General features: G+C 41.1%; 5 protein-coding genes across 10 annotated transcripts in view; 3 read left to right on the top strand and 2 right to left on the bottom strand.

The window, feature by feature from the left end:
- Positions 1-2,294, top strand: part of pspc1 (paraspeckle component 1) — a 14,483-nt gene extending 12,189 nt beyond the window's left edge. The window contains exon 10 of the mRNA XM_084922608.1: positions 1-2,294. This exon is cut by the window's left edge and continues 260 nt beyond it. The gene's annotated coding sequence lies outside the window, so the exon portion shown is untranslated.
- A 6,123-nt stretch (positions 2,295-8,417) lies between these two features.
- LOC146360977 (rho GTPase-activating protein 20-like) lies at positions 8,418-45,139 on the top strand. Of its 2 annotated transcripts, none has more exons than XM_084922606.1 (16): positions 8,418-15,968; positions 19,854-19,939; positions 26,414-26,587; positions 26,999-27,148; positions 29,443-29,484; positions 29,574-29,658; positions 29,811-29,888; positions 30,311-30,377; positions 30,661-30,834; positions 30,925-31,094; positions 32,634-32,798; positions 34,526-34,635; positions 34,724-34,916; positions 37,806-37,920; positions 39,325-40,229; positions 42,972-45,139. In XM_084922606.1, exons 1-16 carry the CDS (start codon positions 15,897-15,899, stop codon positions 43,752-43,754), a joined length of 3,369 nt encoding a protein of 1,122 aa, XP_084778732.1. In that variant the 5' UTR covers positions 8,418-15,896; the 3' UTR covers positions 43,755-45,139. The 2 variants fall into 2 exon arrangements, with proteins under 2 accessions (XP_084778732.1, XP_084778733.1); XM_084922607.1 differs by having other exon boundaries at positions 39,325-40,214.
- Positions 45,140-45,254: 115 nt separating this feature from the next.
- Positions 45,255-51,010, bottom strand: LOC146360978 (adrenodoxin-like). The gene is made up of 4 exons (XM_084922609.1): positions 50,506-51,010; positions 47,162-47,286; positions 46,919-47,048; positions 45,255-46,399 (listed from the first exon to the last, which is right to left on the bottom strand). Exons 1-4 carry the CDS (start codon positions 50,628-50,630, stop codon positions 46,291-46,293), a joined length of 489 nt encoding a protein of 162 aa, XP_084778735.1. The 5' UTR covers positions 50,631-51,010; the 3' UTR covers positions 45,255-46,290.
- A 119-nt stretch (positions 51,011-51,129) lies between these two features.
- LOC146360979 (uncharacterized) lies at positions 51,130-57,696 on the top strand. 2 transcript variants are annotated; one of them, XM_084920588.1, is made up of 7 exons: positions 51,130-52,163; positions 52,272-52,309; positions 53,395-53,484; positions 53,967-54,715; positions 54,804-54,941; positions 55,411-55,522; positions 57,502-57,696. In XM_084920588.1, the coding sequence occupies exons 2-7, from the start codon at positions 52,273-52,275 to the stop codon at positions 57,573-57,575; spliced, it is 1,200 nt and encodes a 399-aa protein (XP_084776714.1). In that variant the 5' UTR covers positions 51,130-52,163; position 52,272; the 3' UTR covers positions 57,576-57,696. The 2 variants fall into 2 exon arrangements, with proteins under 2 accessions (XP_084776714.1, XP_084776715.1); XM_084920589.1 differs by having other exon boundaries at positions 51,130-52,309.
- A 53-nt stretch (positions 57,697-57,749) lies between these two features.
- On the bottom strand, positions 57,750-116,003 carry nbeal1 (neurobeachin-like 1). 4 transcript variants are annotated; one of them, XM_084920585.1, is made up of 55 exons: positions 115,924-116,003; positions 115,006-115,408; positions 102,698-102,789; positions 97,717-97,878; positions 97,488-97,569; positions 94,935-95,062; positions 92,560-92,645; positions 91,486-91,571; positions 90,690-91,053; positions 90,358-90,464; positions 87,756-87,842; positions 84,841-84,924; positions 84,343-84,441; positions 83,645-84,216; positions 83,080-83,212; positions 82,689-82,808; positions 82,217-82,526; positions 82,015-82,100; positions 81,775-81,864; positions 80,554-80,731; positions 80,322-80,455; positions 78,904-79,063; positions 77,952-78,054; positions 77,716-77,875; positions 76,348-76,506; positions 75,680-75,839; positions 75,242-75,330; positions 72,845-73,447; positions 70,807-70,982; positions 70,427-70,715; positions 70,039-70,347; positions 69,803-69,952; positions 69,533-69,690; positions 69,181-69,305; positions 68,085-68,211; positions 67,831-67,979; positions 67,607-67,740; positions 67,416-67,517; positions 67,085-67,180; positions 66,851-66,975; positions 66,614-66,754; positions 66,347-66,477; positions 66,087-66,196; positions 65,543-65,660; positions 65,341-65,438; positions 65,143-65,259; positions 64,953-65,042; positions 64,728-64,837; positions 63,874-64,046; positions 63,494-63,588; positions 62,818-62,934; positions 62,399-62,560; positions 61,783-61,931; positions 61,398-61,533; positions 57,750-60,424 (listed from the first exon to the last, which is right to left on the bottom strand). In XM_084920585.1, exons 2-55 carry the CDS (start codon positions 115,054-115,056, stop codon positions 60,320-60,322), a joined length of 8,277 nt encoding a protein of 2,758 aa, XP_084776711.1. In that variant the 5' UTR covers positions 115,057-115,408; positions 115,924-116,003; the 3' UTR covers positions 57,750-60,319. The 4 variants fall into 4 exon arrangements, with proteins under 4 accessions (XP_084776711.1, XP_084776713.1, XP_084776710.1 ...); XM_084920587.1 differs by lacking the exon at positions 87,756-87,842; XM_084920584.1 differs by lacking the exon at positions 57,750-60,424 and having other exon boundaries at positions 60,580-61,533.
- Between the last annotated feature and the right edge of the window lie 3,422 nt (positions 116,004-119,425).

The raw sequence follows: 119,425 nt of genomic DNA on the forward strand, positions 1-119,425 counted from the left end.
TCCTGGGCATTTATTTTGTAATTGATAAAATTACAGAACATGCTTTTTATTTAAACTTGTCCTCAGTGTTTACTTTTTGTAGAATATGATTCTTCCCTCTGTGGTCTGAATGAAGCGGGGGGGGGGGTTCATTGTGGATCCATAGTTTCATAGCATTTTAAGGGTCGGCAGGTTTGCAGTCGTAATGACTTCTATTGTGTGAGATAAACTTTTAAGTTGGTTTAAGGGAATTTGAAAATAAGGTTGCAAAAACACAAAGTCAAAGTTCTCAAAAAATAGTGGTGCTATTCCTGCAATTTGACAGTCAGCACCAACAAATGTTACATCTCCAAAAAGTTGATTCTGTTCATCTGGACGTAGTGTTTTGTGGGAGAAACGTTTCGTCACTCATCAAAGTGACTTCTTCAGTCTCAGCTGACTGCAGGTTTCCCCAATCTTATAAACAGTGTATCTGCATAATGACTGAAACCAGCCCACTGAAGGAACAGTGGGCTGGGAGGTCAGGAGCTGACCACTGTTCCTTCAGTGGGCTGGTTTCAGTCAGCTGAGACTGAAGAAGTCACTTGGATGAGTGACGAAGCGTTTCTCCCACAAAACGCTACGTCCAGATGAACAGAATCAACTTTTTGGAGATTTACTTCCCTGGATGATTGAGAATGCATCAAGACGTTTTAAAACAAATGTTACAGTTTTAAATAACAAATATTAAGTGAACACAAGAATGTATGATAACATGTTGCCGTCCTCAGTGTGTGCTGACCTGTATGCAGGCACAATGAGTAAGCGATGATAACTATGGGTAGGAACTGTACAGTATGTACTATAGTATGCTATGGTGATGTTTCACCTACAAAAACAGTTGAATGATGCAGTGATTCAGCAGTGATTATTATTTTTTGTTTGTTTTTTGTTTTTATTCATTACAAGACAGTTATGATGCATCACATTTCTGTTTCTTCACTACACATTTACCTTACAGCACCAAATCAAGACATTGGTATGGGAAGCCATATATTATTATATTGATATATTGTTGGGTCCCCCACCGCACCCTTCCAGTTATGTCAGACACCCGGTAAAAATGTTTGCCTCGAGATGTTAGGAACTGCTTTCAGCTCCTGTTACGTGTTCTGCTGTGTTCATTCTAACAAGCTGACGAGCTTTGCCAGCATGGGATTTTGAATATCTCTCCAAGACTGGGTTTTCAAGATTAACAAGTGGTAACCTTTTGAAATATTTATAATTTGGCATAGCAAACTGAAACTTAGACTTGTTACTTTAGATTTGAGTCAAATATTGAAGTACAGTATTTAGACAAAAGTACTGGGTAGATTACATGTACAGGAGCTGCTCAGCCATGGGACTACATGCCATGAAACTCCTGGCTTACAGTTTTTGTGCTGATGTTAATGGTAGAGGAGGTCTGGAACTTGGTTGTCAGCAAATGTTCCACACTTTGTATCCATGCAGCCAGTGACCCCGCTCCAAAAAGAAACGGTTGCTAAGTTGCAGTTTTTGCTAAATCAGTGGTCCCCAACCCCCAGGCCACAGACCGGTACTGGGGCGCGAGTGTTGAGGCTCGGGTGTGAAATTTATGGTCTTCAGGGTTCTTATTGGTTTTTAGTGCTATTTTCTTTTTTATCGTTAACTCTGTTTCCCTGGATCTTTTCCCGTGTGTTATGAATAAATCTTCTTTTTTTGGTACCGGTACTGGTTTTATTTTGTTGTATTTTTCCACGACACCTTAAAGGCCGGTCCGTGAAAATATTGTCGGACATAAACCGGTCCGTGGCCCAATAAAGGTTGGGGACCTGCTAAACGCTTCCTCTTTGCAATAATACCACACACAGTTGATTGTGGTGATATATCAGAGGCAAGATCTTTCACAGGCTGCCTTGTTGCCAGCCGTTTAACCCTGTACTTTTGTCCATGCAGTGTATCTCCATGTGACTGTCGGTTGTACTTGCTTTTTCTGACATTTTCCAACCTACAGAACCATTAAAGAACACGTGCTAGCATGTTCTCTGAATTTTCACATTGACCTATATTCAGTATTGGTTTTTGTGGCTACCTGTCAGTGATGATAAATATCCTAGCAAAGGTAAATTGCTAGGAAGGTAAATTTTTATGTCCTTATAATACTTCCTTTTTTTTCCTTGTATTTTGATCGTGGTGTTTCCTTTGCACATTCTTACAATTTTTGAGGAGCTGTTCAGACTAATGGAGAGTGAATGTTTCAGCAGCTTAAATCATCTTGTATTTGATGGTGAAGAGAAATAAAACATTTGTAGGAACTTGTTTCTTTTTTTTTAAGCACTCCTTACACTTACTGTGTAGTTAAGACTCTATCATGAGTAATGTGTACTGCTTTTAATAAAATTACAGTGGATCTACTTATCCATGAGCACAAATTATGTTGAACAGTGCTGTTGCTTCTTTTCCAGATAGTTTTTGCATAGTGAAGGTCATCTTCCTGTTGGAGAAGGGAAGTGTGCCTAATCAAGCAGTATCCACAGGGTGTGGCAATAAAACACCCAAATCTCTCTTTCCATTAGCAGAGCCCCCTCCAAACCACATTTCTTCCACTATACCTGAAAGAGTGTCAAGCCTCTTCTCCAGCGTCTTTTTGTTTCGTCATTAATTGTCATCCAATCCCCCCCCCTTGTTTTTGCCCAGTGTCTTTGTTTCTTTACTTTTCTTGTTCTTTTAACGTTTTGGCTCAGAAGTTTTTTTTTTCTTTCCAATATATGTTAACACCCATCATTGTGGTGTTGCCTGTTCACTCTTGATTTTGAAAGTATTGTATTGTGGGAACCGCTTAATGAAGCCACCACTTGAAGACATGTTAAGTGCCGATCGAGCTATAGACTTCAATTCATCCTGCTGTGTCTTTGTATTCTTGTAAAGCCCACTTTATGCAGGTCAGGTTTATAATGCAGCACTTTCCTCTATAAATACAATAGTGAAAAAATGATTTTTCTAAAGTAAAGTGTGTACTGGCTCCAATAGCGGTTCCCTCATAATGCTAATTTGGCAGTATATCATTTGCAGTCATTTCCTTTATAACAGCTTTTTTTTAATGTTTTTTAATTTGCTCCAAGTTCCAAAATGATCTCAGCTCCATCAACATTGTTTGAAATACACAAAGAAGCAGAAGAGAGCATAGTAACGCCTTGCTATTTAGCTGACTGCAGTTCATTTTCACTTGGACAAAAAATAAAAAGAGAGAGCGATTCAGGAATCTGGAGTACTTTGTGAACTGGTATAGCTCAGAAAAACGTAGATTCATAAATGGGCTTTTATTGTAAATTATGGACAAAAATTGAAATTTTCTTAAAAGAAAGATTGCAGTTGGTGATTCGTGTCATTGGACCAAAGGAGTTAAGCCTGCTAGGAAAGGACTTTTGTAAATATTAAAGACTGGGTAATCCGTTATTGTTGAAATATTTCTAATTCTACATTTGCAAGAGAAATTTTCTTTCAAAAAGAAGGATATTCTAAGTGACTCAGTGTTTGGGCTGTGTTTTATACATTTATACAGCGCCAAATCACAACAACAGCCGCCTCAAGGCGCTTTATATTGTAAGGTAGACCCTACAATAATACATACAGAGAAAAACCCAACAATCATATGACCCCCTATGAGCAAGCACTTTGGTGACAGTGGGAAGGAAAAACTCTCTTTTAACAGGAAGAAACCTCCAGCAGAAATAAGCTCAGGGAGGGGCGGGGCCAGCTGCCGCAGCTGGTTGGGGTGAGAGAAGGAAGACCGGATAAAAGACATGCTGTGGAAGCGAGACAGATTAATTCAAACATGGAATTAAATACATCACTGAATGTCAAAGTTCAGCTTTAGTGAAAATTGTTTCAAGTTACTATAAACAATATCAATTAAATTGTAATAATTTAAATTAAAATTTGAAAAATAGTTAAACAGATTCTTTAACTTTTTTAATTAGAGATTAAATATTAATATACAGTGAACAATGACGTTCAAATTTTTGTAAATGATGCACAAACAATAATTGGTACGTTGCATTAACATTTTAAGCCCCACTCTGTATGTGTATGTATTAGGGATGGGTATCGTTTAGGTTTTATCCGATACCGGTGCCAAACCGGTACTTTTGAAACAGTGCCGGTGCTTAAACGGTGCTCAAACCGGTGCTTAAAGAATGGAGAACACACACTTTGTCCAAAAACCTCTCATGTTCAGCTGTTTTTTTTGTAAAAAGATAACAATGTTAGCCTTTTCTGCAGCTATGGGGCATATATGGTATCACTCTTGGCTGGAAGCAGTGCTTAAACAATGGAAAAAACACAAACTTTGTCCAAAAACCTCTCATGTTTAACTGTTTTCCACTTTTTCTTTGGTCATTTTAGCCTTTTTGGCCAGGGTGAAGAGAGTATCTGCCATCAAACAAGAAGACAGCCACATGTAGCTATGATGATGTTTGCTAGTTCACCTTACATGCATTAATGTAATAACGTGGTTAGCCTACTCAACGTAAATTACACACGAACAACATTAAGCTACTCACGCAGAGAAGGACGGCTGCTGCTGCCATCATCATCCGTCATCATTTCTGCTACACTGGCAGGGCTGGGGGCCAGGACTCTCCTCTTCGGGTTTTTGGGGGATGTTGCTAACTCCAGGTCCGATAACAGGCACCACACCCGCAGTAGATGTGCACGGTGTGAGGTCTCGCAGCAAGCTATCAAATAAGGCGCAATTCTCGGCTTTTAAAAAAAACGCTATGCGTCGCCAGGTGTTTCATCGGATTTGAGGTGTTACCTCCTTTGACAGTATCACAGTATCAGCTTAAAGCACTTGTTGCAGGCTGCTGAGTTTGCATATTTTGCTGTGAAGTACAGCCAGACTTTTGACCGCTTCGCCTTGGGCATTTTTAATCTGTAGCTCTGCTCTAAAAGAACGTACGTACCTGGACCCGCCTACTATCCTCGGAAACGTAAAATGATTGGCTAGAATCGTGTATCACAGCTCAGGAAAAAAAAGCACCGAAATGTGCGCTGCTTTTCGGTCTGGTTACTACCGTTTATGTCAGAACCGGTGCCATCATGGCACCGGATACCGGTACCCATCCCTAGTGTGTGTATATATAAGAGTGTGTGTGTGTGTGTGTGTGTACTGTTGTCACCTGTTTGCTGTTTTGGTGTGGGTGAGACCCTTCTCCTTAGATTGCTTTTTGTTCGTCTTTGTGTGCCCTGTCCATTTGAAAGGGGTGTGTGTTGCAATTCTGTACATAATCACGTGCTTCACTTTGTTAAAAAAACAAAAGCGTGTTCCTGGTTCTGTGTCAGTGGATCTGGGAAATGTGACCGATGCTAAAGAATAGATTACAGCAGGTAAATAACTTTTTCCTCTCTTCATGTTTGTATTCTAAATCATACATAAAAGACTTGTGTGCTTCTCATAGCTTAGTCTCTGTATGTATGTGTGGTTCAGTTTAGTAAATCATCAAGAATGTCATTACTTACTACTTAAACATATCTGCCTTGCTCACTGGTGCAGGCTATGTGAATATATTTAACAGTGTGTATATTATTATGAAGTCACTTTGGGGTGTAAAACTGTGGACTTGATAACCTGAGATCAGTTAATCGTAAACCTTTAGCATTACCAAATGCTATGACTTCATGCCCACAATGAATTTCTACTGTGTTGACAGATATCCACTGAAGTTAGGGTGGTGTTACATGAGCGTCACACTCATGTAACACCACTTGTGAGCACAAGATGGTGCAAGTCATTAACACTTTTTCCTTTTTCACTTTAAGAATAGAGTCACAAATGGGGTAAGGCTAAAACATAATTAAGCACTTGGATTTTCTAAAGGGCAATTTAAAAAGGACCTTTACGAAAAATAAGTTTAACAAGATCACCACTGAACAGTCTTAATTTTTCTCCACTCTTAATCTGTCTTTTCATAAGAGGCTGTTGTAGATCAACGATGCATCTCAGCTCACCTCATTTACCTAACCATCTTGGGTGTGATATAAGCCACGAATGAGGTTTCTGTCAGCAAGAAGGATTTAAGTCTCACAGTGATTCTGTCTCACCACACTTCAGGAGCTTTATTGTCATTCGCATCACATGTTAACATGAGGTGGAACAAACTTATGTACACACGGTCACGGAGCGAAAAGAAACAAAACAATGAACAAAAAACGAATTTTTTTTAAAGTAATAAATAAATAGTTGTTGTTTTTTTGTTTTTTTAACAAACAGAATAACAAGTAATAAAGCAATAAAATAAATAATACGATAAGTAGAGTGCAACCACCAACAGATTATGACGTGATCGAAGCTTTATCACTTTCAGTGGCTTCCAGGAAGTATTCGGCCCCCTTGAACTTTCCCACATTTTGTCACATTACAGCCACAAACATGAATCAGTTTTATTGGAATTCCACGTGAAAGACCAATACAAAGTGGTGTAAACGTGAACGAAAATCATACATGATTCCAAACATTTTTTACAAATGCATAACTGTAAAGTGGGGTGTGCGTAATTATTCAGCCCCCTGAGTCAATACTTTGTAGAACCACCTTTTGCTGCAATGACAGCTGCCAGTCTTTTAGGGTATGTCTCTACCAGCTTTGCACATCTACAGACTGAAATCCTTGCCCATTCTTCTTTGCAAAACAGCTCCGGCTCATTCAGATTAGATGGACAGTGTTTGAACAGCAGTTTTCAGATCTTGCCACAGATTCTCGGTTGGATTTAGATCTGGACTTTGACTGGGCCATTCTAACACATGGATATGTTTTGTTTTAAACCTTTCCATTGTTGCCCTGGCTTTATGTTTAGGGTCGTTGTCCTGCTGGAAGGTGAACCTCCGCCCCAGTCTCAAGTCTTTTGCAGACTCCAAGAGGTTTTCTTCCACGATTGCCATGTATTTGGCTCCATCCATCTTCCCATCAACTCTGACCAGTTTCCCTGTCCCTGCTGAAGAGAAGCACCCCCAGAGCATGATGCTGCCACCACCATATTACGCACACCCCACTTTTCAGTTATTTATTTGTAAAAAATGTTTGGAATCATGTATGATTTTCGTTCCACTTCTCATGTGTACATCACTTTGTATTGGTCTTTCACGTGGAATTCCAATAAAATTGATTCATGTTTTTGGCTGTAATGTGACAAAATGTGGGAAAGTTCAAGGGGGCCGAATACTTTTGCAAGCCACTGCATATAATGAATATAATGCTGTTGGATACAGTTTGCAAAGTGTGGTGGAGGTATGGTCTTTGGCTCTGCTGCAGGGGAGGGGTGGTGCCGGAGAGGCTGATGGGGCAGCTGCTGCTTCCAATCTGCTCTCAGTACCCACGCGGTAACGGGCACGCTCCGGGACATCATGGACTCCCGTATCGCCACAACATGTCAGCTTCCGGCTGATGTACAGGATCAGGTGGTCGACCCCCTGTCCTGTACATAACCACTGCTCCCCTGTAGCAGAGCCAAAGACCACACCTCCGCCACACAAGGCTGCTCTGTTAGTTGGTTTTGGACCCTATAATGGACCAGTTCAGGGCAGCAGTTTTTTTGTATAACTTGTATAGTTGATTGCCCTTACCTAAATTGTATGATTTGAGATGTTTAAGATTTGGTCCAACTGATGTCTCAGAGCATCAAGAGTGAGTCTTTGCTCAGTATATCTTATCATAGTAAGATGATGATTTCACAACTTATTTCACATTTTTGTTCTATTTGCTACCAGATAAGAGATCTTCCCATAGTCTAGTAATGGTTTATTTTGTATTTTTCTTTTAAAAGACAATGTTCAAGTTGAGAAGACAAATTTTCAGTGCCAGTTGACGTGACAACCAAATTTGCTACCGAGCACTGGCTTTTTGACCCGTTTGGTTCTCTGTATTTCAAACGGTGCTTGTGTGTGAATGAGAACCAATTGTGGGCGGCAGCACCAACTCTTACTTCTTACTTGCTAAAGACCGTTTGCTTTTCTAAGTAAATCTTTGAGCTGAAATTGACCACACCTTGATTCTTAACAAAGATGAGTTGGACCTTCTTAACAACCAATCCATCCATCCTCTTCATAACTGCTAGTTTAGCACGTGTCCACGTATATTGATGCACACATTCCTGTTTGATTCCAGTGGAAGTTTTGTTGAAAACAAAAATCAGTCGACTTCTCAGTTGGTCCAAAACCATCAGTTTTGAGGTAGCTTTGGCTTTATTTATTTGCTTTCTGGCTTCACATCTACATTACTCCAGACTGAGTGAAAATACATCGTTTCTGCCCACTATCGTTTGCATTACACTTCGCACTTATGTTTTACAACTTTAAAGTTTCAGAGTTGTCCTTAGTCATGCTTTCAGTCTTGGAAAACATTTTCTTTATTTCCTGTATTTGTCATGTCTTACAGATCCTGCACTGATTCCAGTGATCCAGCCAAGCAACAGGTAAACTGTCTGTGTATGCTTAGTTTAAAGATTTCTATTTGATAAATAAATAAAACTCCACAAAGATTTGAGTTACATCCACAAAGATCTTGGACGTCGACGTCATGGTTTATTGGTCAAAAATGACCAAAAACATTATAGCTTAGAAACTGTGATTATTGTCAACATATAGAACTAGAGGAAAAAGATTTAAAATATCATGTCACATAGACACATAGATTGATCTGAAGGACAAAGTGATACTAATGTTACATACAGCTTTTTAAAATGATAGTAGGCTTCCAGACTGACAAAAACATGTTGGCCTGTGAGACTTTGAGTATCATTGATAATTACATTATGCCTTTAAGTATATTACAGTTACAGGTTATAACTGTTTTAATACATAAGAATTTGAAAACATGTAAAATGTTCCAGATTTTTGTTTTAAACATGTTATCACAAACGTTTTTCACTGATATTTATTACTAAATGAATTTTGCTTAAAACAAAAAATAAATATGCAAAATGCAAAAATGATGGGAAGTATATGTAAATGGGTTTCAACAGAGAAAATAGCAAAAGGCTGCACTTTGTTGTGCAGTCTTCTTAAAGTATGTTTAAAAAGAACAAGGAAAACACAGCAATTACAATTATATTCCCTTAAAACTAAACGCTGCCTTAGCTGAGGTTTGTGCTTTGAGTACTTCTTGTTTCCAAACCCCTTATTTTTAGTCTTGTTAGTCTTAGTCATATGTCATTAATAATTTTTCCATTGAATGATGATTTAGGTGAAGCCAGCATTGTGTAGTTATAAAAGATTTTAGATATGAAAGGTGGTTCATATCAGTTGGTCGACTTTTTATAGTAAAACAAATGCATTTAAATTTCTACTCCCACTAAATGATTTACTGTAAATAAAAAGATTTGTAAAACCACAGTGCTGTTGATGACTCTGATTTCTCACCTTCTGGTTCTACACAGTCATCGTTTAGTACTCTTTATTTTTTCTGTGTCACAGTAGCAATATGGCCTCAGCTGTATAAAATCTGAGTTTTTAATAATAGTCTTTTTGTTCTTGATACAGCATGAAGGATTACCCTGGGGTTTAAAGCCACTTTTTGTCATTAAATGTCTAACTACAAGGGAGTATTTTTATCTGGATGTCTGGGGCCTGGGTCTCCTCCATCCTGTGGCTCCATGTACCTACTATTAAATACTTAAACGCTCCCACACACAGGTGTTCACATTGTGTGGATTGGCTGCTGCCTCTAAACATGTTATGTATCATCAGTACTTTATGCTGCTCTTTAACATTTAATATTTATTATTTACTGCTACTTATGCATATATTGGGTGTTGCTATGGTTTCCCTACTGTGTTGTTTTCTTTGCTTTATTTCAGCTGGTAGTCAAACAGATTTTCAGTGTTTTTTGTGTATTTTTTTTCTTTCTCTCCCTCTTTTTCTGTTAACTTTCTCCCCAACTTCTCCTTCTTTCTTCTTTCCCATCCCCCAGTCCTGTCTGTTATGATTGTAATAACTCAAAATAAAAATGAAAAAATCCTAATAAAATTCTAATAAACTACGACTATCAAGTTGGACCAGTATAGCAAAAGACGTAATGGTCCACTTGTGAAAATAAATCTGTTGGGCTTTTTGTTTGGCCTTCAGACAACAATTCTCACTGCTACACTGCCAAACAAGACAGGCAAACAAATAAATAAAAGAATAAGAGGTATGTTGACTCACTGCCCAGCCGGAGTTCAATTTTAAGTATTATCTCTTCAACAGAGGACATTTTGGTTACAGAATTGTAATCGCTATTTTTCATATTTTGTTTATACTTTTAGTCAATTTTTGAACATATTTTTTAAGACAGGAAGGCTTAAAAAGTAACGAATTATTTAGAAAAATTTCTTTTGAACAAGAATACATATATATAGTTAAATTAGGTGGCGGCAACATGTGTCTGTGTTGAGACTGGGCAAGAAAAAGCTGATAAAGTAAATGATACTGAAAAGAAAACTCTTCTGGAACATTTTTGCAACTAATTAATTACGATGGGCAGGAGTTTAGCAATCTGCAAAAAAAAGAGAAAAAAAGCCCCTACAAATTCAATAGTACTGAGAATAATATTTGTCAGTGTAAACTTGTGAAGACGTTGAATATTTCATCATCTACAGTGTCACTGAAAAATTCTGAGAAATCTCGGTGCACAGCGGAAGGCCAAAAGCTAATGTGGAATGTCTATGATCTGCAGGTCCTCGAGCAGCGCTGCGTTTAAAACGAGTATGTTGTCATTGAATATACAGTATGGGCTCAGGAACACTTCTAGAAGAAGAGAGTTTGCTGTATCATCCATAAATGCAGATCAAGCAAAGAAGCCATATTTGAACATGATCCAGAAATTCTGCTGACCTTCTTTGGGCCAAAACTCATTTAAAACAGACTGCGGCAAAGTGAAAGACTGTCCTGTGCTCATAGGAATCAAAATTTGGAATTTTGTTATGGAATACATGGTTGCTGCATCTTCTGGACAGGAGAGATACAACGTGGCTTGTCATAAGCACCAAGTTCAAAATCTATCATTTTTACTGGAAGTCGCATATACACATCTGGAAAGACGCCATCAGTGCTGAAACGTATATACAGGTTTTAGAGCAACAAATCCTTATGATGGTTTTGTTTTTTAGAGGTTTTGATTATGTTAGTGAGACGATGCCAAACCAGATCCTGCACCTATTGCTACAGAATGGATTTGTCGTAGTAGAAACCTGCAGGCAAACCTTCCCACACATTTGCAGTCTGGATGCGACACAGTGGTAACTATAACTCTATCCCAACTTTACTGAGATGTGTTGCTCCCACCAAATTCAAAATACATTTTCACCCCTCAACTGTTAAAAGGCTGATGGGAGGCGTTGTCATCACCCCACTGTACAGCATGGAGTTTGAGAATGCGATAACTCAAGAATGATGCGACGTAGGAGCTTCATTGGTAGCTCAATTGATACCATAGGTGCATCTGCTAGAAATCTCGGATGACTTCGAATGTCAGTCACCTCGGCCTGGAGTTCAGAAGTTATGTTTTCTGAAAACCTCGCGAATGCTATTATTTGAGAACAAAACGGCGTAGGATTTTGAAATTGACACCATATATCTGTGTACTAGGATGATGAGTGGTTGGACTGGTGGTTTATGGTCTATTGTGGATTTAAAAATAGGTTTATAATATTTGCAAGTCGTTGCAGTCTGGTTTTATTCACATTTTACACAGTGTCCCAACTTTTTCAAAATGATGTTTGTAGTGGATCAACATGAAAGTTCAAATGTGGTAAAAAAAAAAAAAAATGAAAGATGTCCAGACGAGGGATCATTGATTATTGGGTATCATATATGTAATGATTTTGAATATGGAGCTGGCAGGTAGGAGGAAAAGAGTTTGGTGTGTCAGAGGATCCCAGGGACAGGAAATGTCTTTAGCTGTCACACAAGCACGAGTCCTGGCATGTAATAGTAGCTTGTTTGTTAGTTCAACATGTATTACACAATGCCTATTCAGAACGTATTAGTTATCACATTTGACAAATGGTTCCTAAAATGATACAGTTTATTACTGATCGTCATTTTTCAGTTTACCAAAAGGCTTTTTTCCCCAGTCTTGCTCAGGTCTGGCAGACTTGCAGTACAATGTGAGTACATCTTTGACACAGTCAGAGCTGGTTGATGCTTTGAGGGTGGAAAAAGTGTGTTTGTAGCAGAAAGGTTGGGAACCGCCAAGGAGGGGCATGTTGCTTTTCTTTGCCATGCCCAAGGCTGTTCATTATCAACATGAAGGAAGGTAATCATTGAAGTGATCCAGTTTTAACGGGGCTGATCGTGGCCAATTTGGGGAATGAATACTCCTAGTCTCTGTTCGTCTTCTTCTGTGGCCTAGTTCTTCTTTAGCCCAGTTTGTGGCCCACTTCTGGTTCTAGAAGGACAACCAATTTTTGGGCTAATAGTAATTTTTCCTTTTGACTACGTTGCGTTGAATTAACTCCCTGCTCTGTTTCCAACAAGCACTCTGAGATTAAATCAACTTTAGCCACAATAACCTTTATTATGGTCTTATACACTGCATTATGAATGCAAGATTACATGTTTATGTGAAATTCAATTGAAGGCAAATCATAATCTTTAAGCCCTGAATATACTACATTACAACCTTGTGGCCTAGATTACAGTCGGTACTATTCGTGACTGTTTCACTGTTACACGCAGGAATCTAATAATGTCTTCAGCCGAATGGAGAGCCTGAAGGTGAGTGTCACACTCGCACTGTTCTGATAACTCATATGTCTGTTGGATTTAAATAACATCTGTTAATGTGGCAAAAGTTCATTTTATTTGAAACTGGAGTTACTTTCAAATACTTTGTGATACACTGCTTTCCAAAGCCTTAACAATTACTGTGAAACATGCAGCACGAATGTTCTGAAGCGGCCCCCGTTGTTCTTGCATGCAAATTTCTTAACATACTTAAATGACCCTTAAGCAATGGTTCCTGACCTGCAGGAAACGGTCCAAAAACAATACGGAGAGGTCGCCAAAGGATTAAAGGGATAAAGAGGGAAAGAAAAACACCTGTTGAGCAGAATTAAGTGTATTGTTTCGTACTCTTATCCAAGTTTGCTTTTGTTTCTTGTGAAATTCTACTTGTCGTTGTATTTTCCACTCTGTACCAAGCCCAACACGTATCCACAATCTGATGAACACTTCTTTCAGTTTAAGTGGGATTTAAAATAAATGAAAATGAAGTGTTGTATGCTATATTTCCTACTATGAAAGACTCGATAACAGGAACATAAATAGACTAATCTGGGGTTTTAAAATAAATTTCTATCTGCTGGCCTGTCACCGCTCTCACAGGCAAATTCAATTTCATGTTTTTCTACTTAAATTGTAATATGACATTACTTAAATTCTCATTTTCCCCCAGTGTGGACAAAATTTAAAAAATTTAACTATTGACAAATTGTAAAATGTGAAAACAAAGTAGTAGTACTTGTATAGAACGTTTAAACCCATTTGCAAAAAAAAAACCCAAAAATTTTAAATAAAAAACAATAGCGTTATTGACTCAGGGTTAACCTCTAATTTTCAGTTTTGATTGGAAGTTAGGATAAAGATATATTTTTAAGAATGTTATTTTAGCCACCTTTCTTATGCTTGTTAAAGGAGACATTACAAAATTGCCTCTTATCCAGTTGAGAGCAGAGCTATTACTGTAAGAAATGGAAGCAAATAAGTTATTCTAAAGTCCTAAACAGTTTTTAGTTCACTTTCCCCCCTTAAATCTTCTATCTATAGATGTACATTGATATTCAAAAACAATAAAAACTGTTAAATTATGATTTACTTGTATTTAGATTCATGTGGAAAAAGACTGTAGTCTTGTGAAAAACTTAGTACACCCTTAATTAAATCATCATCAAGTGTGTGCACCTCGAAACGCAGAGGTTTTGGCAGTTTATAGGTCTGCAGCATTCAGATGCCTCTTAACACAAAAGCAAGGATGAAAAACATCAGAAATGATGAACTGTTGCTGCCCATTAATCTGGGAAGGTTTATGAGGCCATATCCAAACTTTCCGCAGTAAGATTATTCATAAGTGGAAAACATTTAACACAGTTGGCAATCTTTCCATGAGTGGATTTCCTGGGTGCTGAGTTTGGTCAGAACAGGCAATACCCACAAAGTGAAAAAAGAAAAAAAAACTTTATGGGCTTCATTTGGCATGTTAAAGTTCAATTTTCACAATACAACCAGGAAAAGACTGAACACTTCTGGCTTGTTTGGAAGGGTTCCCAGGAGAAAGCCTCTTCTTTCTAAAAAGAACATGACAGCAAAGTCTGAACAAACTTTAACAATTCTACAACAATGTCTTTTTGACCGACTGCACTAAAGTGGAGATGTTTGGTAATGATGCACAGCACCATGTTTGGTGAAGACCATACACAGCATATCAGCAAAAATGGCTCATACCAATCAAGCGAGGCGGGGTGAGGATTTGGGGTTGTTTTGCAGCCACAGGTCTTGGGCACCTTGTTGTCATTGAGTCAATCATGAACTCCTCTGTAAACCCGAGTATTTTAGAGTCAAATATGAAATTGGGTCATGAAATAGAAGAAATCTATAACACAATGGCTGAAAAATAAAAGAATCGAGGTGTTAAAATGATGCAAAGTTCTGACCTCAACCCTATTGAAATCCTGCGGCAAGACCTTAAGAGAATTATGTATAAACAAATGTCCACAAACCTCAGTGAACTGAAGCAATGTTGTACACAACAGTGGACCAAAATTAGCTAACTAGCTATAGTCATGTGACCTTTGATGTGACCCCATAATGAAGTGAGAGACTGATAAAGTCATACTGAAAATTATTATTTTAAGTCATTAAAGGGTTCTGTGAAAACTTTCTTTTCCATATGACTGACAAAAAGTGGGATCAATAGTCAACATGGAAAAGCTCCCAAATGTGCCTGAGTAGCCTCCTGTTTTCATGTTTTTATATCAGTTTAGTTGTCAGGACATTGCAACAAAAGAAATTTATCTCATATTCATAACAACAAATGAGGTGATGACTGATAACCAATGTTTTTAACAACTAGCATTATAAAAATGGCATCTCAAGATTGGGATATGCGTAAAAGTTTAACATTTTGGCCTTACAAAGGTGTCACTGAATGGGTTTTGGATGTTTTTGAAAAGATGCACGTTAGGTCTTCAGACTGTTACACTCTGATTTAACTTCAGATTAGATAATGAGGTAATTGTGTCACTTGATTTAACAAGAGACCAATCTAACACATAAACTCATTTACAGAGATCTCATTCAGCACACAGTAACGAGCTGACAGTATTTAAAATAACGGGCCTTTTTTCTAACGTTGTTTGCTTGAGTAATGAAACTTCATTGGCCCACTTGCTGAATCCCTGTAGAATTCTCGATAAAAGCTGATCCCCTAAGCAAACAGCTTATCTTACCTTTAGCATTGTTTGTTTTCGGGTAAATCTGATTGTTCGCTGAGTGAATGGAACAGTTTGGTTAAAAATAGGTGGACCTATTTTTTGCAGCGTTATGGCGCCGCCTCCGTTCTATGCGTAAAGACGCCTTAAGAAGTGGCAAAGCAACTGATAATCTAGACAGGAGACGCATGAGCACGGCTATTCGTTGATGGCAAAGAGATAGACGAAACCTGAGCTTGTTTTCCTCCCGACGTTTTTTCCTTCTTTATTTCTTTTTTTAATATTAAATTTCCTTCGTGTAGTTTTTCCTTCACGCGATCTAATCGCAAACAAGTTTTTAGCTTGTGGTGAAATGGTTCGTATCTCCGGGAGTCTGAGTTTATTAATGGGATTTCTTTCACCCCTGCATCACCCGAGGACAGCTGGACAGTGAGCCGGAGGGCGTCTGGAGGCTGGATGGACAACATGTCTCCACAGCAGCAACAGGTCAGCCTCAGCCGAGGCGGCGCGCAGCAGGAACACAAACGGGTACGTTTGCGCGTAAGAGTCTCTGTTTTCACTCACCTTAGCAGACAGTTCTGCTCTTTTGAAAGTAAAGACAGACTTCCTTCTAATTCATTTCTGTCTAATTACATCGCGTGAAAAGGGACAGCCTTACTTTATGAATGATTGTGTCGGCTGGGAGGTTAGATCAGTGTGACAGGTGTTCAAACAGCCGAAGCAGCTTTTGGGAAATTTTGTCAGTGATAGTTTTGCAGTTCTACAGGAGGTCAACTTATAAGATTAAAAAATAAATCAAGGTTGTAAACTAATGAGTGTCTTCAAGCCCCAGTAAAACACTGATCTAAACAAAGTGTGTCATCAGACTGTTTTAATAACCTACTGATTATTAACGTTGGTAGCCTGTGATGTCATTATTACGTCATCTCAAGATATTCTGCCCCTTTTCTGATTTTAATTTTCTTTTTAACTCATGGGTCATAAGAAGAGTAAAATAACTTTTTAAGTTATTTTAATCAATTTATTTTACTTATTAAGAAATAAAAACTTCTTAATGCAGACATTAATACATGAACTTATAGAATGAATAGATTTATAGACGTAAATTTTAGTCATGACCTTGTCGACAAAATAAACACTTAAAATGTCGTAAATTCCTGTATTTGTTTAGATAATTGTGGCATTTAAACGGTACATGTGAGTTAAAGAGGTGTTCAAATGTGGTGTCTTGTATACACTTCACATTTACTCTTTCTGCAGGCTAACTACTTCATACATGTGTTCAAATGCTAATCAGATTTAAAGGGTTTTCTTGTTATCGATTATCATCCCCAGGCCCAAAGCATGCGTTTCAGTTTTACTGGTATTAACTATTCTCTGTGTACCGAAACCATTTCTATGATAAATGCAGTGTCTTCTGTATTGGAAACAGTAGCTGTCAGTCCACAGCTAATCTATTCTGATCATCAGGTAGTCATTCAAGTTTATTTCGGAGTAAAAAGCATCAATTGTTTGTTTGTTTCAGTTTTTAAAGATAGAAACTGTGAAGAATTGTAGCTTTATGTGGTGCAGACAGAATTTGACTGTGTTTGTTATGCCAGTGTCGCAAATCAATTGTTTTTGTGTTTGTTTGTATTTCATGATGGTCTAAAACTATCCCGCTGACAATTAGACTCAGAAGTGTCACTACTTTGTGACTCTTTGTGGTGGTAATTATCCGATAAATGAGTGGAGGTTTACTTGCAGAAAATAAGACAAAAGGCAGATGGCGAGAGAATTCATATCACAGATTAACACGTTTTTAAAAGTTAATAATGATGATATTATACACACACCAAATATAGTGTTCTGCTTTTTTCAGAGCTATTTCCTTAGGCACACTGTCCTGTACAGGCTGCCCTGTAATACATCAAACATCACTTCATTTATTTAAAGCTTTTGTAATCCTTTACTGAAGTGAGGAGGAGACAGAAAAGTGGAAATAATTAAACTGTTACCCATCAAATATCAGACTGTTGTGTTCAATGGACCACGCAGTATTACTGCCACCACTAAAAATAACCTATCAATTAATTACATCAGTAATAAAAATAGCTTTTAATTATTATAGGTATACATATTGTTCCATTCATTGAAAGTAATTTTTCCCAGTGATTCTTCTCTGCAGTTGCTGTAAAAAGTCGCCGTACAAATTCTTCCTTCACTGCACAGCCAGCGCTCTGTCCTTGGTTTAGTGATAACTGTTACACATCAGCTTCAGCTTGATGAATGTGCTGAGTCAAAAATGCAGAAACACGGTGTCAGTATAAGGAAAACGGTTTGTGTAAATACTATAAACCCTGGTGGAAAGGGCAGAAAGCTGCATGAGCAATTGTCCTGTTACATTAGTGAGTTCATCATCACTACAGTTATTTTTTAAACTGTTTTTATAATCGCCTTTCCTCTTTAGGCTACTTCTTGTTTTCATACAGTCAATAATATTAGACAAATTGGGGGTTTTTATAGTCGCTGTTTCCCACAGTAAACTTCTTCACGGAAGCTAACATTGGTGTATTTTTAGGACTGAAAGGTAACATTGTAATATTGTAACTGGAGTACAAGGAATGTTTCAGCAGCCTGTGACCTAGCTAAATCAATGTTATTACATTGTGAAAAATGTGTGGACATGCATGGTGGATGTAGGATGAAGACGGACTGAGGTTTTCCCACATTTAGAATTCTAAGGTTAGTGTTTGGACAGAGTGACATCACGAATTAACATGAAATGATACAGGCCTTTGTGGTCCCCAGAGAATCCTGTCAAGCTTCACAAGGGATTGCTAGAACCCTGCCAGGAAAGGTCACATGACCAAGCTGGCACTATAGCTAGTAAGCTAATCTGCTTGATTGTCAGGGAAACAAACCATTATAAATTAACTGCTAAACTAATAATTACACTTTCTTCAAACATCCAGAAACACATTAATGCATCACAACAGAAGAACTTGCCACTGCTACTGATAGATGTCTTCTTATTTGAAATAAGCCAATGGCTCAAAAAGCCAATATCATTGATATTAGGCTAATTTAGGTGTTATCCCCAAAAGTTATTGCAGTTAACACAGTTGCACCATTCTTTAAAAATTTTCACAATCACCAAAATGCAACCTGACTGCACTTTTAGCTAAATATGCTGCTCACATTCATTCCTGAGACACATTTATATGTGAAACTGTTTATATGAAACATGATAAATACCACTAATGACAAGCTAATTATGGTCAGTGGAACCACTGTAACCTCTTTTAGCCTGCTGACATTAGCAGTAGACTTGTGAAATCACAGAATGATGGAACTGCTAGCACGATTAAGAGCTTGTTATCTTTAAAATGTGTTTTCACACTTTTCACATATCTATGACTTACATGTAATAACTACACAAAACAAAAGACTACTTTAACCCACTTAACCTGTCCAAAAACCACTGATCAATGTATTAGCTGATTGTGTTAGTCAGTGTGGTATTCTGACATCCAGTGAAAGAACTGTACTTATGTAATGTTTGTTTGCAGCCCTGCTTCATGCTGACAAATCCTTCTACAATTAGATCCAATGAAACTTTAATTATCCTTATGTGGGAAACCTGGTTAATCAGATCCTGTAAAGAAAAACAGGATATCAACATGGTCCCAAGCAAGTGAAAGTAGGAAGGTAGCATGAAAAATGTTGTTTTTCCACACACTGGATTTTTACTAACATATGAGAAAGGTCAGAACTGTCATGGCAAAAACAAACAGAGGCTGCTGAGTACTGACATTAGTACAGCCTGTGAAATGCTCTGGCATTCCTTTGTGTTTTAAGCTCAGTTCTGCTGTCCCTGTCCTTTTGGAGGCCATAGTCAGCCCTGATGCTGTGATGAATGTGTTGAACATTAGGACACTTGCATAACAAATGAGGAGAGTGTAAACATCACATAAGCATCGAGTCCAACTCTCAGTAAGCACTCACTAAGCAGTGTGGTCAAATATTGTGTGAGTTGCAGTACTAAACCAAAACTTTAAATGACATTATTTAGGTAGATTATCGAGGCTGACAAGCATGTCTCTTTTTTGTGGCAGACAACGTCGCAATTGTTCTTACGATACTTTTTCCACCATTGCTTTTTTTTTTTTTTTTTACCATTCTCATTTCTTGTGAGGTCTTATTCTCTTACCAGCCAATCAGAAACACCAAAGCTCCATATACCATACACAATCGTAATTTTTAATTGCAAAATAGTTTCTTTGATGGATGCCATGTGGTATGAATGTCACAGTAAAAATGTGAAAAAATATTGCGTATCATGCTTTGTAGCTTTGCATTAATAATGCAATTTTAATATTAGAAATGTTTCCCTCCCCCTTCATCAGCCATCTTTCTCTTTTGCTTTTTTAGCGCACAAAGTCTCAGAGTTACCGGCGTCAGTCCGCCCCATCTCTGGTCATCACCAAGGCTCTGACCAGGTCCAAGACTCTCTCCAGGTACTGTAAAAGACATGGTCAGGCTGACTCTGGTATCTATGTTTCATTTACTTTTCATTATAAAGCTAGTTACTGGAGCCACCATATGATCTTAATATGCGGCACCTGTATGTCACAGTGTTTGTGATTTAAAGCAACAACCATCTGCATTGATAGTTAACAGCTTTAATTGTAAATTAAATATAAGTCTAAAATTATACTAATACAATTTAATTGTTAGCCTTGTTTTTTAAACCTTTGTAGACACCTTTTGACAAAGAACAGTAAAGACACTGGTCATTGGAAACACTTGAGGTTGAAAGTCTTTGAGCAGAGATAGATTTAGTGTCTCCAAAGTAGGGTGAATGAGTCACATACAACCCTCTCAGAAACCCTCTTGCAGCCCAGGCCACTGACAAAACCCTGAAGCCACACTCTCACACACGTGCACACACACACGCCCTTAGTGAGGTGTTGGATCTGTTAGGATAGATAATCCTCCTGTGTCCATACTTATCAGAGGATCAGGTGTCTATTAATAGCCTCTGTCTTTGAACATATGCACTGGGAAAGTGAAGAAGAAAACCTTGTTAAAAAGCTCCCGCAGAGGGTGGGGCTCGGCAGTGATTAACCACCCACCCACTCCTCAGACTGTGGACTTTGTTTATTCCTTAGTTTTGAGCGGTTTGTATTATATGTCATGTAAAGTCAATTAAATCTGAATCACACTGATGTGACTCACTTTTTAAATTCCTTCAGTTTAAAGTGGTCTCAAGTTCAACACTGGTCACCCATTAAAACCTAATAGTAGCTGGTTCACACCTTCTTAGCATGTTTCCCAGCTTCACTGTGATTTTGTCCAACAAATTCACCACTTGTGGACGGTTTACATACACTCATCAAAGGCATAAATGTCATGGTAATTTTGGGCTTTTAATGTTTTCTTTGAACTGTTCTTTGTCCAAAATTATTTTGGTTTTTCTCTAATCCACAAATATACTGCACAAAAAAATAAAAGAACACATCAGATGTCTGTGGGGGGAAAAATCACGCTGGACATGTGGACTGGGTAATGTGTTAGGAACGAAAGGATGGCAGATCGTTTGATGGCAATTCAAAGAAAACTCTGATAATCAAAATGAAAAAAGAAGTGGCAGGCTGTCACTGCTCATTGCAGCAACTCAAAATGATACTCAGTAGTTTGTGTGTCTCATGTGCTTGTGTGCATGCCTGACATCTGAGTTAATGAGACGACAGATGTTCCTGGGGGATCTCCTCCCAGATCAGGACCAGGACATCACTGAACTCCTGGAAAGTCTGAGGTGCAATCTAGCAGCTCCAGGTGGACCAAAACATCATGTCCCAGAGTTGTTCTGTTGGATTTAGCCCAAGCACGGCGGCCAGTCAATAGTATCAATTCCTTCATCCTGCAGGAACTCCCTGCATACTCTTATTATATGAGGCCAGGCATTGTCATACACTAGGAGGAACCCAGCATCACTGGCCCAAGGATTTCATTCTAATACCTAATGGTAGTGAGGGTGTCGTTACCCAGCCTGCAGAGGTCCATGCATCCTTCCATGGATACACCTCTCCAGACCATCACTGACCACCACCAAACTGGTCATGCTGAACAATGTTACAGGCAGCATATCATTCTCCACAGCTTCTCCAGGACCTTTCACATCTGTCACATGTGCTTTGAGTGAAACTGATTAATGGGTCTAACTGTACAACCTCTGTAGGGTCCAGGTATTACCTCATGGTAGCGGTAGCAACACTGAATCTAGCTAAATGCAGAACTGGTTAAAAAAAACAGTCACATAAGATGAAGAGGGAAAAAAAGGTCAGTGGTCTCCAGCCGTAAAACCATTCCTGTTTTTGGGGTTGTGTCATTGTTCCCCCTCTGGTGCCCCTGTGGTTCATTTATTAACACCGAAACACCTGAAACTGATTAACAACCCCTCTGCTATTTAACTGACCAGAAGTTTATCCCAAAGTTTAATTGACTTGATGTTATACTCTGATTAAGAAAATATTCACTTTTTACCATTCTGCCAAGAAAATTGAAATTAATTTTAATTGGTTGGTTTCCTGGCATGGACCCAGCATTTAAGCATACTTATACATCAACAGGGTTGGGATCAGGGATTTGATAAGGCCAATTGAAATGTATGATTGCTTTATCTATTCCAAAACCAGTTTCTTTGTGTATTCAGGATGCCTTATTGTAAAATCCAGTTGTCTCCAAGTTTCAACTGTTTGGCTTCTTGGTTTGAAGTGAAGTTGAAGAAATTTTAGGTGGACTCATCCTTTTACAATATTTGATTAACTTTGTGCAATGTACCAGTACCATTTGCAGAAAAACTGCCCCAGAGCATGATGCCACTACCAACATGCTTGGCAGCTGGCACAACGCTCTTATGTTTGAAAGCATTACGTCTGTTCATCTGACCATAAAACCTTTCATCAGAGAAATTTTTCTTGCCCTAATTGGAAGCTGAAATTTTACTCAAGCTTGGAGGTGTCAACTTTGGACCAGGGGCTCCTGTCTTTGTAGGCACCCTTTCAGTCCATGGTGTTATAGAAGTCGCTTCACTGTGGATAATGACACTGGTGTTCCAGCAGTTTCCAGTTCATGGCAGGCTTAAGCCTTGAAGTTCATGGGTTGTTGCTGAACATCTTAACCAGGGGTCCCCAACTCCAGGCCTCGAGGGCCGGTGTCCTGCAGTTTTTAGATGTGTCCTTGATCCATCACAGCTGATTTAAATGCCTAAATTACCTCCTCAGTCTTGAAGTTCTCCGGAGGCCTGGTAATGAACTAATCATTTGATTCAGGTGTGTTGACCCAGGGTGAGATCTAAAACCTGCAGGACACCAGCCCTCGAGGCCTGGAGTTGGCGACCCTTGATCTTAACCAATCTTAACCAATTTCCTCCCTTCCTCTCTCTGAGGATGACAGTTTGAGACTTGTCCCAGACTTTTGCAAAGTTTTGACAAATCATTAAATATGTATGCTGTGCAATCAGTGCACTCTACAACTGAAACCGTTTAAAGAAATGATTAAAAGGCCAAAATTGTCATGACATTCATGCCCTTGGTGAGTGTATGCAAACTATAAAGCAACTGTAGCTCTACATTTTGGCACATACATTTATAGGGACTGGCACTTGTATAGCACATTTCCAGTGACCACTCAAAGCACCTTTAGACAAACCACATTTAAACATTTATTCATACAGTTTTTTATGCACTTTATCCATCTCACATCAATATCCAATTTAGATTCACCAGCTACAGAGTAGGTGGGTCAATTCAGATATCAACGTATGAGCTCATATTGTATGTTGTGTGATAATAAATAAAGATAAAAAGAGAAGATGACGGGGTTATTTATTTGATTTTCAACAAATAATTTTATAAAACTAGTCGGCAAGTTACGATGAAGCCACCACCTGACTGCACTCTGTCAGAGTAGCTGTGATACTACTCTGCTAAATGTGCTGCAGATAGTGCTGAGCGTGTAAATCATGTACACAGTAGGTGTGGAGCTGCTCTGCTGGTGATGACGCCATTTCTAAGTTACTCATAGGGTTGCTTGGCATGAAATAAAGACTGGAAAAAGGGTAAAGCGCTTGCCTGGTCCTGTCCAAAGGTAACCAAATAGGCTCAAAGCTGTCCTGAAACCCACTAATTAACACATTATTTTTTGCTTGTTTGGTCCTTACAAAAACTCAAGAATTTAAGGTTTATCAGGACTTAAGGTACATGACTGATTTTTGGCGGGGTGCCTTTACTACCTAGACTCTTGTTCCCATTGGAACAATAGGATTAATTAGTGGACTTCTGAGATGCTGGCACAGGTGTATGAAGAGAGATAGCAGCACCACTCGGCCTTTTTTCCAAATTGTTTGAATAACAATTTGCAGTAGGAAAGTTAGAGAAAATAAAATCCTTCTTGCCTTCTTGAGCTTTAACGTGCATTTATGGTGTAACAACAAACCCAGTTACCGTGGGGTTCAGAACTTCAAGTGTAGATTAAATTATTTGCACATAATTGCATTCAGTGTGGGTATATAAAACCTTTCCAAGGTCTGGAAAAAATTATTTAGTTTTAAGAAGCGAATGGAAGTGCATACTAGAAACACCGTACATGTACTGCTTTACAACAGTGGGCCACACAGTTGTAAAGCAGTTTAATGGGTGCTTTAAATCTGGTATCCACTTCCTTTATACAGCAGCATCTTAAGTACATGACTGTTTATGACTTGTCTCATCATGCAATTCTGTTTTTACTCAAATACATTTTAGGAATATTAAATACTTTTCAAGTGTGTTACAAGTGTGGTGGTTAACAGGAATCCCATTTTCACTAATTAGGGTTCATGTTCCTAACTTATATTACCTACCAACTTTTGTCTCCATCCTATTTCTTTTTTTTACTTAATATGAACTGAGTAATGCTTCATATAAAATGTGAAACAATTAACAGTATAAGTGAGATGACTGAGAATTAATTAGTAGGTAATACGAATTGGAATTTATATTGTAAAAATAGCAGAAGAAAAAGGGCTAGACCAGTGAGGGAAAAACAAAAATTTCATCAATAAACCTTTTAAAAAGTTCTTCTCTGGCTTCCAGAGTACTTCACTCGCACCCTACTCACCAGTGACTCCCGTGAACTTTACATAAGGGAGAGTGCTTTGATGTACTTGCAGGCTATCTTGTGTTGGGTGATTAAGGATGCCAGAAAGAGACAGAGATCTGAAGTGAATAATCTAATAACAGAGACACTAACCTCTCGGCCTAAGAGGCAGAGGCTGACTCTTTTTTATTACCTACAGGGATGTCCAAAGATGCTTTGAGATAAACTAATGTTGTAAACCTCCAAATATCTTCTTGCAAGACAGAAAAGTTTCGACCAATGAGTTAGCTGCTGCTTAGCATTATAAGTGAGTCACGCTGCTTCAAAAACAAGTTACTCTATCAAATAAGAAGTGGTAGCACAGGTCATATCAAAGTAATTATTGTAGTAGAACATTCCTGGGGCATGAAGCTTTCAGGTGAAGGCTGTTTGCTCTTTTGTCTCAGGTACAATATTTATATTCAATTCAATTTTATTTATACAGCGCCAAATCACAACAGCAGTCGCCTCAAGGCGCTTTTTATTGTAAGGTAAACCCTACAATAATACATACAGAGGACAAACCCAACAGTCATATGACCTCCTCCAGCGACTCCAGCAACAGTGGGAAGGAAAAACTCCTTTTTAACAGGAAGAAACCTCCAGCAGAGCCAGGCTCAGGGAGGTGCGGCCATCTGCTGCAACCGGTTGGGGTGAGATAATGAGGACAGGATAAAAGACACGCTGTGGAAGAGAGCCAGAGGTTAATAACAAGTACAATTCATGGTTCTTACTCCCCTTTCCCATCAGATGACATACAGTTTATCTTAAAAATTAACATTTAATTTCAAAAGGGAAAAAAAGCAAACATTAATTACTTTTGGATTCTGTATGGGGTCGCAGTGATAGACTGTATGTAAAAGAAGGATGTAGCGTCCTACAGTGTGACACTATTGTGAAAGTGCCTCGAAAGATTAACAGGTGACTTAGATCATCATGTAAATTAATGCTGTGTTTTTCATCTGATAGTATAACTCACTGATATGCTGAGATCATTTCAACTTTCAAAAATGTTATAAACCTACATATGAACTCTGAATGTTATCGTTCAAAAGTATTACAGTACAGTGCTACTACATAAGTTTGTTAGCATTTTGTGAAAGTGCTTAAATATGCTCTGTTTGTAAAGATCTTTAGTCATATTAAATGACTAAATGTGAGAAGAAATGAGTGGAGAGAATTTCTCTGTTGTAACTGGTGTTCTTTATTTTTCTTTGAAATTCCACCCTTGACAAATGGATTGATACTTATACAATGCTTTTCTACTTCAGCTAAGCACTTCTGTTTTGCCTATAGAACCTTTACGCACGCTCACACTGTGCTGCATTCAAGGCAGCTTGAGGTTTAGTATCTTCCCCAAGGACGATATCATATATAAACTCAGCACTGTCTTGATGAGTTTATTAGTTCAATTGCTACTTTCAACTCTTATCGAGTAAAACTTTTAGAGTAAAGTGATTTGGGGAGGGCCTGCCATGTAACTGAGCAGCTTCTCCTTGAAGGACATCACTTGCTTGTCATCTTTGATGTACTGCTGATGGTCCTCGACCTTGCTGTAATTACCCAAACTGCACGCTTTTGAACCACAGCAGACAATTAACACATAATATTTGATATTATTGGCTGGAATAGCAGCAGAGCAGGAAGAAGCTGCTGTTCTTCTAGTTTAAACAGAGCCAAAGCTTTTAATGTGAAGGGCTGCTGGAAAAACCACCAAACTCATAGAGAACCCCACTGATTAAGTGAACGAGATGTATCATAAATTGTCGCAGTGTATTGAGGTTAATCTGTTCCATTTATTCATGTTCCAGAGAAAGCTTCCTGGTTCCCATGTGTCCAGAGACGTGTCCGCTGATCCAGTCCTTCCTGACTAGTTCTGATAGGTCGTTTCTTCTCCAAGGACATGCTCAGTTAAAGACGGGGATGCAGACTCAGGACAGACACCTCTTCCTCTTTACTGACATTCTGGTGGTTGCCAAAGCTAAGTAAGCACAAGTGTGTGTGCTTGCGTGTGTGTTTGTGTGTGAGCATGTATTCATATCTTTGTGGGGTCCAGAAATTAGAAGTTCACTATACTTGTGGATCAACAGCCCTTATGGGGACCAAAATCCCGGTCCCCACAAGTTTGAAGGCATTTTTGAGACTCAAAGTGTTAGGTTTAGGGTAAGGGGCAAGGGAAAGCATTATGTTAATTAGATGTCCCACAAGATATGAATACCCGACGTGTGTGTGTGTGTGTGTGTGTGTGTGTGTGTGTGTGTGTGTGTGTGTATTCTTCTCTTTCTGTGAAGCAGATTAGGAACATTTTGGCTGCTCTTCCTGTCCTTCACACGGTAATTAGGTTAATGCCTGGGTGTAAGGTTTAAGTGTAAGGTGTGTGTGTGTTCTGTTCCTAGGTCAGCCAACCACTTCAAGCAGAAAGCCCAGGTGCATGTGTGTGAGATGTGGACGGCAGGCTGCATGGACGAGGTGTGTGAGGGCAGCACAAACCCAGAGAGGAGCTTTGTAATGGGCTGGCCCACCTGCAATTGTGTCGCTACCTTTAGGTATCACACACAAAGATGCACAGCAGTACTACACACATGCTGCACTCATACGGACACAAATATTCACACACAAAGGCACAGTGGTGACTTGTACTTATTTTAACACTTTTTTTATACCAAGGTGTTTAGAAGTCCTTAACATGGGCTCATTCTGATGTCGTTGACCCAGAAACAACATTTGTACAAACTTTGTTCACGCTGACGCTGCCTCACGTCAGCAGCTGTGAAGGTGTTTATGTTTCCACAGAAAATATGCTGCTGATGCTGTAAACTTGACCTTAAATGCCAAAGGAACAGAAAACAGACAGGATGAGGCAAAAGAGCTCAGTGACATCCTACCGTGCAACCATTAACACATCAGGCCTTGTTCTTATCCATTATTTTCAAAAGGAAGTTCTGATTCCAGCTTTTATGATGAGGAGTAAAAATATTTCATCGTGAACTGAGGTTCACGATATATATATAAAGTGTCAATTTAAACATTTGAATAGTGGAAGAAGAGACTTTTTTTGCCTTTAGCATTCTGTTTGTTTCGAGCTTCCACGTGTCATGGAAGAGAGAGACATGCTGATCTTTGCCACAGTTGCCAGGTGATGTTATCTATATGTCCAGGGAGCTGATGAAGTTTGAGCAGCAGAGTAAGAATATAGGCCAAGAGGCTCTGATTGAGCTACAAAGCATGTCAGCTTGGTTAGGACAGAAACAAAGGGCAAGTAAATTTTCTGTTAGATATGTGACACTTTTTCTTTGTTCTTCTGTTTGTTAGCAGGGTTAGTCAAAATGTCTTGGACTTATTTGAATCTGTAGAATTTGGAGTTTAAATGAGTATGTTTTGGAGTGTTGCTTTGCTCCAGGAAATCTTGGAAGAACCCATTAATTCAATTCAATTCAATTTTATTTATATAGCGCCAAATCACAAAAAAAGTCGCCTCAAGGCGCTTCATAGATACAGAGAAAAACCCAACAATCATATGACCCCCTATGAGCAAGCACTTTGGCGACAGTGGGAAGGAAAAACTCCCTTTTAACAGGAAGAAACCTCCGGCAGAACCAGGCTCAGGGAGGGGCAGCCATCTGCTGCGACCGGTTGGGGTGAGAGAAGGAAGACAGGATAAAAGACATGCTGTGGAAGAGAGACAGAGGTTAATAACAGATATGATTCAATGCAGAGAGGTCTATTAATACATAGTGAGTGAGAAAGGTGACTGGAAAGGAAAAACTCAATGCATCATGGGAATCCCCTGGCAGCCTACGTCTATTGCAGCATAACTAAGGGAGGATTCAGGATCACCTGGTCCAGCCCTAACTATATGCTTTAGCAAAAAGGAAAGTTTTAAGCCTAATCTTAAAAGTAGAGATAGTGTCTGTCTCCCGAATCCAAACTGGAAGCTGGTTCCACAGAAGAGGGGCCATTAGCACAGAGAAACAGGGTAACACCTTTATGTTTTGCATCAAATCTTCACTAAAGAAAAAGAAAATTGGGAGACATCAACTGGATGTTGTCAAGAGAAGTAACACCACATTGCCTGAAGTCATTGCAGGAATCCTACTCTGAAGGCTGTTTTTTATGCTCACCGCTGACCCGTTGTCACCTGGAGCTGTGCGGCAAATTTGACGTCACAACTGCTGGGACATCCCGCAGTTTAGCTCTTATTTCTGCACTCTGCAATGTCTTGGCTTTCAGTTTGGATTTCCTCTTTTCCTATATCAGCGGTTATGTGTTGGTATTGTCTGTGTGGTGACACCTATCGTTCAGGAGAATACTGCAGCAGCTACCTGAGCCTTAACAGCAGGCATAGAAGTGGTTGTTGAGAACGTTAGAAACAGACTGTGAAGCAGCGGGTGTACTGTGGCTGTAAAAGTTTTATGGTCATGGATTAAGCAGTAACACCGTCTGCAGTAGTTTGCATATTTTGCATGTGGCATGAGCACCAGCAAGACCCACAGAACAGATACATAGATCAGACACTCTGGGGTGAAAGTGGGTTGCAAAGTGGTTTGCAGATCTGTGGCAACTGTGTGCAGACTAAAGCAACTAAATGTCACACCCTACCTGCGTGAAGTGGATGTGCGAAAGGGCTGGGACTGAGATCAGCTGATCTGGTAGGCTGAGATTCTAGCTAAGCTTGACTTTGTGACCTGCAACCTGAAATTCTGCAGAATGCTGCAAGTTGCTGTACTTAAAAAAAACAAAACAGTTAGTATTATGACCCACTCACTAACGCACATGAACACACACACACACAGTCTGTAGTGATACATGATGCTCTTTTGATGTTTGTGCTTCCCTTCAGCTCAGCAGAACAGAAGGAGAAATGGCTCGCCCTCCTTAAGAGGTACACTTCCTTCCTGTGTCAACAAAGTATCGTATTTACTGTGTGTGTTAGAGAAAGAGTTATTCTTACAGGCACTATTTCCTTTCCAGTCGTATAAAAGAAGAAAAAGAGATAGAAGAACCGAAAACCATCCCTGTGAGGGTGTACGGGAAAGGAATCAATACATTTGCTCTTGTAAGTTTTAAACTGTAGGGCCTACAGCTGATTTATTTGTGTATACTAGTACAACTGTAGGGTGTTGTTACAACTCGCAGTGCAGTGTGATGCTCTGTTCGTCCTCCTCATCAGCATCTCCTGTGTTTCTGTGCTGTTTTTCCTGTAATTAGACCAAAACGATCCCAGTCAGCAACTCAGATTCAACCAATGAGGTGATCCGCCTGGCCCTGCAGCAGTTTGGCATCATCGTGAGTAATAATCCAAAAACACTTAATTCATAAAGTCAATCCAACGTTTAGCCATGTGCTTATTTGTAGTTGAGTATGAGCGGTGTTCTTTTACCTTAATACACAGCACCGCGCCTCTGATTATTATTAAGTTGTCATGTTTCAATTCAAATGTCCAGTGTGTGGCTCTTTACTTATTTTATCATACTCACTTTGGCCATCTGATGAAAGAAACAGTGCCCGACCTTGCAAAAAGCCAGTGAAGCTCAGTACAGTGTTTTCTTACTTACCCCATGGTTGTGTGAACACAAACAGCATGTGAAAAGTCAAAAAGAATACACATCTCTGCTCTGCCTGCTGTGGTTTTCTCCCAGGACTCCTTTGTGTATTTTGTTTTCCTGACTCCTTGACTCTTCATCTTTCTTTTTCTTTTCTATTTTTAGGGAAATGTCAAAGACTTCCAGCTGTGGGTCCTCTCCAAAAGGGACAACGCCCCTTATCCTCTAATTGGTAGGTGAGCTTGGGGCACACTAGTTGAACAGACTGTCAGTTGTTTTTCTGTATGTAGTTTGTTTCCTGAACCAGCTGTGTGATTCTCTTCCTTTTGATCTTCATGTGCATGACACAGGGGTGAGATGGGTTTTTTTTAGGCACACTAGTACCTTTCATCCCTGGAGACGAGTGTGATGTAGCTCCAGAGAGAGTGTGTGCTCACTCATAATGTGATCTTGTTTTATAGCATCAACACTGAGCCTTCAGGGAGCACTATTGTCTCTTCTTCTCTCTCTCTTAGGTCATGAGTTTCCCTTCAGCATCCACATGAGTCATGTGAGATACTCTCAGGGAGGAGGCAGGGATGCTGCTGCTCCACCTGCAGACAGACTGAAGGCGGAGCAGCTGCAGGTGTACAAGCAGTTTCAGTTCATCCTCAAGCCTCGACCTGTTGAGCCGCTACAACAGCACGCAGGTAAAATCATCCATTCTGTGTCAAAGAAATTCAAAATAAAAATTAGAGCATTACAATTTCATGCTTTCTGGGCTGCTGTCATCTCTTCAGATTTCTCTGGGAAGCCATTCAAAAGGAGGCGCTCGCTCATTGCCTGGGCCTTCTGGCGAGGCTCCTCCTCGAACCTGAATGAGCTGTCCCTCAGCACTGCGCGAGGCTGTTTGTTCGGCCAGCCACTCAGCTCCGTTTGTGCAGGGGACACTCTGCCAAAGCCAGTCATGGTGAGCGTGTGCACTGAGTGACAGAAAGCACACATTTCATTTGGTTCATGGACGTTTTTATTGACATCTTACAGATCAGCATGAATGTAAATATTAACCTGAAATCTTAACCTGTTGATACAATCTTGGCACACTTATTTTTGGGCAGTCTTCCCATTTTTCTTTGCAGAACCTCTCAAGCTCCATCAGGTTGGATGGGTAGTGTCAGTACACAGCTATTTTCAGAGCTCTCCAGAGTTGTTCAGTTGGATTCAAGTCTGAGCTCTGGCCGGGCGCTCAAGGACATTCACAGAGTGGTCCCAAAGCCACTCCTTTGTTATGGCTGTGTGCTTAGGTTGTTGTCCTGTTGCAAGATGAAGCTTTTCCCCAGTCTAAGGTCCAGAGTGCTCTGGTTTTCTGAAGCAGGTTATCATCAAGAATGTCTCTGTGCATTGCTGCATTCATCTTTCCCTCGACCCTGCTGCTATAAACATATTCCCACAGCATGTTACTGAAACCACCGTGCTTCACTTTAGGGATGGTATTGGCCTGGTGATGGGCAGTGCCTGGTTTCCTCCAGACTTGACACTTGGCATTCAGGTTAAAGAGTTCATCAGACCAGAAAACTTTGTTTCTCATAGTTTGAGAGTCCTTCAGGTGCCTTTTGGCAAACTCCAGGTCGGCTGTCACGTGCTTCCATCTCGCCAATCTACCCTGATGGATGCAAAGGTGGTTGTTCTCCTGGATGGGTCTCCTCTCTCCACAGAGCTGGAGCTTTGTCATAGTTACCATCGAGTTCTTGGTCACCTGCCTGACTAAGGCTTTTCTACCCTTATCTCTCAGAGTGGCCAGATCTAAGAAGAGTCTTGCTGGTTCTAAACTTCTTCCATTTATGAATAATGGAGGCCTCTGTGCTTATTGGGAACTTCCCCAGATCTGTGGCTTGATTCTGTCTCAGAGGTCTAAAGACAATTCTTTGGACTTGGTTTGTGCAATAAAGTTTGTTATTTTCCTTAGACAGAGCTTATTTTTAAGCATTGGCTGCATATTTTCACTGGCTTTGAGTTTGGGCCTTTTTCCTCATCTTGGCAAAGTAGCTATACAGCTCAATAACTCAATAACCTCAAATTTAAAAACTTTTTTAAAAAGTGTCCTAAAAAAATTATGGTTTTGCTCAGATAAACAGTTTGATTCTCACATCCTGTGAGTTTATTTGCTTTGTGTCAAAGAAATGAGCTTCACTAGCTCATCAACTCGTATTGAACTCCTTTTACGAAATTCTGCACGTTCCTTCAGAGTGAATAGAAATGAACACCAGCATATTGATAGCTGGGGCAAACAATGGACTTATACCCTACACTCAGTACAGAACCAGGGCCTGACTTGTTTGTCCCACAACAACCAGGCTGGCTGGATTATGCACTTGAATTTGGAAGGGAGAAATAACAGCTGACTGCAATCTGCAATTTACTGACATCTAGTGGTGAGATTTTACATACTGTACCTTTGAAGAAATAAACAAGGATGCCCTCTCTAATTTTTTTCTCTTCGCTCTCACAGGACATGTTGACGTTTCTGTACCACGAGGGTTCGTGGACGCGTGGGATTTTCCGTCGGCCGGCAGGCGCCCGAGCTGTCAGGGAGCTGCGGGATGCTCTGGATGCTGGAGAATCTCAGCTTCCTCTGACGCGAGACCACATCTTCATCATAGCTGGAGTCTTTAAGGTGGGAGATTGGTTTACAGCACCATGGTGCGCTCTTTGTGTACGTGAATCTCTGACGCTTACTGAGCCACATCTGTTAACACAGCAGTAATCAGTTTCTTCTGCATCTCTGTAGTGTACGCAGCTGCAGGACAGCCTGTTCATAGCAGAGGAGCATAGTACGCTTGTTAATATAATCTGGACTATAATCTTGTTTAATCTGGAGGGATAACAGAGCCTCTGTGCATGAGTGCTTAAACTCGACAACGTCTTCACATAGCAGCGCATTCAGTGTTAATTCGAAATAATTCTGTGTTATTCAGTGTTAATTGTTACTTCCAATTAACAATGAATAATTTCTTGCCAGGTTATTGTCACTTTATGTAAGAGGACTTTTTTACTCCCACTTAAACAGACCAACCAGAACCTACTGGATTCAGGAACAAAAGTTTTCATACATGCACTCCCATCAATGAATCTGAATGTGTTTTTCACTGTTGTGCTGTTGCACAATTTCAGACTTGGGAATATTTATCTGTTGCAACAACAACATAGCACAGGACTGAATACATTGTCACATGAGCCAACGGGCACACTCAAGATTACAATGTGGATTTGTTTCCTAAGGCGCTCAACTCACTAAAGGATGATTAATTTGCAGAATGCCCTAAACCAACTATAGGTTCTTATCTACATCTATACAATCGGTGCTCGCGTAGCCTGCGTCATCTCCACAGCACCTACAAGCTAACAGGCTAGCTTACACAGCTTGACAACAAAGCAGTCGATAGTGATGGTTTCAATTCAAGTACATTTAGCACAAAAGAAAAACTCAAAAAGTGTCTAAACTGAAAGGAGAAACTCAACTACAGCACATTAACTACGTTTCTATTACCCCATCACATCTTCACATCTCAACTGATAGAGACAAGTTTAATTTGAATGTGCAGTTAGATTCATCACAGGTCCTAAAACTTTTCCATGTGTCCCTGTTGCTACACACCTGAATAAAATTAGTAGGTCATTAGAAAGACTATAGAACTGGACTGCATGCTGAAGTGGTAACCCCTAACCCTACTCGAGTAAATGTAAGTTAATATAAGTGTTTGGAAAAATGTACTTCTAAAAGTACTTTTACTGCACCATGTTCATTCACTCATGAGCTGCCGTAATCAAATGGCTGCCACCTCAGCATGCAGCCAGGTTGTATAGAGTCTGCTAATGACCTACTAATTGTATTCAGGTGTTTTTGCAACAGGGACACATGGAAAAGTTGCAGGACACCAGCCCTTGAGGGTTTAGGGTGATACAGGTAGATATGTATCCACAAGATCAGAATAAAATGTCATTGTTTTTTTGCATCAGGATGCATTGTGATTTTCTTAAATTGCCCTTTTTTTTATTGATTTTTTTATAAAAGGGTTTTGAAACTGGTTGCTGTGAGTTTGTTGTGTGGTAAGCTCCTTCTAAGTATATTCAGAGTGCATGGTTTTGGCCCTTGGAGATCCAAGTTTGACACTTCAGATCAGTCCTCTTTTTGATCTAAAATGACCCAATAATTCGGTTGAGAAACAGGTTGTCGTGAATTGGATGTATGAACAACCAGGCTCAGGGAGGAGCAAAACATAATGAACCAACAATGTTGTATATTCCTTTCTGAAAAGGGTTTCTTATGTGGAGCAAAAAATAGTTCCTTTCACGATTGATATGTTCTTTCTTCTTTTACTGTTGCTGCATGCTTGTCTTCAGGATTTCCTGCGCAGCATCCCGGGCAGCTTGTTGAGCTGTGAGCTCCATGAAGACTGGATGGAGGTGCTGGAAGAAGAGGAGGAGGAGGAGCAGGTGCAAGATGTACAGAGGTAACATACAACACGCTCTGTACTGCTTGAACATTAATCGCAGGAGCTAAAACACGTTTTACACAATCGCTGTTTTGTCTCCCTGAAGGATGATTTGCCGGCTGCCCAAAGAGAACGCACTCCTACTACGCTACCTGCTGGCTGTTCTTCACGGTATCCAAGGCAACGCCCAGGAGAACCAAATGACTACTTTTAATCTGTCAGTGTGCATTGCTCCCAGCATGCTCTGGCCACCTGGAGTGCCGTGTAGCCCTGAGGTGGAGGGAGAAGGAACCAAGAAGGTGAGTGTGGAAGATCAACAGCATCACATCAGAATTTCTGTTAGCAAAGTTTTGCTAAATGAATGCAATTGACTATGTGCACGAGACTGGTTTGAGACCGGATGTGGGGTTGTGCATTTCCGGTAGCTTTACTTTGCGGTCAATCGCTACTGCGAAGATATACTCCAAAATCATGTCCAAAACTCGAAAACGGAAAGATTGCGTTAAGTTACAAAGAGCAGAAGGTGGGAACACTCACCGCTGTTGTGTCATAAAAAATCTAATGATCAATTTTGACGTTTAAAGCGTTTAGATCGATCAGTTGTTTACATCACTCAACACAAGCAGAACTGCATCACTGCAGCAGAAGACACATCGTCCACATTCAGAAGCACATCTCTGTATAGTGACTGGTCTTATGATTTATAACGTGTCCTTCCACTCCTTTGCTGATGATATTCAGATCTACCTCCCTCTGAGGTTAGACTGTAAGGACTCTCTGCAGCCGTTATTCTCCTGTCTGTCTGACATTAAGACTTGGATGGCTCTTAACTTTCTACATCTTAATGAAAGTAAAACTGAAGTCATTGTGTTTGGGCTTCCTAAAGACCCCAACCTTTCCTTTGATTTTATGGGACCCCTAACTTCCGAATGTACTTCCTCCATTAAGAGCCTCGGTGTTACTTTTGACAGTGCTTTTAAATTTGATAAACAAATCAGCTCCGTAGTCAAGGGATCTTTTTATCATCTACGGATTTTAGCTAAAGTCAAGTCCTACCTGTGCAGGAACGATCTAGAAAGGGTGGTCCATGCTTTTATTACTTCACGGCTGGACTACTGTAACTCCCTTTATGCTGGTTTAGATCGTTCCTGTCTGCATCGCCTCCAACTGGTGCAGAACGCTGCTGCTCGCATGCTGACCGGCTCTAAAAAGAGAGACCACATCACTCCGGTCCTCTGCTCTCTCCACTGGCTCCCAGTTGCTTTTAGGATTGATTTTAAAATTTTACTGCTGGTTTTTAAGGTTCTTAACGGTACTGCACCTCCTTACCTGGCAGAGCTTCTTAGCATTTACCGCCCCAGGAGATCTTTGAGGTCAGCAGACCTGATGCTTTTAGATGTTCCCAGGTACAGACTAAAGACTAGGGGAGAGAGGGCTTTTGCTGTGGCTGCACCCAGACTGTGGAACAGTTTACCTCCTCACATCAGATTCTCCACAAGCCTAGGAACCTTTAAAACTGCTCTTAAAACTCACCTCTTCTCATTGGCCTTTAGTAAGGTTTAACTTATTGTTTTAATCTATTGTTTTATCAGTGAGGTGTTTTATGTATTTGTGTTTTATTGTATTTTATATTTGTATTTTATTGTACAGCACTTTGGTCAGCCTTGGTTGTTTTTAAATGTGCTTTATAAATAAACTTGACTTGACTTGACTTGACTTGATGATTTAAACAGGCAAATGTTCAACATTCAAACTACAGGTGAAGAATAGTCAAACCAGATGTTTCCCCCGTTATGTCGATATCAGCTAGTCAAGTACACACCTACACAGCATGTTAACAAACCGTGAAAAAAGCCACACAAAAAATGAATGATTGCTGGTAACGGTTTCTATACATTAGTATTTACGAAGGGTATGTTGTGACTTACCTTCAAAATTACAGCGGTCCCTCGCTATAACGCGGTTCACCTTTCACCTCGCTGTTTTGCGGATTTTTTTAGTGCAAGTTTGCATGCTTTTTTTTACGTCACATTGTGTCCTGCGTCGTGATCGCTGCAGACGATCTCCTCCGTGACGTCTCTCCTGTACAGTACAGAATCGCTGCATCGATTGCTAGCAGTGTGACTCTGAAGTGCAGTACTGTATGTCCACGAAACGTTTTGCACCGTCAAAAAATAAAATTGGCTACTTGATTTCACCTATCGCTGGTTATTTTTAGAACATAACACCCGCCACAAACGAGGGACAGCTGAGAAATATAACATTTGAATCCCTTTTCTCTTTTGCTCTGAGGCGTGGGGGAAAAATATCGACAAGTCGATGAACATCATTTACAGATATATTGGGTAAATGCCCAAGACATCTATAGAAATGTAAATCGCTGCTTGATTCATTCATTTGCTTAACTTGTTTTGGACCGTAAACCAGGCGCGAATAGGACACCGGAAACAAAGCTCCCCACAGGAGTTTCCGCACCGGAAGTAGCATATGCTAACGTGCACATAGTCAATTGTGCCATACTGAGTCCCTCCTCAAGGCCCTGTTCAAAAAATATTTCTCTAAGGTGAAATATCAATTTAACAGCTTTGCAAATTGTACCTCAGAGTTTGTCACTCCTATGATGACTTTGACTCGTAGGATCAGTGCAACATAATTAAATACATCAGTCTGAGCAGCTTCACAGTTCACTCACAAGGAAAACATTATTTTTACCTGCAGACAACAAAAACAGTGACAAAGAGCAGAGAATTTGCCACTTCAGGCTGAGATCTGCTGGTCTGGGGGAAAAAAATCTTCCTAATGGAGACTAGGATAAATGAACCCACGTTCAAGTCTATAGTATGTTAGTTACAGAACGTATTAAGCCGATTAAACAGTCAACTGAAAGTTGTTTTTGTGTTAGTCAGAGCAGCATAACACTAAACACCTTCAAGGCTTTCTTACTGGAATGTCTGCTTCATAGAGGCTGAAAGCTCTCATTTCCAACCAGTTTGACTTCTTGTTTTTGGGACGGGAATGGAGCAAAGTCTGAGAAATGTTCCACATAGTATGAAGTTTTGTAACATCAAGTAGCTGCTCAGATAATTGGCTTACTGTAAATACTTAAAGTGCTTTCATGCAGCCTTGAAGACTGGCATTCTGACCTATGTTACTACACTGGCTTAGTATCCACTTTTCTCTGCCTGTAGGTTTGTGAGTTGGTGAAGTTCATGATTGAACACTGTCAGGAGATTCTCAGAGAGGATCCCTCCTCCCTGTTCGGAGGGCCTCCACAGAGACTCAACAGTGAGGAGATGGGAACAGGTACCCAAACAAATGAGACAAATGTTTGCTCAAGGCTAAACTCTCACAAGTTGGAGAGCCTTTAATGAACTTTCTGTTATCTTTATGTCTAATTCATCACCCTGAATAATTGTGTTGCCACTGAATGCTTGAATGCTTGTTTAAAATGTCTACAGTCTTAATTGGTAAGAGTGCTATTATTTGACGGATGAAGTGTGTCTAATGGCATTTGAATTGATACATTTATGTATTGTATACTCATACAAGTTCTTCATGACATAGACATGGTATAAATATTTAAAGGAGTGCCGAGCCCATTTAAGGGAGTGTAAACCAGGTTATTTTGATGTAGCTACAATTTACAGATGTCCACTAAATGAATCAGCTGCAGACAATCATCAAGTTACTGCTAAGAGGGATGTGCTATGTTCAAAAGACTATAACCAATTGTGGCCACAAGATGACAGTATTTCAAAGGATAGATGCAAACATCCCAAGAACAGAGCAGAGTTCTGTTTGAGAAGAAAGGAGATAAACTGCTTTCACTTAGTACTTTTTAATTGAGGTCTATTTTTAGATTTCACTGGACAAGCACTGATTGCTTTGCTTGCCCAAAATAAATGCTACTAGATCAGGTAGACCAAAATATTTATTCAAAGAAGAGTTACTTCATTACAAATGAGTCTGCTAATATAAACCTGAAATCTGTGTTTAAGAGCACACCTGTCAGCACACAGTGCTCTTGTGTTGGTTTTCCTGCATGCCATGTGAGTCTACAGGTATTTATTAAAGTCAAAGAAAAGAAACACTCTCAGATTCTGAAAAACCCTAAACAATGTATTGTAGCATTATCTAGCACTTTTAATCCGAATTCCATTAACAGCTGTATTTTAAAAGCTGTTTCGGTGTGTAATGTTATTTATTTTATGATCAAATACTAAAGATTTTTGTACAAAGTACATAGAAGTGCTTTGTGATGTTGCTAACCTCTGTGTGCACACTGTTGAATAACAACATGAAGATGCTTTTGTGAGAGGCTCACAAAGTTAGGCTAGTAACGTTGTATCTATGTGTCTTATATTCAGCAAATATTACTCTCCTCCCTCTGTGGCTCTCACGAACTTCTGTTCTGTTTCGAGAAGTATATTCCAGTTTCACTGAGGAGTGCAAGTACAGATTTGGTAAATTAAGGTGAATTAAGATAAAGGTGAATAAATGTCTTCACAGACAGTCAAAGAGCAAGAACAAAGGACTTTGTGGTTTCTATAAAGGTCTCAGAAAACAAAAACATCACTGCATAGAGTATTTAACAATATTGTTTATGCTTCTTGTTTTCCACCCACCTACGTACATCTCTTATAGTGTGTCCTCCTTCTCTTTTCTTCTTCTTATCCAATTATCCATAATTTTCCTGGGGATTATCAGAATCCTGGATTTACCCTCTGACCGATTCATCCTATGACAGTCTCGAGAATGAGTTAGACAACAGCAGTGGTGGCTCACCAGGCCTTTGCAACAGAAGGTGCCTCCAGCCTAAACCCCTACAAGGCAGCTTGGACTCCATCCTCACATTCAGTGATTACGACCAGGATACTGCACCAGAACCAGGTCTCAATCCACTGGGAAGACACAGAAGACAGGAACTAGACCTCTCCAGCCCCAGGCAGGATGCACCAACTGTGGACACCTCTTCCATCCTGGAGTCGCTGTCCCTAGAGGGTCGGAACATGCCGCGGCGGCGTTCAGAGCCAGCTATAGCATATGTGGCCAAGTTTCGGCCATGCGCATCAGCCAGCACAGATGGTGTCACTGGTGAGGATGAAGACGGTGAGGAAGAGCTTTCCAAGGAGCCTAGCAACCACGCAGTCACCAGAATGCACTCCAGAGTTCAAAATAGGAGGTATGGAGGTGAGTCTGGGTTGGAAGCCAGCTCCTCCAGCCTCTCATCCACCCCCACCTCCCCTGCACCAACCCGCTCCTCCCTTGATTCTCTAGACTCCCTAAGTGGTGACCAGACCTGGGCAACCAGAAGGGGCCTTTACCCAAAAAAGACGTATCTGCCATCCAACTCCTCCTCTGGATCTCTTTCCACCCCTGTCACTTCTACACCCCTCACCATCAGCTCTGTACTGGCCTCCAGTGAACATGCAGAGCAGGAGATTTGCCCCAAAAATTCCCCACCCAAAGAACCCGTCAGCTGGGGGACATTGATGGGCTGTAGGGGTCTCCACCCAAATTCATGGCTGAAGAAAGACCGGAGACTTTCACTCACCCAACAAGACAACTTGGAGAAGCAAGAAGAGGACAAGACTGCAGTAAGTGAAACAGTGGTATGTGATGTTTTTATGTAAAACAGCAGTTTGGGGGTAAAATCATTCAAATCCACATTTTCATGCCATATCATATTCAAAACTCAACATTTAAATGCAGTCCCATTTAAATGTTGTGTTCAATCATATGCCTTTGGTTTGAATTGCTTTTGGTCAGTGACATTTGACCTCTTCCAGTGGATTACAGTTCCTTATCCTCTTCCAGTAGTTGACCAGGGAACCTTTGTGTTCCCTGGTCAACTACTGGACCAAGTCACACAGCCTTCCTTTCCTACCAGAATTTCAAAATTAATTTATGCAATCAAAAAATGTGAAGAATCAACCCGTGTGATTTAATGTCCTAAAAATCTTTCTGGACATTAAACATGGTTTAACATAAGTTTTTTTTTTTTTTTAACATAGTTTGTTGAAGAGGTAGTGAATGAAGTTCCGGCTGTACTTTGTCCCTTTAAATGTATCCAGGCAAATCATTAAGATATCGCTCTCTCATTTGAAATGTGGCCTCTAATTAGGAATGTTTCTTGAGGAAAAAAGATCTAAAAACATCTATGCCCACTGTTTAACTGCTACCCCAGAAGGTATTGTGTAATGCACTGCAACAACACACCACCAGAGGGCAGTATCAACTAGCCAAGCATTCAGATGCTGTTAGTGAGCTGTGAAACATGGCAATAGCAAGTATTTTGACTTTAGTTCTGCTGTGTGGACTGCTTGCTTGTACAAAGTTGTGATTAAAGAAGGTAACACTTTAAAAAAAAAAAAAAGGATCCTCATTTCAAGTTTCATGTCTTTATCCTGTCTTCCTTCTCTCACCCCGCCCCTCCCTGAGCCTGGTTCTGCTGGAGGTTTCTTCCTGTTAAAAGGGAGTTTTTCCTTCCCACTGTCGCCAAAGTGCTTGCTCATAGGGGGTCATATGATTGTTGGGTTTTTCTCTGTTGCATTATTATAGGGTCTACCTTACAATACAAAGCACCTTGAGCCAACTGTTGTTGTGATTTGGCGCTGTATAAATAAAATTTAATTGAATGGAATTGAAATTTCGATCCAGAGAACCAAAGCCAAGTATATGCTTACCATTAGCAGCACTAGCAGTTTAGTTATTTGTTCTGACAACCCTACAGTAGGAGTGTCAAATAATTAGGCACTTTTCCATTGTGGAGGACAAAAGGTTTGAAACTTGTCCAGGCCTTAAACCTCACGTGTGTTCTCCCTAATAAATGCATAAAAATAAGGCTTTTATGAAAACACTGAAAACAAAATTGCTTTCTTGAAAATGTAGAGTTCCGTACTGAATGCTATATAAAATAAACTATATGCAAAGTGTCTTTGAATGGCAGAGATGCAGAAATGTCTGCATGTAGCACAGAGCCATGGCACATCACAAGCAAGCACAAGCAGAAATGTTGGACTTATAATTTATGAACATTCATACTACACAAAGTCATTAAGCAATAAACAATTAAATGACACAAAAGTTTGTTTTTCACCTTCTACTATAGAAACATGTTTTTTTTATGACTACAGTTAAAAAATAACAAGACAAAAAAAACTGGACAGTCTGGGCGATCAGCTAAGAGAACCTTTTCTGTAATTTTACACATTTAATTCTTACAATTTAAGTCCAAATAGTTATGCTGACCGGTCTTCCTTTCTGACAGCAGCTTTCTCTTTATGATGCAGAAAAACAGTTAAATATGTGACTTCTTTACACTGACAGAAAGCAGCGTTTCAGTTGTCTGGCCCACTTAAGATCAAAGCGGGCTGTATGTGACCCACCGTGTAAACGTCTCACACCCCTGACCTACAGGCAACCATTCACTTTGTCCAAAACCTTTTTGGGGAAGCTGTTTTGTGTGACAGGTGGCAGCTTAATACAAAAATGAAGTGCTGTGTTACACTGGTGACATGAATGAGACAAACTAGTGTTTCTGGTGCCAGATAGCTGGAACATTTATTTGGATAACACCTCACCTAGCCTAGACTTTAAACCCTGTGATGAACTTTATCCGAACACCACTGACACCCCTGATGTGTGGACCACTTTTGAATTGTGGTTAAAGGCTGTAAAACTCCACACAGCTTGATGTTCCTGTGGCTAAAGTTTAACGTGCACTCTTCAAACCTGAGACCGCTGGAGCGGTTTGCTCATGAGGATTGGGCCAAAATACCTGTGGAGAAGTGCAGAAGCCTCATTGAGAAATCACTTGACTGAAGTTATTTTTATGAAGCTTTTTTTTTTTTTTTTTTTTTTTTTTTTTTTTTTTTTTACTAATTCGTTAGTTAATTTTCAGTAAACCAATATGAATTATTACTCTGCATGAATGGATACTGCTTGTGTCCTTTTCAAGTTATTGCAGTGACTGTTGTGGGTTTTTCTTTCTATAATGGAAAGGTACCAACAGTTTTGTCCACGTCAAGGTTTGCCATAATTCAGTTCAATTTTATTTATATCTCTGTTGTATTGCAGTATTACGAGTATTGATAATAATATTAGAAACTTTTTGGACTGTTTGACTCAGACCTAAAGCTGACCAAGTAACAGATGGAAGTAATATTCCCTCAGCAACTTGCCTGAGCCAGCTCCCCTTACTGTATAAAGACTGTAAGATGGAGTTGGAAGAGCCTGAATGATGAATAGATGAACCTTAGGGGTTAGATTCTCTGGACTACATTAACTCTCAAAGCTCAAGAACTAAAACTTCCCGACAGTTGTTTATGTGATCTACCTTTGTCTCCACCCAGGGAGGGCCTTCTGATAAGTCGCTCACACCTGGGAAACCAGAAAAAGGAAAAGTAGGTGAGAAAGGAGCTGCAAACCTGATCTCAGGCAGCCAAACCAAACCCAGAACATCCTGTAGACCTCCCAAAGATGCAGGTGGAGCAGGAGGGAGCCATGTGAAGGGAAAAGCAGGGCTCCTCAAGCAGGACTCCTCCAGTCCCCCTTCACACTATCACTCTACAGGAAACCTCCAGTTCCCTAAATCTGCCTGGTTCCATTCCCCAGAGGCCCCGATAACTTTAAGACAGAAAAATCCCAGGAGTGATACCAGCGCCCAGAAGTGTGCTGTGCAAAGTGATGTGACTGAACTGAAGCAGCCATCGCCGTCTGTGTTTTACAAGCACGGGGGGCCATCACTGTCCCTATTCAAGCGACCCAAGTCTCAATCCACAGAGCAGGACCACAACGCCCGGCTATATCAGCGCCGCGGGTCCGAACCGGGACGTCAAGTTGTGGACCGAGTCGCCACCTTCACCCGGGAAAGGTTGCCCAGTGACCCGGGGTTGAAAGTGTCCGGGGTGGATTCACAAGGAGGCACATCAGAGGCCCGTTACTGCCTCTCCCCCTGTGCCACCAAAGCAGTGCGGGACTACTTCTCCTCTCACCCCCAAAGCAATCCCCAGAGCAGCCACCAGGTGGCGCTTGCCCTGGTGGAGAGCCGCAGGGAGTGGGTGAAGAGATGCAGCGATCCCACAGCAGAGCCAGACTTTGACCAGCTCCTGTTTGCTGAGGAATCCTACGTTTGATGAGTTGGTGAAAACAAACTAAAGTACAGCATCGCTCCAACAAGTGGAACAAACAGAGCATCCTCAGTTTCAGCACGGTGGTCATATTCATAACCTTAAAATGAACTCCGTCATCAGACACTAAGGCTTTGGTGTCACTGGGAGCATTTTGCTATCTGGAACACCACATGAAATGTAATCTGTTGGCTAAGGTGGACATGGAGCAAAAAGTAAAAGTGTGTTTGAGTGTTTGCTTAGTGCTTAATGCCATTAAAGTAATGTGAATCTCCCCCTAACCCTTTGCTTAAATGTCCTAAAGGCTGGATTTACACATGCAAAAAGTGTTCTAATGTATAACAAATAAGCTCAAATAACATTCATTCTGATCAAAGCAGATCAACTATTTTGGTGTAAAATTTGTCTTGATTTTTTTTTATTTTTTCCAATGTACATCAGGCCAAAGTTAAAACCTGCCAATCTAAACACACCTGGCATTGCCTTCTTCATAATGAACAAAGACTCACTCAGAGAAATGCCTTCTGGTTAACTGCAGCTCAGAAAAACTGTTGTTTTGGTTCAAGTCCCACCCAAGCAGCCTAAACAGATTATGGGCAACATGCAGTATTTGGTATCACACGTTACTTAAACCACAGTTTTGCAGAAAGCAGGTGGTACAATCATGATTTATTGAAATTAATAGTTATATTATAAATAGTGTAAATGCAGCCTGGGTACACACTGTGACTTTGCCTCTACGTTTTAATAGTCTGGTTCTGAACTACAGCTCAGTCTGTGTGTTGATCGGTAGTTTAGCTTCAGCTCAGTTGTTTACAATACTCAGAAGTATCGTAAATGTGTAGGTAGACTAGTTTGTGACATGTTGTTGGAAAGGTATAAAAGCATGACATCATTCAGTATATTTAAACAAACCGTACGTGTATATCCTGTATATGTGAAGAATGCTCCCCAAAAATCAAGCATTGCTCGGGATCATGTCGACTGTTAGCAGCTTAACTATTTTCCAGCGTTAATGCTTTTTAGTGAACAGATTTAGTGTTTGGATAAATATTAACATGGATACGTTTCTGATTAGTCAGCTGAGCAGTTCATGTCAAATGCTTCTTGGCATTAACACTCACATCAGCCTGCTGTGATACTGACGACTGCAGCAGCAACATTTATAGCTTGTTTTGTTTTTGTTGCCAACAATGCTGTTCACATAAGCCTGTACTGATTGAAATTAATCATGTTTTATGAGCTTTACATCTTATGCAGCTTAAAACACCGAAATAGGCCACAGGACTGTTGCTTCCTAATATTGCCTACTGCCTCCTTGTTACTTGTACATGTATTTATACGCTGTCACTATACTTTTGCATATGCAAATAAAATGAGCTGAAATTAAATGTGTGCTTAGTGCTTTAATTTGGGGAGATTTCATCGGAATGGATCCCTTTGTCCTTTTTTCTTTGTACAAACAGCATATTTAACATGACATTAAAGGACCAACAGTTCAGCACGCTGTTAGAAAGAAAGTTTTATTATTTTTCTTTCATTCTTCAACGCAGATGGTTGTGTGTACACAAACAAGATGAAATTGTTAAGGTTACATGAAGGATCTGATCAAAAATAACTTTTTTTTTTATTTTTTTTTATTTGAAACAAACATTTTTCAGGGGACAGCAGAAGAAATCTGTAAGGTGTTGAACTTCTTGTTCAATACGTGAACATTTCAGTGAGGCGTACCACCTTTTCCTTCAGCCTTGTTGAGTCGACATTTATGGAAGTCCAAAAATACCAAAATCAAAAAGTTCCGAAAAAAAAAAAAAATTCCAGTAAATGCAACAAAACTATTAAAGTGTTTAGAAAAACTGACAAAATGTTTTAACTTTCTTCAGCATTATATATTTTTTTAAAATACCTGACACTTTGAACTGAAATCAGTAAAAGTGCGATATGGGAGGTTTATGATTCTACGTGATTTTACATACCAAGTCACATTTCTTTTGGCAGTTTGGGTCCTCCACAGCCATGACTAACTGTTCATGTGAGAGGAAGTGTGTACATTTCCAGAAGGTCCAGCTCTGTGCTGAGATATAAACGTGAGCTCACATTGTAAATTTAGTCACAATTAGGAAATTAGGCAGGAAGAAAAGGTACAACAAGTAAGTAACGTTTTTATTTTTTCCCCCAGGCAGTGATTAAAATAAACAGAACAGACAGCAGTTTATATCTGATAAATATTTTGATTCCACACTAAGGGCTGCAGGTTTCTCCTGTAAGCCGAGCATTACAGCCTTGTTAGTCTAAAATTCTTGCGTACTGCAGGTTTACATTCTATAAAAAAAATTAATTTGAAAGTCAAAGTTGCATATTTGAGCTTCCTGGTTTTTGAGAGCTCACTTTAGTAGGCTATGACTTTATTATTAAAAGAAAGTGGGAAAGAGTTCTATGGCAGCCCACAGCAGTACTGACAGATTCCACCTACCATCGTCTCTGTGTTGCATGTGTTGTACCCTCACTTTCTACACTCATGTTCTCAGCCACATGTTTCCTGTTAAGATGATCCATCTTTGGTCTGTCGGATGTCGGCTACACTCTCTGGAACCCTGGCTACCATTCCCTCCAGAGACTTCGTCAAGCAGATCTGGCAACCCAGACGAGATCTGCAAAGGGGAGGGGAGATGAGAAGTATGTTAAATTCAAGTCTGATGAAGGATGCTTCTCATTTTTAGACAGCCATGAATGTGCCATTTGCTTTGAATCTGAAAGCTGCTTTAACAACAGTGTCCAGCATTGTTTGCAAATAAAGCTGATATCCTAAGTGAAAGAAGGCTCTCATGTTTAGTCCTTTGTCTCTCAATGATTAACTGATCAGCCCTGACAAATCTTATTATGCCACCAGAACTAATTCTTCTGCATCAGCCAGGCTGTAGGACTACTGTGATAAAAGCTTCAGCCTCTAATCATTTATCCAATCACTTGCCTTCAATTAACACAAAAAGACAAAGAATGAATAACACAAAAGCTGACAAAGCCAAGATCCACATTCTCCAAACACTATTTAAAACATGGCCTTGCAGTTATATAAGCAGAGTGTCGATAAACTCTACCACATCAATTAAAATCAGTGTAATGACAGTTTAGCACAGTGGCCTTGTGAGTGTTCACGTGTGCTTCCTTACGTGTCAGTCAGGCCGTAGGCTAAGTCTAGCATGTCCATTTCCTCGTCTGTGATGGGCCCCAGCTTCTTATACATCTCCTCATCAAAGATCAGATGGCATGTGGAGCACGCCAGTGTTCCCTCGCACGCTCCTACAACACACACACACACCTTTAGAACTCCACACGATGGATGAGAAGTAGCTCAGGCACATACATGCAGCTCTCTGATAAGTCCAGGCCTGTGAAACTCGCTCTGTGCGTACCAAAACCATCAAAGTCGAGGTCTTCGTTGATGACAACGTCTAGCAGAGAATCTCCAGGCAATCCCTTCACTGTGATCTTCTCCCCGTCTCGGTTGATGAAGTTGACCGTCACCTTGTTGTCCGATCTGAGACACAAAAAAACATGACCTTAGTTTGATTGACGGGAACACTGGAACCCAACTGTTGGACTGATAAACTTACAGGTTTTACGTATGACATAATTACTAAGTTTGGACCCTTATGTTATCCAGTTTTCCCTACATAGCACTGCAAAGTCCAACTGCCAGACATCACTGCCCTCTGGTGGCCACTACTGATAGTTACATTCACGTCAAAAGATGCCTCAGTGCCCTAAAGAGAACATCTACTGTTCCTTATTTTCTGTCATATACTGTTACTGTGGTAGAGACTCATATGACCAACAGCTGCAGATAATGAGATCCCTAAAATTTAATCTCATGTACACTGCATCATACAAGCTCCGCCCACCTGCATCCTAAAGAATAAGAGTAAAGAAACACACACACACAAAAAGAGATCATGAACTTGTTTAACCATCCATCCTTTTCTGCTTATCCTTTTCAGGGTTGCAGGGGCTATCCCATGATATCCAATATTTAACTACATTTACAGCATAAGGCCACAATGAAGGAACAGCAGGGACCTAAAAATAACACGTACAAATGAATTTTCCTGTCTATCACTCTAAGAGAAAACTACAGCACAAACTTTGCCAAGTGGCAAGTTTTAGTCTAAAAACTGATACTGAGGTCAACCTATTATGCTAATTTCTAAACTTATAATTTCATTATTCGATAATGAGTAAGTACTCCTCATTTACATTATACTGGTCCATAGTGAAGCTCATTAAGTCATCCTGAAATAAGCTTGTCTAGCTCTCTTTAACCACCTTTCTTCTGCGTGGTGGGGGGTATATGTGTGCTGTGCACTGAAGACATGTGTGCATGAAATCAGCACTTTTATTCTCTGCTATTTACAATCAATTCAATTTTATTTATATATCACCAAAACACAGCAACAGTCTCCTCAAGGTTAGATAGTAAAGACCCTAAAATAATACAGAAAACCCCAACAATCAGACGACCCCCTATGAGCAAGAAGTTGGTGACAGTAGGAAGGAAGAACTCCCTTTTAACAGGAAGAAACCTGCAGAACCAGGCTGAGGGGGGGGCGGCCATCTGCTGCGACCAATCTAATTACAGTTCTGTGTAAAAGTCTTAAGCCACCCTCCATGTTTATTTTATTTTGCTTCCAAGGAGCCAGACTTGTCATTTTCACAGCAGTCTTGAGCAGCAGTTCTTCAGATTTTCTGAAGGTCTTTCAAAGTTTGCTTTGGCTGCTCTCTCACTCATTTTCAGTCCAGACCTTGTAACTGACACAGGACCTGATAGATGGACCTTCATCCATCTACTGTCCAATGAAGCCTCATCACAAATGCTCTCAGTGTAAATGTGGCTGTCACAAAGAAGCCGTTCTTAAGGAAGAGACAGGGAGAAAAGACTGGGGTATTTCAAGTTACACAAGAACCTGAGTGAAAAATCAATAATGAACAGGCTTCAATAAATCAGTGCACCCATTTCTCATATTCCTACAATTTTTTAAATGACAGATAGCTTAATGCTTTTATTTTGTTGTAATTAAATTCCCAACATCATACCAATTTCTTCATTGGTTTTGCCACTTCAGCTTTTACCACAAAATCTTTTAGTTTGTTTTGCAGAGTTTCTCCCTTCGTGCTTCTCTTCGGGAGGTGAAGTGTGGGTTAATTTAGGTTAAGATCTGGTTAAAGTCCTCTCTTAACAAATGACTTAGATTAGCTCTCTGTAAACTGGCAAACAATATCTTTTTGTAGACTTCTGCTCATTCTGCAAATTCCATTCAGGCTTTCAGATTTTTACAGCTGATGAGTGCAAATTGCAGTATGACATCATTGCTGTCATACATTGCTGTTCTCCAAAGCCTTATTGTTGCCTTCCTTGGACAAGCCAATCCATTTAATACATGTAGCTCAGTGCAAGAGGTTTCATTCCTTTTCAGGATGTTCTGTACTGACATAGTGGCTGTGCCCAGTGTGTCTGAAAATCCTCTGATGGACTTTCCTGCTTTGTCCCACAGATGGCGTACCCTTCTCAATTACAAATACAGTCTTCAGAAGTGAAAGACAAAGAGAGTAGATATCCAGGGCTTCTTCCTGATTAAACACTCAATATCTGATGAAAAATTAAATGGCCCTGCTGTTTCGATACTTTTGAGGATGGATGGATATGGCACAAATATATAAAATGTAATCGATCGCTTTAATTTCTAAAATTTCCCATTTATAAGTCCTTTATGGTCTGAGATTTCAAGGAAAGTGCATGTCAGGTTATGATGTAGTTTCAGAGGGGTTTGGGGTAATGACGTACCTACGACATAGATTTAACGCACAACTAAAAGTCCTCTATAATCCGCTTTAAAAACAAAACCTTGTTCATGCTCTTTCCTGAAAGGCCTGCACTGCACGACCTCTCAGAACAAACACACTCACACTTGGCATCAATCACGTTAAACTGGTTAGTTAAGGGAGGGCGACGTGAGGACACGAGGACAGTGTCAGTCAGTTTAAGGCAAGCCTGGAGAAAAAAAAAACCCTTCAACCTGAGCACAAGGTCAACAGTCATGGTGCGCTCCAACAGGGTGGCTGGCACTGGGAAGCCCAGCTGTGGTCAGAGCCTTGTACCTGAGTGGGAAGATGGCTCACTTTCACCTTGTGGACACGTGAGGCTTCAGCCTGCTCCTAAGGACATCAGCTGCACACGTGTGGTGTCACGTCAATCACTTTGACTTCAAGCACCACTTTTTCTAGGAACTAAATTAAGACTCATCTTGCCTCATCAACCCAATTACACACTCACATATATTTTACTACACATTTCGCCCCTCAGTGTTTCAACACATATTGGAATATTGGCACATTTAAGTTGCAAATTAGTTCTCCTGAGACCTAAAAGCACGTAGACTTTCCTCTCCTTTCTCCCCGCTAGTCCATTTAAACTGACTTAAAGTAAATGACCCACCGCTAGGCTGGAATTTAAGTGTTTCTGCTTTGTCGTTTTGAAAAACAACATGAGCCTAGTTTCAAATGTTTGGAAACAGCACGACACAAAACACCCTGCTCTGTGAAAGGGACATTCTTTTCTACATGATTTTGCATGCCAGGAATGCGCTGGAAAGAAGAGCCCCAATAAATTGCACATTTTTTGACTGGAGTTTGGCGTGCGGCTCAATCCATCACCAGGTTAGGCAGTCCTGTTAATAGTAGGTGTTTTAGTAAAATAACCTACCTGAGAGGTTGTGTGCCGACGGAAAAACTCCTTTGTTTCGTCGGCCAGGTTACTGCCGACGCCTTCCGGGAATATTCACGTAGACTATTCTGAACCAGCCGTCTTAACGTTGTTACCAAAGCCATTTGAAGCACAAAAAATGAAGATGGAAAACTAGCGGAGAGGATTTACGAGCTGCGAATGGCAGACACCTGTCGAGCGCGTAACTTCTCAGCAGAGACCTAAAGATGTTTGACTGAACCGATCGAGCAGGCTAGCGGGGCTAGCTTGTTTTAGTTGCAAAAAGTCACTCTGTCACTGTCACTGTCATTGCATAACGTGAAACATATGGCAACTGCTTGTTGTCTAAGACCCCAAATCAATCACCTGATAACGCAGTGGAGCACCAATGATACTCCACAACAAAACACAAAGTTGACAGATAACTATCAACACCGCCCAGGGTTATGCAGTCAAATCGCAAACATGACCGCGCTCTGTGTAGTTCCTGACAAACAAAGATCAATCAGGCGCAATACAACTTCCTGCCATGTCGTCAAAATAAAAGTTTTAGCTACTAACATATTGTGTCCATCTATGGATTATAATTTGATACCCACAGTTTAAAATAAAATAAGACCGTTATCCTAGTGAGAGTTAATAAAAACAAACGTCTTGGATTCCCTTCATGATTAGAAATGTATTATTTTGCTTTTATTTTGAAAATCATCGGCGCTAACTTGATTCCGGTAAGAACAAACGTCCCCGTGCCCGCTTACGTAAGTGTGTAAACTAGCCAATCAAACTGTACTAACGCTCGTTTTAAATTACCGCGTCAGCCGGTAGTACGGAGTTAGCACGTCTCCGAGTGGAGGGCTGCTTGCGGAGTCACCGCCCCGCCGTGTGTGTGAGTATGGACATCTAGAAAGTTCAGTGTGTTTCGTAATAAAGGTCAAATCCTTCACGCGTTACTCTGACCAGCGAAGAAGAGCAGTGATGTCAAAAATGACCTTGAACTTTTGAACTGTTTTTTAAATCATCTTTTAAGCACCACGAGTTCACGAGAGATATTAAATCTGAGGCATTTCAGAAGAATCAAGTTAGAAGTTATTCACTTTTTAATCATTGCTAATAAAAAGTGACCATGAATATTAACCACCATCTACACCCCATGTCCTGATGGCTACAGGGTTACAAAGTTGAACAAGTGCTCTACACCAACATCAAAGGTCTGTGAAATACCTCAGTCACCCCCAAAACAACTTTTAGTGGCCTCCAGCGTCACGTTTACCATCTGTTGTAACGTCCCTCTCTGTCCACATTCACAAATATTGATTGAGCTCCCTTGATTAAACCAAGTGCTATTCACCCTTCACATTCTTGCATGCCCTAGAAAACAGAATGCATACAGTATCATAGGATGTCACGGAAAACTAGGTGTTTGATAACTTTGGGTCAGAGGCCAGTGGCTGACAGCCAACATTTAGTGCTGAGTTCAAATCTTTATCAGTTTAGAGTGAAGGCAAAGGTCATCAAATATCAGTCAATAAAGAGCTACAGGAGATTTAGATTAGATTAATCAGTAATCTCTTTAAAAAGGTTTATGACCAAGAAAGACACATATTAATAGGTGGCCTTTTCTTTCTGAACTGCTGCAGCATTCCTCATTACAGCCTCAGGTAAGCAGGATACAAACGAGCTTAAAAACAACTCCGTTAAGGATACATTTGTAGGTTGTATAGGCTTATGAAGAAGAAGTAAAATATTTTCTTCCAATTTCCTTACAGGATGTTCAAGTTAGTGCTACTGCTCCTGGCACTGTCAGGTAAGATCTCACTGCCTTCACCTTTCACTGGTGCAGTAAAACTTGCCTATTCATTTGTGGCTAGATATTTGTTTCATATCATTACTGCTCACCTAATTTTCAGATGATGTGTTTCTGAGGCAAATGTTGTTGCCAAATCGCAACAACAGTTGCCTCAGGTGCTTTATATTGTAATGTTAAGACCCTGCAATAATAGAGAGAAACCCCCAACAATTAAACAACCCAATTTGAGTAAGCACTTCGTTATGGTGGGAAGGAAAAGCTCCCTTTTAACAGGGAGAAACCCCCTGCAGAACGAGGCTCATGTGGCGGCTGCAATTTTACACAACCGCTTGGGGGTAATGGGAGAAAGACAGGACAAAAGATGCACTGTGGAAGAGAGGCCGAGATTAATAATGACTAATGTTTAAATGCAGAACGCTTTCTTAAGCCTAATCTTCAACATAAAGAAGGTTACAGTCTCCTGAATCCTAGGAGCTAGCTCCACGGAAGAGGGGCCTATTTCTCTACATATCAGTTTATGATGAGTTCATGAAATAAGTGCAAAATACAGAACAGATTTTATCTTAGAATCATGCAATTCCGACACAGCAGATCTAGATATAAAAAACTTTTTGATATCCTAACTTCCATCCCTATATTTCAATTATCTTTAAAAACTAATACAATTATGTGAAACATCAGTAGGGTTCAGTCTATATATTAACTTTCCTGGCTGATCAGTGTCAAATGTTTTATTTATTTTGAGGTGTCCTTGACATAATTAATGTTGGCTCTGTTGTTTCTAGCCTTGGCAGCAAAACAACTGACAGTAAACATTCTGTAGTTCCCTAATGGAAGTACAGAACATAGACTTTGACCGTTATCATTGATTTATCACACTGTTAAAGAAAGGTCGTGGCCTATATATCAGCATTGCACAATAGTTAATAATTGACCTAAAAGGCCACACATTTATGTATCCATCAACTGGCAAGCTTAGGGCTATAATGTTAAACAAGTCGAACACCAGTGTCGAAGGCAGGGTGTGCAAATGCAGCTTCATGTATATTATAGTTATATAGTGTAACTGTAATCCTTTGCAGGCCTCCAAGCTGTCCCAATCAAACCCCCTAGAGGTTTGCAGAAGTCATCAAGTGATGTCCATCAATCTGTTCCTGATGGCTTTAGACAAGGTACAGAGCCTACTTTTACCTCCATGATCCTACTGACACAGGCCAATTTGGCCAAGACTGAAATATCACAACAACTTTTGGTTGGATTCAAATGACATTTTTCACATTTATTCACGTTCCCCAGTGAATAAATCCAAATGGTTAATGGTTAATGGTCATCCTCTATTAGGGCAGCCAGTAGCTGACATCTCAAGAACTAACAAATTATCCTCTCAAATTTGGTAGAGCTATTGAGCCCCCTCAGGATGATTTTTTTATTGTAATGACTCTTTGCCTTTCTATTCAGTCCCAGGACATTATTGAGGTTTAATTAAAAATAAATTGTTAGGTATCTTTTCATCATGAACAAAGAAATGAACATGATAACCTGTTTAACATGATTTTGATCACATTTAGCTAAGCGAATGTACCCTCTAAGTCACCTCTTGAGTATCGTTATGATTTTAGAAGCTTGTTTACTTCCAATGTCTTTTGTCTTTCAGCCGATGCTGATGTTCCAGTCCAAAGGAGTGGTGGTAGTTGGGTCCGTGTGGAAAATCCTTCTCATCTCCCAGATGGTTTCAGGCAGGGAACCGAACCCTCTATGAAAGTCAGAGATGGCTTCAGGCAGGGAACCGAACCTTTTATGAAACTCAGAGACGGTTTCAGGCAGGGAACCGAACCTTTTATGAAACTCAGAGACGGTTTCAGGCAGGGAACCGAACCCTTTATGAAACTCAGAGATGGCTTCAGGCAGGGAATCGAACCCTTTATGAAACTCAGAGATGGCTTCAGGCAGGGAATCGAACCCTTTATGAAACTCAGAGATGGCTTCAGACAGGGAACTGAACCCTTTTTGAAACTCCAAGATGGCTTCAGGCAGGGAACCGAACCCTTTATGAAACTCCAAGATGGTTTCAGACAGGGAACCGAACCATTTCTGCCTCTCCAAAGAGGCTTCAGACAGGGAACCGAACCCTTTTTGAAACTCAGAGATGGCTTCAGGCAGGGAACCGAACCCTTTATGAAACTCCAAGATGGTTTCAGACAGGGAACCGAACCATTTCTGCCTCTCCAAAGAGGCTTCAGACAGGGAACCGAACCATTTCTGCCTCTCCAAAGAGGCTTCAGACAGGGAACCGAGCCCTTTTACAGCTTCATCCAAAGAGCAAAAGTGGCATGTCAGGGGGAGATTATCAACAACAAGTGCTATGAGTTCAACCCTACACCGCTGTCCTTCAAGGATGCTCAGGTTAGACTATGTACCATTCCAAAAACATATAAAAAGCTAATCCCCTGTTCATTTAAAGGATGTAAATTAAATGTTTCTCACTCTGCAGGCCAAATGCAGAACTCTTGCCCCACGTGCCGAGCTTGCTTCTGTAACCAGTGGTGATCTGCATTCCCATCTGATTTCCCTGGTGACCAAGGGTGGTAAGAAGAGCCCTGTGCTAACCTGGCTGGGAGCCACAGTCACGGCAAGTTTATCATGTTAATTGGCGACCTATATAGGTATATAAGGTTTTCTCAAAACATGTGGTGCTAAAACAACAGTGTGTTTTTGAGGGTGTTCTCTACTTACTTATACCACAATTTTACTCCAGTTCTTAGTGGCTGTAATGCCAGCAGTCTGGTCATGAGCTGTGTCAATGAATGGAGGCCAAGGAGAGTGTCATCAGATATCTTATCAGCAGGACTGATAGTGTTATTCTTACCTTGATGAGACATTGACCTTCAAACTTTTATCTTAAAGTATTGCAATTGTTGTGTCCTGTGACTAAGTGATGTTTTAAAACAAGTGAAGTGGTAATATGGTCATATTAGCCATACTTTTCTTCATAGAAAGGGTCTCATATGCTAACTTTTTTTTTTTGACAGTTTACAAACAATTGGGTTATTTAAGACTACATTTTTTTTAACCTTTCATATGTATTCTGCACTCCACAGAACCAAGAGGCGTCATGGGTGGACGGGTCAGAGTGGGGTTTTAGCGACTGGATGCCAGGCCACCCTAACATTCACACTGACAAACCTGTCTGTGTGGAGATGTTTGAGCTAGGTAAGAACCACGCCACTCTCACACTAATTACTAATTTATTCCAGCATTTTCCAGAGAGTAACTTTGAAACACCTCTGCTTTAAATTCAATTCAGTTTTATTTTTATAGCGCCAGATTGCAGCAACAGTTGCCTTGAAGGCTCTTTATGTTGTAAGATAAAGACCCCACCATAATACAGCACTTTTGTGTTGTAGCTACAGCCTCACTTAATTTGGTGTGAGTTGTTAGGTAATGGTATTGAACTTTAGACCTCGATACTGCTGTTTTATGCTTTAATAGCCTGCTTGCAAAAGTACAGTACTGTTTTATACACTGCTCAAAAAAATTAAAGCAACACTTTGGTAACACATCAGATAAGATTAGATCTATACTGATATGGACTGGTTAATGTGTTAGGAATGAAGGGATGCACCTCGTTTCATGGAATTGAAAATTACCAACCTACAGGGGGCTAAATTCAAAGCCACACCAAAATATCAAAGTAATTAATTGCAGTACCTCAGAATGGCAATCTGTAGTTTGTATTGGCTTGTAAGCATACCTGACAATGCTAGGGAAATGCTCTTAATGAGATGACATTTGGGGGCTGGGTATGACTGAGCTCCTGGACAGCCTTAGGTACAACCTGGCAGCATCTAATGGATGAAAACATAAAGTCCCCACAGTGTTCTGTTGGATTTAGGTCAGGCAAGTGAGAGTATGCAGGAACTGCCTGCATACTCTCATCACAGGCCAGTTAATGTCATGCACCAGGAGGAATCCAGGACCCAATGCACCAGTATAGGTCTGGCAGTGGATCCAAGTATTTCATCCTAACCTGTAATGGCAGTCAGGGTGCCTTGCCAAGTCTGTAGAGGTCTGTGTGCCTCTCTCGACCCACCACCAAACTTGTCATTCAGAATGATGTTACAGCAACGTTCTCCAGGCGCTTTCACATCTGTCACATGTGCTCAGGGTTTCATCTGTGAAAAACACAGGGCACCAGTGGCGGATCTGCCAATTCTGGCATTTTGTGGCAAATATCAATCAGGCTCCATGGTGCTGAGCAGTGACCGGAGTCCACTAAAGGACGTCGGGCCATTAGACCACCCTCATGAAGTCCGTTTATGATTGTTTGGACAGAGACATTTACACCAGTGACCTGCTGGAGGTCATTTTGTAGCTCTAACAGTGCTCATGCCATTCCTCCTTCACAAAAGAGCAGATATCAGTCTTTCTTAAGGGGTAATGGCCTTCTCCTGCCCTGTCCAGCCCTCCTAGAGTAACTGTCTGTCTCCTGAAATCTCGTCCATGCTCGAGACTGTGCTGGGAGTCACACCAAGCCTTCCGGCAATGGCGTGATTGATGGGCCATCCTGGAGGAATTGGACTGCCTGTTCAACCTCTGTAGGGTCCAAGTCTCACCTAATTCTAGCTGTAGTGACACTGAGCCTAGCTAAATGCAAAACTAGTGAAAAACAGTCAAAAAAAAGACGAGAGGAAAAAACATCAGTGGTCTCCAGCTGTGAAAACATTCCTTTTTTAGCGGTTGTTTCATTGTTGCCCCTGTTGTTAAACACCAAGCAGTTGAAGCTGACTAACAACCCCCTCTGCTACCGAACTGACCAGACCAAAAGTTTAGCTGACTTGATTAAGGAGTGTTCATTTTTTTTGAGCAGCGTTTGAATTATGGATTCATTCTACCACTGAAAGGCAGTGGTTCAATATTATAACTTTTTCCCCCTCAAATTGTAAGCGACTTAAAAATAATAATAGTTTGCCAACTAAAATGCCTGATCTTCTTATTCATCTCAGTCATGAGTGCTATATTAGACAAGGGTTCCTTTTGTGAGGCATGTGTCATAAAAGCACCTTTTAAACAAAGCTTTATAGAGTACTGTCTGTGTCACATAAAATTGATAAGACACCTAATAAAAAACTGGGATTATCTTTATCCTGCTGGACTAATCTACTATGATCCTTTTCCTATCCACACTGCAGACAACAGCCGGTGGACTACTGCCAACTGTGATCTGAAGAGAGCGTCCATCTGTACGTACATGATTCCTACGTAAGAAAAATCGCAAAGAAGCAACGTGAGACGGGCTCGCGGGTATCATTTCCTACGATACCTTTGTGTTCCCTGCCACAAGCTGATTGCGCATTCTTGAATAAAAACACAGCATATTACTCATCTGTGTGTTTCTTCTTCCTATAAGTTTATTCCCTAAGAAATGAGTAAAAAGTCCTTTGAATTTAGACAAGACTTTAATGATTATTTTCCACTTGTGTATACAAAGCAATTTTTACAGATTAGGGAGCAAAGTTAAAACAATCTGTTACAATTTAGTACCTGGAAAGTGCAAAAGTACATTTTAACGACGCCAAAATAAAAATCATGCTGTACATTATATACTGTATTCATAAATAATCACAGATATACACACATCCATTTTGGTGACAGTTACAGAGAATGTAGCTAAGACACAAAATAGTACTTTGATTTTTCTTGGAAGTCCCATATTCTTGGTTCCCGGTGCAACTGCGACGGACTAATGTGTGGAATGCTGCTTTCACTTGATTCACGACAAAGTTTGGGACGAAGGAGAAGGAGAAATCTAGCTCTATGTGGACACCACGCTGGGATAAAAGGCACTCTGTTGCAGTCGTGGAATAACTCAAACAGTGGTCTTTGAATGAAAAATGTGAATAAACAAAAGAAAAATAAACTGCATTAATAGAACATTTTGTGCACCTTTCACAGAAATCTCTTAAAGGAGGACACAGATTGGTCTTTGCAATCCACCAAACTGACATTTAAATAAAACAAAATACAAAAATCAGAAAAAAACAAGAGAGATAACCGTTAGAGCGACTCTGTGCCCAGTGCCAAACCCACAGGGCTGCAAAAGTTCACAGAATCAGACAGAAATAAAAAAAACATTTGGCAACAGAAAATAAACTCTCACTCGCTCACTCACTCGCTCACGTATGGTGCAAAATTATGAATCACACAGCAGTTTCATACTGCGGTATATTACAGAGTAATGCAATCATTCACATGCATGTTTGTCCCAGTTGACCCAAACATTCTTGAGGCCCCACACAAGGAAAACTCTTAAATCAGTCACTTTAAAATAAACATGAAAACGAGCGAGAAGCACAAATAATAAAAGAGGGATGGGGTTTGAGGCAATGATGAGAGCTAAAGGCATTCAGAAGGGGAAGAGAGGGAGTCCATTTACAGTCTCAGTTTAGCCATAGGAAGACTGGAAAATAGAGGATCTGACTGAGCGAGGCATGCTGGACAGAAATAGAGGAAAGGAAGCACCAACAGGCATGCAATGAAGGAGCTGTATTGCTGATAACACTGACATCTCGTAAAGCCCTTGAGGATTTCTACTTTCTCCTTCATTTCTAAACAGTTAGAATAGTTTTTAAATATGTCACTCATGAGACAATGTGTGAAAAAAACTGCTACTTTCACTTATGAATAGAAACAGATTCAAGTAACTTAAAAACATTCAATGAAGCACAGAGAAACGTGACGTTATAGTTGTTTTTCGTTGCACTGCTGTGATAAGTCTTCATGTCAAAGCTTGTTGTGATTGAGAATGTAGTGTTTTTTTTATTTACAAAACTAGATCTTAAATGATATGCTAATGACAAAACATTAAAAGTACTTTTTGTAAAATCCCATGCTTAAAACAATCAAAAATTAACTGAAGCATCCAACAGAATGTGAATGGATTTGTTTACACGAGATATCAACCAATTTTCCCACGAGGTGATGAAGCGAGTCATTATTTTATCGTTTAACCAGGCAATGCCTCTTGAGGAAACGGTGCATCATTTTAATATCAATGTTAAAATTATAATGTTTGGTAAAAACACTGCCACCTAGTGGTGAAACTGTTAGTTACACTTTGGAAAGGGGAGGGGGGACTACAAAAAGTACCTTTAAACACCTTTTCTGATGTTTCCCAACAAAAAACGTCAGCTACACCCCAAATGTAAAAACAAAAATGAAAAAACAAACAAACAAAAAACTGAGTGACTTCTGCATCACTATTTCTTGTCTAATCTCAAAACCAAAATGCCATGCATATGAACAGACGGCAAGCTGCTGGGCACGCACACAGACATACACACACATAAACCAAACTCCCAATAAAACATCACTAAAAGATCACACACACACACACACACACACGGGTATATAAAAACGATAGAAAAATGCAGACAGTTTGGTCTTGTGAGTGGTGGAGCCGTCTTACTGCATAAGGCTGCGTGGTGGCAGCTTTGAGGCAACCATGAATCGTCCTGGCCTGCAGATCACAGGCCGAGTGTCTGCACCTAAGGCTAACTGAGGGGGTGGGGGAGCAAAAAGGCCACTTGAAACAATATTTTCAAATAGCACACAGCAAAACTGTGTGCAAACACACATCCATCCATCCCTGCATACATACAAGAGAACAGTTAGTTAACCGTTAAATGAGGCTGACTGTAGTAAAGATTCTAATGACGAGGGCAGCTGTGGCGTGTGCGAGAAGTGGGCAGTGGTGTGGTTTTGCTGAGGCTGGTGCTACTTCTGCATTGGAACCACGGCGCCAGCGCCATGTGATCACAATCCAAAGCAAGAGCACTCAAATGCACATGTGGGCATGCAGGCTTTGTGGTGCTCCTGCACCCCAAAACCTACCCCCTGATAAAACCGTGGGAGGTGATGGGAGAAAGAATCTGCTCGGATATGAAATGACAATGTGCGACGTGCTTGAAGGGGATGGTTTAAAGGCTCGGGGGACAGGCGGGGAACGGGTCAGTTGTGGTCTTGCTGGGTGTTGTACACCGTCTCCCCCGAGGAGATCTGAGTCAGTCTCTTGCTGGAACCCCACAGCTTCCGTGTGATCTGGCCCGAACGCATCTGGGAAGAGTGGAGGAGGAGGTGGAAGAAGTGAGGCGGAGGAAGGGGAGGGGGAGAGTGGGGAAAGAAAAGCGTGAAGTCAAAGGAAACAGGGGGGGGGGGGGTGAGGGGGTAACATGATTCATGAGTGATCGATTAGTTCATTGGAGCTTAAATGACTAGTGAGGCAAACAAAGAAAAACAAATTAAAGCTTGAGTCACTTTGGTGCGAGTCAATTTGAATGGAAAAGATAAAAAACAGGAAGGCGCAGTGATTCCAAGGGGGACTGTCTGGATCAACCTCCTACATGTGTGCTAACACGCTATTTACATGAACATAGCATATTAAGCCAGTGTGGCACAGGATTAGTGATTATTTGATTGTAGCTACACTGTAAATATGGCTTGAGTTTGCAAAATCGTTAATTAGTCTGTTTCACAGCATTTTTTGTTATAGTCCGTAGAGCACACTCAAAACACAGAATGTAATGACACTTCAGGTAGACAGCATCGGATGGAGTTTTGCACAAATGTCGAGTATTAGAAAAAACCAAACAGAAACAAAAACACAGAATGAGATGCACACAAAAAGTCGTTCGATTTCACAGTTGTGGTTCTAGTGGCTGAAGGAATGTGGCTCAGATGTGTTTGTGTGCCTGTGTAGTTGTTTTGTGAGGAAGCCATATGACTGTGTGAGACAGCCATCCCTGAGAAGAACAGGTGACTGTGGGTTAAAAGGTCAACGTGGGGTATATGTGCAGCAGGTCTCGTGTGTGTGTGTTAAATCTATAGCAATAAAAGTGTTATAGGGGATGCACAGCACTAGAGCTTGCTAAGGTTTGTGGGAGGTGGAGGTGGGGCTGAACACCAGTTGGTCACGCTGGTGGAGCAGGCGTGTTGGTGAACGAGCGCGGAGCGGGGCCAGCAGGGGGGACGCCATGAGCGGCGATCCCTCAAGGCTCTGAGCGATGTAGTTCCGCAGCGAGTTCTTTACCTCCGCCGGCTTGCCCACGGCCACGATGATCAGCTTGCCGTCCTCCAGTCCCACCAGCACATGGCTCTGCTCCTTGGTGGCTGAGACGCAGCACACTGGCACCCTCATGGCCATGGGCTCTGCGCACAGAGACAGGCTGTGGAGGAGAAACAAGCTCGAGGTTAATATCTGTAACCTTTCCATGCATGTAGGACGCGCAGCTGCCAGCGAGCAATTTTTATTTGAGACTGTGTCGCTCGTTATGCTCCGAAACAGCTAAAATGCTAGAGCACAAAGGCCTCTACTCTTCAAAGCTTTCGATGAAAGGCTTTATAAAACAGAACAACTGGTGGAAGAGCCAAATACCAACAGCTAATGTTGATTCAAAATCACCAATATTGTTTACCTGTAGAGGTCACGGATGGACAGGTATCCCTGCTCGCTGCCGATGACTACATACTCCCCAGAAACACACATGTCTGTCACCTGCTCCATCAGAGGCTCGCTGCAGAGGTGCTTCCCATTTACAGAGTACAGGTGGAGGGCATTTTTATCCTGGCAAGAGGGGGGAACAGAAGAACATTTAAAACTTTAACTGCAGTCAAAGGAGTTTATATATCTGAATTCAGATTTAATCTAAAAGAAGTCTGACTATAAACCAACATACAAGCACATATGCCCTTGAAACGCTGCATTTCTCACGCTCCCCTCTTCTCACCTGTGCACATACATTGCCCAGTTATCAATGTGATCTTTAAGTGTCTGCTGGTCAGATTAGGTCTGTTCCATGGTGGCTTGTTCTGCGTTTCACGTGCACTGTATTGTAATTATTAGTTTATATTTATTTAAATGTAGAGGTCTGAGTCAGCTTATAGCTTTTTGGCCTCCTCTGACTGTCAGAGACAAGGATCTGGTCACCGTGGATAACAAAACCAAAAAAACCAGACACGTAGAGATGTGCAGTGAGTCCTACCCACCTTTTAGATTGTGTGTTAGCCTAAAAACTTAAAATGTGCACACACCTTGAGTGTTGCTTTGCCCTCCAGACAGGTATGAACCAGCATGTGACCCTCCCAGGACACAGCCAGGTGGAGGATAGAGAGCGGCAGTGAGCTGTCGCACGGTGGACGCAAGCAGCGCATGTACTGACCCCGGCGCACAGTGTGCATGATCACCGTCCCGTCCTGTTGAACGGAGCACAAAGCTCAAAGTAATGCACGTGTTTAGTTGGGGGGGGGGGGGGGCTTCAAACCTTTCAGGTCTGCCCGTCTTCAAAGACTCACAATTCCAGCACTAAACCCTTTTCCAGCGCATTGACTCAGCATGTGATTAGAATAGCTTTTCACACATTCTCATGGTGGTATTATAATTTAAATGACCAGACAGGATGAGATGAAAAGCAGCTGCAGGCCCTCAGCAGCAGTCAGGCGTGTAGACTTACCCGTGCTCCAGATACAGCCATGTCCAGCTCTGTGCTGATACTGACGCTCACCACCTCGTCCGTGTGTCCGTACAGCACCTGAATAGGTTTGGGATGGAGACCAACAGGAGCTCCACCCTGGTATAAAGACAAGTCCACAATCAAACCAAAAGAGGTGATGCAAGCCCTCTAAGTCTCTATTTAGCTGTTAAAATATGTGCATACACTTCAATAAAGCTCTTATTCATAAATCTACAATAACTCGCTGACCCAGAAATGATTGATGCCTACTTACTTTGTTAATATTGCAACAAAAGGAACTTTTTCGAGTGAATGCGGAAACATGGAGGAATTAAATTTTTAATCAGCATTTTCTGTTAAAAAGTGAAATCATGGAATTGTTTTCATTCTTAGGTTCAAACTGGAATTAAAACTAAATCCAACTTTGACAAGAAGTCACAAACACTTTCTAGTTCCTAGCTCCTTATTAGGATTTATTTTTGCACTTTTAGTTTCTTTTTTCTGCACATACTGTGTACATTTTATTCTGTACATATGGTATTTATTTACTGTGCTTGACTTGCTTTTTCCACCGATGTGGGAAAGTACTCGATTTCTGTTGTAGGATTATAACACGCATGACTGTGCAATGACAATTCAGAGTAATAACGTGTTGTAAGTGTGTTTCTGTGCGAACCTGCTGCAGAACCTGCCACACCATGCAGGTTGTGTCTCTGGAGCCAGAGATCAGATGGATGCCACAGTGGTCTGTTGACAAGCAGGTCACGATGTCTGAAGGAGAGATGAGAAAAAAAAAGCACAGGTTAAAACAAAAATTTTAAAAAAAAACACATACAGCAATACACCTGACCAGTGGTTGTTTCTTTTTGGGTTGATAATTACTTTTTCAGGTTTTTTACCATCTTGCTATCTAGAACAACTCAGAAGCTCTCAATTTAGAAGCTATCCAATCACATGCCTGCTCCTCGACCTTACAAACCTAACCTAGTGAGGGCAGGACTGAGTTTGTTATCATAGTTTTCAATGTGGTGCAAGTAAAGACTTTTCCTTCTTTACCCATGTGCCGAATGTGCTGTCCTACAGTCTTTCCCTTAACCAGTGAAGTGACCCGCAGGCTGTTGTCCCAGTGCCCACCACTGAAGAGCAACTTTCCATCATGGGAGACCACAAACAATCCAGCGGTTACCTCCACGCCGGGGGCAAAGGGTCCTGAAAGGAAGCGCTGGGTTCTGTGAGGAGATGATGACAAGAAGACAGAGATCACGCTACAGGCAGAATATCCATCCATCTAGATATAAAGGGCATTACTTGATTTGCTCACTGCCTGCTGTTGTATGGTGTTGCACCAATTACAGGTAAAGAAAAATGCAGATGTTACATTCTAATAAAATATGTATTTCATGTTATATTACCAACATTTAGTTGTTTGTTATTATACTTAAGAGTCCTGTACAAGCTGATGAAACTGGGCTAAATTATTAGATTATAAAATATATATACAATAATTTATATTACATAAAATAAATCTGCTTGTGTCTCTTATAGTTAGGTTATGGCTCGTACTATTACACATGAACCTGTCCTCCTAGTTTGTTCTTTTATTCATTGTTTATGGGAAGTACTTTGAAATGCTGGTTTTGAAAAGTATACACAAATAAACTCCATTATTATTATTATTATTATTATTATTATTATTATTATTATCATTATTATTATTAGTGTTATACACCCTGCTGATCCATGGATAACTGCACAGTAACCACCATGCCCACTGCCTTGCAGGACATGCAAATCCATTCTAAATGAATTGAGCACCAGAGTCAAACCCAGTAAAAGTGCTTTATAGTATAAACAGACATGCTGACTTTTGATGATATGATATGCATATGATGATGGTGCAGTGTCCTTACTTGGTGTTAGAAACTGTGGGGTCCTTAATGAAGGTGAAGTAGTTGGAGATGTTCTTGTTATAAGGCAGCCATCCGTGGGTCCCCACCAAGCAGTTCTGACTCACCGTTACCTGCAGACAGCATGAACACCACAAAGGCATCACTGCCACTGATCAGTCATTCCTCTTCACCTTCCCTTGATTCTTTTCTAAAACCAGAAAAGCCAAGTACAAAATCAAGGCTCACCATGGTGTCTGGGCTCCCCTGGGTGATGAAGGAATGTGACTGATTCTTTGGGACCACAACCTTAACCAGCGGCACATTGTCACTGATGCCCTTCATAAAAACACGGTAATACGTTTGGTCAAATTTTAGCTCACAGCATCGGACATGTTAGGAAAGAAACTGCACTATTTTATTTTATTTGAGCTAATACCTCAACAAAGAAGGACTTGAGGTCACTGAGGTGCTCAAACATGCTGAGAGGACACGAGTCCAACTGAGCTTTCCTTTTCTCCACTTCCTCCTGAGACAGGCGCACTGGATGGGGCTCCTAAACACACACGCACACAAACTCAAATATCAGACTGAGAACAGCAGATATTCACTAACAGATGCCAGAGTGAGTCTGCACCTTGAGTAACTGGCAGGGTGTCTGACCAAAGTTGCTGATCATGCCTTCCAGAGCCTTACGCTCCTTTTCATCAGTGATGGCGTCCAAGTCCACCGCCCCTGCAAACCCAGACCATCCTCTTAATACTAATAAATTACTGCACTTATAAACGCAACAGTCACGATGAGATGTGACAGCCTGATGGCTGCTGTGGATTCGTTACCCTCATATGTGCAGTAGTAGAAGACGTTGAGGGCTTCCACCGCTGCAGGGCCCCTCTGTTTGTAACCAAAGATCAGATCAATCCACTCATGGAGGTGGGCTGACACATACTCTGATTCCTGCAACAGAAAAAATGCGATTACAACCCAAACACTCCAAAGCAGATAGTGTCCATCTGCAGTTACAGGTTTTAGTCACAGGTAATCGAGTACTGTATCATTTCTTTCTTATACAAGAAACATATGTTTGATTTTTACCTGGAACTATTTGACTATTACTGCCTTCCTTCTGCATGCTTTCAAATGACTGATAGTTGTGTTAGATTTAAAATGTTGTGCTTCTAGGTGCATTATCACCATCTGTTTAATCTATATGATCTATTTAAAGCAGCTTTAAGAAGCATCACGATATGTCAGCTAACTCAACTATTGTCTGGAAACAGTCAGTCTGTGATGCATCCAGACTTGTACTGTGAGAGTCTCTGCTGTGGGAATGATCCCTAAGGAGTGACATCACGCAGCAGTGGCAGTAAAACTGCATCTCACCAGAGCTTTGCGGTGCTTGTAGATGAAGTCTTCAGGGGACTTGGCCCATTTGGGCAGAACAACATCATTTACTCTTTCCTTGGAGATCTGCAGGCGACCCAGATCAAATCCTGCAAGGACAACGAGAACAAAGCACGAGGATCTAATCGTATTTGTCTATGACAGCCACATAGAGCACAAAAATGACTACATTTAAACTGGTGGTAGCTGTAATATCTGAAAAGATTTCTGCATACATACACCAAAAAGTGAAATCTCACCATTTTGGTTTTCTAAGAACTCTGGGAAGTAGAAGAACTCAGGGATGAGCTCCTTCACGTCGTTGGGGTTGTCCATGAGGGTCTGCCATGTGGCTGGGATGGAGTGGAACTGACGGTCGGCACAGTCGAACCTGGTACAGTCAGGGTGGTACAGATTAACACTGCAGGCTTTCATGCTATGATTAGAGTCTACATCCATACAGATAAATGCACATAAACAAGAGGAAAGAGGATGGGAAAATAACTCATGTGTAATGAGACATTTACCGTCCACTCTGTAGCTGGATGTGCAGCGACGTGAAGGGCTCCACCCTGATCATGTAGTGCATCACGCCGGCAGCGTTAGAGTAGTGGGTGCCATAATGGAACCTGTCTATGGTTCCTGTTGGGTCTTCAAAACTTTCATACCTAACGGACACATTTAATGTGTTAATTAATGCTCTCAATGATCAAGATGCTCGTCAGAACATTTGGATGTTAATTCAGTACGAGAGTGAAACGTACTTTTCTCTAACCGCCTTTGCGTTGCGTTCATTAAGCACAGCGACTGGTTTTGACAGGTCCCTGAATACCCGAGGATCAGAAAGGTCCAGCTCCTCTGAGGTGTAGTCCGCTAGAATCCAGGGAAACTGAACAAACGGCCACAAATGATTCAGTCAGAATGGAAATGAAATGAACCAAGAAAGCAGGCTTATGGGTTTCACAGCTGTACAGTATTGTACTGAGTGATGAACGTACCACCGGGTACTGAGCCAGGTTATTGTACGTTCTGCCGGCAATCGTGTTGAGCTGCATCAAGTAGTCAAAGTTGGAAATCTCTCGGTTCACCCATTTCTGTGACAAAACCAAGACACAAATCCTGTGAGCTCATTCTACTCAATGTTACCCAAGAACCCTTTGTTCTCTGCAGACAGAGCTTGATGTTCTCTCATGTGAGAACATTCATATTTTTAAATGAAATAATATTTCAGTGATTTTTTCCTCAGTGGTAAAAGACACTGTTGGGCTTTGGTCTTTTAGAAGCTGCAGAGTTTGTGTAAGAAGGCTGATACTGTTACTGAGTCCTGACCTGTGTGAGTCCGGAGGCTTTGAGGAGCTCCTGAGGAGAGCGGGTTTCATATAGGTTGAGGGATCGCAGCAGTAACATGCGGCTGTAGACTTTGTTTCTGGCCTGTAATAAAAACACAGTGTTAGTATCCTACTTTTTCCTTTCACTAATTTACTTGCTGCTCATAGAAAATAACACTTGTGTGCCAGCACCTCTTTTTTAAAGTTGAGGAAATAGTTGGTTTGGTCAATTAGGAAGATTTCCAGAGCTGAGCGCCGCAGGTTATAACGTCTAAGGTGGACCTCTCGGATTTGCGACAGAGGCCATTTGAAGTCATGACCCACTCCTTTGGGGGGGAAAAATGACACATCGAGCATTAAGTCTGTTCTGTCTTTCTCTCTTTTTGGCCTCCACCTCTCTCTCTCTCTGTGCTCACCTTCCTCCTTCTCCTGGCTGCTATCATAGAAGTAGATGTGCTGTGTGGTGAGTTCCAGGCGGCCGGGAACCACGTCCACTATCGTCACCAGCTCACAATCCTCCCACAACACCAGCTTCTCCTTCTGGCCCGCCTCATCTGCTTCAACCCTGCAGGAACCAGAGTGGGATGTTGCTTAGAAAGCCTTTCAATAACTCAGCACATCTACACGTGAATATGTTCTGTTGATCGACAGTCATTATTTGGTGACTGACTGGTTGTTGGCAGCAACAGGGTCGTCCTCTGGCAGCTCCAGGATGTCATCTTCCAGGTCGCTAACTTTGACTTGCTTCACAGCCTCCAGCAGCAGAGACTCTGGGTTTAAACGCTGCTGATGGACACCTGAGTAAAGCAAGTGAGACGGGTGGAAATTAAAAACTGAGGCGGCAAATTAATATTACGCAGCACTGCTAAAAATCAGCTTCTGTGGTCTCCTGTCAAGGGCCATCAAATGACAAAACCATACTGGGTTAGCTCAGCTCTACAGATTTATGTACGCAATTTGTTTTTGGGGTTCCCATATAACCGTTCATATACTTTGTCTGGGCAAAAATGCAAATTGGAAGGATTTATTATAAGATTAAGCCCTAGAATAACAACATCAGTGTTTTTTACTCTTAGTTCCACAAATCTGTCAAAACACGTGGTGCTTAAACTAATCCATCATCTCTGAAGAGGAACTACTCAAAGGCAGACAAAGACCAAGATGATATCTGACATTATTCAGAGACGCTGTTTAAGAAGACAACATGGGCCCAGAGGAGGCTGAATAGGAAACTGCTGCCCTGCTCGTGTCCCCAAAAACAGCTGAGAAGCAAACCTCTGATGCTGCAGTGATGTATGTGCACAGCAAAGCTGCAGCTGTGTTGCTCTGGTGGGACTGAGCTGTTAATCCTATGCAAGCATGTATGTATGCACTACACTGGGACAAAGCTAAGGTTCAAAATAGCTTTAAAACACATGGATTTAAAAGATGGCTGCATAAGAGACCTGCTTCTAGAAGGACTCTGACTGGTTTCTCATATCTGTTTCTGTTAATCTGTTTATCGCAAGTAGGTTGGATGATTGTGCTCATGATATACTGTACACACACACACACACACACACACACACACACACACACACACACACACCCCCTATCGTTACATCCACCCACTGATGCCTCTGTTGAAGCAGAGCCTGCTGCCAAACAGAGACTCTAAAGTCAAAAATATTCAAGCCTTCATTTCTCTGCAGAGACAACTCAAGTGGCAGGAGCTCGTCTAAACAGAGAGAGAGATATTTCAGAGAGAAAGAGAAATGCTATCTCACCCAGGTTGTCTCTCAGAGCACTGGCCTCTCTGTGAGCATCAAAGTTGTAGTTACGGACCAGCTTCAGCCTCATGCGGGAGTAGTTTTCAGCACTCGATACCCTCCAGTGCATCTCATCCTGGTGCCTGTTAAAAATGTTACATAGGAGACTTTAAATACCTCCAAATCACACTTAAACTTAAACCAATCTAATTCTATTCTACTTATGCACTTATATTTTTTCCCCCTCATACCAGTGTCATTCTTTCCATTTCGTCTTTCTAACTAAACTGAGCCTGAAGCTCATATTGAGAGCATTTGTTTTACAGCAACAGGAACCATACTATGGAAGAACAAGAGTTGAAATCAGTACCTGTCAGCCCAGGGCCCTCTCTCACACACCAGACCCCGCCGCGCTGCCTTCCACTGCCTCAGGGTGGCGTTATTCTGGCTGTGCTGCTGCTTCAACATGCTGTTGTAGCGGAGGTTCTCCTGGCGGCCACGGCGTGAGAAAGGCTCCACAAATTGCTCCTGAGAGACAGTAGAAATTTGATTTATTTGTTTTTTGTTTTTTTTTGTTTTTTTTTTTTTACAAAGAGGAGCTCTCTGAAGTCATCACCAATTCACGAACATGCCAGCTAACCTGGAAGCGGATCTTGCTCTCTCCTCTCTCCCGCTCTCTCTTATGCAGGCTGACCATGAAGGCCTCGTAGCACTCTTTCCAGTACAGAGCCATGGTCTCGTGGCCCTGACTGAACATCTCGATTTCATACTGCTTCATGTACGGAATAATCTGAAGACAGACAAAAGACGGGCAAAATGAGTAACTCTTTCATTTTTGTCCTGAAGCAACAACAGCACTATATTCTAATCTCCTACATATTTATCGAGGTAGACACGCCATTCGGGTGAGTTGCAGTAAAGCTTGAAGTCGTCGAAGAAGGAGGGGCTCCCGTTGGTGTCGGGCAGCTGAGGCAGGTGCAGCTCCATGTAGAGGAGGCGGTGAACTTTGGAGAGCAGCGTTCGCAGCAGTGGAACCAGGAAAGAGTACATCTCCTCGGTCTGCTCCTGGATGGAGCGCCGCAGAATTCCCTCCACCTTCCCTAGCAGGTAGCATGCCTCGTCCTGGCTGGAAATCTCCTTGGTCTGCAGGATGCCGTTAAGCTTGGCGGTGGCCATGGCACACACCTGGGACAAAGGTTATTTATTACTGTGTGTGCGCATGCGATGCAGTATGACGATGGAGCACTGAACAAAAAAGGTTCACCTCTGGGTCTTCCTGAGCCATGAAGCCCAGGAGCAGTCTCAGTCCAACCTGGGAGAGCTGGAACCACTGGGAGCCAGAGGAGTACCACACCATGAGGCTGTCCATCAACGTCACCGCCTCTTCCAGCACCTTCTCCGTCCACAGTGCTGGGTTGATGAGACCCTCTGCCTGCAGGAAGTCTTGTACCATGTGAAGCAGGCGAACTGCATTCTCGGTGTGCTGCGGTAGCGTAGCAGCTGAAGCCTCTCGGTTGTCGCTCACCGCCCACTCCAACATGCGCTCCATCAGACTAGAGGAGAAAGAGAGCGCACAGTGATCATTCAAGACTTTTTAAGCTTCGACTTTGCCCAGCACTGTTAAAACTCAAATAGAAGGCTGACCTGAGCTTGATTTGGTCAACAGGAAGGAGCAGCTCATTGGCAGTTCCCAGTTTGGTGAGAGCAGAGAAGACCTGACCACGCTCCAGCCACGCTGAATCATCGGAGCCCTCGACGCCTCGCCACATCACACAAAGGATGATCTCCAGCAACATGCTGCACAGCTCCTCTTCTGCACGCTAGGGGGCGACATTAGACCAAAGAAAGAGAGAGCTGTCATTAGATCAGGAGGGTCAAAGTCAGGTTTACTAAAGGCCACAGCGGAACTGACAATCACAACATGAGCCAGAGATATATGTGTAGTTTACTGACACGCTAAATGTCTTTAAAGATGAATATCCCCACATAAGCTTCCAGAATTTGCCTTCAGCAAAATGTATTAAGAACACAAAATTACAGTAGATTAGATTATTAAATAAAGTGCCTTTTATTCATCTAATGGAGAGTGTAACAGAACGTAATGTGAACAGGAATTAAGCAGCCTTAACGTTGTGCTCCGTACGTAAAAGAGTACTTTTTATTTTACCATTTAATGTTTTCAAGCTTTTCTCCAACCTTCCTACAGCTTCACTATGACCCTCCTTTGATGGCAGATTAATTAGATAGTTTCCAAATGTTATGCTGTTCAGAATAGACTGGAATTCACATAGATATATAAAGTATTTCAGCCATTAATTATATGTAAGGACTACTGGGCAATGAATTCTGGGTAAACTGAGTAGCGGTTTGTGAAACAGGCTTAAGATTAAGCAGCGACTCCTTTTCCATAAACCACTTTGAAAATGTCAAATTAGAGGTTCTAACTGACAGCATCCTGCCGTGGGAAGAGACAGGTTGTCTCTCTCTGCTCTTCCCTGCAGTGAGACACTGAAGTGATGGAAAAAAGCTTATTAGATAAAAGTCAGCGGTGGGCACCCTGAGGTGACAGTGACATTTCCCTCAGTGAGTCGGAAGCTCACGCTGTTTACTAGCATTAACATCAGAATACTGACTACCATATACCATCGGACTGCAGGTTGAGATCAGTTGTTTTGAAAACTTGCAAGTGATAATTGGATTCAATCGAATAATCAGATCCATGACTGATGGAAGGTTTTCATTTACAGTTTGCACTCAGATTCCACTGACTGACATCACTACTGCATGTTTACCTTAGAGACCATCTGTTGGCATTTACGTCATTACTATTCCTCTGCAGGAACAGACGCTTCCTGCACCGTGACTCCAGTTCTTTAATTCTGTTTTAGAGAATTTTAGGAAGAGATGCAAGCAGCCACAGTTTGTGCTGTCACTCTGTACAAAGATGTAGATTTAAAAAGGGATACAGGGGACATGTCCCCCCAAAAATGTGCGCATTTGTGATTTTTGTGTTTTCTTCACCAGAATGAAGAAAATGCAACAAACAAAATGTACTGGACCAGACTGTGTGGCAAGACCCCCGGTTTAACATCTTCTCTTCCTGTACCTCAATATTTGAATGAATCCTAAAGCCGAGCCAACACTTTTAAAAAAAAGACAGAATAGACATAACAACAAATTAAATCTGGGCATATTAAAACTGTTACTCAGGCTGACCATTTGCTCCTTTATTACAATGAACACACACACACACACACACACACACACTGCGGTTAACAGTCACTAAAGCCGCTGAACACTAGCCCCTAAAAAGGGAACCATTTTCTCCTGATTGAGTAATGTTTGCTTAAGATTTTGGAGCCTTAAAATTAAAACACAACAACTCTGAGCCAGTTTAAAAGTCTCTTATGTCTTTAATAGACGCCAATAGGCTTGATGCTGAATGCAGAGACTGTAGGAATATCAATAAATAGTGAAAGATGGACTAATTGAGGACTTGTTGAAAATAACTATTTTTTTTATTCCTGGGCTCTGATATAGCAGCTTTGCAGGATCCCCAGTTTAATATTCCTTATTGATTTTTTTCTGGGGCTTGTTTTTTTTTTATTTGAAAAATAAGCAAAAGCATAACATGTTCAATTTAAATTAAGTGCAAAGCTGTGTAGAAGATTCGAAGGATCACCTCAACATTGTTGAAAGACTCCCCCAGCGAGATGTTGTCACTAAACAGGAAGCTGTCTTCAGTGAGGGAGGAAGTTGCGTCTCGATCCCCGGAGTTCCCTGGGAAAGGCTTCGAGGTTTCCAGTGGTGAGGGTGTGCTGGGCATGCTCCCAGGTGTCTGGCTGCCGCTCTCTCCACCCTCATATGCCTGCAGATGGGACAAATCCAGCATCAAGCCCCCTGATTTTCCCACCACCCAGGGCTTGACGTGGGGCTGCGGCTCAGTGGAGGCAGAGGAAGACGGCGTATCCAACAGCGAGATGACGTCGCCATTCTCCAGGCTGTCCACAGAGCGGGTATCACTTATGCTGATCCGGTCATCCTCCACCCGGTCCAAGCGCCCGGTGCTGCCTGCCCGTGCCCTCCTCTCCAACGGCAGCTCCAGACGGTTGCTACCGCCGCTGGTCCGGCTCAGCTCCAGGCTGCAGGTGCTGACAGTATCTGAGCTACGCAGCGCCAAGGACCCTTCGCCCCTTAAGTACAGCCGCATGAGGGTGTCCTGCCAACACTGCTGCTTTGAGATCTGAGCAGCAGCATCCTGTTGGGACTGAAGCAGCTGGTACACCTAAAGAGGAGGTAGTAGATTCAACTTTGAAGATGACAAAAAACAAAACAAAAATCTTCAAAGGCAAACTGTAACTGTAAGTTACAGATAGAAAGAACTTGAATTAAGGCTTTTAAACATCACCTCACTGGTATTACCTCACTAAACACTTACCTGACTGCAACTTTATGATTACAATCAGTAGAGTCCAGAGCTATTGAGGAATTATGTTCCTTTGTGAATTATGACCCCATCACAGTTAAAAAAGGAGGATAACGCAGCAAGCGAGCAAGCGCTTGGGGACAGGGGGAAGGAAAAAACTCCCTTTGAATAGGAAGAAACTTGAGCAGAACCAGTCTCGGGGTCAAGCCAGAATTAACTCCCCTAAGTGACAAGGGTGTCTGCATTTTGGCCCATCTAGACGGTTACACTCCTGCTTGGTGCTCCAGAGAACCCAGGTTCTCTAGGGAACATTCAAAAAGCTTTCCTCTGACTGGAAACACACTCACTTTCCAGTTTGAACGCAGTTTGAACAACTGTAAAGTTTTTGGCCATGTCATGGTATTTATGATTAATGTAGTGCCACTCTGACTGTTAAGGCTAAGAGCATTATGTCTATAACTTCCTTCTGTTCCCTGAAAGAGAGAAATGAGATACAACACCAGGTTCCCCTGCAGCACACTTGGGCTCGGTGAATGGTTAGGGGCAACCATGATGACAGGCTGTGCAGGCAGGCCCATGCATATGTCAGCACAGGTCACACAGACCGTGATATTGCATACAATATATATTGTATGTCGTTCCTTTCCTTCAGGGAACAGAACATATAGACATAACAGTGTTTTTATTAATGTATTGTCAGTTAAGAAGGTGAGTTGTCTCAAAGCGCTTAAATTTTCAGGTAAAGACGCTACAGTATAACAGAGCGCCCCAACGATCAGATGATTCCCAGAATACAAGCACTTGGTGGCAGTGGGGAGGAAGAACTCCCTTTTAACAGGAAGAAACCTCCAGCAGAACCAGACTCAGGGAGGTGCAGCCATCTTCTGCAACTGGTCAGAGGGTTAAGGGAAAGAGAAGAGAGAAGCAAAGAGAGAACACGAACCGGAAACAAACGAGACAAAACACAAAACTACGAGAGAGTAGACAAAAGTTAATAGTGGCATATAAATGCACACTGAAGGCTTTTCAGGGAACTTAAGACAACCTGATAATAAAATGTTTCAATAGTCCAGGCTGGAAGTCACAAATGCATGCACTTAGATTTTGCAGATGAAAGAAGGCAACGTTCGAGATTTGTTTAATGTGTGTAGTTGCTATACAGAGATCATATACCATGTTTTATCACTGCCTGCAACAGCAGGGCAACTCTCAGCTGTTCATATGTTAGTGATCTACTAATGTTCAATAATTATTTTAGACTAAATCATTCATCACTGTATTCTCTCTGCTGATGTTTTCACATGGATGTGAGTATAATGCACTGATCTAAATGTGTGGAGGAGGTGAAAATAGTGGCAGTGAGTGCTGGAATTTTCCAGGCTTAAGCTGAGGCTTAAGCCTGGAAAATAGTGGCAGTGAGTGCTGGAATTTTCCAGGCTTAAGCTGAGGCTTAAGCTGATAACTTTTATTATCACTTCAAGAAATAAAAAGGAAATAACGTATGAAGAGAAACAGAAAAAGGAAACAGAAAATATTGTGCAAAGGATTAGATACTGTGCATTGATTGCAGGAGTCATTTCCTGTGTGCTAATTTGCTAATAAATATGATGAATGGTGTGAGTGCAGCAGGTTTAAGTGCAGGTGTTCCCTCACCCTCTTGCAGACGATGAGTCGCACGCTGGGTCCGGCCCGGTGAGTCAGCTGGACCAAAGCCATCAGGTCCTTGTAGTTTACCACTTGATCTGCAGATTGTAGACACATATGCTTTTACATTGAATCCAAGTATATTCAGTAATGGTTGGTTCATTGAAGTACTAATGTGTTATTTCCCCTCAGTGACCGAAATGTACAGCCTGTACCCCACCAATCTGTCCAAAGTAATCTTTACCTGTCTCCATATAAATGCTTTTTGCCTTTAGCACCAGTGTGTTATCAGCGTAAAAGTATAATCCACAGTGCTTTTGTTTTTAAAGAATAACCAAGTTATGCATTATGCCAATCCTTTATGTTCCTGTATGTGTACTTGTTTTCTTACTAAAGAAAAAAAAAAAAAAGCACAAATTTTTAAAATGCACTAAAGCAAGCTCTGACCTGTATGGAGGACTTGGTTAAGGAGACAGCGGATCAGGGTGGGAGTGATGTGAAGTTCAGAGAAGAGCAGTGACAGACCGGAGTAACCCGCCTCCCTCAGCCGCAGTCGCTGCTTATTTTTCTCATAGACCCGGTCGCAGCGCAACATTCGCTCAAACAACTGCAAGAAGCGGAAGAGAATCACACAAATCAATGATTCTGAACATTTTTTAAAGTAACTGTGCTGTAACGGATGTAGGATATTCCTCTTCGGTAGTACTGGTGAATTCTCAGAATGTCACATTAACAAGCACGGCGGCTACATGCACAAACAGCATGTACACGCAAAAATGTGCATGAGTGTTTTCCAAGACAAAACAGAGCACAGGATCAGATCAGGAAGGCCAAGGCTAAAGTAAACCTCACAAACCTGGCAGATCACTGATATCAGTGCTAGCATGCATCAGCTGATGTCTGACACTGATATTAGTTTATCTTTATATATAAGATCCATTTCTCACCTTATTATTTAATATAAAACAGCAAATTTCAAAGTTTGCCTTTCTTATCACCATGATGCATTATTTCTATTTAGAAACACCTAACTATATTAAGTTACAATCAACACTGATGACTGTGGATCTATGCTAAGACACTGAGATGGCTTTAATGAGGCTTCTGTCACCTACCTTAAAGACAAGTTCTCGGAGTCGATCTGAGTGTTTGTTATTGAGGAGGAGAGCATAGCAGGAGTCGGCCGCCGCGGGCTCAAAGAGGAGCAGGAAGAGCTGGTCTTTGGCTGGGCTGCTCTGCAGAAGGCTCAGCAACAACTCCAGCAGAGCACACAGCTGCAAAACAAACGACCACAGTTCACCCATCACATCTTCCAGTAAAGACTTTGTACTATACTTTCAATTTTCATATCATCTGCTGGTTTAGATACGTTTCATTTCTGCTTTAAGTGAACCTTTGCTGTTTCACATTGGTAGCAAAGCTATCTGCTATAAACTATACTACAAACCGTACATACCCAACAACACTTTTTAAGCCTGCTTTTAGCTGGGTTTTGATTTCACTGAGGACTATCTTTAGATATACTCTTTAAAAAAATCTAAATGTTCACAGAAAAAATTAATTAAGTGCGACATAAATAAGAAAGTGAGGGAGCAGATGCCTGGATTATCTGATTATGTTGACCATATGCTCACAGGAGGTGATGTAACCTTCCATATACAGCTTTTTAAGTTTTCTTAAATGAAGTGGGACTCAAAAATTGGGGGAGAGGAGGTGGTTTGACGAGAACGGTAAATGGAAATCACCAAGCTGTTGACAGTAAACAAGTCCAGTGAAAGGGTTATCTGCCGAGAGTCATAAAGGAAAACGGTTAATGTCAGTGTCAGCTAACAGCTGCTGATGGGTAATGCTGACTGAGAGGAAAATGTTTAAAAATAATGCAGAGAGAAAGAGAGAGGCCGGCAGAACAGCTGCCAGGTGGGAAACGAACATAGAGCTTCCTGTGCAGGCATCCCTGCACTTTGGTCTCATTGGGAAACACCAAATCCTGCAGTGGAAGCTCCTCTCATTTCACACTGAAATCCTATAAATGGCACATTGTTGGGATTATCCAGTTTCACAATTTATAGGTCACCTGGCAAGCAGACGCTAATAATAACATGACCTACTCCAAATTTCTTAAGATGCTGACCTGATATATTTCAGTCTTTATGATCCAACAAAACTGCTGACTGGCTCACTGTAAGGCTGAGAAAGGATTAACCTTCTGTTCTTGGTGGATGCAGTACTCCCACAGTGAGGTTTCCATATTTTTGGGGGTGGGGTGGGGTATTGGTTTTTCCTGAGGACAATCCTATTAAGCTGAATGATTTAGTACAGCAAAACAACCAGGCAGAGGAAAAGAAGCAATTTCCTTAAAAAAAAACAAACAATAATAATAATAATATTTTGAGATTTCAGGGAAGCAGTTCCTCTCTGCTTCCTCTGATGTTTCTCAGGTTTATGCTAAAACTGGACCTCAACTATAAAATCCTAAATCTAACCTGATCTTCGTCTCCAATGGCAGCGACGTATCCCAGAATGCTCTGCATCTCCTCCTGCGACATGCCCTTACTAATATAGTACTTGATGAGGCTGCACAGAGATGCGCGGATGGTCCGAACGTCATCCTCGCTCAAGTCACTGTCTTTGTTAGTGTTCTTCCTAAAATATGGAAGAAATGACAATCAGTTCAAAGCCTGGCAAACAGATCCCCACCCACCCCACACTGGAGTCTTACCCATAATAGAGGCGTATGGTGTCCACCAGAAACTGAACTCCATATTTCTTCCGGAACTGCTTCCTGTTGTCTTTGATGACAGTGGACATGTACTGGATATGACCTGCATTACAAATAAAGAGCACAAGATCTGTCTCATTAAGGAGCATAAACTCTGAAGACCCACTGTTTTACATCTTTAATGCATTTTCATCAGTGTTTAACTTTCACATAAGATCTTATTTCACTGGACACTGCTGATATCATCTGTTGCTATGAGTATCAAATCTCAAACATTTTATGAGACTCAAAATATGAGTTCTGCAGAAGACAAAAAACAACCAAACAAAAATAAACAAACATATACTTTACAATTTCAACTCTAATCTGAAAGGAATATGACTGACAATTCTGTCAGAGCTTCTTTAGTCAAAACAGCTAGACCAATGAAGGCTAAACTACTGAAGATAAAGTGTGAAGCTTGTGTTCCCGATGCAAATATTGAAAGCCAAAAGGCAGACAGCAGCAGTAAGGCTACCAGACAATAATGAAGCAAAGAAAAATATATATATTTGTGTCTGCCAATACAAGTAAAGTCTGTGCATGGAAAAATGTATTGATTAAGCCAAAAATGGTATGAAATGGAAAGTCTAGGGTTGAGGTGTGTTGCAAAGTAGCTTGCAGAGGAAGCAGCAACTGCATGCAAGTTAAAGTTAAAGTTCCTTAAATAGGAAGAATATGACATGCAATAGCTGAACAATCAGCTCATGTGCCTGGATTGTTAGCTGAGCTTGGCTCTGCTTCCTTGGTCTGGCTCAGAGTTACAGGACATGAACAGCGCATGAATCAAATGTAGAGTAGCTGCGTTTGTGACCCTGGTATTAAATACCTTGTTGTGTAGATGAGAAACTGTAAAATCATGTGTATTGAAACAATTATCAAAGGCACACAAATACAAACGTATAGATCTAACCTATGCGTAGCGGGAAGTCCCCTTTGTTCCAGATGTTGAAATTGAACAGCAGATGAGTGTGAAGCTGCTGCAGCAGAGCTTGATTCTTCTCATATGTCACTTGTTCTATCAGGAGCTGCACAGCAACCAGCACGCTGACGCCAACATGCCCAGCTGGCAGCTAAACACACACAAACATAACTATTAACTCAAACACAAACATGTTCAGACACCCATGAAAAATGATGACACGCAGAGGAAACACAGTACAGTTGACTACATGTATGATATGAAAATGCACCTTTTAAGAAACAAAGAAAAGCTTGTTATCAGGTCACTATAAAACCATGTGACACCCATAACTCAGTACCCATAAACAGATAAGGGAAGAAGTAAGCATATTAGTGGATTATTTGGATACCATTTAAAGGGTGTGGTTACATCGCCTAGAGCAACTGTTACCACATCTAAGACACTTTCATTTTATCTCGGTCTCTGTGGAGGCTTTTATTTTCCATTGGTGTAAATGCTGACTCAGTCTCCTCGCTAAGTAAATAAATAGAGAGGGACTTGCACATGACAAAAGACTGAGGAGGAAAAGGAGGGTTTGGACTGGAGAGCTGAAGATTAAAGAACCAGCACACGAAGGGGTAAACAAAAGGACAAAAACACAGACAAGGAACAAACACAGATGAAGCGACAGACAGGGACAAAAAGAATCGGAGGTGAAATAATTATAAAGAATACGTGGTCCTTTGTATTAGAAATCAAATGATGTCAGCCAGACAGTCTGAATTCCTCAGCTGTAAGCTCTTAGAGTCAAACTAATCCATACTGAATAGGATGAAAAACAAAAGAGGCTCATGGTCACTGGGCACAGCCTAGTTTAATTAATGTACTGCCTGAAATAAAATCTAATGGATGCTTTGCACCAAAAATACTATTAAAACATCCCTCTATACTAAAGGGAATGCTGACAGGATATGCTCAAACCTAACATAAGATGAAATGCATTTACTTTCACCAAAATCAGAAAATTTGACATTCTTTAAAGGGAGGCTATTCTGCTCATTTCAAGCTCCATATGTTTGTTTGTTTGTTTTTTTTATCTTTGGATGTTTTCTTGGACAAGAGATTCTAAATATTCCTTATTTATCTGGACCTTGGTCCAGCCCACCTGATTGGCTGCCCCTCATAAACAGGACGTTTAAACTGCAGGTGGGTGGAGCTTCTGTGCTCACTGACAGACATGCGTGCCTGAGATGACCATATTAGGCATATCCTCTCTCTGACATCACACAGAGCCAAGTGTAGAAAAAACAAAACAAAACTGTAAATACAGAAAGTCACAATTTGCAGAATGAACTTGGTTTTATATTTAATTGTAAATATGTATCCACCCAAATTAGCCATATGCAAAATCATGCTTAAACCAAGACCTTCTGTAGCAGGGCTCCCAGTGTCCCGACGCCATGTAAGTACAGCAGATTCTCCTGGTTGATTGGGTGTCTCTGCAGAAAATGCTTCAGCACCAACAGGAATGTGGCTACCAGATTCTTCTCCAGGCGGGCCTCTGAGGTAGAAAATGTATCTCAGTTTATTTCCTTATTCTGCCCATTAACACAATTGTTTGTTTCATGACAAGGATTTGACAGTTGTATCAGAACAGACCTGAAGACCTGTTAGATGGGAGAATGACCCAATCGCCATCGGCTGGTGTGGTCACATCTGGGGTGATGAAATCAGATCCAGCTGTGGGATCATTCATCTGCTGATCAGGAGTCACGAAAGCCAACTGCTCCAGGATTGGGAAGAGAATTGGCAGGCCACCCACACAGTTGATCATGTCCTGCCAAAGATCAATATTATAGAGCTTAGTAGGGGGACGTGTGGTGCTCAGAATTGAAAAAGAAAGCTGAAAATTCAGCACCACTAAAGATGGTGGTTGTCCAACCCCTGCCTTCCCCCTAGTGGTCAATATAAAAACTACAGATTTAAGGCACTTTACTTTTCATACCCAAAGCTTTTTTTGTTCTCTAGAACAGCGGTCCCTAACCCCCGGGCCTCGGACCGGTACCGGTCCGTGAGTCGTTTGGTACCGGGCCGCGAGAGTTGAGGCTCAGGTGTGAAATGTATAGTTTTCAGGGTTTTTATTGGTTTTCAGCGTTATTTTGTTATTGTTTTTATCGTTAACTCTGTTTTCCTGGGTCTTTTCACGTGTGTTATGAATAAATCTTATTTTTTTCGGTACCGGTACTAGTTTTATTTTGTTGTGTTTATCCGCGACACCTTAAAGGCCGGTCCGTGAAAATATTGTCGGGCATAAACCGGTCCGTGGCGCAAAAAAGGTTGGGGACCGCTGCTCTAGAACACAGATTTGGATGATTAAATTTATTCAAGTGCTCTGTTGGGATATGTCAGAGACTGATGTCAGCATTGTGGACTGAGCCAAAGTCATAATATCCTCAGGAAAGTCTGTGGACTAAAGCTTTTAAAACATTATTTTGGGACAAACTTACCAAACATTCTATATGATTTGACCAGTTTTCACACAAACTCCAGAACATGTAAGGAGAATCATTTCAGGCACTGTCCAAAGTTACCCTCCCACAGGCAGCACATCAAACACAGCCAACCAACCAATCACAGCACTTTAAAGACCAAGCCACATTTTACATTGATTCAATTCTTCTTCTTTTTTTAAATAAACTTTAAGCATCAATGGCCTTGATTTCATTCTAAAAATAGCTGCTGAGAGGGAAGATGTGCTTCTAGAAGGACCTTCAGTTCATATTAAAATAGTGTGTATATTACATCCATGCAGTACAAGCACAAATACTCCACTGGCCATAAAACTTTTCCATGACAGCACGAGTTGCAGTTTCCGCCCACCTTGATATCCCAGTTAACGACTTTGTTCCCTGTCAGGCGTCCGTGGAGCATGTTTGGAGACAGGTCCAGGCAGATGGGGTTTCTGCAGGCCTGTTAACAAAAGGACTTTGTTTAGTTAGCAGGTAAAGTTTCAGCTAAACACAAACAAAAGGAAGTGATGTAACCCCGGAGAATCCCATCTGCTGCTACACACAGCTGATTCTAAGAAGGCGTGGCTGAGACAGTAATCACAGTAAGCACCTTGGGTGAGTAGTGCAGCAACAATTTGGCTGAAAGGTCCCCAAGCTCTGATTCTTGGGCTTTAAATGGAGAGATGCAGTTTGGACCTGTGCAGAAAAAACCTTAAGTTATAAAACTGATTCAAACCACATTCTTGTTCAATTCTTTTTTCTTTACATTTATTTTTAATTTTGCACCTCTTCCATAATTTCGCATCACTTACCAGCACTACAGATGGCTTTTATGTGGTTCTGCTGCAGTGGTTCATGAAACACCATGACACTTCCTAGCTGGCCCTGCAGGGACGTGGGGCTTCCCCACTCGCTATCCTGAGTGCCTGCTGAGATTAGCTTAGTCACAGACTCAGGCTTCCCTCCCAGGAGGCCTCCCCAGGTGTGAGGGGACAGGATGCCGCCCAGTGACGAGCGAGTGGTAGGGGTGGTGGCCGAAGAGAAGGGAGGGTCTGGGATCTGGGAGGGTGGAGGAGTAGTGGTGCGCTGGCCTGCTGAGCCGATGCAACAGGAGGTGAACGGCTGCAGGAAGAGTAAAGCAGAAGAATGTGGGAAACAAAGAAAGAATATAAGACAGCAAAAATATTTTAGAAACTGTAAAATTTAGGTGTTGTGACAGATAAGCTGATTGGTTCATAATAATAATAATAATAATAATAATAATGATGGAGGTTCAGGTCTCACCTCTGTCATGGTCGGGTACTTGAGGGGGGCAGAAAGTTTCTGCTGTCCGTCCACATAAATGTAGACAAGACTCTGTCCAAATGGCCTCTTTCCAGGCACATGCACCACACTGATGCTGTGCTGTGGACAGAAATTCAAACACCTCCGTTAGGCGTCAACTTCCTAAACTACAACTCCACAAGAGGTCCAAATGAAGTATTCATCTAAATAAATACTCTACACATATAATCTTTGTGTAGCTGGATTTATTAACTCAAGGAACAGTCAAGGGTGTTACACATCTTTCTGATTCATCTCTGATAAATACTGATGTATTCATGTGCTCTGGAGACGCATTTTTCAGTGGTACTACCCTTTCAGCAAAGAAATGACATCATTAAATCTGACTCACCCAGAGAGAGTCACAGAAGCAGTAATCAGGCAGCATGACTGTGACATACTCCTTCTTTGTGCATACAGCAACAACCAGCACACCTGCTGAGCTGATAAAGGCCTCAAAACCTGTTCCTCCTGGAGTAAAAAAGCTGTAGAGAATCAAAGAAAAATATTTGAAATATTTTGAGTGTTTAACATGCATAGCTTTTTACTGAAATTGTTGCTATAGGTTACACTGGTTACACTGAGGTTACTACTTCAGGTACGAAGGGACTGGATTCCCTTTTTTCCTGGTAAAAACAGCGTTTCCCTTCTCAATGCAGCTTTGTTTATTTTAACTATTTAATGCAGAATAATCCAATATGCTTTGAAAGATTGAGTGCTAATTATAGAATTACAGATTACAGATAAGTTTTTACCAGATTACTGCCTACCATTGTCAAAAGCCTTTGATTTACAAAGGTTAACATTATATGTAAAATTTAAGATTATAAACAGACTCATCAGGACCTTCAACACTGATTTAAATATGAAATGTGTTCCCAGTTATTCCTGCCTATATTTATGTCTTTTCTTCTGACCTGTACAGCTGTTTTCTCTTGTCTTTGCTGGATGGGCCCAGCTGGTCCTGGTCCAGTGACAACCAGGCGAGGAAGCTAAAGGCAGACCCTGGCCAGCGGTGCACTGTTGGAACTACGATGCCAGCCATGCTGGGCGATAGGTCAAAGTACTGCATGGCACTTTCCAAACCTTGCTTGCGCACCATGGCGAGGAGGGCTTTCAGAGCAGGACCTACGTATGGATGTGCTTGGCTGGACTCTGGAAGCCGAAGGAGACGCAAGAACTCCAACAGTTCCCTGGCACTCAAAGACTGGCACCCAAGTGAGCCCACTAGCCCCAAAAGGCTTTCAGCACAAGCTCTGTGTAGTCGCTCGTGGCGCTCCAGGGCAGCTAGTGCGCGCATGACCATGGCGGCGTTGACACAGGTAGCACGGGTCTGGCGGTTGAGGCAACTAAGGCGGCGGAGCCAATCGGCTGTGAAGAGCTGCAGTTCTGAAGAGTCCAGCTCTGGGAGCCACTGGACCAGCAGCAGCAATGGCTCCACATTACTGATGCCCAGGAGGCCCACTGAGGTGTGCTCACCCTCCACTGCCTGGATACACACACAGAACTCTAGTCACCAACCATTAACGATTTAGAAAATACAGCAATTAAACACTTTGGATTAACTATAGAAATTTGAAAGTCAGACAATAAAAGTCTTCATTCTTTGTCTCACCATATTCATCAGCTCTTTGAGGAGGTGTCGAGATGGCTGCCCGAGGGAGATAAGTACTTCGTACAAGTGATTGTACCCGATCCTCTCCTTAAAAACCTCCTGTACAAATCAAGAGAGCCACAAGGAATTTTGTAACAATTTGACTCCAACTAAACGTCTTTGTAATGTTTCAGAAACATTTCAGGACGTTACAAGTTTTATTCACTTAGCATTAAATGAAAGTCTCTTTAATGAAACAATATCGATTGTTCTATCATTTGTGTGGCATAGAACAGCACACCGACAAAGATATAAGTGTCTCCAGTCACTCAGTCTTCCCAGGATATATTAGGAGGCCACCAAGTCAAACCCTGCTGACTCCGCTGATAGCCAAATGGTTGTGTAGCAGGCTCTCATATACAAGGTGTGCTATTTAAGCTCTTTTAGCCCACAGTCGCTAGCAATCTCTAAAAATATAAAATTGCAAAATTAAAAGTAACAGACTACCAATAGTTTTACCTTTGCAGCTGGCGATTTGTGCATCACTGTTGTTAGGGCTTTGATGGTTGCTACGGCAAGGGAGTCCAACCGCCCTTGAAACACCTGAAAGAAAAAAACTAGTCTGTCCCCTGTTGCTAAAAAGTTGTTATTTTAGTAGGAAAAGTTGGTACTGACAGATTATTGCAACACTGAAGACCAACTTCTTTCAGGGCCTAAAAACAACATGCATCACTATAAAAAAAAAAAAAAGATAAGAAGTAAACTTTAGTCGATGCCTTGGAGTCTGATTCATTTTGTTTGTGTAAAAAGTGAGTAAAAATCACTGATGATGGTTAGAACCCTGCAGTAGGAGCTGGCATCAAGGCTTGTACTGCAGATGTTATAGTGAAGGTAAGACTTGTTCTTCTGCTCCAGGTAAAAAGCAATCCTTTTAATAGCATCGGGACATCAAGGTTTAGTTTAAAACAAAAAGAAACACCCACTTCCACACAGACAGTCAACCACAAAGAAGTACCTCACTGTTTTTCTTTCCACAGTTTCACACATTTAAAACAAAGCATGCAACCCATAAAACACAAGCCAAACCATGACACATTTAACACAGCTCCATCTCCATCCAGCTTTGTCCTGCTCATGCCCGACACATTCTGGGTCACTAAACCCATTATTTGATTGACATGAGAATGCTCTGCAGAGTCTCGGAGCAGCTGGAGAGGGACTGTGGCAAAAACAAAACACTTAGATCATCATCACAGAGTCCAGATTACCTCAAACCACTGAACTCTGTGAGAACACACACCAGGCCATTGTGATAGCATTCCAGTGGAGCCCTTAGTATACCAAAGAAAACCAGGACAATGCGTGAGAAGGTGGGAATAGGAGTGAAGAGGTGCTCAGGGGAGGGAGGAAATTGCTTTAACACACGAGGCATCGAAGTCACTCCACAGCAAGGCCACAAAAATCACATTGTTGAGTGATTGTTTATCACCTTAGCTCAGTTGAAGTTTTAAAACATCAGTTTTTGTCTCCCCATTTCATCGCATTTATATTTGTGCTCTAAATTGAGCGAACGTCTGCTTTTTGTCCCCTTTCCATTCTGTGTGAAGAGCGCTGACTGACAGCTGAAGTAAAAGAAGGACCAGGAAATATTAAAACTTAGTGAACTTAGTAAAGTTTTACTTTTCACTGTTCAGCTGGTATTTGTTGACTCACTAAAGTAGACCAAATCTTTCATCTCTGTAGGTGAGATAGGTTAACTTACCTGCTGCTACATGTTACTTTCTGTTCATGCTGGAAGCTGTTTTTCTTTATTGTTTGGCGAGACATCTTTTTGGTGCATTATCGGCACAAATTACGGATCCTGATCGAGCCTAACATTTATGAACCTTTCAAATTAATTATGGGAATGATTAATGGGAATGTACCTTTATATCTGTGTAAAAAGATTCTGTAGGCAAGAGAAAAGATTTTAGGTACCAGAAGCATTTTGGTTTGGGTTTGTAGTCTGCTTGTGGTTTTAGTTATATTGACCAATCACATTTGAGCAGGATCTGGTTTGCTGGTGAACAGTCCCTGTGCAGAGCAAAGGTAGGAATACATTTTCTGAATCTATGAGCTATCGCCTGATGATGCATTAGCTGCATTTGTAGTCACAAAGAATGATCAGCACCCTGACAGCAAGAGGATTCTCTGTTAATCATCTTTTGGTTGCTCCCTTTAGGGTTCGCCACAGTGAATCATCTGCCTCCATCTCACACTGTCCCCAGCATCCTCTCATCATATTCTGGCACCAAATAATATCTTTTCTCTAGATCCACAAATACACAGTGGACCTCTTTTTGACTTCCTGTATCAACCCTCTAAAACATTGTATATGTAGTGCTCTCTCGGCATGAAGCCACACTGCTGCTTGCTGATCGTCACTTCTGCTCTTAACCTAATTTCAACAACTGTTTCCCATTATTTGACTTATCAGCTTTATCCCTCTGTGGTTACTACATCACCCGTCATCACCCTTGTTCTTAAAAACTGCTGCCGGTACATGTTTTCTCCATTCCTCAAACCTTGTCTGACTGAAAGTGTTAAAAAGTCTCCTGGACATCTTTATACCTCCACAGGTATGTCATCTGGACCACCTTCATCCTTGTCACAGCTGTCCTCACTTCCTCTTTACCAATCCTCTGTACCTTCTGATTCACTAACTTACCTCCATCAGTCCTCCTCATTCTCATTTCCTTTATTCATCTGCCTGTTAAAGTACTCCTTCCATCTTCTCAACATACTCTCCATCTCTATCTTAAATCACCCTAACCTGCTGCACATCCTTTCTAGTTCAATCTCTCTGCCCAGCCAATTGATACAAGTCTTTTTCTCCTTCCTAAGTGTCCCGCCTCAGTACTACTTACTTCATCTCCCTTACTTTCCCACTTTTTCTGTGCTAACATCTACCTTTATTAAACTTTGCACCACAAAGTCTCCTTGTCCTCTTTCCTGTCATGTTGGCTTCAGCCAACAATAGCAAAGTTTCCAATGGCACTTTATTTGCAACCAGACCATGACCAGTCTGGAATGGAAATCTCATTCCTGATGATCTGCATGTTTGATTTGACAAAGACTTTATGGCAGATGTCATTCCTGACACAACCCTCCCCTTTTATTCTGGCTTGGGACTAGCAGTAGGAAAACATCGGCGTGTTCTCTATTGTGCTATTAATTCACAATCCAAGTAAAATCGTAATAATAGTAATAATAATAATAATAATAATAATAATAAAGAAAGGTAAGGCAGTATGAGGGTCTTGTTGTGGAGCGGCCTCATGACTCTGGTGAGATGAAAGTGGAGGGATTTGGCAGCAGTAGCAGATGAGAATAAGGGCAGGGCAGATGAATGATGTGGAGGGGGTTAGATAATGTGGGGCTTTTCTCGGCGGTACCTGAGTGTCCCTCTCTCCTGTCAGTAACCTGTTGTTGGTTATATCTTTCTGGTCCTTGTCTGCCGCCGTGCACCTAGCATTAACCAGCTGATAGACACAACAGGCAACATGTCAACATAGCATGTGGGGAGGCTGATAGAAAGAGACAAGGGAGAGACAGAGGACAGTGCAGGGGAGGAGGAAAGATGTTATAAGTGGAGGAGAGGGTGCTAGGTTAATAGCAATGTCACCGTGTGGACGCGTTGTTTGGTGATCCAGCTGCGCTGTGCAGAGGTAAACATGCAAGGAGGGCAAAATGCTCTTTCTCACACTGAAAGTGAAATACTAAACATGACAAACAGGATTGACGAGACCTGGACAAAACTGTATTCAACTTCAAATGTGTCACCTGCAGCAGACTGACCAGAGATGTAATAATAAAACCGATTTCTAAGATGTGAACTTCAACTCCATATTAAAAAAAATAAAAAATTTTCCATCAACTCATATGCTACTCAAGTGAATCAATAATCTGAAAAATAATTACACATTAATGTGATTCCATATGATACCATACTAGTGCAACTGTGGGCCCAGGTATGGGTGTAGTATTCAGAGGAAAAAGTCACATATTTACAAGTAAAATCCTGAATAATATCTGAGATGCAGGACAGTTTGCTGATGCTCGTCATGTACTTGAATTGTACAACCTAATCAAATAACTTTGGAACAAATTTAGCAATAAGGAAACACCCAACTCCAGCCTGGAAACCCAAAATTATCAGAAACCTCCAGACTTTAAAGAGAAACGGCTGTGTGATGAGTAGGGATGGGTACCGGTATCCGGTGCCATGATGGCACCGGTTCTGACATAAACGGTAGTAACCAGACCGAAAAGCAGAGCACATTTCGGTGCTTTATTTCGGTGCTTTTTTTTCCTGAGCTGTGATACACTTTAGATTCTAGCCAATCATTTTATGTTTCCGAGGATAGTAGGCGGGTCCAGGTACGTACGTTCTTTTAGAGCAGAGCTACAGATTAAAAATGACCAAGGCGAAGCGGTCAAAAGTCTGGCTGTACTTCACAGCAAAATATGCAAACTCAGCACCCTGCAACAAGTGCTTTAAGCTGATACTGTGATACTGCCAAAGGAAGTAACACCTCAAATCCGATGAAACACCTGGCGACGCATAGCGTTTTTTTTAAAAGCCGAGAAATGCGCCGTATTTGATAGCTTGCTGCGAGACCTCACACCGTGCACATCTACTGCGGGTGTGCTGCCTGTTATCGGACCCGGAGTGAGCAACATCCCCCAAAAACCCGAAGAGGAGAGTCCTGGCCCCTAGCCCTGCCAGTGTAGCAGAAATGATGACGAATGATGATGGCAGCAGCAACAGCCGTTCTTCTCTGGGCAAGTAGCTTAATGTTGTTCGTGTGTAATTTACGTTGAGTAAGCTAACCACGTTATTACATTAATGCATGTAAGTTAAACTAGCAAACATCATCATAGCTACATGTGGCTGTCTTCTTGTTTGATGGCAGATGCTCCCTTCACCCTGGCCAAAAAGGCTAAAATGACCAAAGAAAAAGTGGAAAACAGTTAAACATGAGAGGTTTTTGGACAAAGTTTGTGTTTTTTCCATTGTTTAAGCACTGCTTCCAGCCAAGAGTGATACCATATATGCCCCATAGCTGCAGAAAGGCTAACATTGTTATCTTTTTATAAAAAAAAAACAGCTGAACATGAGAGGTTTTTGGACCAATTTTGTGTTCTCCATTCTTTAAGCACCGGTTTGAGCACCGTTTAAGCACCGGCACCGTTCCAAAAGTACCGGTTTGGCACCGGTATCGGATAAAACCTAAACGATACCCATCCCTAGTGATGAGCCCATTTAGAGGGCAACAACATTCTTATTTGGTGGAGGTGATAGCTGCTCTGCATCACGTACTACAGCAAATGCAAGCATATTGCTGTTTGCATCATATATACTGCGTTTAAATATTCATCCATCTTCTTCTGCTTATCCAATTCAGGTTCGGGGGTTAACATTATTAATCTAATCCCATGCACATCTATGGACTGTGGGAGGAAGGCGGAGGACCTGGAGAGAACATGCAAACTCCGCATAAAAAGGCTCCATCCGAGGCCTCATGCATATTCATGCAAGGTGTGCATGATTATGCATGAGCTTGCACGTCCCTGTTTAGCAACAGTATCTGGGGTATGATGAGGTAGATTCAGTCTTAGAAGCTGAAGATTTAATTCCTTAACATAAAAAAAAAGTCTATTAGTATTTTTTTGACTTCCAAATTTGCAAATGATCGTTTTTCTCTGAATATCACCCCACTTCTCACAGCTCCATGTGTTTGGCTTCCTGCTCTCTCTCTCTTTTTTTTAATAACAAATACAATGAAAAACGACAAGATACAATACAAGCATTGCATCACAGTGCGGCCTCCTTATCAGTGTGTAAACACAAACAGCCTTAGGAGGCTGGGGTATCAGATACAAGATACTAACAAGCACAACAAAGATCCTGCACAGTTCTCGATGCCAGCTGAATCTACGGGTTATAAATAGACAAAAAAAAAAGAAACAGAAAAAAAGGAGTTGTGCTTTTACCTTGCTGTTCTGGAGCAGTCGTGTGAGATGCTCAAAACAGTTACTGTTGAGGAAGATGGCTTGTAGTACTGGCCTGTCTGAACACAGGAACATGTCCCTGATAGTGTCTGAAAGGCAGGAGAAATCAACACAGAGGGGCAAAGACGAAGAGAAGCACAGTGAGACAAATAAAAAAGGAGTAGAGAGATGAATGATAACAGAATGTAAACACTGTTAGATTAGCTCGGCTTCCATCTTTGAAAATTATCCTTAAACAAAATGTAGCAGCTGATAACTAATTTAAAATGTCTTCAAAATGATGAAAGAGACACTTTTGTGGATTAAGATCATACCTAGCATGTTTACTTGCAGGGCCACAAATCTGCTCTCCCAGTGTCGACCCAGTGTTGGCACTCGGCCCTTGGCTTGCTGCTGCTGCTGCTGGGCAGCCACGACAGCTGCCGGGTCCGAGTTGAGCAGCTTAAAGTAGTTTTCCAGCACTGAGGCAATTTCCACCTGCCGCTGGTCTGAGCTGGAGGCCAGGAGCCGCTGGACCACCTCCCGCAGGCAGCCCAACGTCAGCAGTGCTTTACGGTCCGGGGCCTCACTATCCCAGTCCTCGCCTTCATCTGAGGAGCAGCTACCCATGGAGCAGTCAGCCAGGACCCGCATCAACACTTCCATGGTGGCTGGAGAAATCGCAAGGAGAGCGTTCCTCTGCCAGGGTTGCAGTGGTGGAGGGAGGGAAACAATGTGAGTTAGTCAAAGCAAGTCACTCGAGAGCAGAGAGAATTGAAAGCGCCGTCCTAGAGTGCGGGAAAGCGGCAAGATAAACAACAATACCACTGAAAAATAAAGAATACAATAGCAACTCATGCACTGCATTCAAGATGAAGAGTGCTCATTTAAACAATGCTGTATTCCTTTGCTGGTTATCAACCAATCAGATAAAGCAGAGAAATAAAAGAAACCACAAACCAAAAGTCACTCCTTCATATCCACAACATAGTCTGAGACAGTTAACAAGAAGCAGTTCTACTTAGTACTACTACTACTACTAATAATAATAATAATGATGAATGGCATCTCAAAGCACTCTATCACCACATCTATGGCCAGCAAGCCCAGCTCATTTAAGCTGAAGCTTACCTGATCTCCAGCAACTACTGCTCCAAACAGGTGTAGCAGGCAACATTTCAGACTCTCCTTTAGATGCTCGCTCTCCTGGAAGCACTCTGTAAGGAGGGCAAACATGTAAATACACAAGTGTGGCTTTCCTCAACTTCCACCTCACAAGTAAACACTGCATGAATTCATATGCAGAAACAGCAAATTCTCATATTTTTTATGAAAGGAGGGTCGACGAAATCGGCAAAGCAAATAAGATAGGACCTTAACTATCACATACGCCACACACACACAAGCACGTGGCAGTAATTTTAGTTTTACAGCGGTCCCAGTCACCCATTAACTCATCTGTCAACACATCCAGCTGGGGAAAAGAAATCTGACATTTGGGCTCCGTGATGTCTACTTCCTTCATCCCATACATTTCAAAACAATTCAATTTAGTTCCCTGAATAACACTAATTACAATCCTACAAATTTAGACATAATATACAAACATGCTTAATGAAAGGAACAGTACTCTCACAGACTTGCCGCTTGACCACAACCCAAAGCACGCAAGCAGGAAAAGAAGTCTGGTTGAGCCTTGGCTGTTATCTTTTGTGATAAACCACAGCAGCCACACATTTGACACAGGACAGAAAGGAGTATTTGTTTAAAATGGCCCCCAGCAGCGCTGAAGTGGCTTGACAGATACTATTCACTATCTGCTATCTCCACGAATGGCAAACAGAAAAAAATGCACAAAGAACGGATTCACCAGGACCCAGAGAGGAAAGAGGGGGAGGCGGTGGGAGAGAGTGATGGCGTGGGAGCTCTTAGAAGAGATGATAGGGGAGGACAGAAGAGAGCAGAGCTTATGGTCTGTAATCAGAACAGTAGTGGGATGTACTGAGAACTGCTTCTACATCCTTACTTGAAGAGGACTCTGAAGAAGGACCATATACATATTTAAAAATAAGCGCACACAGTGTCACACTGTAAAGTTCAGAGCAGCTGAAAGTTCTGCACATTTGATTCGTATATCTCTAAAAAACACTCTGGTACATTGAAGGGAGTGGGAGTGAGGGCTCGAGTGAAAAGCAAGACACTTACGGTAAAAGAAAGGAACAAATTCAACAGTGAGGGGAGCTGCTTTGTACTTCTGCCTGCTCCTCTCTACCGTACCCATCTGCTGCTCCCTGGAAGGAACAAAAACAGCACACTGATGAACAGTTCCTGTTCATTTTCAGTACAACTCAATTTTATTTATATAGTGCCAAAAATCACAACAGCAGCCTCTTCAGGGTGCTTTACATTGTAGGGTAAAGACTAGGGGTGGGTTTTGATTATCGATTTATCGATTAAAATCGATTCTGGCTTGGATAACGTGATATCGATTCATTAAATTCCTGAATTGATTTTTAAATATAAATTTATTTTGCCCGAAACACCAAAATTTCTACAACCACAAAACAGTAAATCAGAGCAGGTACACGGATTCTGCACAAAAACGCGGACCCAACGCATCCGAATCAGTGAGATGTCGCCTTTCTCACCCGACGGCACGTACGTGGACCCGGACACGCTGTCGGGGCTGAAAGCCAACAGCTCACTGATTTTGAAGTGTCGGCGGGCGCTTTGTGTTTACTTTTTGTGCTAGATTCTGAAGCTGCAGGTTTTATCTCTCTCCAAACAATATTGACTGAACCAGCAGCCAAAGATGATCCAAACTACGTTTCACATTTTGCTTCACATAAACATCGTCACGAATTTCCTCTGACTTTTGCTGTTTTGCTTCCACCATGATAAAAATCACACTTCATGTAGAGCTCTCTCTCTCTCTCTCTCTCTCTAAATCGATAACCAAAACCCACCCCTACTTATTACCCACCAGCCTACGGTGTCGGCCGCTGTTTTTTTTCTCTTTTTTGTTTTCATTTCTGCTGTTCAATACTGAACAAATACTGAACAAATTTAAACTTTTTAAAATTATGCAAAATTGCAAAATGCTTAGCTGTGTCTCTAATCAAACCTCTGTAACTTTGCTCTGCTTCACTTCGTTTTTGATCTACTGCACAACATTTTTAAGGTCATCTGCTATAAAAACCCAGACCAGGAAAACCGCCTTCGTGTTTTTCTGTGTTTTATCCTTATTTACTTTGACACAAAGGTATCTGCTGTGATGCTTACACCTTTGATAAAGTCTCACAAGTGTCAGCTTTCTTTTTATAGATATAAAAATATAGATATGTACTGATAAGTGATCAGAATTATAATATTTCTGATCGTCTGAGGCAAAATTCCCCAATTTAAATCGAAACTAAATGAATCGTGGATCGAATCGATTCGGGACCTTGTGAATCGGAATCGAATCGATTCTAGAAATCAGTGACGATATCCAGCCCTAGTAAAGACCCAACTATAACACAGAGAAAACCCCAACAATCAAACCACCTGCTTTGAGCAAACATTCGGCAAAAGTGGGAAGAAAAAACTCCCTTTTGACAGAAGAAACCTCCAGCAGAACCAGGCTCAGCGGCGGGGCAGCCATCTGTCATGGCTGGTTGGGGGATGATGGACCCGAACTGAGCAGATTACCTAATCAAGGCAAAGTTAACCTTCCTTGCTGCGTTACCATGGCAACTACAGAACCCACAGTTTTATATGAATTATTATCTGAATGACACACCTAGGAGGAAACAGACCAATGAGGAGTAAGCGTCTTCTTAAGCTATCCAGAGAGCACCTTCAGTAGGTTTGTATGTATTATCAGATATTAAAAGGTAAATTTTAAAATAAAATCCCATCATTGCATATTTTGTAAATAACGCCTTCAGGAAATGACTTCTTTGCCATTTCTGCTGTTGGTGTTGCAGGATGGGGACAAACTAACCCTCATCCCCTTTGCAGTTCTAGGAGTGAAAACTAAATCAAACTGCAGTCTGACGTTTGAAAATAAGAAAAATAATCTAAAGCAGTTTTATGTAAAGCAAAATAGTTTGTTTCAACATAAAGTTGAGTCTTTAGCTTTAAAGAATTTCCAGTCCTAGCTTTGCAAACCCAGATACGTGCTTATGCAAAACAAATTATATTTATGCTTCTAGCAATGTCCACTTGTGCAAGGAACACAAATCTGATGAAAAAAATTAAATAAAAGACAAACAATGTTAGGAAGTTTTACCAACAGTCTGATGACTGAGAATGGAAAAAAATGACTACCAGTAATAAGATATGAGGTGTTATCAGGCACAAGAATGGGGAAACAGACTGTGAGACTAGGCACACCTACATGTGCAGTGAGCATTTGCCACCAAGACAAAAATCCAAAGTGCAGCAGCTTGCTAGCACATAGCTGCTAAACACGGGGTATTAAATTTCACTGTCAAGAATTATTTTAACTCCTTTTAGCCAAATAAAAACAGTCTGTTACTCTGAAGCGGACCGCGTTCCCCTTAGGTGTGATTGTCAGTAAAGCAAGATGTCGTTACCCGCACGTTCGATGCCTCCAGTTGTGGTATGGATCGTAGAGGCTCTCGCAGAATGCCAGTGCATGACGGACAAACTCCTCCGCCTGACTCTGGTCCGCCATCTCCTTCTCTTTGGTCTTACTCTTCAGCTGTAATAGAAAGAGCCACATTACATACTGCACATACTATTCAGTCTCAGTGAGACTTTCTCTGTTTAATCAATACAGTCAGCTGTGTGTAATAGTTAACCCAAATTTCTGTTACTGGGAGTAGGTAGCCAAGTAAAAGCTATTAGTTATTTCTGCTCAGTTATTTCTGTTTTAAGAATTTTTTTTTTTCATCTTTTGCAAATTCAAACAGGGAAAAAATGCTTTTTTAAAGTAACAAGGGGAGAATCTCAGTGCATGGTTGGAGGATTGTGACCCACTCTTGCAGAATGTTTGTGTGTGTGTGTTTTTTTGTTTGGGTTTTTTTGGTAAAGGTTTTTGAGGATGTTCAGTTTGCATAAATGGGAAGACCAAAAGGTTAGGCTTCTTTTTGAACAGTGAATCATGCACAGCTGCTCTTTTTAGTCCAAGAATGAAAGTACAGAGGTGGATATTACAGCAGTTGGTCACCTTTAACTGAATCCATTCTTTCATCCAATACTGAAATCTTTTCCACCTACCCCAGTTACAACATAAACCAAAACCATAATCCATCCTCCTCTGTGCTCAAGCATTTGAGAGTTGTTCTTTTCATTGAAATAAAGGTCTCCTCCCCCACCCCCCAACATACCACAGCAGTTTTTTTCCATCAGTCTAAAAGATTTGCTGGTGAGATGCATCGGGCTATGTTGACGGTGATTTTTTGGGGGGGTAAGAATTAGAGATGGACCGATCCAATATTACGTATCGGCCCGTGGTTCAGGGGGTTGGGAAGCTCATCTTGTAACGGGAAAGTTGCCGGTTCGATCCCCAGCTCTGTCTGTCTTGGTCGTTGTGTCCTTGGGCAAGACACTTCACCTACCGCCTACTGGTGACGGCCAGAGGTCAGCAGCGTCGCTTCTGTCAGTCTGCCCCAGAGCAGCTGTGGCTACAACTGTAGCTTGCCTCCACCAGTGTGTGAATGTGAGGGTCTCGAAAAGCTCGAGCAATCCATTATTATTATTATTACTGACCCAAATTACTGGATCGGATCGGAGAGAAATAAAAAATGTAATCCGATCCATTAAATATCACCTCAGAAAACTTGCGACATGGCGTAACTCAGCTCATAACCTTAGCACATCGGAGCAGTGTGCATCACGTGATAGAGCGGCTGTGGCGTGCGAGACCTGTCGGCGGTCTGGTTGAGCATTTGGAGCCTCGCTACCAAACCGGCATTTCATCTCCGAGAAAGTTATCGCAGAGAGAAGTAAAGCAAGTGTGTAAGTTCATCTCTGAATGTTTGTCCCACGTTAAGCTTAACAACCGATATATGGAGCGACTGCCTCGCTCTCCCTCCCTCTCCTGTCACTACTTCAATCATGAAACTGATCAATGATCAGCTGATCGGCTTTTCTGTCGCGACTCCCGTCTCTCTTGTTCGTTTATTGCCCACTTTGCACCAGAAAGAGGAAACCAGCGGCTGAACAACAGCAGCACATTTAAGCTTGATAAGCTGCTGTTAGAATTTATTTAATATTACTTTCTACACCAGGATCCTTTTCTACGCACAGCTGGTAACTGTGCAGCAAAGTTTTGCCAGGGGGGCCGATAGGGCATTAACAGGGAAAAGGGGGGTACAAAGAAACACTTTTCTTTCTTATTCTCATTTAAAATGTCTAGCTTTTAATAAATAATTATCTGAATCTTAAATCCAAAGTTTTAATCTGATGTAAAATGTATAGAAGTCCATTATTGTATAGAGAAACTATTAAGTCTAATATACCCTAGTAAGCTATAGTACTTTTGGGAAGATACAATCAGTGCAGTCTGCAATTCTGTTGAAGAAAGATGTTGAATCTATTTATAATAATAGATAATCTAGAAGATTGTGCACTGTGTCTTTCTCTAGAACTACTAGAACAATGACTGCAAAGACAAAAAAATAAAGCAAATTAAATAAAAAAAAAAAAAGTTCCACCATTTGAAAAAAATAGAATTGGTGCATTTTTTTTTGTTTGTCTGTCAAACAGTATCAGTGGGTGACATTACAATGGCTACATTCATGTTTTACATATGCTGTATGTTTATAACTGACATTCTCTGGACTTTTAAAACCATCACATCAGCTCACCAATGTCTCAATTGTTGGTCAAACAAAACAGAGCTCACATTTTTTGCATTGTCCTTCCTTTCCTTTCCTTTTTCAGTATAAAACAGTTTAAAGCTAAATAAATGCAATAATCTTAAATTGTGTTAAGGAATGTTTCATCTTTAAGTCTATGACATTTTGGAGATGGGTTCATCTTCTGCTAAATTAATATCAAAAAGCATGCATATTAGATTTGAACTTCTAAACATAGAGCTTATTTTTCCACTCTAAAATAATACATTCTTCAAGACCACAGGACACAGAAATATGTGCAAAAGAAAAAGGGAGGAGTCAGACCTGCTGAATATAAAGTGTTGTCATGGTGATGATGTGATTGATGTAGGAGCAAGTACCAATCTCCTCCACATTGGATAGGTTCCTTTTGTAAACATCGAATCATGGACACACAAACACACAAGACAAGTCAACTGTTAACTTCTCCATCACTTACTTTGGAACACCTACTTCATTAGAGTGAAATTTCATCTCAGCAACTTTACAGCATGTGTATGTTTAACATCCTGACCTGCAGATGATGATGAGGAACTTGAGCAGCAGCAGTGCTAGGTTTTGCTGCTCGGGCTCCAGGCCGTCAGAGGCTTTTTGGACACACTGCAGTAACTGGTGGCGCAAAACCTGCAGGATGTTGTCTGGGAGGAGCGTCAACACCGGGGGAACCTCTTCTGGTCTGTAGACACAGAAGCATTGCAAGCACATAGCTGGATGAAAAGGAATGTCGACTCCATGTTTGTGTACCAGGATCAGCAGATTATCAAAGCACCATCTGCTCTCACTGCTCTCTACACATGCCTGACATGACTGCTGCACTCTGTTCATATATGAGAGAGAGAATCCCATGGTAGGGAAGCAGATGTGACAGCTGCAGAGGGAGGGAATGAGATGAAAGGAGGATGGGGGAGAAGACAAATGGAGGGAAGAGAGGACAAAGGACGCAAGGAGGAAGAAGAACATGACATCATTCAAAGGACGAAAAAAGCAAATAACAGGCTGGCAGATAAAAACCTTAGCCAATTAGACTGAAACACCCATATTCTGCCATCCTACTCCACCCAATCCTGTGGCTCTGCCTTGCTCATAAAATGTGACTGACTTCATAAGGCTTCATCTGAGGTTCATGCGATCACAAGTGGCAGAACAGCACAGCCACAGTGTTAACCAAGCTGCTCTAAAATCCTAGATACACGCTCTCCAATGATGAGTGGGTGTCTCTCACTTAACTGATTTGTGTCGGCATGGTGCTTTTGATGCAGAGCATCACCTGCAACAAAATTAAACCACTCTGCACAAAAGCATCTGTTGTGGCCATGCTATTTCAGGCTGCACTGTGGAAAGCTCCACGGTGTGTGGTCATGATGTGGATGACATACAAGAGGAGGTAGCTCTGAACCTGCTCCTTACAACTGAGTAGATTGCACTGGTGTATTATTAAGTAAGTGTAATTAGGGTGAAATGTTAAAGACAGAGATGGTGGAAGGTTACTGTGCAAGGCTGAACAGCAACAGAGCAACAAATCTGTTCCAGGTGAGCAAGGAAGAGAAACTAGTTTGAAAGGAATCTGAGAAACTGAACAGCTGACTGTCTTAGCAAAAAGAAACATTAACAGAAAAAAAAACCAAACCACCTTCCAAATTTAAAAAACAAAACAAAAATACTATGCAAAAGTCTAGAGCCACCCTTCTATGTATTTTCTAAGGGGCCAGACTTTCTTGTACTTTTAAAAATTATCTTCTGTAGGTCACTTAACATGTATCTACACGAATAATTCAAACCTAAAAAACAGCCACCTAACTCAAGGGATGCACCGGTGTTATGTCTACACATAACAGCAAAGAACTGATTTTAATTTTAATTTATTATTTATTTATTTTAATCATTAGAAGTTAGAAGAAGGTAGTTTGGCAGATATAAAATAATACTTTTCCACCAACAAGGTGAGTTTTTGGCTAATAGCTATTAGCCATAAAATTGGCAAATCTCAGCATGTCTGAATGTCCAGTCCTTAAGAAATAGGAACGAGGAGTAATTGTCAAGGCTAAAAAACAAGAAAGCAGAGTGCAAAGAAACTGCAGCTCCTGGTCTCTTGAGGTTCACTCCAAAAGCGAGTCAAACCTGAGAGAGCAAGAAAAATTATTCCAACCCTTTAAACTATTTAAACTTTAAACAAACCACCACCAGCCCAAACTGCTCTCACATTACTGTGAATAGCTGTGACAGACTTGTGACCAGCCAGCTTTTACTGGCATGGTTTACATCAGACCTTGTTTTCTGACAGCCGTCTCTATCTTTGCATGTTTCTCTTGTTTGCACAGTTCTGTCTAATCTCGTAGCTGATAGTAGGGCTGCCACAAACGATTATTTTGATAGTCGACTAGTCAACGATTATTTTTGCGATTAGTCGACTAATCAGATCATGCATCCATTGGACGTAAAACATACAGCTTATATAAGAGCAGATGCTGCTGGTGCAATAACTATCATTAGCTTACAGCTTTAAGTTTTTAAGGTATGTGCCAACTAAAAATAAAGACAAGATGATAGTTTATTAAATTTTAATGACATTTGCAGATTGTTTCGGTGAAGTTTAATAAACTCCTTGCTATCTAAAATATAACAGGACACCAGAGTATATTCTTCTGATAATCAGCTGTCTGCTTGATGTTTATTCAGCTGTGTAAAAACTATAACTTTAATCTCAGCCAAACCGATTTACTCAGGAACAAATAAAATACTACAAAAAGCCAAACAATAACATTTTTAAGTTATCTAAGTGACTTATATATGTTTAACCTGAGTAGCGAAAGATGGCGGTGGGTTTGAAAACGATTTGCCGGGAGTCCGGTGTTCTCACGGGCTCTAGTGAGCCTTGCCCCCGGCTAGCTATCGAGCTAGTGGGTAACAGACGTCTCTGAAAACGTTGGAGCGCTTTTGAAAATATGTGGTGTCTTGATAAACTGAGCAGATATTTGAGGTTTACACAGCTACATTCTCACCTGAAAATATGTTAAACGTTTATTTTGTGACCCAGAAAGAATAATAAGAGTAATATTAAAACTAACTAGCTGTCGCCATTGTTGGAAACTGAGCTGGGCCGCGCTATGAATTCTGGGACACAGTTTCTTCTTCTTCGGGGTTTAACGGCAGCTGGCATCCTTGTACATGCAGTGCTGCCATCTTCTGTTTCAGTCCGTTATTACACTCTTAAATCCTACTACTTATTCCTGCGTCTTTTGGGATCTTACAAAGCTTCAAACGACGCATCGACTATTAAATCAGTCGTCGACGTAATCGTGACTAGTCGACTAATCGTGGCAGCCCTAGCTGATAGTAGCACATTCTCCTTCTATTTCTGTGGTTACGAATGGCTACCAAACCTTCAAGCAGAAGAAGCAAATTTAAACCTAACAGGCAAACTAAAAAAATAAGGAAAATCTTATTTTATAAGAGAAAAATATTCACATCAACTATTTCCGCTTTGTATAGCTACACAACTATTCAAATATTAAGCTTGTGCAACACCCACTTAGTTTAGTGTTTACCCATTTACTTGCTAAGTAGGCTAGGTAGCATTGCCTAATAAGTTAGCATATTAGCATCTCGTTTCAATACGATTTAAATAAAACCCAAACCAAAACATAGCAGCAACCAAAATACCAAACTTGAGGCTTCGGTAGTAGTGCACGTACCAAAAGGGAACAACACAAATTGTGTTGGCAATCTACTTTGAAATAATTTGCTGATAAATTAAAACACTGTTAGCTAATAATGGTGCACATGCTAGAAATAAGAGCGTAAATTATGGGCTCAAAATGTGGTCATAAATATTTTGTACTTGTAAATCAGTTTTGTACTTGTAAATCAGGATTTGTATGTGTAAAAAGAATTTGTATGTGTGTAAAAAAGATTTGTATATGTAAAAAAGATTTGTGTGTGTAAAAAAGATTTGTGCGTGCGTAAAAAAAATTTGTGTGTGTAAAAAAGATTTTTGCGTGCGTAAAAAAAATTTGTGTGTGCGTAAAAAAGATTTGTATGTGTAAAAAATGATTTGTACGTGTGTAAAAAAGATTTGTGCGTGCATAAAAAAGATTTGTATGTGTAAAGAAGATTTGTGCGTGTGTAAAAAAGATTTGTGTGTGGACTTAGCCAAAAAAAACCCTGCAAGTTACAAGTACGAATTTTGACCCTATTTTTCTTCCTTTAAGCTGATTGGTCAATGTCATGTCAATCACAAATGTAACAATCCAATCAGAGAACAGATGGGTTTGGCTGTCGGAGGGGCGCTTTTTTTGAACTGCAGGTCTTTGAAGGGAATAAATGCCCTTTTACATGCCAACCCAGCGTTTTCCTTCATCACCAGGAAGGAAAACAGTCTGTGGTCGTCCGAGTTTGGTGATTTTTGTGTCACAGGACTACGTGTTTAATACAGGGACTTCCACAGCCTTTGTTTTGGAAATGACAGTCTTGATTACAAAGCTTTCTTCGTTATGAATTAGCATACATGTTTTTATTGAACATTTGAAGAACTAGCAAAAAAAACCCAGAAACTCTTGTAGAGGACATAAAGTCAGAGATAAAAACGACAAGGAGCAGGTGCATCTAGTACAGGTAGAACTGCTGCAAAAACCCACAGAGCCCAGCAGCCAGCGCAACAAATTCTGGATCCTTTGCTTTTAGTTAGCAATTAGCATTAGCAGCACATCCTGCGTCCGATGTGAAAGGACTTTTATGCTGCGCACTGTCACTCACAGCAATGGTCCCGGGTCAGCCCTGGCGTTGTGTTAAACTAATCCTAAAGTAATAATGGTATTTCTAACCACTGACATACCACAACTTTATCCTTTCAACAGCTGCTGAAAGTAAGGGGACCTAACTGCTATCGGATATTTATATAGAGATTACCCTTCAAGGACCTGCAGTTCAAAAAAGTGCCCCTCCGACAGCCAAACCCATCTGTTCTCTGATTGGATTGTTTAATTTGTGATTGACATGACATTGACCAATCAGCTTAAAGGAAGAAAAATAGGGTCAAAATTCGTACTTGTAACTTGCAGGGTTTTTTTGGCTAAGTCCACACACAAATCTTTTTTACGCACGCACAAATCTTTTTTGCACGCACAAATCTTTTTTACACATACAAATCTTTTTTACACACGCACAAATTTTTTTTACACATACAAATTTTTTTTACGCACACACAAATTTTTTTTTTTACACATACAAATCTTTTTTACAAGTACAAAACCGATTTACAAGTACAAAATATTTATGACCACATTTTGAGCCCATAGTAAATTACCATCCTATTAAAATATTCCTCATCAAGAAGACAAGTCATTATCAGTGTTTTCTCCTGCCAAACCAGTGTGGTTTGGTTAAAGAATAAGAATGGGTTATTCAGTGTAAATGCTAATTCCGGTTTTACGACCATTATATATGTTATACTGAAAGAAAGCTTCAGGCACTCAGCATTGCAATTTGCCACAGTTTACCTTGAAGGTGTCTTTTCAAAGTCTACATCGAGACATCGCTCGTAGGAGCTGATGAAAATCTCCAGCCATAGCTTCAAGTAGTCTGGATCCCTCTGAGAAAAGAACAGAAGGGTACAGAGAGGAAACAGTATTTTTAGTTACCTTTGTAGACAAATGTGTCATACTTAGAATAAATAAATGGCTGACAGCGGACAGAGTGGAATTTGATTGACTTTATTGTTGTGTGTGAGACATTAATGACTTTTCTGTGTGGAACTTCAGGAAGCAGTTGCTGGTAAATGTGAGGTCGACATCGGATTTCTGACTTTTGGAATACCTTTGAATCCTGGCACCTCATGCTTCGCTTCGTAGTCCTTTCAATGTTCCCCAACAGACGTGTACGCATTTTGTCCTTTCCATACATACATGATTGCTTACCCACACACAACACATGATGCTTACGCTGAACTGCCCCCTGACCACCTAACTGTACCTCAAAATTGTTTCGCGGTTCCACTCTTCCTCACTGTCCAGTGAATGGTCCTCACAGGGATAGGAAACACGCAAACATGTGTATGCTTATATTGGGGGTCACCATTCTAGTCTGACATTTCATTCTATACTCAGCTGATGTACAAATCTATACGATTGTGGAATTCCTATAAAATATTTGTATATGAAATTTAGATATTTAATTTTACTTCTGCAAAGTTACATCAAGATTGGTCTTCTCATGTAGGAGGAACTACGGAAGACAGATACATAAAATCTTTATAAAATGACAATTCCCCTTAGAAAAATAGTCCAAAGACATAATGTACCATGATGATATTTCAATTGAAACATGGATAAAAAAGGATATTAATCTCACGCAGATTTGGTTGTTGAACTAGAGCACTGATGCTGGAGAGGACTAGCTGTTAGCCTCTGTGTTTACCTAGGCTGTTAGACAAGCAGAAGGAGAATGATCTCAAGAATAAAACTAATCTGATTTCAGTTTAAGCACACTACCACACTTCCTCTATGCTTATGGGCACATCAGATTTAGCTAATCACCCCACATCATTTAGGATTGAGTAAATATTTCCCAGTGCCTTTTCTACATTTGGCTCTGGTTATATTAGAAGCAAGAAAAACACATACATACACTACAGGTCAAAATGTTTTAGAACACCCCAGTTTTTTCATATTTTACATGAAAATCATCTAGTTTAAAATCTCATTGCACTCTGAAATGAAAGCATAGTACAAATAAGCAATTGGAGTAAAAAATAAATAAATCAAGGAATCAATTTATAGACCAAAATGTATTTTAAACTTTTGACTAATCAAAGTAGCGACCTTTGGCAGATACAATAGCTGAACACACCAGTGGCATTCACTCTACAACAGAGATCAAATATTCTTCTGAAAGTTCTTCCCATATCTGTTGCAGAGGTTCCCATAAATGTGTGGCACTTGTAGGTTGCTTTGCTTTCACTCTTCTGTCCAGTTCATCCCAAACCAGCTCAATGGGGTTTAAGTCTGGAGACTGTGCTGGTCACTCCATGTTTTCAAGCTTACCATCGTGTTCTTTTTTCCTGAGGTAGTACTGGCATAGCTTGACTTATGCATGCATACCAGAGGGTATTGCATGGCACTGCAGAATGCTTGTGATAGCCCTTTTGGTTCAGAATGTATTTGAATATAATGTTTCCTATTTTATATCCATGTGGGCAACGTTTGATGTATTTACCTTAATGTGGTTCATCTATTCTTTTTTATGGGTGCTGAAAATATGCGTCATGATGCTGTCAAAAAGGACAGTAGTGTGGTCATTTTTGTTATTTGTGTGTTGTAATCTTTATTTAAAAAAAGTTTGGTATGTGGCCGGTCGCTGTGGACACCCAAGTTTGTGAATGCAATAACTCAAGAAAGAGGAAACGTAGAATTTTCAAATCAATACCTAAGTTGCATCTACTAAAAATCTCATAAGTTTAAATCTTGGATACCTTGGATACCAATCCTGGAATTGGTATCCTGTCTCATACTGAAATTGTTCTCCCGTCTTAAATATCCAGCGCTGTTTACTGTAGTCGTCTTTTCTGAAATAATATTCTGTGGCCATGCAACAGTCTAGAATAGAATCTGTTGGTTGGCCCTGAGTGTCTATGATGAATTTCAAAACATCAAATCCATACTCCCAGGGTAGAGTGGCACCCCTATAGCAAGCTCCACAGCTACCAGCCACAGAGACCACATGTCAATTGCTTCATTATATGGAATATGAAGCACAACTTCGGGTGCTCTATACCAAATTGTCTGCACACAGGTACCAGGAATCACTGCAGACATGGGACGTGCTAGGCCAAAGTCAATAACTTTGACGGGAGACTCATGGCGGTCCATAACCATTATTTTTCCAGGTTTTGAGGTCAGTATGCACTATACCCATAAAACTCAGGTAGAGCAGAGCATTTGATAGTTGATGTAAAATTGGCCTCAGTTCTCTTTATGCTGCTTTTTGATCAAGCAGTTCAAAGTTTAAGCAGATACGCTCCCTGTCAAGGAAAAAGTCGTTCCATTTAACAATGTTGCAACTATCTGCATCCAAGCGTTGCAGAGTTTTCAGGATGAAAATTTCCTTTTTTGCCTGTTGCAAAATTTCAGGTTTGTTCTTATTGATTTTAATAGCCACGGCTTGGCTGGTTTTTGTATTTCGACATTTGGTTACGAGACCAAAGGTGCCTTCTCAAAGGAAAGCCTCTACCTTGTAGTGCTTTCCCAAAATGCTCCCTTCAAATATTTCACATAACAAAGTGAAAAGTGTTGGTTTGCTCTTAAACTGGTGAGAGAAGTTTTAAAATTGTTTTTGGTTGCTGTTGTAAAATTCTCTCAAAACTCTTCCAATTTTGTTTGTGTGTCTGTGTTTTATTTTTCTATTACTGTTCACACTAAATTTGACCCCTTTCAATTTTTTATGAGTAAATCAAAGAAAATGTTAGTTTTGGAGAATTTTTAAATTATGAAACTGACAATTATGAAACTTTTTGCTTGTTTATTTATTTGGTTTTTCTTTTGCATGCTGTGTCAAGCTTTCCTGTATATAATCATGTCCTAGATTTTGGAGAAAACAAAAAATTGATTAAAATGCTCTATTTTATTTTTTTTAAAAATCAATAGATTCATATATTCATATCTATACAAGCAGTGTGTTTATGTGTGTGTGTGAGAAAATTATGTGGTTCACACAACAAGCTGCAATGTTTGACCCAACTTTTGTGAACCTCTTTTCACAGCATTGCTTCATATTCAGAAGCAACAGAATTTGAATTTAAGGTTTAGTGTATACAAGCAAAATAAGAATGAGAGGCCGTGGTTCCTGTAACTGGTGGTGACATACGTGCGTTTTTTCTTAGGGCGTGAAAGCTAAAACTTGCACCTGACTGAATGGAAAACAGGCCCGGCAGTGTTCCTAACAGTCACATTTCTAGCAGCCGGCTGACCGGCATTTCCTAAATTCCATGGAACAATGCCCAGAGAAAGATGGGATACCAGCATCAGCTGCAGAGGACTGGCCAGACAGGAACAAACAAGACAACGCACACAAGTGACAGTGCTACAATAAATTACTCCGGAAATTTTTTTATTACTGTGACACGCAGCATTACATGTAACATGTTGCATTAGTAAATGCAACATATTTAGAACAATGCATTTTTTGTCACTGCTACATCCTTTGCGCTATAACATTACATTTTCCTTACCTAATGCCTGACTTTGTTTGTTTCGCTTTATATAAAGAAAGACCTATGTATCATAATCAGAATGTAATAATCCGGAATTCAGGAAATAAAGTCTGATGTTCAAAATTTCTGGCGGAGGACATCCAAACCCTTCACTGTGTCCCTCCCCATTGCTCACACAAAATCGACGCCAACTGTTCTGACCTGAGGACACTCAAAATGAATGGCTGCAAGCAACACGTACAGAAACATCTTTTTCACATTGTTCATATAATCTCCGAACATTGAGCATAATTGATGGGTGTGTGTGGCAGTAACAGCATTTGCAAGTAGTATTGTTACAGCAGACACTGCAACAGGACTTCAACTAAGGATGATTTACTGTCTCTAATTAATCTACTGCTCATGTTTGGTTAAGTGCTTTGTTTAGAAAATGTCAAGTTAGTGTTTTGTTTGCTTAAAAACCAGAGCTGTAACAACTAAATACTTGCCAATGTCTCTTAAGAAAATTACTAAAATGAAAAAAAACAAACAAAAAAACCCAAACAACAACATGAAACCCCCACACAAATCTGATCGTTTCAGCTCTGTATCACAGACGTAACTCTGAAAGCATCATCGATTCATCATACACAAGTTATCTCTTGTTCAAGCACTCTTAACAGATGCTGTCATAAGGACTTTGGGCCATCTGGAGGGTGTGAGTGAGCAATCTAGGTCAAGGAGAACTGAAGAGTTAAACATGGCAGATTATAGCAACACTCGGTTTATTGAGCATTTGGTAGAGTAGTCTGACCACTACTCGTTCAGAGGTCTTTAAATAATTAGATCGTGATTTGGTGGTAACCCCTCTGACCCCCTTTATAGAGTTAACTAAAAAGCCCGGAGCTTTTTAAAGGCCTTAGCATTCACTCTCTAGGGAACTGCCTACTGATATTATGACAATCAATCCAGTGAAAACTGTGTGAGAGCTAAAAGTCTGAGCCCGATCAAGCCATGAGGAAGTACAAGAATTTTGAAGCGATGTAATGCGACTCCTCTTCTCGTTCTGTTGCAGGTGCTCAAGCTTCTGCCTAACGAAATTTGTACAAAGGGAGCTATAACAAGAACTCACATCATACAATGCCCGTATGCAATATATGTAAAATAAAACTGATTTTGATTGGATGTTAAGTAACTCTGTATTTGGCACTTTCTCTTTGCTGTGACTTCACTTATATGGGAGCTCAGAAAACATCCCATCATTCCAAAGGCCGACAAACAGGAAGACCGACTTGACAAATAAATAATGGAATAATCCACTCCAGTGACTTTTATCCACAGACTGTATATTAAAGACTGATGCCGTTACCATGACGCCACCCATTGGTTTTGGACTCTACATTCTGAAGCCTCAAATTAGCATTTCGGCTGCCACCCTTTTAGCTTTTTGGAGCCAGAAGTTGTCATTGCCAGCTGTAGTCCAAGCTACCACAAGACCTAGAGAAGCAGTTGAATATTATGATTTGTAACCTAGCCAAACCAGCTGCAGCTGGAAAGTAAAACTTGACACATAAATCGTGAGGCTGGTTATGAGTGACAGAAAGATGGGACATTAAAATTATATTATACTGAGGATGGGGTTAAAATAAGTCACAAAATATGCTCATACAGGCAGCCAGCCCATATAAAACCTATGTTCGGGAAACGGTGAAGGGGAAGGCAATTCATAAACCAATTTACGAAACTTCTTATCAAATCACTGCATAAACAAAAAGAGTTTTCAGACTACAAATTCAGAACTAAGGAAAAAATATCAGCTGGAAAAAATAGAATCAGTGTTTCTTAGCCAGCACAGCCCCTGGCTACAGAGGGGGAGACTGCTTCTGTCTGCGTGTCAGAGTGGGAATCAGCCAGCGCTGTGCTATTCCAAGTGAAGTCATCAGCATAATCCTGTGACGCTGACCTCCGTCTGCGCGCATGTGTGTGTGTGAGGAAGAGACAAAAAAAGAAGAAGAGGGAGAAAGATGTCGGACTGGAACTCAGCAGGAACCACGTGTGTAATATGTTCTGCTAGGAGGCCACGGTCTGTCTTCTGTGTGTGCTTCTTTCCCCGTGTTACCCCGTCACTTACACCAATGACAGAGAAAAACATTTATTATTGGATGGTGCCCACGCTGCTCTTTAACCAGAGCAATAAACAGTCTATTGTCTTAATGTGCATATGAATGCTGCTGCCAGGAAATTAGAAGATGATGATTTAAGCCAGCAGTTTCCCTCTCAAGTGAGTTTGTGACTGAATGACTGTGTGTATGTCTCTTAAAGAATGTCCTCTTTTAGGCAGCAGCTTGGGAGCACAGATGCCCATTGAGGGTTTGTACTGTGGCAGGCGGGGGACACACCCTGCTCTACATTGCCCTGTTTATCCTCAGCCTTCATCACAGCCCCCCCCCCCCCAAACATACACACACACCTTGTCCAGCCAGACTCCCACAATATTCTTGTGTCCCAATGTGTATACAAACAGTTCCCATGAGAGAATCACAAGCCTCTATGATTTAGTTCATTATCATATTAAATTCTATGCCCAGCTACATCACAATCCCAAATATCTGTTTAAACTGACCTCTGTAAACCTTCCAAGGTCAACAGCAACACAGACCAATGCACGTCCTTCTTAACAGAGAAATCCCCACTGACCCCAGACTGGATTTATCAATAGCTCAATCATTTCGAATGTCAGAGACATGCATGAACCAAAAGAAAAAGCTGAAGGGCTGAAGAGAGACCAATGCTGGATTTTCTAATTGTTACTCATTTAGAAAAAAACCAAAACAACAACAACAACAACAACAAAACGATTCCTTCTGGAGTTTATTCTCATTCTTGACAATCCATTTATTTTCTACCACTTATCTGGGTCCAGGTACAGTCTAAGCAGCCATGCTCAGACGCCACTCAACCAATCACCACCTCCAGCTCCACTGTGGGGAATCCAAGGCGTTCCCAGGGAAGCTGTTTCATTCCTAGGGCATTAAATACTGCTTTTCTGTCAATGCTCTATAACTCTAAAACTGTATGTCGTCATTTTGCCAGGATCTTTAGTTGCATCGTTTTGACTTGATCTGTTATGAGATGCTAGACAGGCGTGGTCAGCCAGCTGGTCGGGTGGCAGTTCAGGGCAACCTGGTTAGGTGGAAGTGGCATAGAGTCGCTGAAACCACAATGTTTAAAGGCCTCCTCCCTTTAGATTTAATAGATGGATGTGGTTTTTCTGTTTCTGCTGCCATACAGGCTTACAGCACTACCCATCACTCTGTGACAACTCTTCTGGCCATGACATAAGTGCCAGAGGTGGGTGTGTGCGTGCATGTGCATGTGCATAGGGGTCCACACCGCACGAGGCACGTCTGATACACCCTGTTAGTGACATCAGTGTTATGCCAGAGATATTCATAGCATGGAGGGAAAATGAGAAGCAAGAACTGCACCAGGGAAGAAACTTCACAGAGCAGCTCATTCAGTAAACCGAAGCCTGAGTGCATGAGCTTGTCAGACTGCGTGAGGTATGGCGTATGCACATGTTTATTTGTGTGTGTGTGTGTGTGTGTGTGTGTGTGTGTGTGTGTGTGTGTGTGTCAGCAGAAATTAGACTGGGTAATCTACTTGAGCAAATATGTGAAAATCTGAAACCTTGCACCATTTCCAGCTTGACTCTTTTGCTTCCTATTTCCACCAATGCTTTCACTGCATGCTGATTCCCATAAGAGCAAGGGTTTATGCAAATTACTGGCATTTGCTCCAATCCAGTGAAAAAGCAGGGTGGTGTGGGGTGACATCACACAGGATGATGGTTCTGTGAATCCCCTGTGTTGTGGACAGTTGAAAAAGAGAGTGAGGACTGTTCCTCTTAAGTTACCAGAGTCAACTTTAAAGCCACAGGAGGGTAAAATGTTCCCTGTGGTTGGTTAAATCAAAAAGGCTTTTCTGCAGCACACAATGGCCTTAAGAGCGGAACTGGCACGATTCAGGAATCTGCTAAACCCTCCACTGTCTGACAAGCCCTTCTGGATAAAACACTGGCGAGAGAGCAGAGCTACTGCGCCACTGTATGCCGGCAGCCACCAGCCGCTGCTGGGGGACAACACTATGGCACGAACCAATGACAGTCAGCGAAGAGGATCGCTCGTTACATAAGCATCTTGGCTGTTGTCTGCGACCTCTCTGCTTCACTATAACTCAGAGAAGCAAACTGGAGTTAGTCTGCAGATTCTCATTGAAATGCATACAACATAATAACTGACATCTACCAATACATTAATTTAGAAGCTTTAGAAGCTTTAAATAATGAATACCAACAGTACTTTTCAAACAATGTAAATGTAATCATACAGACTAAGCTTTTACTATGTTTCCCAACTATTCCCTACTAGCAATATATAACGAAAGGTCAAAGATACAGTAAGCATTCCTGTGACCTTCTGACTTTAAGGTAAATATTATTTTACATAATAGTGTTCAAAACTTTAGAGTGCACAGCCTGAAACTACACTGGAGGACAAAATACTACATTCTGCCCACCTATACTTCCCTAAATACTCAAAACAGCACCAAATGTGCATCAATCTGTGGTAGGAAATAGTCCTAACAATTGTTATAAACTACAGTCGACAACCGTTTCAAGAAATGAATGAAACAAAACAAAAACACTATAAACACACATTTGTCATTCAACAAGGGAAAACAAAGGCCAGTATACCAGCAACATATGGTGCTGAGTGTAATCTGAAGGCACCTAATTTATTATTTGTTTTTTCATAAATTACCCTACCCAAATAATATACATGATGTATAAATAGATAAAGCTGTGATGTTGTGCCTGTGTTCAGATATGGCTAATATGACCTGGTACATACACAAACACCAACTCCTGCACACTTCTCCACACTGCAACTGATGCTACAGCTGTTCAACCAACAATTTCTGACTTCATCAGTATGCCAAAAGGCCAGCTGCCACTTCTGGCTTAAAGTGTATTCAAAAGTAGTTTTATAATGCCATAAATCAAACTTCTAGGAGAGACACACAAAATTGCCACTTCCTCTTTCAGTACCAGGAACCAAGTGGTCAGGTGAATGATAATGATTCAGAGAGAGATAATCAGAAAGCAGACATCTGACTGACAGAACAGGACGAGCTGGTTCTCCCAATGGAGCCGAGGGCTGGTTGTGTTGTAAAAGCTTCTACTGTCAACACCACTCACCCGAATGACTCTTCCTTAGACAACAGTGCCAGTATTAACCTCTGACACTAAAGGCTGCCAGGACTCTACTGTTGTCAGTGATTAACCAGGCAAGGCACATGAAAGAGGTGTGTATCAGGATGAGTACACAAATATGACAGATGCCTCCAAAGTCATCTAACTGAGTCACATAGTCAAGTTTCAGGAGTTAATACAGCATTCAGGATAATCATTAAGTCTTAAAAGAGTTATAATATTGCAAATTACTAACTCTATGATAAATTGCATTACGATTGAAAGTTGAATTAGAGGTTATTATAAAGTTTAAACTATAGCTTAAATGCAGTACTGTGTGTTTTACTAGCATTTCATTGCAAATTAGGCAGTTGTTTCATGTATTAATTGCTTTTTACTGCTAATTTTTAAAAGGACTCCAACCTAATTCGAACAGTAGATTTTCCCTGACGCTCTTTGTTGCCTCTAACAGCATGTGGTCTGATTTCAATATCAAGGACTTGAGTCAAATTTTCCATGAAAATCCAAAGAATGTGACGTTTATGCTTATTCCCATTGCCTTACTCTGGCTCCCAGCACAAAGACTCAACACAAGCTCCACATACAGACAACAAAACAAACACAAAGGCTGTGGCATCAGATAGAACTTAGCTAGTGACACTGTTAGTGAGAAAGCAAACTAGGTTTAGCCAACTAGCTGCTAGTTAGGCATTATGTAATTTGTGTGAATTTGCAGATAAGTTAATGTTAGGTGAAATTGGCTGTAAAATAGCTATATCTATGTAATGAAGCCCATCCTGGAATTTGGCCATCAGGGAAAAGCTGGTTAGCGTCAGCAGAGTGTTCGAGTCAAACTGTTTGGTTTTCAGGACCAAAACCTGATGCCGAGTCATCTTTCTGGCTAACGGACAGACAGTATAAAATATAGTTGTAGCTTATGGGTCAGAAAAAGGAAGTTAATGTGGAAGAGATTTAAAAAAAAAAAAAAAAAAAAAAACTAAAACTGAAATAAATAAATGAAAAATTTATCCTGAAGACCACCAAATGACGTAAGCTGTTGTTGGACAAAACTATTTAGAGTTAGAGACCTATAGTTCTCTGTAGTGACCTCACTCCTGAGTTTATAATCATTTTGTAAATCTTGCTTAAACTGTTTTTCAGAATGGATCTGTGGTACGTTCTTTGGGTAATCACTTGTCAATTATAAGATGTTAGCCAAAAGAGGAGCGCTTTCACAGTCAGAGCTGCACTTCTTCATCCTGGGTTTTTTTTTTTGGTTTTTTGGGGGATTTTTGTAAATAAACATGGCGTCAGTGGAAACACTCATATCAAGGCTTCATAACTGAACATTGGGTAACATCACAGTAGCTACGTTTTTGAATCTTTTATACTGTCTCTGGGCTAATGTGTAGCGCGTTCTCGTACCTCAGCTGGTCATCTTCAACTAGCTGTTGCCATGCTATCACTGTGACTAGCAAAGTCATATATGAGTTGAAATGGCAGTTGGGGATGTAAATGATGTAAAGTCATAAAGTTAAATAGTATCGACTTTTCACATTGAAAGCCAACATGGGGCAGTCAGCCAGCTAGATGTAACTTAGCTACATAACAAGTGCCTACCTGGTTGCTTCATCCAAGTCAACCTTGTTCTTTTACTGATACTTAATATACACACAGCTGGTCTCCTAGCTTTTGGAAAAATACATGAATAATAATCAAAGGCAGTCTTGAGTGTGTCCACCGTTTTGGCCAATAAAGGTTTGAACGAACTGCCTGCAAAGACCACTTCACTTAGCAGCCATGGGTGTTATTAATAAATCAATAAGAGCTCCTTTAAGATCAGGCTTCCTACACCATTTCATAAAGGAGCGCAAAGCTTTTGCAGAGCTCACTGAATAAAAACAAGGACAGAGCACCGTCTGCCCTTCAAACCATTTAAGATTTTCTAATGACCTGCAGAAGCCCTGAAAACAAGGAAACTGTTTCGCTACTTTGGAATGAGAAAGAGTTGGGAAGAGAAAGTTGTGATAAGAGGCCGGTCGTAGTTAACCACTTGGTGGGACACAGTGTGGCTGGTCTCAGAGCTCAGACAAGAGTCAAGCCTCAGAAAGAGACATTCCTTGACCAATTTAGACCATGTGACTAAAGGCTAGACAACCCACACACCCACACACAGACCATATCATTAAAATGGTCTGCCCCATACTGTGTAGATCTCCCTAGTGCTGATTTAACAGGCTCTGGGCTTCAGAGGTGTCCTTGTCAAATAGCATTAGTATGAATGCAAAGCTCCAGTGTATCCCAGCATTGTAACAAGATCAACAATGATTCAATTCACCTGTACGTGCACATGTATATCATATATATTAGAATGCATCTCTCGCCACATCTCTTTTGTTTCATGCAGACATAAGCATTAGCACAGTGGGCTCGAATGAAACGATCCTTCCCTGCAATATAATGCTCAGTCAATGCAAAGAAAAAGTCCTGCTAGAGCAAATGTAATGTATAGGCTCACTTTTTCACAGGTGACTGCAACAATCTCAGAGACCCCAGGCACCCAGCTTGCCGGTATTAAACACTCCGTGTGTGTCAGCATTCAAATGCTTTACTTCTCAGGATGAGGATTATTGGATGTCGTAATCTAAAAAGAAGTGTAACAGCTTCACAGCCCTCCACACTTCTCAGAGGGCTATGCACGGTGCGTTATTGTGAGGGATTACTGTGGGAGGTAGGTAGTGTGACTGCAGCCAGGCTCACGTGAGGAGCGGCTCAGGCAGCCCGTTTTGATTGGACGGCAGGATGCACGCATGCTTTATCACAGGGTGAATTAAATCTTGCCAAGAGCTGACTCAAAGGGTGCTGTTTCTACTCTGGCGTGCCTTCATTCATCTCTACTGGTAAAGTAAGGGAGCATTAACAACATATCAGGACCATGATACATTTAAGAATGCATCCTCGCTGGGGTTGAATTTAACATTCATTAGAAACCACATCCACCTGACGTTATGACAAAATTTGTCCTCAGTGAATTAATTATTCATTTATAAACATAATGTGTCTCGCTGCAATAATTCCTTCAGGATCTACAAGCAATTTCATTAGTCTGCCTTTTACCGCAATGCACTAATTGTCTTTGCCTTCAACCTGTCTGTCAGCACAGGCTGTACTTTCTCATAACCACAGCCTGTCAGAGCAAATGGGCTTAATCTGTTGCTAGACTTCAAAAAATATAAATAGCATGAGTGAATAACCCCCCCTGGCAATTGCCAGGGAGGAAATGCCCTCACTCGGTCCATTACTTCACACCAATGACATTTCCACAGGGGAAGTGTGTGTGTGTGTGTGTGGAATAGGAGAAACCTTACCTTAGTGCAGTAGAGCATCCAGACTTCATACAGTCTCTCGTTGGATGCCATGGTGCCAGTGAGGAGCACCCTCGGGCTGCGGTGTCCACAGAGGTCACTTCCCTGGCTGCTTCATGGTTCCCCGTCATGAGCTAAACGGCTTCATTGCTTCAGTGCTCATGACTTACCAACTCTGACAAAGGTGTGATAGTCCTTTTAAAAAGAGTGGGGAAAGCTGTGCAACGTGTTGAGGCAACAGCCTGATAGAGGGAGACTTTTAAAAAATATATTCCATGGCAAAGGAGAAATGTGAAGCCCCCGGAGTGCAATAGCTGGAATTGCTGGAGCAGCTGGGCCTCGACTCCCACTTTTTTTTCCCCCCTCCCGGTTCTTCTTCTTAGAGGTATTCCCAGCAGCGTTTGCGCTATGAAGGATAACAACACAGACAATTACATATGATGGAGGCGGATGTTTGGTCACTGTAAGACAAATGGCAAGGCTATCGACCGCAAGCAACAAAATACTTTCAGTAACGTTACTCCCTGTGTACTTTGAGCAGCCCAGCTGGCTCCGAGCTCAGATGTACTGTGGCGGTCAACTACGCGACAAAACACATACATATAAACATGCCTATTTTCTACTGTGTGCTCTTCTGATAAGCTGAATAACTAGCGTATTCCGTACAGTCTCTTCGGCCACCCTGGGAAAACACTGCTGTGTGGTTAACCTTACCTGACCAAGCTCGCTATAAGCTAGCTGTCTGTCAAAAAAAAAAGCCTTTTTCTATTTTTTAAGCCACCATTTCTCCTCCTCCTCATGTGACACAAACGCTTCGTCCGCCAATGCCTGCCCGGCTACAGAGGGCTCACATGAAAGTAATAAACCGATAAAAACACCAGAAATAAAAATAGACCTATCGATAACTTGCAGACCGCTCACCTGTGCAAAGAAAAGACCAACTGTCACTGACACCGTTTCCAGAGTAGTTGGTTTTACGTCCAGCGTCCGACAACAAGGACGCACAGCGACTTCCTGTGGACTAACGCTTTGACTTATTTCAAAATAAGAGTCGACTGATTTCTATAAAATAAACATATTTTATTTAGCTCCAAAATTTGGAAAACACCGGTGTTACAGCTGCCAAAACTGTAAACACCTTCATAATCAAAATGTCATAAATAAAGTAGAATACTTTAATGAAACTAAAATAATTACACATAAAAAGCTAAATATAACACCATAAGGAGCTTATTAAGTTTATATGATGTTTATTTCCATTGAGCCACAATTTTACTCTCCCTAAATGGAAACTATGGGTTGTGGTCTATCTTGCTGTCATAGTAGGCATATAGTACCATTTAGGAAAATGTAATAGCTCGAAATAACAACATGTTCTGGTCCTGTAGTTATAAGAACTAAAGACATGCCTAATATATAGTCCAAAGCAAAAGCAAGTGTAAAAAGGAATATTGTAATGTTGTACTTTTATTAAACTAGACTTTACTTCTCAGTACTTCATATACTGTGTACAGTATAACAAGCGTAAAGGGAGATTTTAATTTGGTGGGGGAACCGGATAAACAAGAGACTGCAGCGTCTAGCACGAAAATACAAAAACGAGCCACTCGAAGGCGTTCATGAAGGCAAGGGTGTTTTTTTAAATAACTTACTTATCGTTTAAAAATGAAGCTGTTGAACAGTGACGAAATATGCTTCTGATGTATATGACAATAGTCAGAGTATTTGCGACAGTTTTCACTCACTTACGTTGTCGATGTGGACCTACGTGGTTGCTAGGGGTTGGGTTACGGTCTGTTTGTTTTGATGTTCTATTGCCGCCCAGTGGAGCAGAGGAAAACTACAATTTGCAGACCTCTAGAAATGGTCATATGCAGAAAGAATTAATATTGCCGCTACTACTACTACTACTACTACTAATAATAATAATAGTAGTAATAGCAATAATAATTGATGTTCCTTCTGTCACTTAAATGCGTCGTGGGGGGTTAATGTGCATATGTCACGAGTTCACATCAGTGATACATTTATTCATTGAGAAATGAAGAGTCTTTATAATAACGTCTTTTTAATTTTTATGGTAGTTTGATTTTAATGGATCGAGTCAGAATACCAACCAAAAATCCAGAAAAATCGCATGACATTAACTTTATAAACTGATTTGCACGTCATGAGTGAAATAAGTATTGGCTACCCAAGCAAAAAATGAGTTATTATTGGAGGAGAAATCCTTGTTAACAAGCACAGCTCTAAGACGTTTCTTGTAGTTGGTCGCCATGTTTGGACACATCTCATGAGGGATTTTGGCCCACTCCTCTTTGCAGAAACTCTCTAAATCCTTTAGGTTTCCTGGCTGTCATAAACTTAAAGCTTTGGCTTTCTCTACAGAAAATTCTACATGACTGAGGTCAGGCCTGAGGCCACTCCATGACCCTAATGTGCTTCTTTAGCCACTCCTTTGTGGCCTTGGAGGTATGTTTTGGGTCATTGTCATGCTGGCTGAGGGAAGGAGGTATTCATCCAAGATTAAAGAGTACATGGCCCCGTCCATTTTTCTCTCAATGGATTGAAGCTGTACTGTACCCTTAGAAGAAAAACAGCCACAAAGCATAATATTTCCATCTCCGTGCTTGACTGTGGGAATGGTGTTTCTTGAATCATTGTCACCATTTTGCTTCCTCCAAGAATTTTGGTTTTGTCTGACCACTGATCACCTTCTCACCAAGCTTCTTGCTGATGGTCTTGTAGCCCATTCCAGCCTTGTGGAGAACTACCTCGGCCTTGACATCCTTTGACAGCCCTTTGTGCTTGCCCATGGTGGTGGAGAGGTTGGAATGGAAAAATGGATCCTGTGGACAGATTTGCTTAATACAGTGGTTCCCAAACTTTTTTTGCTAGGCCCCCCTTTGTTTTACAATAAAAATGTTCGCCCTCCCCCCCGCGCGCGCACGCACACGCACAAACACATCCTCCAACCACACACACACCCATATTTTGCTCCATTGCGGTTTATTTCACACCTCAAACATTTAGCAAACAATTAAGCAAATACAAGTAATCTGCAATAAATTACAGGTAGTACGAAAGTAAACTACTAACTCTTTTACGCTACGTCCACGGGTATTTTTGAAAACGCAGCTGTTTCGTCCACACCTAAACGGCGTTTCGAATCACCGAAAACGGAGATTTTTAAAACTCCTTTTTTGCCTTTCCGTGTGGAGGAGGAATACAGAGTTCGTCACACAACCAAAGGTATGTGCCTTTTTTCACGTCACGCTGTGCGCCACGTTATTGTTTACATGAGATGAATTGCAGAATGGCAGCTAGAGACAAAATACTGTTAATCTGATTATCTTCAGGTTTTACACGCTTACATATACACATGCAGTTACTGTCCCTCCATTTAGAAAGGCGGAGGCATCGCGGTGTGATTATTTTAAGTGTAGTTGTTTTTTTTCCTGTGTAATAATATTCAACATTGCTATCAATACATTTTTCAAAAAATGCCTCTCTGTGCAAAATGGGTTCAAAAACATAAACAACTGTGGGATACTGTTTGTCCCTGATTTGAAGCGAGGGAACAGGATCAGCCCGTGGCAGGATCAGCCTGATATGTCAGGAGTAGTCATTACAACAAGTGTTTGTGAACTAAAAACCAAGAATGTGGGATACTGTTTGTCCTGATTTGAACAGCCCAGTGCTGCTCCCGACAAAGGGAAAACCAATTCTGCAGGGGAGACCTACCTTGGCACTTGTGCAGGTGAAGCCAAAGGGAAGATATGCTTCACCATATTTTCTAGTCTTTGGCTTAGAATGAAGTTGGTTTGGAAACATATTCAGCGATGCTTCATCTCCTGCTTTGCGTTTGTGTGGGCGCCCCTGCTAGCAGTGTCCAAGCATTTTGTTTTTTTCCCCCTTTTTATACCGCGCCCCCCCTGCAATGGCGGGCCCCACACTTTGGGAAGCTCTGGCTTAATATACATAATAAGTTGAGATCAGGAGTATCTGTAATTGATTGATTGAAATTCCTAAAGTCCTAAAACAAAGACAGTGAAAAAGTCCTATCTACAGAATATATAAATGCATCACTTACAATTCTGAAGGATGAGAGCATCCCGCAGTTTTTCTGCTACAGGCTTAAAACATCCTCCATCCTCTCCTCTGCCATCCCTTCACTCTCCATGTCTTTCTATGCCACTATTATATGTCATTACATTTTCTTCTACTTACTTCTGTAGCTTGTGCATTGCTGGGAGTCTCTTCCTGTTAAGAGGGAGTCCTTTCTCCTCACACTTACCAAGCGTTCCTCCAAGATGATCAGCAGAACATCTATGAGAGAGACCTGTTGGAGTTCCCTCTAGTATTGTAGTACCTACCTAACTTTGAGAGAGCGTTGCATATAATAACAGACTACTTTGCTACT

The sequence above is a fragment of the Perissodus microlepis genome, chromosome 23 (assembly GCF_051167445.1).
Source record: "Perissodus microlepis isolate ML-2025 ecotype Zambia chromosome 23, ASM5116744v1, whole genome shotgun sequence".
NCBI classification, from domain to species: Eukaryota; Metazoa; Chordata; class Actinopteri; order Cichliformes; family Cichlidae; genus Perissodus; species Perissodus microlepis.

Bases quoted from the DNA above. Each gene is read 5' to 3' on its own strand.
- LOC146360978 (XM_084922609.1), bottom strand. From the start codon at position 50,630: ATGGCTTTGGTAACAACGTTAAGACGGCTGGTTCAGAATAGTCTACGT. The intron at 47,287-50,505 runs GTAGGTTATTTT...TTTGTGTCTCAG, and splicing joins GTCGGCACACAACCTCTCAG to ATCGGACAACAAGGTGACGG. The intron at 46,400-46,918 runs GTAAGGAAGCAC...TCCCCTTTGCAG, and splicing joins GCCTACGGCCTGACTGACAC to ATCTCGTCTGGGTTGCCAGA.
- LOC146360979 (XM_084920589.1), top strand. From the start codon at position 52,273: ATGTTCAAGTTAGTGCTACTGCTCCTGGCACTGTCAG. The intron at 53,485-53,966 runs GTACAGAGCCTA...TTTGTCTTTCAG, and splicing joins TCCTGATGGCTTTAGACAAG to CCGATGCTGATGTTCCAGTC. The intron at 55,523-57,501 runs GTAAGAACCACG...TCCACACTGCAG, and splicing joins TGTGGAGATGTTTGAGCTAG to ACAACAGCCGGTGGACTACT.
- nbeal1 (XM_084920584.1), bottom strand. From the start codon at position 115,056: ATGGCATCCAACGAGAGACTGTATGAAGTCTGGATGCTCTACTGCACT. The intron at 84,217-84,342 runs GTGAGACAAAGA...GTGTGTATCCAG, and splicing joins TCAAAGAGCTGATGAATATG to GCAGTGGAGGGTGAGCACAC. The intron at 66,478-66,613 runs GTAAATGTCTCA...TGACTGTACCAG, and splicing joins ATCCAGCTACAGAGTGGACG to GTTCGACTGTGCCGACCGTC.
- LOC146360977 (XM_084922606.1), top strand. From the start codon at position 15,897: ATGGACAACATGTCTCCACAGCAGCAACAGGTCAGCCTCAGCCGAGGC. The intron at 29,485-29,573 runs GTACACTTCCTT...TTTCCTTTCCAG, and splicing joins TGGCTCGCCCTCCTTAAGAG to TCGTATAAAAGAAGAAAAAG. The intron at 37,921-39,324 runs GTACCCAAACAA...GGGGATTATCAG, and splicing joins CAGTGAGGAGATGGGAACAG to AATCCTGGATTTACCCTCTG.